The sequence below is a fragment of the Mercenaria mercenaria genome, chromosome 10, assembly GCF_021730395.1.
Source record: "Mercenaria mercenaria strain notata chromosome 10, MADL_Memer_1, whole genome shotgun sequence".
NCBI lineage: Eukaryota > Metazoa > Mollusca > Bivalvia > Venerida > Veneridae > Mercenaria > Mercenaria mercenaria.
Window position 1 is genome coordinate 62,859,886 of NC_069370.1, and position 141,191 is coordinate 63,001,076.

At 35.6% G+C, this 141,191-nt stretch overlaps 1 protein-coding gene across 3 annotated transcripts; it reads left to right on the forward strand.

Moving 5' to 3' along the window:
• Positions 1–6,831: 6,831 nt before the first annotated feature.
• LOC123560681 (fibrocystin-L-like) lies at positions 6,832–100,073 on the forward strand. 3 transcript variants are annotated; one of them, XM_053553217.1, is made up of 24 exons: positions 6,832–6,964; positions 14,869–15,120; positions 17,277–17,537; positions 19,770–20,024; positions 22,578–22,742; positions 23,016–23,249; positions 24,816–25,526; positions 25,827–25,995; positions 27,987–28,135; positions 28,358–28,447; positions 36,661–36,933; positions 47,178–47,708; positions 65,342–65,428; positions 67,983–68,134; positions 70,210–70,423; positions 74,869–75,038; positions 75,940–76,108; positions 76,925–77,152; positions 79,448–79,626; positions 80,281–80,410; positions 81,196–81,228; positions 85,402–85,455; positions 93,462–96,357; positions 96,392–100,073. In XM_053553217.1, the coding sequence occupies exons 1-23, from the start codon at positions 6,835–6,837 to the stop codon at positions 93,671–93,673; spliced, it is 4,848 nt and encodes a 1,615-aa protein (XP_053409192.1). In that variant the 5' UTR covers positions 6,832–6,834; the 3' UTR covers positions 93,674–96,357; positions 96,392–100,073. The 3 variants fall into 3 exon arrangements, with proteins under 3 accessions (XP_053409192.1, XP_053409195.1, XP_053409194.1); XM_053553220.1 differs by lacking the exon at positions 85,402–85,455 and having other exon boundaries at positions 93,462–100,070; XM_053553219.1 differs by lacking the exon at positions 81,196–81,228 and having other exon boundaries at positions 93,462–100,070.
• Positions 100,074–141,191: the final 41,118 nt, after the last annotated feature.

The following is a 141,191-nucleotide window of genomic DNA, read 5'->3' on the forward strand; positions in this document are numbered from 1 at the left end:
AATTGTTACCCTGGGGTTAAAAGAGGCCCCGCCCCGGGGGTTCCAAGTTTTACATAGATTTATATAGGAAGAAACTTTAAAAATCTTCTTGTCATAAACCACAAGATCTAGGCCTTTGATATGTGGTATGTTGCATTGCCTAGTGGTTCTCTACCAAAAGTATTCGAATTATGACCCTGGGATGAAAAGAGACCCTGCCCTGGGGGTCCCAAGTTTTACAAAGACTTATATAGGATTTTGTTTTAAAATCTTCTTGTCTGAAAGTTCAAGGCCTAGGCCTTTGATATTTGGTATGTAGCATTGCCTAGTGGATCTCTAACAAGATTGTTCAAATTAAGCCCCTGGGGACGAAAAGAGGCCCCGCCCCGGGGGTCACTTGTTATATGAGTTATATAGGAAAAAATACTTCAAAAATTATCAAATCATATTTCCTAGACTGTTTAATTATAATTACCTGATGACCCCAAGTGATAAGGGTCACCTAACTATGACCTTGACCTACTTACCTACTTTCTTGTTTTTTAAGATACAGCCTTGAAATTTGGATGACATGTACAGTTTTGCACACCGATCTTAAAACTGACTTTCAGTGAACATAAATGTGACCTACTGACCTACTTTCTTAATATTTTAGCATCATTTTAGCTTTTGAAACATGTAGCTCATATTACTCAGGTGAGCGATCCAGGGTCATCATGACCCTCTTGTTTATATTTTACAAACAGTTTCTTATGTGTGAGCTTATTTCGTTGCTGATTAATAAAATCGAAGAAATTATTGACATAGTTCATCAAATTGCGACCTTTCGATCTCGGAGGATAGTTTTGATCATTGACCGATAGGCCATTCAGTAACTGTATACTATCGGTTCTTAGAGCAGTGAAAGTGCACATTGTCTAGTTTCCCAATTACCTATTGCAAGTGCTACTTTTAAACACTGTAAAATCAATTTGAAAATATCTATATTAAATTTTTCTTCTACTGTTTAATAGTTTAAATTTGGGTATGGAGTATGTAGGCGTGCGTGTTAAAATATTTGAAGACAGAAAGCCTGTAAAATTTGACAGTCTCACTCTTGTACGACTTGTACGTTTCATAATTATTAGTAAAAACGTAAAAATATATTTGTTTTAGGTGAATTTGCCACTCAAACTTGCTTTCAAGGACGGTTCGGAGAAGAGGAGGGAAGCGATCAATTTGGGGGCCATGTTATTATACACCAACCTAGTGATGACTCCATAGCAGGCCAGGTAGCCCAAGCCTATATTTCATTTGCCGAGTTCACACACATGGGACAAGCATTCCGTCTGGGCCGTTATCCAATTCATTTTCATTTGAACGGAAACATGAACAAGTCCTACGTCAAAGGATCTAGCATACATAAAACCTTTAATAGAGCCATAAACATCCATGGTGTACATGATATGACCATAGAATGTAATGTAGTCTATAATGTAATGGGTGGCGCTTTATTTTTGGAAGACGGAATTGAAACAGGTAATATATTTGATAAAAATCTTGCGATCTTTGTCAAATCGAGTACAAGTCTTCTGAATGACGATATTACTCCTGCAGCCTACTGGGCAACAAACCCTGACAATACGTATAGAAATAACCATGCTGCCGGAGGTACCCACTTCGGTTTCTGGTATAGGATGCATGAAAATCCAGATGGTCCTTCTTATACCAAAGAAATTTGTCCAAGAAGAGTTCCAATCCGAGAATTCAAGAACAACACAGCACATTCCAATGGCTGGTTTGGCCTCTGGATTTTTCAGGAGTACTACCCCGCACAGGATGGTTTATGCAATGCTGCAAATGGTCCGGCAGCAGCTGAAATTAATTCCTTTACAACCTGGAATAATGAAAAAGGATTAGAGCATGTTACCGTAGGAGCAATTCATACCATAAATTTGCACAGTTATGGAAATGCAAAGGCAGGCTATGAGATGAAACAATCGAAGAATGCTCAGAGTAGAAGCAACTTTATTGCAATGTTGAATGATTCTGTAATTATAGGAAAAGCGAACTCACCAGACAATCAGAATGAAGAAGGCCAAACAGACGGTGGCATTGTTTTCCCTTTCACGGACGCATTTTTGGTCCATAATATAAAATTTATAAATTTTGATTCTGCGGACAGCGTTCCCTTTAAAGGAACGAGTATAGACGGTACGTGCAGTGACCATTGCGGGGTGGCGATTTTCCAAACATCTGAGTTAGGATTTGAGAATTGCTTAAAGCGATTTATGTATAGATGGCAGCATGAAGCTTTAATAGAAGATCTCGATGGTACCTTGTGTGGTACTACTACTAATAAATGGAAGGTCCTGCCGAAATGGGGAAGCGCATGGCCGGATAGTTGTGAAGAATCTTGTGCTGACCATGTTGTGTCTGGCGGATCAAATGTGCCGGCATTAGTCTGTCCATTCACTGAAAATTTTTTCTCCTTTGGATTCAACAATGTTAAACCAGCATCACTCGAGGGTAAAAGCATACGTCTTAACAATACTCACGGAGACACTACCGCTGAATTCCGGGATCATCGTATGGAATTTAAGAATGGATGGGTAGCAATGCTAGTTGATGGAGAAATAACAACGTTGACATTTATAAATGGAGAAGCTATGACAAATTTATCATTTACAGGAAAAGTTGGTAACATGCAAGTAAGTAATTTTTCAATTTTCTATGCAAATATAGGTGTAAAGTTGACGGATTCATAAAAATGTGGTTTTTTTTACAGAAAGCCACGTATGATTGTTTGAATATTTCTTAATATGTGACCTTTGAAGGTATAATCATCATCATCATTATTGGTATTAATTATTATGTCTCCCACCCACACCACTGTGTGGTGTGACATATTGATTTACTCCTGTCTGTGTGTCTGTTACAAAGCTTGTCCGCACTCTAAGTCGAACATTTTTCATCTGATCTTCACCAAACTTGAACAAAATATGTTTAACCATAAGTCCTCGGCCAGGTTCGATAACTAGCCAAATCGGCCCAGGCACTTTTGAATTATGGCCCTTGAATGACTGATCGGAACCACTTATCTAAACCCTCCAGACTGCCCAGACATTACTGATCGGAACCATTCACCCAAACCATTTTGAATAACTAAATGATTAGGCAGTTGTGGGAGACATGCGCTTTTCTCAAAAGCAGCTCTAGTTATTATTATTATTATTATTATTGTTGTTGTTGTTATTAGACATAATTTAATTTGTACGAATCTGGTATTGCTATAGGAGTGCACTTTTTGTCCGTGTGTCTGTCATTCTGTCTGTCCATCTGCAATTTCGCGACCGGTCCATAACTCTATCATTCATCAAAGGGATTTTAATATTGATTTGCATAAATGTTCCCTATAATGAGACCACGTGACGTGCACAAAATTCGGACCCCTATTTCAAAGGTCAGGGTCTGACTTGAGGTCATAGGTCAACAGAATTTTTTTTCTGTTCAGACCATAACTTTGTCATGCATTAAAGGATTCTAATATTTCTTGGCACGAATGTTTATCATAATAATACGACATAACATGCGTAACACCCAGGCACCTAGCTCAAAGGACAAGATCAGACTTATACGGTCAATAACTCCGTCATCCTTCATGGGATTTTAATATCACTTGGCAAAAATGTTCCCCATAATGAGACAACATGTCATGCACAACACCCAGACCCGTAGCTCGAAGGTCAAGGTCACACTCTGAGGTCAAATATCTCTTGTTTGTTTTACTTACTCGTACATGTATAACTCTTTCATCTATCAATGTATTTTCATAAAACTTGGCGCAAATGTTACCCATAATGAGGAGATGTGTCATGAGCAACATCTGTACCCATAGCTGAGGGGTTAAGGTAACACTTGGAGGTCAAATGTCAATAGTGTTCTTTTTGTCCTGTCCATTACTATGTCATGCATGAAAGGATTTTAATATACTCGGCACAAATGTTCCCCGTAAAAGACATTTGCTAATTTGCTACGTGAACTGTGGACACCTAAGACAATCGATTTTTCAAGGGGACCGTCTCAGCATAATTTGATTATAATTATTATGTCGGAAAAATAGTTTATAACGGCAATAGGGTTTCGATTATATTATATCATCACTATGCGGTAGGTGATTTAAATTTGTATGTGCCTGTTTTTTAGCTCGACTTTTCGAAGAAAAAGTAGCGCTATTGCGCTCACTCCGGTGTCGGCGTCGCCGTTAGTTAAAGTTTTTGATCAAGTCAAATATCTCTGTAACTATCAAAGCTATTGACTTGGAACTTAAAATACTTATTTACTATCAACGTCTACACCAGGAGAAACAATCCCTAAACTCTGATATGAATATTTACAGAATTATGCCCCTTTTAACTTAGATGTTTTTTTAATGACACTGATTCTGGTATGCCAGGTATGTGGCCTATGGGAATGATAAGGTCTGCGTATTGGTGGTAATGGCCAATACACAAGTCAGGACCATTGATAGACTTGCTTCTGTTTATCATAATAAGCTACTGTATAGCTACTGTGCAGTACATAAATTACAGATGATATTTCTCACCTTCATAGCAAAACAGTTCTCACCTTTATAACGAGTTTAGAAAGCTTGACTGAATAAGGGCTAAATAAACAAAGTGATAAGTGTTTTTATCATATTTTTAATAATCAAGTTTTTTAACAATTACATTTCATCATTGCTGTTTTTTTTAATCAAAAATATAAAAAATGCATTCAGGCACATAGCTTTTACAAATAATAAATTATGTGTATTTTGAACAATGATAACTCTTTATTGCTGGATTTTATTATACATAAAAGAAACGTTATTTAGACAACACAAGGGGAATTATGCATTTTTAATATATAAAATCCTTCTGTCCATATTCCATTTTATCTATTAAAAATGCAACTGAAAGCTTCTTTAATTTCTAATAAAATTCAGCAATTATCTTTTTTTCCGATTATTATTTTGTTATTAATCATTCATTGAATAAACAAACTTATAATTTCTTTTATTAAGTTTTAAATAATTATTTAATGGTTAAGGAGTGAGAATTGCTTTGCTATAAAAGTTATAATTTAATTTGCCGGGACATTAATCAACATCAATTAAAATAACTTTATGGACATGTATTCTATAAAAAAACAAAAACAAAAAACAACAGCATTTCAATCAATGAAATGCAAAACACAGGAAATAACCAATTAATCTTTATCTGTAGGCAATAAAATTTATGATTCTCTGACAATAATTAGGCTACATGTCAAGTCTACAGGGGTTTTATGGACCCTTATCAGACTGGATCAGATAGGATCATGTATATTGGGGATTAAAAAATCTGGTATTTGGGGAGTGGGTCACTTATATAGGAGATTTTCTTTGCCTTTAAGTTCTTGATAATGTCAAATATCCCTGCTACTATCAAAGCTATTGATCTGAAACTTTAACTACTTATTAACTATCAAAGTCTACACCGGGAGAAACAATCCCCATAACTCTGATTGAATTTTGACAGAATAATGCCCCCTTTTAAATTAGAATTGTTGGTTAAAGTTTTTGATCAAGTCAAATATCTCTGTTACTATCAAAGCTATTGACTTGAAACTTAAAATAGTTATTTACTATCGAAGTCTACACAAGGAACAACAATCGCCATAACTCTGATTTGAATTTTGACAGAATTATGTCCCTTTTTAACTTAGAATTTTTGGTTAAAGTTTTTGATAAAGTCAAATATCAGAGGATGGGAGCAAAATTTAAAGAACTTTACTGTTTAAGCCCTAAGGAAAAGGACAACAAAGGGAAGAAATTCCCCGAAAAACTCTAAGTCCATTTAAATCATTACCAGCTACAGATATGTCAAAATACACCTTAACTTTGCTGGTACCCTCCATGTTGTGCCAGAGAAAATTGGTCTCGTTTTTTAACTACGGCCAAAAAAAAAAGGTTACAAAATAACCTATTCATAGTAACATAAAGTTATTCAATTAAAAATATTGTAAATGAACAAAAAAGAACCTGCCAAATAAAAACAAAAGCACCGCAATGCAATGCAACATAAACACAAAATAAAGTCACGTGACTTTTAACATCTAAGTGTGACCTTTACATTGAAGCGAGCCATTTGCTGTGCACGTCGTCTCAATGTGGTGAACATTTGTGCCAATTTTTTTTTTTTTAAATCCTTCAAGCAGTTCAAGAGTTACATATCGCACTGGAAACAAAGTCATATGACCTTTGACCCCTAAGTGTGACATTGACCTTGTAGCCAGCCATCCAAAACATGCGCTCTGATGGACATTTGTGCAATGTTTCTGTAAAATCCTTCAAACAGATCAAGAGTTACAGAGCGGACACGAAACAAAGTAATATGACCTCGACCCCTTAGTGTTACCTTAACCTTAAAGCGAGCCACCTGAAACAGGCGCTCTGCACGTCGTCTTGATGTGGAGAACATTTGTATCAAGTTTTGGATCATTTCTTGTAAATGGGGTAACATATTTGTGCCGTGTTTCTACTGAATATTATATCATTTTTGTATCATCTTGCAAACACATTTCACTTCAAAATGTTAAGGAAAGGTTCGGTTATCTACACTAAAGTGACTGGTGCCCAACACAAAACTGACTGGTTCCTTAGTTAAAAAATTGCATGTCGAATGTTTATATAAGTGTGATAAATATAAAGTACAGCAAAATCCCAGATAATTTGTGTTAACTGTACACAGAGTTTTTCTTGAATGGGGATAAACTGCTTTTCAATTTATAATTACGCCTTTCATTTCATTGAAGGCTGGAGGGTGCGCCATAATTAGATTAGCAGTAATGCCAATGCCTGACACAGTTTCATTGGATGGTGGACTTAACAGTAAGCCAGCTTCAGACGAAGCTTTTACGTGTGAAACTGAAGGTATCTTGACGGGCAACTGGTCCTATCAAGATGGATACGTCAATGTAGCAAGTAAGGAGCAGTTTTTTTATTTTTCAGTTTGCTTATAATGTTGATAAATGTGGTAGTAGCCACCCGTATGAAAAAATAAGGCGGAATCTGCTCTGAATTAAAGCGTAATAAGGGCGTAATCCTGCTAAAATGGATATTCAAAGGAGGACTATTGGCGGACATGGATTATTCTAAAAATTACGCCTAACAGGAAGGCGGAATTTTTCTTAAATTCTGGTTAATGCTTTTCAGAAAAAGATGCATTCTCACTAGACTGAATTTTCAGATAAAATAAGGGGAAATTTTGAACTTAGAAAAAATGGCTTTACTAAGATATCAATTAATTTGAAATAGGATCACTGTAAGGGTCCAGTGAGTTTATTACATCCAGATGTTGTGACTCCTGTTTAGAGAGAAAGCACTTTCTGAAGGCATTTATATACATGGGATGTTGTTAGATAAGTAGACTAGACTAAGGAGTACATTATATATTTGTGGTAGGTTAGAATTTAACTAATTTACTTCAGTAAACCTTTAGAAATAGCAAATTAAGGTGTAGAGGATTTAATGAACATCTTTTCTGTTTTAACCAAATCACTATCTGTTAATTACTTACATTTCAGAAGTACATGTATAATGCATAGCATTTACAAGGTAGCAAACAATTTAAATAAGATTTCAAGTCTAAGTTAGTATTTTTAAAATTGTTATTATCTTAGTATCATAATTATTGCCATAATTATAGACATTTTATCACAATAGTATGGCACTGGCACCAAACATTAATGATAATTTCAGTAATAACCAGTAGTTCATGACATATGTCCAAATTGCTATAGTTTAGTGAAGGTTTAATAACTTTTATTTTTTTCAAGAAATGTTCATGATATTAAGTCAGTATTGTTGTGCATTTGCTTCAGTAATTTTGTTATTCATTTAAGCCACAGCTGATATATTTGTAAAATTGAAGCTGTCTTATTAATAAATTGTATTTGGCAAAGCAAAATGAATCTAGTGAATTGTGAAAAGCTTCATGCTCGAGATAAATACTATGGGTATTTTTTATGTTTTACATAAGGCGGATTTTATTCCGGTCAAGCTTTTCTGGGTATTTTTTTTCCCGCCTAAGCAGAGAATAGGAATTTTTTCCTGCTTAAACATTTTCCCGCCAATTTAGGCGGTTTCCGCCTTACTAACAGGAAACAATTTGCATATTTCGAGCCCTGTTCTCCCTAAGGTCTCCCTAAGGCTGATATTACGCTTAATAGCAACATAAGATGGAAACCGCCTTATTTTTCTGGGCGGTTTCCGCCTAAAGTATGGGCGTACTTTTTCGTACGGGCAGATAACTCATGTTAATTGACAATTTATTATATGATCACATGAAAGAGTTATAAATTGAATGCAGTTTACGTTATTGAAATTATCTCACTTTCCTTGAAAGTGTACCCAAAAGGTTTATATCTTCTGTATCTAATCAGCTGCAAGACATATCTTGACTCATACCAGAGTACAAATCACTACCTCATATCAAAATTATCCTAAAACTGACATAAAATGAAGAGAAAAGTATTGGTCATGTATCTTCTATGGTAGATATTGTTTGGTCAATTGGCTTTCTGCAAACAATCACATCAAAGGTAAAGATAGAACTTAGTTTTTAAAGATAAAAATACAGTAAATACAGTCTAGAAATTGATTTCTATCATTCAAATAACCCCCAAAAAATGATTTTACAAAATTAATGTGAAATTTATGAAAGTTTTGTTTATATCAATAACTGAATGTTTAGTATTTACAGTTTAAAGATGTGACAACAAAGAATAACAACTCTTGCTTTAGTCAAGTATTACAAGCAGAGTTGTCTATTACCTTGCAATTACACAGTTGTAATGTCATGTTTTTCTTCAACAAAGACAATTATGATACACACGTGTGTGATTGATTTACCCTTAAAACTGCTTTAGATGTTTTGCCAGCTTATCAATGGTAAAAAATATCTTTTAACATGCCGATATTAAGGGTAAACGATATCAAAGTGAAATACACATACTGTTTTATAGAGAAGATCATTTAAAGGTGGTCAATCACATTTAAACAACATTTAATGACATTTTTTACTTTTTGTATATTCTGCTAGAGAATTATTTAAGGAACAAAAAGACCGATTACATAGAGTTAGATTCCTATTTGAAATGTATATTTTATTGTTTTTATAAAATTTTGTAATTACTCCCCTTTAATATGAAAGTATATAAAAAGCTGGGTATTTCTTTTTATTTCGATACAATGTCTAGTTTTACATTTGCATTTGATAGACATACCAACTATTGAGCAATCTGAACCAAAATGCAAGTTTAAAAGCTGTGTGTAGCTTCTGAATTCATTTATTTCCAATCTATCTTGGTTCCGCAACCAAGATAGGCAAAGGGAGGTAATAATAATTTTTCAAACTTGCGTTTCTAATGAATTCCATCTAAATACATAATTTTTAATGCAAATATTTTACAAATATATTACAATATGTCTAATATTTATACATTTCCTTACGCAAAGTGTGTTTATCAAATTTATGCTTATGATATAATAACTCTATCTTGGTTGGGCAACCAGGGTAGGAAAATGAAATTTTAAAAATACCTCCAGTGAAAATCTAATTTGTATTAAGTGTTAAGTGAACATAAATGAGTGTAAATGATCAGATGCTAAAGTTTCGAACAAATCCGTTACATGGCCAAAATCTGATTATCCACTTTTAAGACATAATGTCACATTTATGAGCATGTATTATAATATCTGACATGAAGAATAAGTATTAATCCCCAATGATAACGTGATTCCCGCACTAAAGCGAGAAAGTGTTATCCCGTCCAATGTGAAAAAAATATGGATTTTCTAGACTTGAGTTCAATATGAAAAAATATATAATTTGTGGACTGTAGACGTTGAATGTTGCTATACATCTTGTAAATACTTAAAGACCTGTTCCGGTCCTACCTTTTAACCTTAAATTGTCACTGAAAAAGCATGAAAATCCTGACTACGAACAGTGACGCCTGTCAAAATAGAGTCTATTTTATATAAAATTCTATATAAAATACCTGTGGTTTTGCGTGCTAAAGTGTGGCGCGTGACCATTAACTGTTACCTGTTGTAATCATGTGTTGCATACACACAACAGAATTTGAATAGCTGCGGAGCAGGGCTTTAAGAAAATGTAAATGCATTTTAAATTACACAGTACAATATTGGTTTCTATTGTATTGTCATGTGATAGAAAAGCTTCCAATTGGTTGAATATATATATATATGACGCGTAGGCTGGTTCCTTATTCCCTATTCCTTTTTATGCCCCCGGCATCTACTGATGTGGGAGGCATATAGTGATCGTCCTGTCCGTCCGTCTGTCTGTCCGTCCGTCCGTACGAGGTTAACCAAATAGGACCGTTTCTTCTAGCATCAATACCCCTTACTAGAATGACTTGATACTAATGCAGATGTAACCTGTGACCATTCCTCATCTTCAGACATCACCTGACCTCAGTTTGACCTTGACCTTGACCTCATATTGGACTTAGGTTGCTTTATATGGGCCATCTCTTGATTAACCAAATGGGACCGTTTCGTCTAGCATTAATACTGCTTACAAGAATGAATTGATACTAATACAGATGTAACCTGTGACCATTCCTCATCTTCAAACATCACCTGACCTCAGTTTGACCTTGACCTTGTTTTGGACTTAGGTTACTTTGTATCGACAAGGATGCCACCGGGGGCATCAAGCGTTTATTGAACGCAGCTCCTTGTTCAAATAAGGAATAAGAAACTAATTCCTTATTCCCTTTTTGGAAAATACTTTGTAAAAGGAATGAGAAAATGATCCTTACTCGCGGTTAAAATTTTTCACAGCATAAAGTGAACACGTTAGATCATAATCCGAACAAATAAAATTAAAAACCGAAAAAGGGTCGGTGGTGTAGTAGTAACACTCTTGACTATCAATCCAGAAGTCCGTGGTTCGTATCCCGGTCTGGGCTGAGATGCTCTTGAGCTTGAGTTTCTCCCATCTTAACTAAGAGGCCCGTACTGGTTCTTCCCAGATAAGACGGCTTCGCGTGTATCGGTGCTATACATTGGGCACGTTAAAGAACCAGACTGTGTATTTGCAAGGAGCTAGGCTTATATTAAGTTAGCAGGACAGGCCTATATCTAAAAAAAGACTTATCTCTATCTGTTCTGTAGGCTTTATCTCACTCTGTCCCTCTGGATCGCTCTGTGTCTGTACTAGTAGAGGATAAATTTCGCGCCCTGTGTGGCTGCATTACGTGAACGTGTTTATAATGAAAAGGGCGCCATATAAATCTGGTATAATAATAATTCTAATATGCTCTTCTCTATTAAAACACTCTTATGCTACAATGACTTCACGTAAACATGCGGTGACGTCAATGTTTTTGTTATATTTTATCTACTGTTTTAGATTAAGGGCATATTAGAATTGAAATAATTCATAGCAAAACCGTGTTTTAACACTATTTATACACTCGTGCAGTAATACGTCGTAGAAACTTTATTACGCCCGACGTATAACCGCGCATCGTGCATAAATAGTGTTAAAACACTCTTTTGCTATCAATTATTTCTTAAATAAGGAACTGTTACTTTTCCTTTTCCAAAAGTCGAGTAAGGAGCAGAGTAAACCGAAAATGAAAACAATGGCCTACAATGAAAACCTCTTTTAAAACATGTAAGACTTGCAGTTTCAAACGAAAAAGAAATCTTACTTTCTAGATGTTGTATATATATGAGCTATGATCGTTCCAAGATCTCAACAAAAAAAGAAAGTTCCCAGATATACCAGGTATATCTAACGGTACTTTACGGAATAAATAGAATTAGGTTCCCAAATACAAGGAATAGTAATATTTATCCTTACTATTCCTAGTATTTGGTAACTTAATTGTAAGCGATATTTACCACGGATATGAGAAAATAATACCTCAAAATAAAGGTATAAAGTTCGAATAAGGACTTACAATATAAGGTATAAAATTTATTAATGTCTAATAAGGAATAAGGAACTGGTTCCCTGTTCCTTTTTCAAATGTCGAATAATGAATATAACACACACAAAAATGAAAGAATTTGAAATGCAATAAAATCTTTATAAAATTCTCAAACTAGAGGTATAAATTTCGAATAAGGAACTGGACTTATATAAGATGTAAATATCCAATAAGGAATAAAGAATATTCATTTTTTTTCAAAAGTCGAATAAGGAATAGAACACAAAAAAAAATAAAAATAGTTACTTGAAATGAAATAAAATCTTCTCAAAAGTAGATATACATTACCGTCATAAAATGTTTTAAGTATGCAGGTGATATTTTCCACTTATATGAGGGAGAATGCCTCAAAATAGAGATATAAAGTTCGATTAAGGAACTGGACTAAATATTAGATGGAATATAAAATCAAGAATAAATAAAGAATTTAGAACTGGTTCAATTTTCCCTTTTCAAAAGTCGAATAAGGAATAGAACACACAAAAAAAATAAAAACACTTGCTTGAAATGCAATAAAATATTTTCAAAAATAAGGTATACATTACTGTCATAAAATGTTTTAAGTATGCACGTGGTATTTTCCACAGATATAAGAGAATGATACTTCAAAATAGCGGTATAAAGTTCGAATAAGGACTTGTATAAGGTTGAACCAGTCTCTTCCCGAGCCACAATCTCCTAACAGAGTTTCCCCGTTATACTGCGGAACGGCGCTTAGGGGCTACTCGCTTATGCTGGCGAAATTATTGGCAGCTCGTCAAAACCTTCAGTTGTCACGAGTTGCTAAACTAGTTGCGTTAAATGAGACCGGTCCCATTACCAGCGAGCTTCTTCTTTGACTATGTCAACTGATATAATTCCAGTTCCATATTCGAACTTTGTACCTCTATTTTGAAGCATACTCTCTCAAACGCTTGAAAAATACTGCTTACATAGTCAAAACAGTTTATGATAGTAATGTAAACCTACTTCATGACGGTAATGTTTACCTTCCTTTTGAGAAGATTTTGTTGCATTTCAAGTATTTTCATTGCTTCAATTTGTCCTGTTCCTTATTCTACTGTTGAAAAGGAAATAGGGAACCAGTTCCTTATTCCTTATTGGATATTTCCATCTGATATATGTCCAGTTCATTATTCCAACTTTATACTTCCATTTTAAGGCACACTCTCTAATATCCGTAGACATACATAACATTTCATGAGGGTAATGTTTACCTACTTTTTGTGAAGAATTTACTGCATTTTATGTATTTTCATTTCTTTATATTCTATTCCTTATTCGACAAGGAAACCAGTTCATTTTGACCTATTCGACTTTACAATTTTATTATTGTCCCCCACCTTTTTCTAAGAAAAAAATGTAGACAAAGAAATGGGCTGCGTCCGTCCGTCCATTCGTCCGTCACACTTCGTGTCCGGTCAGTAACCCTGTCATTCATCAAGGGATTTTAAAATATCTTGGCACAAAAGTTCCTCATAGTGTGACGACATGTCATATGCAAGACATAGACCCCTAGTTCCAAGGTCAAGGGCACACTAAAAGGTCAAATGTTAACAGGGTCTGTTTCATATCCGGTCCATAACTCAGCCATTCATCAAAGGATTTTGAAATTAATTGGCACAAATGTTCCCCAAAGTAAGACTGTGTCATGCTTAAGACCCAGATCCCTAGATCTAAGGTCAAGGTTAAACTTGGAGGTCACAGGTTTAGAGCATCAGTTTCCTGTCCAGTCCATAACTCTACTATTCATCAAGGGATTTCAAAATGACTTGGCACAAATGTTCCCCAGAATGAGACGATATACCATGTGCAAGACCCAGTCCCCTGTCTCAGAGGTCAAGGTCACACTTAGAGGTCAAAGATTATATGTCATTTTTTTTGGTCTTGTCAGTAACTGTACTTTGCATGGATGGATATAAAGATGTTTTATTGGCATGCAATATGTTTTGTGAAAGATGTCTTTATGCTGGGGACGTTGGTAACTCGGTTACAATTTCTTGTTTATTCATTACTTCAAATTGTAAAACAGTCTTTACTTAATAACTTAAGCAGTTCTGATCCCATATTCACTAAAATTAGTTAGAATGTTGACTGGCATATTATCATCGCCACCTTTGATAACCAGGTAGATAGTATTTATCGCTCCTGAGGTATTGCCCTGGAGTTTTGAACCTTAAGTAAGGTGAAATTAAAGTTGGCAACTTTTCTTCCAAATGAGTTTTTTAATTAGTTTAGTAACTTGATGTGACGGGCGTGTTTTGTGACAAGTTTACCTTTAGTTTTTAGTGTTTTTTTAGGCTGACTTTAGTAACCCAACAATTGTTTTTAGTTATTGTGTCTAAGTATCGCGTGACACCTTCCTCCGCCACATATTACTCCCTCCCTCTCCCTTCCAACACAACCTTTCCCTCCACTAAGGTAAAATCTGAGTCCACAATTTGTTAAGTAACGTATAATTTAAAAAAAATGAATACCTTTTAAAGGATAACAGGGGTAAAGACATCAACTTTCACTAAAATTAATTAAAGGTTCCTTCTTAGATGTGTAAGACGCTGAAGGTGTTTGTTTCCGTTCTCATTTTCCTTACAACATCTCTCGCTTGTTTCTAAAATTTAGACATGAATGTACATTTTTTGTGACTTTTTACGATAAGTCACAAAATGAATATAACCACACGATATCCTCTTTTTTTATTTCGTCGTAATTCGGTATGTTGTCAGGAAGATATTTCCTGAAAATTTTCTAGATTAAAAAAAAAATACAAGAACGTTCTAACATATTTGCAAACTATCAATGTTGCGTTAGAACATTTGTAAGTTGTATATGTTATTCTAATAAATCTTATGATTTCAGTTGTCAACTCCGAAAACACCTACAAGGACATTAAATTGGATTTGAAAATCCTGAAGTGTTACTTTCCAAATTGTATTAAACCACCCCCTAAAGACGAGGAACCTCCGTTCACTGAAAGACCGGACTATTCCAAAAAGTGGGATTCAAAAATCTGGAAATTCAATACAACTGGTAATCTTATGACGGCTTCAGAAAGTAGCGAGACAGTTAACCAATTTCCAGCAGAAAACCAGAATGTTTTAATAGAGGAAGGTACAATTTTATCAAGATATTTTTGTGTAAATTTCAATGATCAAAACATAAGTAATTTACATCTTAAATGCATTTGTCGGTAAAATTTTGAACCTGTTACAAGTTTTGATTAGGTGAAATATACAAAGTATTTTTATATATTTTACGATATGAACTTTGACGTAATATTATTTCTGATTTAGAATTGCCCCTTTAAAAGTTTACACACAGGATGCCATTAATACGCAGGATTGTTTTATCTTCCGTATGAATTTTCCTGGCGTTATTCTATGTTATTCGAATAAATTATACCGCCTCGATAGCCTAGTGGAAGAGCGTTTGCTTCCAGTGCGGGAGGCCGTGGGTTCGATCCCCGGCCGCGTCATACCAAAGACGTGAAAAATGGTACCAGTAGCTCCCTTGCTTGGCGCTCAGCATTAAAAGGGAAACTGGCCTCTTCTCTCATACCCTCGTGGCGATGGAGTCCATCAGGAATGAGGTGTCGAGAGTGATTAATATAAGTTGTAGAACTTCCTTCACAATCGACCTTAAATAAATTATGTATAAACTAAGTGACGATACGCCATTATTTACAATTCATAAAACATGACAAATTTCTATTCATAAGCGTAACTCTCAGTTATCGATTCTAGATATATATTGAAAGGTTTGTGAAATTTAAAATTCAGAGAAAATAAAATTACAATTATTGCGTTTAATAAGCCTTCTTTTTGTAAAAAAAATCTGCAGACTACATTTACAGAATCTGATTTGAAGAGTCGTCCGTATTTGACCAAGTTATTTATGCCACAGATACCTAAATGAGTTTTTTTTTATGTCCGTGAATTTAATCTGTCAACAGCTTCAGAGTAAATAAGATTGGGATTTATTTTTAAACCAACGCTGTGGTTCATTTTTTACTTTTGTTTTTTATTATATGTAAGAACTTTACCGATATGCATTGGGATATTCCATTAACTTGTTCGAACTTGTCAACTTATTTGGCGGAAAGGGATGAAACTCGCGACTATAAGCAGGAATAAAGTTTTGACGGGTATCATAATAATGGTGGATGCTGATCGTTTTTATGCCCCTGATGTCGAAAACCCGAGAGGCATATAACTGTTCGTCTGTGTGACCGTCAGTTCGTGCGTCTGTTCTACTTTCTTATGCAATCAACCCCGCAGTATACATCCAACTCAAATGAAACTTGGTATACATCATCAACATGAAGTGGAGTTAGTCGCATACTTTCGGGACTTTTTTGTCAACTTTTTTTATTCTTAAGCTGGCCTTTTTTACTTTGAAATATGACATCTACATCTGTAGATGTTGTAATTTTTCATTCAGTTCAAATGAAACTTGGTATACTTCATCAACATGAATTAAAAAGGTGCAAATTGTTAGGATTTACATGTCCATTTTTTAGCTCACAAGAGTGCAAAGTCCTTAAGATGAAATATTGCGATCGCTCTGTGTCGTCGTCATCATCGTCCGGTGTTGTCAACAGTTTTGACTGCTAATACTCACAATATTGGCCCAATCTTACAGAAACTTGGTCAGAATGTTACACTCAATAACATCTCGAAAGCATTCTTTGCTTGGTCATCTTGGTTCAAACACAAGGAAACTAGATAAGTGAATAGGAAAACCTTGGTCTGTAGCATTACTATAAGGTTTTCTCCAAATATTGTCAAATGGTTCCATTTGGTCCCTTTAAGGCAGCATCCAAGCTAAAAAGAAAAAAAAATCTCTTCATGAACAGCTTGATGGATCATCACCAAATTTGGCCGGTAGCATCCTTGCCACGGATTTCTCTCTGCTTCATTTACATGGTTCCAAGTGGCCGCTTTAAAGGGGTTGCAAAGTAAAACATAGAAAACAATCTTTAAACAACTGTTTATCATAAACTGTGTGATCGTCATCAATCTCTCAATTTTATTGTAATTGTTGCGCATTTTGAGGCCTTAACAGCAAAAAAGAAACACTTTTAATTTAAACAACTTTCAAAGGATGTTTACCAAATTTGGTCAGAGGTAAGTTTAGATGGTCAAGGTTTTCCTCAGGTGAGCGACTATGTCCATTTAGGAGTCTTGTTTGACTTTGTAGCCTTTTCAGGAGTGGGTGGGGGAAGGATTTGTCATGAAATGTTGTCATCGTTCTTTTTTTTCCTCCAGGTATGTGGGTTCTTATATCGAAATACAAAGTTCCCGCACTGGGCATTGTGACAATAAAAGGTGGACTTGAAATCGACTACAAATATACATACGATTACGAATTCAAAGCCAGCGTTATCATAGTTCTGGGAGGTCGATTTCATGTCGGCTGGCTGAACAATCCAATGACGCTTCCAACGGCTAGAATCATTTTGACCGGAAATAGGAATAGCCCGATGTATACCGAAATTGACGGTATTCCAGTCAGCAATAAAGCTTTAGGTAAACAATTTCAACTGTATTTATAAGCTTATTCAATATTACTCGTACTTTGTACAATACGAGATATACTTGGACTCGTTGCCAGCTAAAAATCTTATAAGACAGATGGTTGAATGGCTACGAGAAGAAAAGTATGCCAAGCGTTTCCTGGCCTTTCACAGAAGGCAGTTATTTTTATTGGTTTTATCGTTGTATATTAACGTCAGTAGAAGCCCGATGGAGCGTTTGTGATCAAGATACAAGTGCTTCTCAACAGACGTTAATACATAAAACAAACGTGTAATGTTGGTATTCTCGTTATAAAAACATTTCACAAACATTAAATATATCGTTATTATAGATGATGACTACGATTCCGGTACAATTTTTATTTACCATTTTGTGAAACGATCAACATGTTTTAAATATTCAAAACCAGGGCGCACAAATCAACCATGTATTCAGTGTTTCAATCAATAATTTGTATTTCTCTTTATAACAAACATGACATTAACAATGTTTTTGCATATTCTTTAAAATTCGGTAAACAGACTTCTAAAAATGAATATACACTTCGTAAGATATTAAATAAAAAACTTGCCGGTATCGTGTTACGTGCGATTCATTATATTCAGGGTTATCGACGTAAATTCTTCTTTTTCTAAATGCCAAATTTCGAAAGAGAGTAAACATGGGTTGTAAACGAGGAGTCGGTTCAGTATGGGATGAGGCTAGTGCGAAGGAATTGGTAGCCTTTGTAGCAAAACATACTTATTTTGTTTTATTTGAATTAACGTCGCACTGAAACAGTTATTGGTCATTCGGCGACTTTTTCCAGCTTTAATGGTGGAGGAAGACCCCAAGTGCCCCTCCGTGCATTATTTCATCACGGGCAGGTATGTGGATAGAACCACCGACCTTCCGTAAGGATGGCTTCCTCGCATGAAGAATTCAATGCCCCGAGTGAGGCTCGAACCCAGATCGGTGAAGGGTAAGTGAATCGAAATCAGCGACCTTAACCACTCGGCCTCGGAGGCCCCGAGCAAACATACTAAGGAATGAACTTCAACTGTTTTGCTACAAAAAATTAAACATTTATGGGAAAACCTGCACATAAACGTTCATTTGCGCAAGAATAAATATTCGGCTTGAAAAAAAATGTATTGACAGCACGTGAATCTTCTTGTTTATACACGATTTTTTTCTCCTGTTAATACATGCCCAAATCCAGTGAAAAGGCGGTTTTTATGCAAGAATTTACAAATCTCACCAAATTTTGAACAGTCCAATATGAAATATTGTTGTGGCATATTTCTGCCACGAGATAGCTAGGTAGCTATCGCGATACTTCAAATAAATATCTTGATAAAGCGAAGATTTTTGAAAAGATTATCTCAATAGTGGAAGGTTTCCTGGAAATATTATTGCGATAATTTACATTATTATCTCGATACCTTTACTGAAAGTGCCAACAACTGTCATTTATTAGCAACATTAGCTTTCTTGCTACTTTCAGAAATTATCTTGATATTTCGAACTTTTCTAAAAAGTTTATCTTATCACAATAGCCTAACATTTCCTGGAAATAAAAATAATATCGAGAAATAATCATTTATTGCGATAATGTTTTAAGAAAAATGCACACCTTTACTGGAAAGTTTAAGATATTATCGTGATAGTTACGAGTATCTCGGCAGTTCCAATCATTAACGCGAAATTTTGCGCTAAACATGTTCAGGAAATAAATGAAAATATCTAGAAAATATTATTGCTGAAATGTTTTCAGAAAAAATACACACATTTCCTGGAAAATTTACAAATTATCGTGATAGCTACCTAGCTTATATCTCGTGGCAGAAATATGCCACCATAGAGAGAATAATAGATATGAAATAATGAAAATAATTTACAGCATTTATCTTTATCTAGTTTGCTGCATGCATTGAAGTAAAGAGCGCAAACTTTAACTTAAGAATTCATTTTTCTTAACCTATATGACTGCAGCCCGAAATTTGTATGCATGTTTGTTGTGCATTTTGACTTAAAGCAAACAAACATACTTTAATAATTTCAAAATTGAACCGATCTAATTAGGTGCTCTAGAAAATGCCAGTAAAAAGCAGAGATGTGTCCTTGAATTTTAGACATTTACACCTAAGAATTAAAAAAAGTAATTGGTACTATAGCCCTTTGTTACAGATATAATGTTATATTTTTATTTAATTTTAAATTATTTTCTCCGACCTTATCTAGCTGTATATGGTGCTTTTGAGGCTCACGGTCTAAATCATGGAACATCCTGGGTCCGACTTGCAGAGACAGCCCCTACTGATACCAAAACGCTTACCATCCGTACAGATGATTCGTTGAACTGGAAGACAGGGGACAGTCTTATCATTACATCGACATCAAACAATAAAGAGGAAGCTGAACGCGTAGAAATACAAAGTTTTGATAAAGATACTGGGACGATAACACTGAAGAAAAAACTAAAGTACAGACATAGTGGTAAGCTTTCTTTTTCTTTTTCTTTGGTTTAACGTCACATTGACACAATTATCGGTAATATGGCAACTTTCAAGCTTTTAATAGTTGAGAAAGACCCCATTGCCCCTTTGGGAAATATTTCATCACCGGAGAGCTCCTGGGTAAATCCACCGACCTTCCGTAAGGCAGCTGGATGGCTTCCTTACATGAAGAATTCTATGTCCAGCGCGAGGCTCGAACCCACATCGACGAGGGACAAGTGATTTGAAGTCCTTAACCACTTGGTCATGGAAGCCCCAGTATGGTTTCGTTATAATATTGTTACGATTGTCAGCAGTGTGCCATTGAGTTGAATTAATATTGGAAGTCATGTGGCATTGACTGAATGCAATATGACATCGATTGTCAGTCATGTGGCATTGATAGCAAATCATGTGTTATTGCTTATCAGTAAAATGACGTTGAATGCAGTTCAACTGACATTGAGTGGCAGTCATGTGACATTGATTATTAGTCATTTGATATTGATTATCAGTCATGTGACATTGATTATCAGTCATTTGACATTGATTATCAGTCATATGGCATTGATTATCACTCATGCGACATTGATACTCATGTAAAAGTGATATCAGTCATATTACTTTGAAAGGAAAGTAAGAAAATGTACTCCTAAGAAACGTCACATACAATCTACAGTAAAGTGTAGGTAGTCATCTGGCATTGATAAGTAGTCATGTGACATTGATTAACAGTGATGTTAGATTGAGTAGAAGTCATTTGACATTGATAACAAGTTATATAACAGTCATGTGGCATTGACATCCAGTAATCATTGGTTACATTGATTGTGAGTCATCATTTCATTCGTTTTGCATTGTTTACCATTCATGTGACATTAATTATCAGAAATATGACAGTAATGTCGGGCATATTATGCATTATTACAAACTCATTTAATAACTCCGTTAAGTTTCAGTGAACCTGAAACGTCAGTATTTTATCATATTCAAATTCAAATTTCATAATGGGTGTGTGACGCCATTTGTGACGTCAGTTTCATGTATGCCGTTGCGTTTAAAAGTTCACTTATTTTCTCTCAGTCTTAATAACAACTTTTTATCATTTATATGATTAACTGTGGATGCGCAAGTTATAAAAAGATTATTTTTGTTTCGAGAAGTATGCGCTGAGTCTCGTTCTTTCGCAGAATAATACTGCGCTCCTGAAGTGGCGCAATATTTCCGCTGCAGAACTCGTGCATATTTCTCGATGCAAATCTATTAACCTATAATTGTTGGTTTTTAGTGAGGTTGATAAATGGATTAATCGACCTGGAAAACGTGGTTGTATCACATTTTGCAGGTCTAAAAATCCTGGTATTGACCGAAGCCTAAAGGGCAACAGTAATCTATTATTGAATCCAACAGCCTGACGGTTAGTTGAATACAGAGAAATCAAATTCAAACATTTGCAACGGTAGGTTTTTTTCCCCAAGTAAATATTGTGCGACGTCTCAATGTTTTGACGTCGAACTATCACGACGTCACAGCTGGGGGTTAATTGGCCTACGTGTTTTACGACATTTTATCATTAGTCATGTGACTATGTTTAGACCAAAGGAAAGGACTATTGGTGTAGATTTAACCCTTACCCTGCTAAATTTCTAAAATAGACTGGTCTATCATTTAATTTGGGCAGTACCACTTATTATTCAAAGGGGTTGTTCACTGAAAATTTACTGACTGAATAGCGAACAGTGCAGACCATGATCCTAGTCTGCACTGGTCGCAAAAGCAAAATTACTTGACGCCAGCAGGCTAAAGATTGATAAGAATTCTTGATTCTTGCAATAAATTGTTTAGAGATACTTTAATCCGTTAGTTCATAAAGGTCGTTACTGACGTTAAGATTTCAAGATTTGTCAAAAGTCAGTAAGAATGTGTGATATAACATTATTTACGTATAAAACTGAAACAAGATAAATAAATGGCACAAAAATTCAACCATACCACTCTATCAATCTACCATAAATCCATTTGGTGCTAATGTGCACATCTTATACCAATCTTAAAACTTATCTTAACAATAACGTTGAGTATATACCCAGTGAAAGCAGGAATGTCTGCACTATGTAAGAGATTGGTTACTCCTATGCTGCTCTTTACGAAGAAACCATTAATAAAAACTGTAAATATGCAGTACATTATTTACAAAATTGTATTGTATTTCAGATAAGAAGTGACAAAAATTAGAATTCATATCCTATTAGGGCGGAAATCTTGTAAGTCATATCTTGCATGTACCGGGACTTCTTTTATTTATAATGCATACCCTTTAAATAAGATAGATTGGTGGGTGTATATAAAAAGTGTACTGAAACACTACCTTGGTATGTATGGAGTACAAATTTGGCTCTCGTGGATTTCTCAATGCCAGATCGTTCTCGGCGCCTCTGTGCCTCGTGTTATCCAGACCTGACAAAATCGTCTCAAGCCAACTACAACTTCCTTGATCATGTTAGTAACTGTTATAAATACGATGATCTTTAAACGTATTTTTCTTTAACTACAGGAGGTATAGAGACTGTCAATGGACGAAACATAGATCTTGGAGCAGCCGTAGGTATCCTATCACGTTCTATTTCAATAGAGGGTGAGGTAGTGGACGGGGATGCTGATGCATGGGGCGGCAGGATTATTACGTCAGTTACTTCCATTGATGGAGAATTGCGAACAGGTAAGTTTTACGAACAAGTCATCAACAAGTTCGATAGACTGGTTAAATGTTCTTTCTTTTACTACCAAACATTGCAAATAAATTAAACAGACTTAATAACATTGCTTTCTATATACTACAGACCGGTAATCGTTCATTTTGCAGGCCCAATCAGATAACAGCTGGATTTTTGTTTACATGGTATACTGGAATACAAACGTTTCACGGAATGATACAACTCATTATTTAGCTTTGTCTTTCGACTTTATTACAAGTTTCCCTTATTTGTTACAGGATATGCTCGACTGCATGATGTATCATTGAAGCATATGGGACAAGATGGTTTTACCGAACAATCCGATCCAAGATTTGCTATTGCCTACACCGACACTGGAAGTGTTTCAGCTATCAAACCGTCTGAAGTATACAGGTGCGCGTTTGCAGATCTTTACAACAGTGCATTTGGTGCATTTGGAATGGATGACATAGTATTTGAAGACAATGTTGTGTTAAATGCACTTGGAAACGGTAAATATATCAACAATATTCCTCATTGTTTTGTCCCAATCTGACAAAGTACTCAAAAATGTAAGATCTGATAGCGACCAATTCACAGTCATCTTTCTGTATTATAGGATTTCCTATATTGCTATTTTATTTCCACCAATCTATTTTATTATACGCCCAAAGGGACATATTATGTTATACCACCGGTGTCCGTCTGTCAGTCCGTCCATCCGTCCGTTAGCAATTTCGTGTCCGCTCTGTAACTCTTGAACCCTTTGAAGGATTTCAAAGAAACTTGACACAAATGTTCACCACAAGAGACGACGTGCAGAGCGCATGTTTTGGATGTCTCGCTTCAAGGTCAAGGTCACACATAGGGGTCAAAGGTCATATCAGTTTGTTTCGTGTCCACTCTGTAACTCTTGAACTGCTTGAAGGATTTCAAAGAAACTTGGCACAAATGTTCACCACACCGAGACGACTTGCACAGCGCATGTTTCGGATGACACGCTTCAAGGTCAAGGTCACACTTAGGGGTCAAAGTTCATATATGACCTTGCTTTGTGTATATTGCTCTGCATTGTTGTGCTCTTGTTTTTATTTGGCAGATCCCTTTTTTACAAAGTGTTGCCTATATGGGTCGCGTTGATATCACTTTTCTCAAGCGATATATCCTCATATCGACTAATTATATAATATTTTAACTGTATTTTGTACAGTGCCTAGAAATATCCAGTGTGTTGCAAAGTACCTATTTCCGATCGCCATTTTTATTAGAGTTTTCGATATTTTATTACAATTCGTTTTCTAAAATACTTCTAGATTTTTTTTGCAAAAGAATCAATCTAAGTTTGGCTATACTTGTAAAACACGCTCATGTTGTTTTGATGAAAGATTCACTGTCTTAATAAAATACAATGGACAAGCGTTCTTCGTATATCAGCCTCCAAGATCTTTTGAATGCGATCTAGTAGACTTAATGTCAGTAATTCAAAGGTCCAGTTCGCAGCGAGACAAGAATATTTAAAGATGCTAGAGTCAACAAAAGTAGGGGAGTTGTGTTCTACATTTGGATTAACTTATTGCACAGCAATCAATTGCTGTTAATTTAGAAGTATTAGACCGATACTGACAATCAACAACTTCTGTTAGGCATTCCCTGGTTGTTGTTCATATATGCGTAAATGCTTTATAACGAAATGGACCTTTACACATGCATTTATAAGTGGACTTAGTTGTTTCGTTTTTTAAGCTTTTAAAATCTCGTAAGGGTAGGCTGGCTTAATTTCTTTTTTTTTTTCTTTTACATTTTCTCTTTGGGTAATCTTCTAAAACATTTATTATGCGAGCTGTGAATTTCTGTGAATATTTGGGACACCGGGACTAATCATGTTCATCGAAGACTTGAAAAAACGTCTCTGATTTTCAAAGAAATTCGGCAGAAAAATCCACCAGAATTGCTACCAGTTTTAGAAGTGAAACTCATGTGAGCAATCTAGGGTCATCATAGCTATATTTTTCCCAGAAAACCATACAATAGTCATTTCAATAACACTTTATAATGGTGACATCTTACATCTTTCACAGGTGTGGTTACAATCTCAGAAAATACAACCATTACTCACAACCTAATTGCCAACACTCAGTGGACTGGCTCCTACGATGGACGCAACGAAGAGTTTACTTTGAGATTTGAATCTGCATTGAGCGCCATGGGGTCCAAGGACTTAAGCATTCATGACAATTACATTGCTGGCTCAGAGCGTATCGGTTATAATGTACCAGGAGTAGATTGTGAAAACAATGCTATAATGTATTCGAACAATTTTGGTGTTGGAAATGTCATTGCAGTTGGTATTTTGCCTAAAGATGTAGTACCTTTCCAGTGCACCAGATTGTCTGGATTCATATTGTTCAAGAACTATGACTATGGAATGTATTACCACAATACAGCCAGCTTGATTGCGAAAGATAACGTGATTTCCGACGAAAATTTTGGCCTTTTCCCGATGGTGTTAGGACCAGATCCACTTTCACACGTAATAGGAAATCAATTTGTGAAAGTTGAAGACTCGATTGTAATTGGTCAATCATCGGTGACAAATTGTACCGAAGAAACTAATCCCGCTGGAGCATATTTAGACCTTAGTAAAGATCACAGAAGCAGTAGGGGACCAGGTGGAGAAAGACCATACATTACAATAGCCGTTTTCACTGGCGGGGCAAACAACTGCCCTATTAAACCATGCGGTCAGATCATGTCCTATAATGCAATATCAGGCGAAATGAAGATCAAAAGTAAGTACATATTTTAAAGAAAAATCTCTAAAATATGTCCGTTTCAGCAAGTGTTTATTAAGAAAATCAAATATAGAAACCAAGTCAGATAATGTACCTAATAGTTGATCAATTTGACCAGTTTTATACTTGTTACCGATTTTTTTTTCAACGAAAGGTTTGGATATTATCAAGCGAATATTTAGTCAAGATATTTTGGACAAAAAAATCATTCAAGATTGTTAATTATGTTTTGTAGGGTCGTTTAAAATCAGTAATTTTCATTGCATAATTATAACTTTTATTCGTCTTTTTTTCCAGATGTAACATTCGTTAATTTCGATGTTGCGAAGTCCGGCTGTAAGGCAGCATTTGCGATCTCTACATTAAAAGACAACGACGACGCAAACCATCCTGTTTTCATTAGTGAAGCCAAACATATTAACGTTAAAGACTTATTTAAGATTTTGATACATAGACCTAATGTTGGGTAAGTTTTGTCGGTATTATGTTTTCATTTCAGATTTTCTTAGTTTTCAGAATGTCAACTTTTGTCGGAAGCCCTGTAGTAATCAGTCGGTCTGCCCACTCGTCCGTCCGTCCGTCCGTCTGTCTGTATTGTCTGTGTTGACACCTTTTATGATTTATTACCGAGATCATGCACAAGATCAATCATTCTGTCTTCAAGGTTAACATCAGGAGAGGTGAAAAGGGTCATCAGATATTGCATTCTTAGTCTATGTCATAATGTTGTTTGTGCTTAATTCAAGTTTAGTTTTAAACGTGTTTAAAGTATACATCACAACATTGTAGTGTGCAGTGCATAGAATTTACTATTGAGCATCAATGATAAGAATGACATGGTGATGTACCATGTGCAAAACTATAACTCTACCCTACTTATTTTTTGTAGGTCAGGGCTGAAGAATTTTCAGTCTGTTACAATACTATAAAAGTTTATATAGTCTTGCATTGTCAAGAAGTAACGTTATAACTGTATAGTGATAGGAAGTGGGTATAAACATCTAGTTTTTATTTGAATGATTTGTTAGAGATTTCGCACTCTTCTCACTGATCTAACCAAACGACTGATAAAATGAGCTTTAGGTGATAGCGTATTTGTAGCTCAACATGAAGTCCATCTGGATAATCATGTTGTTGCATGTAGAGATGTATTAACTCTTGCCATGCTGGACACGATTGATTCTGCCTTTGCGACCAGTGTAGGTCATGATCAACCTGCACATTTGTGCAGGCTGATCAAGATCTGCACTGTTCGCCATTAATTCAGTATCTTTTTGATAAGCACCCCTTTTAGCAGTTAATGGTACTGTCCAAATTGAAAGAGTGAGTGAGTGAGTTGGGTTTTACGGCGAATCGACACAAAATGGTCATATATCGCCGAGCCAAATTGAAAGATGGACAAGTTAGCAGAGTATGGGTTAAATGCAAGAGTTCTTAACACTTTAGTACTGAAAGAATCTCTTTAAAGGAATACAACCGTAATGCAACATGTATATAGGTATGAGTCTGGATTCAGTCACAGTTTAAAAAGACTTACTATCCCGAAATTACAAACTCGAAATTTCGGGTTAGAACAGACTGACCAACATGCTCACTCCTATATACACCCCAAACTTCGTTTGTGTGCGTATAATGGTATAATGATTGCACAGTATGATCTAGCCTATCTGAGGTACCCCAGTTACAAAGTATGTGCTGAACTTGGCCTTTGACCTCATGACAGTGGAAGTCATCTGCTGAGCACAGAATATCAAATAATGTATCTATGGTGTTTTTTTTTTGGTTGAGTTGAACATCACACCCACACATTTATAGGTCATTGGTAACTTTCCAGTTTTTCATGGTTGAGAAAGACCCCAGGTGCCTTTCGTGCATAATTTCAGACATGGACAGACACATCGGTAGAACTGCTGACCTTCCACAAGCCAACAGAATACTTCCTCACATGAAAGAATTCTACACACAAAATGATATTTCAAGCCCATAGCAGGTGTATGTATAATTTAAAGCCAGCAACCTGAACCACTTGGCAACAGAAGCCTCTAAGGATTTTGTTTAAAAAGTTTACTTCTGCAAGTTCAAGAAATCTCAAGTAACTGACCTTGCAACATCTTAAACCCAAAGACGATTGTACGAGTTAGAGTTAGTAACCAGATATTTTGAGTTATTAAGTTGAAATTTCGAGAAAGTAACTCGAAGTTTCGAGTTAATAAGTCAGAATTACAGGATAGTATATCAACATTATGAGATACTTAATTCAAAATTTCCACGTAGTATCTTGAAATTTTGAGTTAAGTATCCCGAAATTTTGAGTTAGTATCTCGAAATTTGGAGTTAAAATTTAAATACACCTGGCACTAAAGCTCTTCCGTATATATCAGTATGTTCATGTGAGGAAACTATATCCAATTGTCTGCCAGAACTGACTAACACGCTATTCGTCTTGTCACATTTTAGGAAGATCAATCCAGCGGATTGCGTTGATATGGATTGTGATGGACTGAAAAAGGTGCTTGTGAAGGACATGGACGGGACCTTTATGGGAGTAAAAGGATCATTTATTCCACAGTCTGAATTCGAATGGGATGGAGATGACACAAGAAGGGGTAGGAACTTAAGATGGTGTCGAATTATTACATCGCTATAGAAAATTAAATTTCAAACTTTGCAAATGAAATTTCCCATATTTCAAACGATGTCTGTCTTTAGGTCAGAGTCTGCTCTTATACTATCAAAATTATAAACAAACTTTAAAGTTCCACAAAATGTTAAGAAAATAACTTATATATGTACCGTAAAACAAAGATAGAAAAAAATTCTTATTTCAGGTCTAGGTGATTACAGAATACCAAAAGATGCGCTCACAACCGTTATCGGCGAAGTAGTTTCGGTTGATTCCTTAGCACCTAAGGGAAGAGGTGAGGGACTGTATTTGAGCCGCACAATGTGAAAGCCAACATAGTGCGATAGCGACCAGCTTGGATCCAGAGCAGCCTGCGCATCCACACAGTCTGGTCAGGATCCATGCTGTTCGCTTTCAAAACCTATTGCAATTAGAGAAACTGTTAGTGAACAGCATGGATCCAGGCATGTTGGTTTTCTCATGGCGTGGCTCGTTTATCTTATTTACTACACCAAATTTACAAAGCACCCTTTGTGGTTTACATACAAAGGCTGCTACTGAGGGCGCCAATTCATCTTCTGCTAGTACAGACATAGAACGGTCTGACCAGAGGGACAGAGTGAGAGAAGCCGACATAACAGACAGAGCGAAATCTGTCATATACAGGCCAGTTCTGCTAACTTAGCCTTGCTCGTCAGAGTCGCTTCTTGAACTAGCCCGATGTAGAACATTGATACAAGCGAAGCCGTGTCCCTTTGGAAGAACAAGTACTGGCCGCATATTTAGGTGGGAGAGTCTCAAATGCGACTCAGAAATGTCCTTTACCTCGACCGGGATTCAAATTCAGGACCTCTGGATAAGCAGTCAAGTGCGTTAAATTCAAACTATGTTTTATAATAAAAACTTTTTGTTCATGCTGTTACCAATAATTACACTATCGTGTCAATAAGGCATTTAACTGAATTTTAAAATCAAAGTAAGAAAGAATAGATTGATGAAATGTTTGTGGCAGTAGAGTTCTCTTTACTGCCATATAGCGAGTTAATTTTGCGGGTTTTTACTTGACTATGCGAAGTATGAAGAGCTATCCTACTCGACCTGGCGTCGGCGTCAGAGTCGGAGTCCTTCTGCGTCGGCACTTCGGTTAAGTTTTGATGCACTTTCCCTTTATCTTTGTTATTACTTGATGGATTTACTTCGAACTTAAAATATTTTTTCCTCATCATCACTCACATCATATTGCACAAGGGTCATAATTCTGACACAAACATTTCATGAATTATTCCCCCTTTTTACTTAGAATTCCAGGTTAAAGTTTTGGTGCACTTTCACTTTGTCTCAGTTTTTACTAAATGAGTTTGATTCAAACTTAAAAAAGTTGTTCAACATCAACATTCACATTATATGACACAAGAGCCATAACTCTTCCACCAGTATTTCATGAATTATTCTCTCTTTTTACTTAGAATTTCAGGTTAAAGTTTTGGTTCACTTTTACTCTATCTCAGGTATTACTGAATGGATTTGATTCAAACTTAAAATAGTTGTTCCACCTTATCACCCACATCATATGACACAAGGTCCATAACTTTCGCACCAATTTTTCACGAATTATGCCTATTTTACTTAGAGTTAAAGGTTAATTTTGATGCATTTTCACTATATCTCAAGTTATTACAAAATGGATTTGATTCAACATGACACGGTGCATCACTGTTGCACCAATATTTCATGAATTATGCCCCCTTTTTGCTAAGAATTATTCTTAATACTTTATGTTTTGATACACTTGATCCTTATCTTTCTTATTACTTAATACTTTTGACGCAGACTCTAGCTATTATCCAATATTTCATCCATTTTGGAGTCATTAAACACCCATGTGACAGCTCCAGCTTCATCAAATGTGCCCAGTTTCACTATCCAGCTTCAAAATAGTCGAACGCGCTGTCTCCTGTGACAGCTCTTGCTATTTCTGCAAATTTCTGCGGGCTGGGCTGTAACGCAGAAATACAATCCGCACATTTTAAGTAGCAGCAGAATTTTGTGACGGAGAAATAAACTTTGATATTTCGCTTAATATAATGACGCATTATCTTTATCTCACGAGTTCTTCATCTACTGTCAAGTTACTCATACTGTATCGATTGTGCTTGATTGCTTTTGTTATTGTATCAATCTTTTGTCTACAAATGAATGGTTAGCGTTTCGGGCGTGTAATCGTCACAAGTTTAATATCACAAAACATGCTATGTTTATGAAAAGTTTGAATAGATAATGCCACAATGACATAACTGACGATTTATGCAAACGGCAAAAATTTATTCCTGCTTTTCTCGAAGGTCTCAAAAATTAAAAAATGCAGAAATTAGCTAGGCCCATTTTAAGACAAAACTGCAGAATAAACCCGCTGTATGGTATTAGGGAAGACCACTGCACACCTGCTTTCTATGTTCTGTCAGACGCTGATACATACATTTTTATTTAAGTAACACACGTTTTCTTTATTTCACACTTTAGAATACATATTTTGTAGAGGTTTTTGACACGCTTCAAAGCAGAGGAGTAAATTGTAGGTAACACGTTTTTGGGGTCAGAGCATCATAGTCACATTTACTTTAAGCCTGAATTTGATTTACGATCAGTAACTAGAGAACACTCTGTTCTACCACAAATTTTATAGGATGATTGCCTGTGATCCGTAGATGTCCCCTGTTGTTTTAGGAGTCAGTAGGCCAAAACTGACAATGACCAAGACAGAAAATAGAAAATGTTTTCCCTTAGGTCTGACAAGTAGTAGGTCAGAGGTCATAATCACTGTGGCCTTGATGTAAAATAGTTTGTGAACAATTAGTTGAGAAAGTTGTGTCGTTGACCGTCAAACATAATATCCATTGTCAGTAGATGACCCATTTTGCCAGGGGTCAGAGGGTCAAGGTTACAATGACTTCAAGACTGAAGATGGCTATGGATCAGTAATCTTTGAATATTTCAACATACAATTGTCATATGATGATTGCCTATTTTACGTAGATGACTCCTGTTATTTTGTGTAGGTCAGTAGGTCATAGGTTGAGGTCATATTGACATGTTCTTATCACTAGCTGGAGAGTTTTGACCTACTGTTATGATAATTCATCGCATGATTGTCTTTGGTCTGTTTATGATCACCTTTTTGTTTTGGGTTTCAAGGTGGATGTCACAGGGTTTTAAATGTTTTAAGGATGTATAAATAGAGATTGCTAAATAAGTATGTGACCATCAAAACGTATAGCATGCTAATGTATGGTCAGAAGGTATTCCCTATTACTTGCTGGGTCATAAGATTAAAAGTCAAGGTCACAGAATACTTGAGAAAGAACATTACACCAAACTACCTCAGTCAGCCCATCACCGTGTGGAAGGCCATGCCTGTTGTACAAACAGCTTGTTTTATGTTATATATACCTAACGAGATTTTTAATTATATATTATAATATATAATACTATAATTATAATTACGATAGATATTGTCAACAATGACTTTGACTATATTATTTATGTACCACCTTTTGATAAAAGCCCTATTATCAGTCTGTCTGTGTATCTGTCCATGTCCAGGCACTTCCTTTTCACAGCTGATAGAAAGTGATCTAATGAATGCCGTGTTTGACACTTTTTATTTGTGCATATTTGAAAGTGTTTTCGTAAAACATAATACGAAACAACAATTGTTTGTTGTTTTGTTTTTGTTAGCTCACCTGAGCACGAAGTGCTCAAAGGTGAGCTTTTGCGATCGCCATGTGTCCGTCATCCGTCCGTCGTCCGTCCGTAGTCAGTCATCCGTCGTCAACAATTTCACTGTTAACACTCTAGAGGTCACAATTCTGACCCAATCTTAATGAAACTTTGTTAGAATGTTACTCTCAATGAAATCCTGGATGAGTTCAATATTGGGATGTTGGGTTAAAAAACTAGGTCACAAGGTCAAATCAAAGGAAAAGCTTGTTAACACTGTAGAGGTCACAATTTTGGTCTAATCTTAATGAAGATTGGTCAGAATTTTACCCTTAATTAAATTTTGGACGAGTTCAATATTAGGTCATCTAGGGTCAAAAACTAGGTCACCGGGTCAAATCAAAGGAAAGGCTTGCTAACACACTAGAGGTCACAATTTTGGCCCAATCTTAATGAAACTTGAATGGTTCCCTTAATAAAATCTTGGACGAGTTTGATATGGGGTCATCTGGGTTCAAAAACTAGGTCACTAGGTCAAATCAAAGGAAAAGCTTGTTAACACTCTAGAGGTCACAATTTTGGTCCAATCTTAATGAAACTTAGGCAGAATGTTACCCTTAATAGAATCTTGGGCGATTTTGATATTGGGTTATCTGGGTTAAAAACTAGGTCACTAGGTCAAATCAAAGGAAAAGCTTGTTTACACTGTAGAGGCCACATTTATGATGTATCTTCATGAAACTTGGTCAGAATGTTAATTTTGATGATCCCAAGGCCCAATTTGAATCTGGGTTATGTAGAATCAAAAACTAGGTCACCAGGTCAAATCAAAGGAAAAACTAGTTAACACTGTAGATGCCACATTTATGACCATATCGTTATTAAACTTGGTCAGAATGTTAAACTTGACGATCTATAGGTCACTTTCAAATCTGGGTTAGGTGGAATCAAAAACTAGGACACTAGGTCAGATCAAAGGAAAAGCTTGTTAACTTTCTAGAGGCCACATTTATGACTGTATCTTCGTGAAACTTAGTCAGAATGTTAATCTTGATGATCTTTAGGTCAAGTTCAAAATTTGGCTCATGTGGAGTCAAAAACTATCAAAGGAAAAGCTAGTTAAAATTTCAGAGACCACATTTATGACCATATCTTAACTAAACTTGGTCAGAATGTTAATCTTGATGATCTTTAGGTCAATAGGTCAGGTGAGCGATACAGGGGCTTCATGTCCCTCTTGTTTTCAATAATTAAATTAATTACAATCACTAACAAGTTATTTATATATTATACAGCTCACGCATACATTTACAGTCTGGATTGAGATGGTTCACATTTGCGCGAAAATATGACTTATAAATAGAAATGTGTGTAGAAATAATCGCGGTTATCATGAATTTGCGGACTGCCGATGACAGCGAATATTGCAAAAATTTGAAGCCCGTAAATATTTATACACTTACTAGAGATGGTACCTAAAAAATTCAAATTCATCTTTACAGGTTTTTTTCAGAGTGAAATGATAGCTAAGTGCACAAATTTCTAGATATATTTATGGTTTTCCTCTTCTCCATGGCAAAAATAGAAATATTTGATATCTAAAAAATGACTTTCTCAAAATATCTGAAGCAAAATGGACAACTCTTGTATTGACCGTTTTTCAAAGATTTTAGGACTTTCCCAATTATAGTCTATATCAAAACCTCCCACAGCTAAATAAATTCAATAGGGTATAATGAAAGTTTACTCTACTTTCAACATTTTGAAAGAGCCTATACTGAACTTCCTTTTGTCTTTTAATAAAGTCAAATTCCAAGACTAGCCAAGAGTCTAAAACGCTTGAAAAAATTCTGAGTGAAAGAGAATGTCATGCTCTTTATTATAAGCTTACCAAAAACATACCAAAAATGTACCTTAAAGAAGTTATTAAAGATTTTATATTGTAAACAAACCCCTACACCATTTTACCATCAATATTTTCCATTCATGAATGCACTCATTGTTGATATATTTGTAAATGAGAGGCCCCAACAAAAACCTTTTTTTCAAGTTGTGTAAACAGTTTAAGTTTTAAATTAATGTTGATATCTGAAGTTATCCAATTACTTGTTTTCAACAATAAATAAGACACCTTATAGTTTGTTTAGGGTAGTTGACCTGTAACGAAAATCATCAAATAGAGTAATCTCCATATGATTTTTCAGCATTAATTCGTTTTTCAAGGAAAGCAAATGATCGTGCTAGTTCCCTCCAGAGAATGTTTGAATTGAGAATTGCTTAAAATACATTACATATAGTCATTACCTATCAGCTACCTTAACATGTAGTAATTACCACTACCTTAAAACATCGTAATTATATTTGATGACAATGAATTTTTGTGTTACCAGTTTAACTTTTTTTGTTATTTCTCATTGTTAGATATATACATTTTACATTTTGAAACATAAATGTTGTGTAAACCTATGTATCACCATTGAGAACAATAAATAAATAACTTTGGCTAAAAGATCAAAACTTAATAATGTTTCTTAATGTCGTTAATTTTCTTCAAAGGAATGTATGCATTATTCTATATCATCTTCATGCATTACTAAACTTTCTATCAGGGCCTCACTACAACTTACAAAATAACTGTCAGTGTAAGTCATGAGAAAAGCATGTATATTGAATACAAAGGGATTTAAACAAATGTAGGTCATATTTTGTCTGCCTGATAAGTTGTTTGAATAAGGACCTATCTGATTTTTCTTTCACTTTTGATCAATGTTTAATGTTGGCTTCAGTTTATTGGTCAATTCAGAGTTGTCCCCCTTTGATTTATTTGGGTAGGTACCATCTCTACACTTACAGTATGTGAAACACAGACAAAGTGCATTATTGAAGATATGTTAGCGTAATATGACTGGGCTGGGGGTCTAGTGGTAACACGCTTGACTGTCAATCCAGAGATCCTGTGTTTGAATCCCAGTCCAGGCAATGGAAATTTCTGAGGTCTCCTGAGTGTCTCCCACGTAACTAAGTCTTCCCAGGAAAAATGGCTTCGCATGTATCGGTGCTATACACTGGGCACGTTAAAGAACCAGACAGTCTATTCTAAGAGCCGGACATGCCTGAATCTGAAAAGAATTTCTCTCTCTTTCCCTCTCTGTTCTGGGGGTTGTGTCTCATTCTGTCCCTCTAGTCAGATCCCACTGCGTCAGTATTAATAGAGGATGAATTTCACTGCCTTTGTGGCTGCGTTTGCGCTATGTAAAATGCCTTTGAACGTGTTTATCATGAAAAGGCCGCAATAAAAATCTGATATAATAATAATAATACTGTTCAAGGGATTTAGTTGACATTTTACACTATGATGAAGAACATGATTCAGCGGAAATCTATAACTATTTTGTCTGTCTGTAAACAGTTATTGTTGAAAGAATTTTCTTGTAGTTAGGTCTCCATTGTTACCAAATGTCTCCAACTGCAACCTGATGTAAGGCAGCAAGTAAGACATTACAAAATTATTTGATTCAGTGGAGTCCTCCCAGTACTAATCTTGCTTACTTTTTGGTTAGTTACTTACCATTTTCGAGAATATCTATCAGTATGCCGAATTGAGAGGGGTGTAGCTGAGTTCGAGTCCTTTTATTAGCTCGACAATTTGAAGAATAGGGGAGCTATCCTACTCGCCCCGGCGTCGGCGTTAGCTTGAGCGTCACACAAATGTTAAAGTTTGCGTACCACCCCAAATATTTTCAAAGTCCATTGAGATATTGCTTTCATATTTTGCGTACTTGTTTACCATCATGACCCTAGTCTGTAAAAAGGAGGAGGCAACTCTATCAAGCATTTTGACTGAATTATGGCCCCTTTTCGACTTGGAACGTGCTTATTGTAATGTTAAAGTTTGCGTACCACCCCAAATATTTTCAAAGTCCATTGAGATATTGATTTCATATTTTGCGTACTTGTTTACCATCATGTCCCTAGTCTGTATAAAGGAGGAGGCAACTCTATCAAGCATTTTGACTGAATTATGGCCCCTTTTCGACTTAGAATATGCTTATTGTAATGTTAAAGTTTGCGTACCACCCCAAATATTTTCAAAGTCCATTGAGATATTGCTTTGATATTTTGCATACTTGTTTACCATCATGACCCCAGTCTGTAAAAAGGAGGAGGCAACTCTATCAAGCATTTTGGCTGCATTATGGCCCCTTTTCGACTTAGAATACGCTTATTGTAATGTTAAAGTTTCACTCATAGCTTAATTTTACACTATCAAGCACTGAGAATAGTCGAGCGCGCTGTCAACTGACAGCTCTTGCATATTAAACAGATTATGTATATCTTCGTGGAGAATCAGTAACAAACACAAATATTACTTCGATTTATCTTAGCCACACCTAATGTGAATGAATGGGTCAATATATTACATTTTGACCATGTATATACGAGAATATTGCAGAAGGTAAAACAAAAATGTCTTAAATTGCCTCTGAAATCTTTGTTGCCATACTTTTTTTATTAGCATTTTCATAAGCAAAGTGTATGCTTTAAGGCCACGACGTCAATGGTTCATTAAAAGTATTGTTGTCTGCTTTTTGTTTTTTTTTGTTTTTTTGTCTACATTGATCAATCGATTCAAGGTTTTTGTCCGGGAATAGCAAGAACACAATATTCATTTATACCAGAATTTATTTCTAAAAAGAAGTTATGAAGTCAGTTTTATATCATAAGAAATGTAAATCACATTTGTCCTAAACGAGGTATATTGTCTTGCTAGCATTTCAAAAATACTTACAGGAATTGTACGCCCTGATGCATGCAAATTGGAGAAAGTATCTAATGGAAAAGCTGCATATTGGTGGTGCCCAGGTGAAGTAGATTATGAAATGATGCTTATAGAGAGCTACGACAGTGATAGAGAGACACGTCGCTTGTCGCCAATAGCATTCTTCAGTGGTGGATATGTCGATCTCATGAACGGACCTCAAGATCATGGCTGGTGCAACGGTTACACGTGCCAGAAGAGAATATCTACGTTTCTTGCGATGATTTTGTCCGGCAAAAATGTTTGTAAGTAATATTACCCAAAATTTCCAGTATTACAACTCTTATATGCTTTCAATAGCTGCAAAGTTATGTTATGTCAAAAACTGAACAGTTCATGACAAGGGTAGTAGCTACTTATTTCATGACGTGGTCAATAACTGCAAAGTTCATGACAACATCAATAGCTGCACATTTAATGACAAATTCAATATAGTGCGATCAATTCGTAACAGAAAATGCCAAAATACTTCAGAAAATGGGAAAAGCACCAAAATTAGCACAGCTATTTATTAAGGCATTAAAAACATTTTTTTCATGGGACCCATTTGATATCTGTCAAGATGGCCGATATGGCGGCCATTTTCCAAAATGGCCGCCAAAACTCAATATTTACCTTAGAAGATTCTAATGAAAGGTCATTATATTTACATTCACCCCCAAAATGAACTAAATATAAATGTATATAATAAAATAAATCCTAAATTTGCATCAAATGCAAAAATAACAATTCAAATGATGTCAGTTTCTTTCTGTTTCCATGGTAACGGCAAAAATCTAACCTTTAAAACTTAGTTTAATATTATCATTGTGTAGTTTTCATATTTTAAAGAATATTTTGTTTTAATATATGTAATTTATATTATTTCACTTTAATTCCCTCCACAGCAGCATACTGAAACATTGTTGTTATTCCCTTACCAGTATTTAGCCAGATGGGGCTTATGGGTTGCCCCTGTATGCATGTCAATACGTCAGCCATGCAGAGTGGGATACTGCAATAACTTTGAAACTACAGCAGAATTTTTCATGATACGTGGTACATGGATAGATGGCAATGCAGAGATTGCCAATGTCATTTAAATTTGTTCCTATGGCAACAAATGTTGTTGCTATGGCAACAAATAGTGCACGAATATGACACAAAGTGTCATCCTGCATTTCTTCAAAACAAGGAGAGATTGTTTCTTGAGAAATTTTACATAGACAGAGGGACAAATTGAGAACATGCTTGTTATCTTATTTTCTCCTCTTGTACATCATTTTGTCCGTCTGTATGTCGGTCCATCATTTTGCAATGGCAGATTCTTCAATAACTTCAATATTGCAAATTCTAAAGACTTCTTTATGAAACTTTGTTTATAGATGGTAAGTAATATGGAGAATGTGAGGTCAGTAAGTTAGTTGCTATATAAAATTGTAGTTTCTTTGACACTAAGTACGACAACTACCCTTTCAGTTTGGGACTTCGAAATGCAAGAATAGATTATAGCGACGGACTAGTATGATCAAATGAAACAATGTTCCTTATTATGCACCCCGCAGTCACAATATCTGCGTAATAAATTGCTAACTGTTAACAAAGAAGAGTAAGGCTGAAATATAAAGTTGCTTTCATGGACAACACTTAGTAACTATTCTGTGAAATATATTACTCTGAACAGTGAGCTGAAATCTGAAATAATGTACATGTCAGATACTCTTGTCAGTACACACAAGCACGAGCTTGTCGACAACTTTAGTTAACTTGCATAAGCAGTGCATAGCATTTCAGCACGTTTGACAAATTACGTCTTCCTCGACAGACTTTATCGAGGTTGCAAATGCACTTGAGGAGCTACTGGTACGAGACTCGGTACTTGAGACAAAACCTATTGGAAAGGTTCCAATATATCAAAGATCTCTCTGGTCAGCCTTATTTATCTTGACTAGGAATTTTAGGAAGTGATAGAACACCCAACACCCATATGTGCCCGACCTAATGGGCAACCTTGTTTAGTATGTTCAAGAGGTGTAGCAGACGATGCAGGAATGCACATTATAGCCCTAATCTATATGTGAACAGATGGTTGATCAAGCTACTTGACATGTTTTGCTGTAAAGAAGAGTATCGAAAATCTCCATTTTATACCCAGAAATATAATACGACAGTTTCCTTGTAGAAGATGTAGAAAATGCATTTAAAAGCTTGATTCACCGGTAAGCGCGAGCTGTACTGTTAGTTTTGTTTGACAAGACAGTGTTATTCTTACATTGGACTGCTTAACTGAAATACAAATGGTAAATAGATAATATTGTCGTCTTAAAACTAGTAATTTAAATTGGTATTAAAATTGTGTTTCGAATGTACCTGTGCTCATTAGAAAAATCCTCAAGTACTCACATTTAATTTAATTTTAATTTCAGTAAAATGTCCAGAAATAGATATTAGAGCACATTTTCTTTGTAGAAATGATAGATTCTGCTCTTAATTTATACACCCGTTACACTCAGCCACGTTCCACTACGTCATAAAAACTAGCAGGATGAAGTAAGAACTTGTACAATAGTAGAAGAAATACAGTAGACTCCGATAAGAACATGATAATTAATAATTATGGTCTCCATGAGTGTAGAGAACGCGGTCGAATTTTGGACATGTTCAAAACAATGTAGTGAGAACGCGGTCTAATCAGGAAGCAGGAAGGACGTAGTAATGATTAACTAAAACCTAGTAGGACATAGTACAAACATGGTGTGGACGGAAAGGCTGCATGGCGTGCTCACTGCGCTGTCATTGGGTTATCATTGCGTTCTTGCTACGTCAATGGAGTTCTTTACTACAACTTATCTACGCTTGTGTGCTATGACCATGCATACATGCATGCCACATTGTAGTATACCGCATAAGGTTATTAAATACGTTCTTTCGGTTCTTAACACATCTATGTCACGTTTGCAGCAGGTTCTCACCATGATTGGTTCAGATTCTGAAATGTAAGTATGAATACTGGATCCAATTCCCAATCACTTCGTTTTCAATCAGCAATGGGTATCGAACATCATCAGGAATTGCCACATAAAATCATGGACTCAGCAGCACTGGCAGCTTGTAGTGGACTTTTGGACCTCCGTATATCCTTCACACTGCTTTTTGCTTATTCCACCGAAGTCTGTCTATAAGACTGCTCTTTTTTCTTCATTGGGGCGTTGGGTGGGGTGGGGGGGGGGCTCGTCGTTTATTGTAATTTATGGTTGTTGAGGGTAGATGCGGACACAATTATGTCAATATAACTTGCTGACAGAATGAAAAAAAAGAGCGCGCATGGCGTAGTATTTATAAGTAGCCGACGAATGCAGTAAAAGGTGAAAGCATATGGTTAAAGCATGGTTAAGCGAGAGGTGCAATCTGACTGATCGTACTAAGAATTAGTAAGAACACACTGGACGTGAAAAGCGCGTGGTAGAAAAATTAGTGTGAACGTGTTAGACGCCGTGAGAACCTGGCAAGGATGTTAAAAGCGTGCAGTATGAACTTTAGAACTGCACATTTTTCGAGTTTATGATCCCCGTCCCCACCACCTCAAAATTTTCAGGAAGCAGTATGATCTTCATGGTCTTTGCCTGAGAGTGATCAGGGCATTAGTGACTGTACTTATATGCTTATGACATTAAACTATAAAACCATTGTTATGGCACAATGTGCTACAATTTGACAAAAACAGAATATTACAGGACTGCAAATGTAAATCTGATTACGCTGATCACCGGCAATGACTTTTTCCCAAAGAAATCATGATGATCTGACAGGCCAGGGATGTTCACATGGTCTATCACACTAACATATTTAATGAATTATATAGTTTTATTAAGTGTCATTAGTTCTCTTAGTGTAAATAAATTGAAATGAATACAGCAACACTTACAAATTCTGAGTCACGAAAACTAATGACAAAGTGAACACATGTCATTTATTCACTAATACACATTACAGACTAAAACTTCGTTTGCTCAAACTCTGATAATTCGAACACCATTCTTCAATTAATCTATCGTCAGTTCCCAAACAAATTCCTTTATAATATATTTTTCGATCACTCATACTACCGATAATCGAATAAATTTAGTCGGCCTTATGGGTTCCAGTTACCGAAGTTCGAATGTATTTATAATTAATTAATTTACAATTGTTGTAAAGTTCTGCACAGGACTGTTGCCATTTAAACATTCTTGATATGCCAGTTACCATTATATACTTAATTTGATTCATATAAATGCATTATGACTTTTCTTCTGCTTAATAGCACATTTTATCCAAGGAGACAACTTTTTTCATTTTTGTTGGAAAAACGGTATTTTTGTTAATATAAATATGTTTGGATTTATTCAGGCAGGTGGTTTTAGCTTATTATACTGATGACTGTAAATGTTAATAGAAATTATATATATAGTATTATGTATTTTTGAAAATATATACATATATGGCAGCCGTCTTGGATTTTTCGGCCATATTGGATTTTTCGGAGTGGGTCTCATGCTCATTTTTAGTATTTTGCCCTGAAGTAGTTATGTACCAAGTTTCATGCTTTTCCCATTTTCTGAAGTATTTTTACACCATTTTACTGTACTAATAGCTACACAGTTCATGACACAGTCAATATCTGCACAGTTCACAACAAAGACAGTATCTGCACAGTTCACAACAAAGACAATATTTGCACAGTTCACAACAAAGACACCAGCTGCACAGTTCACAACAAAGACAATATCTGCACAGTTCACAACAAAGGCAATATCTGCACAGTTCACAACAAAGGCAATATCTGCACAGTTCCCAACAAAGACAGTATCTGCACAGTTCACAACAAAGAGACGACAGCTGCATAGTTCACGACAAAAATAATAGCTGTACAGCTCAAATGCAGTATGCAGTGCAGACATAAACATTTCCAAGTTCACAGGCATTTGCTAACTGCAAAAATTCATATTTAGTCAATAGCTGCATGCATTGTATTTCATGACAGTCAATAGCTGCCCAGTTCGTTACAAAGTCAACAGATTCATAGTTTATGACAAAGTCAATAGCTCCAAAGATAAGACGTATATTGGATAGCTTCACAGGTCATGACAAAGTAAATAGCTTAACAGTTTATATACAGTCAGTAGCTGCATAGTTCATGCCAAAGTCAATAGCTGTACATTAAATGACAAAGCCAATAGCTGCACAGTATAGACAAAGCGAATAGCTGCATATTAAATGACAAAGTCAATACAGTAGATTCTCTCTATTATGGGCACCAAAAGTGGCCTTAATAATGGTCTGGCCTTAATAGTGAATTTAAGATTTCGCGTGTTAATGACCAGTCAACAACCACTGTACTATGAGGTCATAATGATGTTTTTAGATAGAGACAGAGAACAATATCAAATGTATTTGACTATTTTGTAAGAATGCAAAATGCAGAATGAAACCAAAATCTGCATGCATTTAATCAGCAAATTAATCGGACTTACTCAAGTGATTTCAACAAACGACCAAAAGGAATCAATTTCTATGATGTTTTGAAGAATGTGAGCAAACTGTCATAATTTTCTATGTTCAGTAAAGTCATTTAGGCCTACAAACCAAATTAAAGAACAAAAATCCCCTGCATAATTGACACAATTATCATATCATTCAATACAAGTAATTATGTCTCCCCCAGGAGACATATTGTTTTTGCCCTGTCCGTCCGTCCGTCTGTCCTTCCGTCCGTCCGTCCGTCCGTACGTCACACTTCATTTCCGAGCAATAACTGGAGAACCATTTGACCTAGAACCTTCAAACTTCATAGGGTTGTAGGGCTGCTGGAGTAGACGACCCCTATTGTTTTTGGGGTCACTCCGTCAAAGGTCAAGGTCACAGAGGCCTGAAAATTGAAAACCATTTCCGATCAATAAGTAGAGAGCCACTTGACCCAGAATGTTGAAACTTCATAGGATGATTGATCATGAACAGTAGATGACCCCTATTGATTTTGGGGTCACTCCGTCAAAGGTCAAGGTCACAGGGGCCTGAACATTGAAAACCATTTCCGATCAATAACTAGAGAACCACTTGACCCCGAATGTTGAAACTTCATAGGATGATTGGTCATGAAGAGTAGATGACCCCTATTGATTTTGGGATCACTCCATCAAAGGTCAAGGTCACAGAGGCCTGAACATTGAAAACCATTTCCAATCAATAACTAGAGAACCACTTGACCCAGAATGTTAAAACTTCATAGGATGATTGGTCATAAGAGTAATTGACCCCTATTGATTTTGGGGTCACTCCATCAAAGGTCAAGGTCACAGGGGCCTGAACATGGAAAACCATTTCCGATCAATAACTAAAGAACCACTTGACCCAGAATGTTGAAACTTCATAGGATGATTGTACATGCAAAGTAGATGACCCCTATCGATTTTGGGGTCACTCCATTAAAGGTCAAGGTCACAGGGGCCTGAACATTGAAAACCATTTCCGGTCAATAACTTCAGAACCACTTGACCCAGAATGTTGAAACATAATAGTATGATTGGTCATGCAGAGTAGATGACCCCTAACGATTTTGGGGTCACTCTGTGAAAGGTCAAGGTCACAGGGGCCTGAACATTGAAAACCATTTCCGGTCAATAACTTGAGAACCACTTGACCCAGAATGCTGAAACTTCATAGGATGATTGGTCATGCAGAGTAGATGACCCCTAACGATTTAAGGGTCACTCTGTTAAAGGTCAAGGCCACAGGGGCCTGAACATGGAAAACCATTTCCAATCAATAACTTGAGAACCTCTCGACCCAGAATGTTGAAACTTCATAGGATGATTGTTCATGCAGAGAAAATGACCCCTATTGTTTTTGGGGCTACTCCGTTAAAGGTCAAGGTCACAAGGCCCTGAACATTGATAACCAGTTCTGATCAATAACTTGAGAACCACCATTGACCCAGAATTGTTGAAACTTCATAGATCATTGAACATGCAGAGTAGATGACCCCTATTGATTTTGGGGTCAGTCTGTTAAAGGTCAAGGTCACAGTGGCCTGTTCATGTAAAATCATTTTTTGGAAATAACTTGAGAACCACTTGACCTACAATGTTGAAACTTAATAGGATGATTGGACATGCAGAGTAGATGACCCCTATTTATTTTGAGGTCACTTGATCAAAGGTCAAGGTCACAGGAGCCTGAACAGTGACTTGAGAACCACTAGGCCAAGAGTGTTGAAATTTAGCGGGATGACTGGACATGCCAAGTAGATGATCCCTATTGCAGCCAACCATCAGTGTCTCTTTGATTTTTGCTCCTGACCCCTATTGACTTCTTGCCTATAGGACTTTGCATTGGGGGAGACATGCGCTTTTTTACAAAAGCATTTTCTAGTTTCTCCTTTGAGATCAAAAAGGTTAAAGTGATACTTACATGAGGATAACTGCTGCTAATTGCTCAACAATTAAAGTTTTCACAACCAAATTGACAAAAAAAATTCAGCATTTCATCATGGATCTGTAAACACTTGAATTTGCTCTTACATTTGTATAACAAATGTCCAGGCGATACGGATGCAGTGTACCTGATTAAAATACACTTGTATTGATCGATGTACCTTGTTGTAAATTGCCCAAGGCAGGGGATCATTTACACCGTGTTAAAAAAAAACAAGGGCATTGAGTTAAATAAACAAAGGATGTCTGGGTCCATCTTTTTATCTACTCATAGTTATGGCCGGTTAGCACATAGTAAAGTGGCCACAATGCTGCATTAGCGATGTGCCCGCTGTACTGGTCAATATCTATAATGAATAAAGAACAAATTTATTTTGTACTTTGAAAAAGTGGCCGCAATTTCAGCGTGCCCGTTGTTTTGGCATGCCCATTAGGTGGAAATCTACTGTAGCTGCACAGTGAATGTACAGTATGTAGACGTGCAAATTTCAACATATCCTGTTCACAGGCATTTGTTAATTTAAAAAATTAGATGCACTCTAGCGATCCTTAGATGCATAAAGAAGACAGTTTTCACACATTTGTGTCAGTTTTATGGCTCTCATTTAATCAGTTTATGTGTCTTTCGATCATGGACATCTTATTGATAGCCAAAGAAAGCTTTGGCCTACTGGCGTCAAACTTTTTAGCATGAATGCATGTGGACAGTAGATGACCCTTATTGTTTATGGGGTCTGTTGGTCAAAGGACAAATGTCATAGTGATCTCGGGATGCCTTCATAGGTGTCCATATTTTACAAGCTCATCTTATTGTCGAGCCAGTTTGCGGAGAGCGAAGATATAGTCGTTCAAATTGCTACTCAGTGTGCATTAGTGCGTCCATCCGGATTTCTTTGTCCGGGCAATACTTTTTACATGCATGGAGCAATCTTGTTTATATTTGGCATGAATGTTTACCTTTCTTTCATGAAAGGATTTTAATATCACTTTGCAGAAATGTTTCTCATGATAACAAAACGTGTCATGCACAAATCCTGGACTCCTGGCTCAAAGGTCAATGTCTAAATATGAGGTCAAATGTCAACAGGACTTTTATTCCTGTCCAGTCCATAACTCAAATTGTGGGGTTAATGCAGAAAGGAGACATCTTCATATGAATAAAGAAGGCACTTGTCTCCTTTCTGCATTAACCCCACGAAATGTCAGATACAAGAATGGCTTTGTGCATAGCATTTCTTCTTCATGCATGGAGGGATTTCGATGTAAATTGGCATAGGTACTCTCTACCACGTGAAGATTTTTTTTTAGCAAGAATCATTCCCTAGGTCTAAGGTCAATATCACACTTTGAGGTTAAAATAACTTTGTCCGGGGCAAATTTTCTTCTTCATGCTTGGAGGGATTTTGATGTAACTTGGCACAAATTTTCACCACTTTTAGGCACCATTGTTTTAAGCTCACCTGAGCCAAAGGCTCATGGTGAGCTTTTGTGACCGCTCAATGTCCGTCGTGTGACGTGCGTCGTCCGTCCGTCAACATTTCTTAAAAAATCTTCTTCTTGAAAACCACTGGACAGAATTACATCAAACTTCACAAGAATGATATTTGGGTGGTCCCCTTTCAAAATTGTTCAAAGAATTGAATTCCATTAGAACTCTAGTTGTCATGGCAACAGAAAGGAAAAAACTTTAAAAATCTTCTTGTCCAAAACTGCAAGGGGTAGAGCCTTGATATTTGGCATGTGGCGTCATCTAATGGTCCTCTTTGAAGATTGTTCACATTATGCCCCTTGGGTGAAAAGAGGCCCCGCCCCGGGGGGGTCTCAAGTTTTACATAGACTTATATAGGACAAAACTTTAAAACTCTTCTTGTCTAAAACCACAAGAGCTAGGCCTTTAAAATTTGGTATGTAGCATTGCCTTGAGGTCCTCTACCAAAGTTGTTCAAATCATAACCCTGGAGTGAAAAGAGGCCATGCCCCGGGGTGTCCCATATATTACATAGACTTATATAGGGAAAAAAACTTTAAAAATCTTCTTCCTGAAACTGCAAGGCCTATGCTTTTGATATTTGGTATGTTGCATTGCCTTGTGGTCCTCTACCAAAATTGTTCAAATTATGCCCCTGGGGTTAAAAGAGCTCCTACCCTGGGGGTCCCAAATTTAACATAGACTTATATAGGGGAAAAATCCTCTTGTCTGAAAGTTCAAGGCATAGGCCATTGATATTTGGTATGTAGCATTGCTTAGTGGATGTCTAACAAGATTGTTCAAATTATTCCCCTGGGGTGAAAAGAGGCCTCACCCTGGGGGTCACTTGTTATATGAGTTATATAGGAATAAATACTTAAAATTATTAGATCAAATTTCCTAGACTGTTTGATTATAATTACCTGATGACCCAAAGTGATTAGGGGTCACCTGACTGTGACCTTATGACCTTGACCTACTGACCTACTTTCTTGCTTTTTAAGAGACAGCCTTGAAATTTGGATGACATGTACATTTTTGCACACCGATCTTAAAACTGACTTTCAGTGACCATAAATATGACCTACTGACCTACTTTCTAATATTTTAGCATCAGTTTGACATTTGAAACATGTGGCTCATATTACTCAGGTGAGCGATTCAGGATCATCATGACCCTCTTGTTTAGAATTACGTCCCTTTGTTTACTATAAATAGATTATATCGTAACTTATTTATTACTGTCCGTAGGGAAAAATTGAGACCAGTTTTCTGTGGTACAGCATGCATGTAAATCCAACTTTTAGGTGTATACTATAAATAAATTATATGATGTCTTTTTGATTATCGGCCAAAAATGCCGTATGAAAAGAGCTGTATGTTTTTATATATAAAAAGTTTAATCTAAGAGTTTTGTCATATCAGCATATTGCATATATAGTAGAATATTGTTTATTGACAGATATCAGTTCATTATGTTATACTGTAGTAGAGAGAATTAGGTGCCTTCCAGTGTGGGACTTTGTATTGCATGGCAATACTTTATTCACTTGTTTTTTTTCTATTTCAGCCATTTATTTCAGCAGTACCCAACCGGACCTAATCCGCTTCGCCTTGATTCGTGCTGGAGACGACAAGTGTGCGGTAGTCGCCTTATACTACCTGAATCCAAATCGAATTGACGTCTACATAGAAGATGGCACAAAACACGTGTTACCAACTAACGGGGAAATAGACGCCAATAACAATTTCAGGCTTAAAAACGAGGAAGGCGTCAGTTACATTCCTACTTGTTCTAATGACCACGGGTCTAACTATATAGATCGGGAAGCTCGTTTGATTTATTTCGTCATCAAGGGAGGCACAAGAACAATCTTTCTAAAACGTGCCAATGTGATTGTTGTTGCATTTGGTTTTCCATCCGTAAGCGAGGAGGATTTCTTCGATAGTGACAGAATGATACAAAATATAGCAGCCTTGTTGAATATTGCTGTAAATAAGATCAGGATTGTAAAGATCATTTCTGAAAGCTCAGGCAGGAGGCGGCGTGCAGCAGAGGGAATGACTGTTCTTTTTGAAATTGGTGATGGACCTACTGAGAGTAAGTTACTTCTTGAATATCATTGTACTTCAGTTTCGAAGAAAAGGGTCTAATCATAGTATTATTGTTTACCATACCAGTAGGCTGGACGGCCTGTTTGTTTGTCGCTTTTTACCCTTTGGTCTCAAATCAATCACTTAATACAGCCATAGATTTTCATAGACCGGCCATTGCCCCTGGTCCGATGAGTAAGTAAATCAAAGGTCAAGATCATACTGACATGAGGTCTGAAATCTGTTTCCGTAGCGGTTCAGGTTAAATAGATAAATATGTCTGTCTCTTTAACACAGTTTTTAGCTCGACTATCCGAAGAATAGGGGAGCTGTCCTACTCGCCCCGGCGTCGGCGTTAGCGTTAGCGTGAGCGTCACACAAATGTTAAAGTTTGCGTACCACCCCAAATATTTTCAAAGTCCATTGAGATATTGCTTTGATATTTTGCATACTTGTTTACCATCATGACCCCAGTCTGTTAAAAGGAGGAGGCAACTCTAACAAGCATTTTGACTGAATTATGGCCCCTTTTCGACTTAGAATAAATGCTAAAGTTTGCGTACCACCCCAAATATTTTCAAAGTCCATTGATATATTGCTTTCATATTTTGCATACTCGTTTATCATCATGACCCCAGTCTGTAATAAGGTGGATGCAACTCTATCAAGCATTTTGACTGAATTATGGCCCCTTTTCGACTTAGAATAAATGTTAAAGTTTGCGTACCACCCCAAATATTTTCAAAGTCCATTGAGATATTGCTTTCATATTTTGCATACTTGTTTACCATCATGACCCAGTCTGTAATAAGGAGGAGGCAACTCTGTCAAGCATTTTGACTGAATTATGACCCCTTTTTGACTTAGAATAAATGTTAAAGTTTGCGTACTACCACAAATATGTTCAAAGTCCATTGAGATATTGCTTTGATATTTTGCATACTTGTTTACCATCATAACCCCAGTCTGCAACTCTATTAAGCATTTTGACTGAATTATGGCCCCTTTTCGACTTAGAATATGCTTATTGTAATGTTATAGTTTTACTCATAGGTTATATTATACTATTGCACTGAGAATAGTCGAGCACGCTGTCCACTGACAGCTCTTGTTAATCACAATACTTTTTTTTCAAAAGTTATATTCAGATTTACTGAACCTTTTCCATTCTGTTAAAGCTACATCAACAGGTATTGTATAAATGTACTATTCAAATATTTACATATCGTCTCTTTAAAGCATGAACATCACCAAGTATTACTGAATATTGTTTTTGTTGTTTGGTTTGTTTTAGACTAGAAGTAATAATTTGCACTGGTTGTATTTATTGGCAGTCATTTTAAAGCGGCATGCCTCCAAATCGTTCGACAACAAAAAGTAAATATTTTTTTAGATATCTTGAAATAAATGCTATATTTCTTAAGAAGGCTTTAAAACTTAATTACTGACAAACTTTATGCTACGGAAACACCGGAGACTTTGCTGTTTTTACTACTTTTTACAATGAAAATCAAAAACGGTTTGTCACGCTTTTACTCCAGGTAAACTGTCTCGATTATTAATATCTATATTTTGAAGTCATTATTCACTACTTCAGCTATAGCACTATTGGTTACGACGACGGGAAAATGTCTTTATTGCGGCGGAGGTCCGGGGTTCGATTCCCGAAGCAGTCATCTTTTTTTTCTTGATTTGGAATTTTTAAAATATTTTAGAAACAATAAGTCATATTCTAATGTTCATAATATGACCAAATTTGAAAGAAAGATTATTTTTTAGCCAAATCTGGAGGCATGCTGCTTTAATTTTAGGTTTTTAAAGAAACAGATGATAAAATTAAGAGCAACCATAAAGATTCATTTGTTATTTTACTTGCAGGGTATAAAATGTCTTTCATTGGTCCTGGGTTTAATGTTATGACCAAAAATATTTGTTAATACTTGTGGTTGGCGGAGCGTAGGTTCGAACTCGTTACCCTTGGTTTCGTACTTCATTGTCTTGCCGCTGTGCCAATTTATACAAAAATTCCAACCCTTCATCATATCATTTACGTCACAAAGGCTAGAAAAACTACAAATGATAGTGCTCATGAAGGGGCATTTTTTTCTTCGAAATAATTGTAAACAGAAGAATTTAAAGGGAGTTGACTAAAACTTTAGTGGATGTGACTGTGTTTTGCAAACTTAGTTGAAATTGTATTACGCAAAAAGGCAAGGTTATACAGATGTTCACTTGTTCCGGCTTTTGTGTGCAAAAAGCAGACTGAAAACCAGTTATTTGTGTCAATGTATATCTAAGGCTGACTCTTTGAAGGCGGGGTGGAGGTGGAGGAATGGAGGATCGACGATTCTTTAAACATTAAACACATTAACAAACAAAGTAAGCTGTTGTGTTTATAGAATGTTAACTTGGTAATGTAAGTTGTTGTAAAATGATTATATGTCTGTGTTTGTTTAGGCTATAGTTTAAACATTGGGTTCGGTAAATGTACATGTGTAGTTAATACTGTATTTTAATGAAATTTTAGAAAATATAAATCTTATAAGTAATTATTGATATAAAGCGTCAGTTTATAATAATGTTAAGTCTGTATAAAATAGATCTTACAAAAGGAAAAACAGGAAGATACTCTCCAGGCTGTCCGAAAGCCGCGACAGTGGTCTCTAATAATATTTTGACGCTACCATGGTAAATGGTGCTTGCATTGTCTTTGGCACAACTGACAGCTGGAGCGCGTCTCCGAATCAGTGTAGTGTCAAACAAGCATAAATTAGCAAGTCAGCTATACTGTTGACAACCAGCTTTAAAATTATTTCTCAAATTGAAGTAGTCCCTAAGTAAATGTTTCATAGCTTATGTCTAGTACCCGGATATGGGTCTATCAAATTTTTCAGTAAAATTATTATGATGAGGATTTTCTTGACAGTAGTGCACCCTTATACAAAGTTGTATTTTAGTTTTGTAATCATTTTCATTGCAGAATTATAAAACTTATCATGTAGGAAAATGGGATACAATTGCATAGTTATCCGTTCTGTTGTTTTGTTCTCATTATTTTTTTCTCAGTATGTGTATTGTTCATGCCCATTTGTATTTTATGCATATCTGGACACTTTTTGTTCATCGTATAATTATTGTACATTTATAGCCTATAGTTTGATTTTGACATTTGACAGTTCAGTTTATATACTCGTCTGGCGATTAGGGAAATCAACGTCATTTAGGAAGGAACCACTATCGTTCTGAATAACATTACCTTAATAATGGACCGTTCCATTATTAAAAGTACAAAACCATTGTTGACTATAAACCACTACATCAACATTGTATAAGTTGTGCTAATACTATTGTACGACTGAGTGCAAATATTTTTACTGTTGGCTGGTAAGCCATACAATTAATGTTTTATCACATGTTTGACGTCGCGGGAGTGTCATAAAGCTGTTACATAAAAATAATAATACACTAGTGTAATAAAGCTTTGACGTTCACGTCGTCTAAAGTATACTGGAGACGTTTGTCAATTTGACTTGTTTACAGAAAGTAGATTTTTTGATGTTTCGACAGGAAAGGCTAACATGTGAATGTTCTAGTGACTTTCCATATTGAGTTTATTAAACTCATAGAAAAAAATTGATAAAATACTCGGCAGATCCTCGCATTTTTTAAAAAAAATTTTAGCTCGACTTATTCTACTCACCCACAGCTATCATTTAAAGGCATATAGCTTTGAAACTAATTTTTTTTCTAGATCAGTTACCAACCTCACTGGGTCAAGTCCCATAACTCTGACATGTATTTTGAGCAAATTATGCCCCCGTTTGAACTTAGAAAATCCTGGTAAAAGTTTTACATGCAAGTTACTATCTCCAAACCTTTTTGAATGCAGATATTGAATTGAAACTTCACATATGTCTTTGGGGTTATAAAAGTAGCTGATAGCATCAAGTCCTATAACTCTGACCTGCATTTTGCCAATATTATGCCCCCTTTTGAACTTAGAAAGTCATGGTTAAAGTTTGCGTGCAAGTACATACATCTATTGACGCATTCTCAGTTAACCTGGTCAATTGACGTCGCCGACGTGTAATATTATTTATTTCCACCTAAACAGATGATAGAAGTAATCACTGTTATTGTAAAGAACAACCTTTCCACCGAAAATTAATACTGGTTTAGTATATTTTGCATCAATTTCAGTTTGGCTCATAATGGTAAAAGGAAAGCATGGGTCTCAAAAACTCAATGTCGCCAGTAGATTTTTATTATATTTAAATAGTTGTATGTGTGCAAAACGTCCACAGTAGGTTAAACTTATGCATCGTTTTAGGTAATGGTATGCTAGGCTTTAGGAAGAGACATGAAAGTTTAAGAAAAGAATAAATTTTGTACATTTTTGTATCTAATTACGGTGGTATGTTTAGGACATATGTTATTTTTTTTTAAGATTAAATTATCTCGTGCGCACGACATCTTATCTTGAGCGATCAACATCTTATCTCGTGCGCACGACATCTTATCTCGAGCGATCAACATATTATCTCGTGCGCACAACATCTTATCTTGAGCGATCAACATCTTATATCGAGCGATCAACATATTATTTTGAGCGATCAACATCTTATCTCGAGCGATCAACATCTTATCTTGAGCGATCAACATATTATCTTGAGCGATCAACATCTTATCTCGTGCGGACGACATCTTATCGTGAGCGATCAACATCTTATCTCGAGCGATCAACATATTATCTTGAGCGATCAACATATTATCTTGAGCGATCAACATGTTATCTTGAGCGATCAACATATTATCTTGAGCGATCAACATCTTATCTCGAGCGATCAACATCTTATTTCGTGCGCACGACATCTTATCTTGAGCGGTCAACATCTTATTTCGAGCGATCAACATGTTATCTTGAGCGATCAACAAATTATCTCGAGCGATCAACATTTTATCCTGAGCGATCAACATATTATCTTGAGCGATCAACAAATTATCTTGAGCGATCAACATCTTATCTTGAGCGATCAACATATTATCTTGAGCGATCAACATCTTATCTCGAGCGATCAACATCTTATTTCGTGCGCACGACATCTTATCTTGAGCGATCAACATATTATCTCGAGCGATCAACATGTTATCTTGAGCGATCAACATATTATCTCGAGCGATCAACATCTTATCTTGAGCAATCAACATATTATCTCGAGCGATCAACATATTATCTTGAGCGATCAACATATTATCTTGAGCGATCAAAATCTTATATCGAGCGATCAACATATTATCTTGAGCGATCAACATCTTATTTCGTGCGCACGACATCTTATCTTGAGCGATCAACATCTTTTCTCGAGCGATCAACATATTATCTTGAGCGATCAACATATTATCTCGAGCGATCAACATGTTTTCTTGAGCGATCAACATATTATCTCGAGCGATCAACATATTATTTCGAGCGATCAACATGTTATCTTGAGCGATCAACATATTATCTCGAGCGATCAACATCTTATCTTGAGTGATCAACATATTATTTTGAGCGATCAACATCTTATCTCGTGCGATCAAAATCTTATATCGAGCGATCAACATATTATCTTGAGCGATCAACATATTATCTTGAGCGATCAGCATCTTATATCGAGCGATCAACATATTATCTTGAGCGATCAACATCTTATCTCGAGCGATCAACATCTTATTTCATGCGCACGACATCTTATCTTGAGCGATTAACATCTTATCTCGAGCGATCAACATATTATCTTGAGCGATCAACATCTTATCTCGAGCGATCAACATATTATCTTGAGCGATCAACATCTTATCTTGTGCGATCAACATCTTATCTCGAGCGCACGACATCTTATTTATATATATTTAGGCCCTTTGTGTGTGCATTTAGGTCATCAGTAAAACATACGGATAAGTTGTTAATTAGGGTCCCGCCTATTCCGCTGTTATTTAAATTTCCCACAAGTACATGTACAAGTTTATCACATCAATTGGGAAAGCAATGCATATAATTGGTCATCCTATCTTCAAAATCAAATGAACATAACCAATGATGCATACTGCATGTTAGAACAGCAACAAATTTCAGTTCGACTGATAAATTCGCGCAAAAAAGTTGCATGTTTGAATTAAGAGAAAACAAGAAAAATCGTTTAATATATGGGCGAAGTATGGAAGCCCTGGAGGGACAATTGATTTCCGTACTTCCCACTTCTGACTTCTAACTTTTGCACTTCTCACTTCCAACTTCTTGACTTCCTACTTCCTACTTCTAACGTCCGCACTTCTGACTTCTAACTTCCACACTTCTGACTTCCAACTTCCTGACTTTCGACTTCTGATTTCAAACTTCCGAACTTCTTACTTCCGACTTCTTGACTTCTAACTTCCTTCTTCTAACTTCCGCACTTCTGACTTCTAACTTCCGCACTTCTAACTTCCAGACTTTCGACTTCTGATTTCCAACTTCCAAACTTCTTAGTTCCGACTTTTTGACTTCTTACTTCCCTCTTCTAACTTCCGCACTTCTGACTTCTAACTTCCGCACTTCTGACTTCTAACTTCCTGCCTTTCGACTTCTGATTTCCAACTTCCACACTTCTTACTTCCGACTTCTTGACTTCTTACTTCCCTCTTCTAACTATCGCACTTCTGACTTCTAACTTTCACACTTCTGACTTCTAACTTCCTGACTTCTGACTTCCAACTTCGCACATCTGACTGCCAACTTTCCTTTTTTGGAAGTCGGAAGTAAGAAGTGTGGAAGTTGGAAGTCGGAAGTATGAAGTCAGGAAGCTGGAAGTCAGAAGTGGGAAGTTAGATGTCAAAAGTGCGAAAGTTAGAAGAAGGAAGTAAGAAGTGAAAAGTCGGAAGTAAGAAGTGTGGAAGTTGGATAAAGAAGTCGAAAGTCGGGAAGTTGGAAGTCAGAAGTGCGGAAGTTAGACGTCAGAAGTGTGGAAGTTAGACGTAGGAAGTAGGAAGTCAAGAAGTTGAAAGTGAGAAGTGCAAAAGTTAGAAGTCAGAAGTGGGAATTTCGGAAATCAGTTGTACCTCCAGGGCTTCCATAGCGAAGCCTACATACTACTTTTTTTGTCAAGGACTTAAATTTATTTCTTTACATCATCACTGATTTTTTGCTGCCTTTTTTATCATTTTCCGTATTTAAATGTCTAACCCTGCAAAAATGTGAAACGGTTATAAGTATAATCTAAATAAAAACAAAACGGTGGCAGCCGTATGTTTTTACTAATGATCTGAATTTACACAAAGGTCCTTAATAGATATTGATAAGATGACCAAGAAAAGATGTTGATCGCTCGAGAAAATATGTTGATCGCTCAAGATGATATGTTGATCGCTCAAGATAATATGTTGATCGCTCAAGATAAGATGTCGTGCGCACGAGATAAGATGTTGATCGCTCGAAATAATATGTTGATCGCTCAAGATAATATGTTGATCGCTCGAGATAAGATGTTGATCGCTCAAGATAATATGTTGATCGCTCAAGATAATATGTTGATCGCTCGAGAAAAGATGTTGATCGCTCAAGATAAGATGTCGTGCGCACGAAATAAGATGTTGATCGCTCAAAATAATATGTTGATCGTCCAAGATAAGATGTCGTGCGCACGAGATAAGATGTTGATCGCTCAAGATAAGATGTTGATCGCTCAAGATAATATGTTGATCGCTCGAGATAAGATGTTGATCGCTCGAGATAATATGTTGATCGTTCAAGATAATATGTTGATCGCTCAAGATAAGATGTTGATCGCTCAAGATAAGATGTCGTGCGCACGAAATAAGATGTTGATCGCTCAAGATAATATGTTGATCGCTCAAGATAATATGTTGATCGCTCAAGATAAGATGTTGATCGCTCAAGATAAGATGTCGTGCGCACGAGATAAGATGTTGATCGCTCAAGATAAGATGTCGTGCGCACGAAAAAAGATGTTGATCGCTGAAGATAATATGTTGATCGCTGAAGATAATATGTTGATCGCTCGAGATAAGATGTTGATCGCTCAAGATAAGATGTCGTGCGCACGAGATAAGATTTTGATCGCTCAGGATAATTTAATCTTAAAAAAAAAAATGCATGTCCTAAACATACCACCGTATCTAATAGTCCCATGTCGCCAAATTTTGGAAATCTACGGGACAAAAATACAAAATGGACCATATGTCGTTTGAGCATAATAATCCTAACATTTTATGTGATTTTCAAGAGCCTTATACATTGACAAGAATAAAAATTCATCACTTTACTGTGTGCAAAAATTTATATCTAAAACGTAATTTTTTATCTATAATCTACGAGGCTTGTTTTAAGGTACCACTGTCTTAATAACAACTTGCTTAAAACTGGTTTGATATGTCTAAAATAATACTTAGATCTTTGTTGGTTGAATATCTTATAGGTTATTGTTCTCGTTACTAAAAATCAAAGTGAAATTTTATATTGATTTCAGTTAAATATTCTGAACATAGTCTACGAGTCATAATCTATAAGACTAACCCCATCAGATGCTCGTTGAAAGACGTTACTTTTTGCCATTTGTAAAGTTCTTTATGTTCCTTTATACCCTCCTACTCAAACTAGGTGCATACAAATATCATCTGCATCCAGGATGTCTATTTGGTTAATATTTTGACTCTGGACAATGTACAGGCACAGAACCAAGATTTGTTACGAATTTTTCGAACAGTACTTTCGAAATCGCTTATCTTAGATAGATACTTTATATATTTACCTTCTTTCAAAACGTATAGCCAATGCTACTGCTGTTTCTATGTGGGCAGCTATTTTCATTGAAACGATGACCCGTATATTATAAAGAAATGTCCCGTAGATTAGGGGGTAGAATAGTGGAAAGTTTGACAATTATTGTTTAAGCCTTGTAGCAAATCCTTATTCTTCCCTTTCTGTAATGTTTTGCAGAAATCGTGAGTTCAGTAAAACACTTTTAAACACCTAAATTCGAGAATATGTTGCTTGCTTTTAGGACATTTAAGAAGCTAACAAAATATTATTATATTATTTAATATAATATTTTTAAATTAGAGCTCTACAAATTTATATTACAACATAGCTAGAATCCGTTAAATCATGGTCAACGATGACAGTTTAACATATCATATAGATCATATAGATGTATAATAAACGTTAACAATTCGCCGTAGTTATGTTTAATGTCTAGGTTTACTAAAAGTCAGTATAACTAAATGTAGAAAGTAAGAGTGATTAGTGAAATACGATAAGAAGAATGTCCAGTACATTATAGAGACAAGTAAACTTGTTTGTTCCTGAGTAACTTTTTTGCCATTAGATTGTCTGACCACACTCGGTTTACTACAGAATGACAATCAAAGCTGAATGCCTGAGTCGCTAATGATGATGTACTGACGTATAGTTACCAGTTTCAGTTTGTTTTAAAAAGTTTGTCTTAAAATTCATAACACAGTCATTTACCCAAATTTTAATCCGGAACAATACAAACTTATGCCATTCGTTTGAACAATATATTATACAATTGTGATGATCAAGACATTACAGCATTGGCAAGAATCTGCATGCATTTACGGTTAAAATTACTCTAATTTAATCTTTTATCATAAAAAAGTTGTTTAATTTCGCCAAAACATAACTTGCTTACTGTTTGATTGTCAAAATAAACTTAGATACATTTTGTTGGTGATTTTGTTATTGTTTCGACAAAATCAAAGAAATTAAATTATTTGTTAAATATCTGTAGTAACATAAACATACAGTAACCCATAGATTGCTTCTTGAAAACTTTATCTGTTTGCATTTGTAAATTCTTGTGTGTGTTTTAAACCCCACACAAAGTGCATACAAATATCATGCATCCGATGCTATTTGGTTAATATTTTGACTTGGAGAATTAAGGACAGAACCGGTGTTTTTCGCATATTTCGAAACGCATCTAGATAGATAATTTTTATTTTTCAAAAAAGCACTGTGCTATGCATTTCTAGTGCAGTATTTTATTAAAGATACGTTATTATAAAATTCTAATAGATAGTGGAAAGTTTGACATTATTTTTAAGACTTTACGCTAATCCTTTTCTTCCCTTTCTGCTAATTTTTTGCTTCGTGGATGTTACGCAAACCTTTCGAATAGCTGCGCATTTGCATAAAATACAAAATTATTTTATATTTTACATTGAGTATTTTGCAAATTAAGCTCTACAAAATATTACACATGTAGAATCTTTAATCTGGTCAACGAGGATCAGTTTAACATTCATATAATCATAAATTTAAAAAGTTACATTGCCGTAGTTAATGTTTAATGTCTAGTTTATAAAGTCAGTAAACTAACTTAAAGGTAAGATGATTATGAATACGTAGTAAAATGTCCAGTACATTTAGACAGAAACGTTGTTCTGGATGAAACTTTTCCATTAGATTTTACACATCGTTTACCAGATCAAAAAAATGTTAAAAGGGAGAACAAGAACACCGCAATGCGGAGCAATATACACCAGAAAGTATTATCTTTGACCCCGGAGACTTTGACCTTAAAGCAAGCCATCTGAAACCTGTGCTCAGCACGTCGTCTTGATTTGGTAAACAATTGTGTCAAGTTTTTAAAAAATATTTCAAGCAGTTCAAGAGTTACAGAGCGGACACGAAAAAAGTCATATGAACCCAAAGTGTGACCTTGACATGATCTTGAAGCAAGCCAATGCATCCAGAAAATATTTGCACTTTCTCCTGATGTGGTGAACGTTTCAGTCAGATGTCTTCAAAATCTTCAAAGATCAGTTACCAACCTCACTGGGTCAAGTCCCATAGCTCTGACATATATTTTGGGCAAATTATGGCCCGTTTTAGACTTAGAAAATTCAGGTTAAAGTTTTGCGTGCAAGTTACTATCTGCAGAACAAATACAGATATTAAATTGAAACTTTACATGTGCCTTCGAGGTTATAAAACTAGTTGATTGCATCAAAACCCATAACTCTGATATGCATTTTGGTGAAATTATATTCCCTTTTGAATATAAAACTTCTGGTTAAAGTTTTGCATAAACTCTATAGATATTTTAACATTTATGGTAATATTTTCCTGCTTCTGGTTCAATAATTCGAATAGTAGAGCATTGGCTGTCTTAGAGACTGCTCTTGTTTTTCAATTTGTAAATTCAGTATGAAAAGACACTCATGTAATATCCTCTATTTATCACATGTTTTAGTATAATAAAGCCATTAAATAAAAATGATAATACACTAGTGTAATAAAGCTTTGACATCTATAGAAGACGTTGGTCAAATATACTTATTTATATAGTAAAAGAATATAGAATGTTTGATATTTCAACAGGAAAAGCTAACATGTGATAAAAGAATATTACATTTGTGACTTTAGCCATAGCTTTCATAGAAGCGGCGGTTCCGCCACAGTGGTGGAGGATTCGTCACAGAAGCGGTGAATAAATATGGCCGGGTGAATGTATTTCCACTGTCATCGGTAAATTTTCTAATGAGTTTATCTTTAGTTGTTCACATTTGGCTAGAAACAACAAGTGAGCCTTATATGTACTAGATACAAGCTATAGTTCATTGCAAATCCTTGCCATTAATGTAAACACTTCTGAACAGTTAGATGTGGGACTGTTGATTTTGTAGAATTACGATTTAAGTTGTAATTTTTTTATAAAAAAGTGGCGTTTGAATTATAGCGTAAGTATGACACTATCAAACATCATTTATTCCATGAACTGGCAATGCAGGTATACGAAATAATTGGCCAAAAATGATTCCAGTGCAATGAAGGGTTGATACAATTGCAATGCTTTACGGTGTGTCCCATTCCTTTAATCAGTTCTGGACTTTAAACTTACATAAATTGTACTTTTCTGGGATTTGATTTGGTAACAGTCATTACATCACACTGACTAATAACTCAAGACTCCTTGTATAAATCACTAATCCATAGTTGCATAGTTTCTGAGCGACCACAGATACTTGCCTGTCCCGTATTTGCTTAAAAGCTTTTTATTGAAGCGATACCGTAATGCTAAACTTTCTTGTCAATATTTTTATTCACTGTAGATGATATACATAAAGCAATACGATATAATGTCAGTCAGAATGTTTTTCACATCCTGTTCCCAAACCAACGCCGAATTACTAGTATGAAAAAAGTTAGAAAGAAATGGATTTTAAACCCTGTGGTATCTCTGAAAAGAAAAGAAAGCATGATAAATTAACCCAATTATGAAAAACCTACACTTATATAACACAGCAGCTAAATAAACCACATTGTTGTGATATTCTATGGATATATTTCAACATATTTTTATGCCCCCGAAGAACTGGGCATATGAAAATTGCTCTGTCCGTCCGTCCCTCCGTGTGTCATGTAAATTCTTGTCCGGGTTATAACTCTTCCATTCATTAAGGGATTTTGAAACAACTTGGCATAAATGTTCCCCATAATGAAACGACGTGTCATGCGCAAGACCCAGACCCCTAGCTCCAAGGTTAAGGTCACACTTAGAGGTCAAAGGTTAACATGGTCTGTTTCGTGTCCGGTCCATAACTCTGCCATCCATGAAGGGATTTTGAAACAGCTTGGTATAAATGTTTACCATAATGAGAAGACGCGTCTTGCGCAATACCCAGACCCCTAGCTCCAAGATCAAGGTCACACTTAGAAGTCAAAGGTTAACAGGGTATGTTTTGTGTCCGGCCCATAACTCTGCCATTCATGAAAGGATTTTGAAATTACTTGGCATAAATGATCCTCATAATGAGACGACATGTCATGAGCAAGACCCAGACCTCTAGCTCCAAGGTCAATGTCACACTTAGAGGACAAAAGTTAACATAGTCTGTTTCTTATCCGGTCCGTAACTCTGTCATTGAAGGGATTTTGAAATTACTTGGCATAAATGTTCCCTATAATGAGATGAGTTGTCATTTGCAAGACCCACACCTCTAGCTCCAAGGTCAAGGTCACACTTAGAAGTCAAAGGTGTTTCTTGTCTGGTCCATAACTGTCATTTATCAAGGGATTTGAACATAATTTGACACAAATGTTAACTATATTGAAATGTGTCAAGTTTATGACCGATGCCTCTTAGGTCAAGGTCAAGGTCACAAAATGATGTGATTTCTTTTTTGCGCATACAACTGTGGCATTCTTTGGCCTACTTCGGGGGCATTTGTCACCAATTGTGACAGCTCTTGTTTTGTATATGATGTAAAAACTGGATCGGGTCAAACGTCTATTTTTTTAACATCCTATTCCCAAACCGACGCTGAATTACCACTATGAAAAATGTTAGAAAGAAAGTGGTTTTAAACCCTGTGGTATCTATGAAAAGAAAATAAAGCATAAGTTAACACAATTATGAAAAACCTACACTTATATAACACAGCAGCTAAATATACCACATTGTTATGATATTCTATGGGTCACATATTTTTATTGTATATGATTAAAAATCGGATCGGATCAAACGTTAATCAAATAAAGTCCATTGAAAGTTTGTTCATATATTTTTTGTGGATTGGGGGAGGGGGGAATGAAAGTTAAAAAAAGTTGTTTTTTATGCATTCATATTTTATAAACATACAAACGTCTAACAAAGAAGAGGATAGTAATAGGACTGGTCAGCCCGGTGTTAGTATAATGTGATCGGGTGGGGTATCATACCAAATGTCTACGGCATGATATTCCAGTGAGTCAGCACTACAAAGTTGGGCATTGTGCTCACTGCTACAAGTAGACACCATCGTTTATATGTCTCTCATCAAATTGTACAGAAGTGTTTACATTAATGGCAAGGAATAGTACAATAGTGGGCTTCTGCCTCACTTGCTGTTTCCAATTAAACTTGAAAACAAATAAATAAAACTTACCAATTAGATTCATCCGGCCATATTTATCCACTGCTTCTGCGACGAATCCTCCACCGTCACTGCGTTGGAACCACCCCATCTGCGAAAGCTAAGTCCAATGTAATAAGGAGTCTTGTTATTAGTATCAAGAACAGTATGAACTCCTATATATAAAGTTTTCTGTATATTTCTGTATGTTTTTTGTAGTATACCTTTCTATATATAGTAACAAGGCTGTGCATGTCAGAATCGTGTAAGTAAGCAATCCTGTTATAAACCGGGAACCTGTACAAATTCCAGTTATATAGTATCTTACCCTGTTGAAACAAAGAATGGTCTTAAATCAACTTAATACATAAATTGATGTGCTTACTGCTAATGCAGTCAATAAAATGTTAAGACATTAAGATATAGGTCCATGTTTCGGAAAAAAACGTTCGAATGTCATCAAATCATAGAAAGAAAGCATTGTCTTACATTAAAATTTAACAGCATATAAAACATTTATATTTTTCTACAAAACCATTGTCAATTTTATCATAAATATATTGAAGGGGCCACATTTCTGTACAGTTCAGCGCCTTTAAAAACACACCCTTTTTAAAAAGCTGTTACATGTCTTTGTTCTGATGCATTTGCAACCTTGCACGAGTGTTTAAACTTTACATAAGTTGGTAAAACATGTTTTTGACAAATGTTTATATTTGTTTCTTTACAAATGACATTTTTATGCCCCCGAAGGGAGGCATATAGTTTTTGAACCGTCTGTCGGTCTGTCAGTCTGTCCGCAATTTTCGTGTCCGGTTCATATCTTTGTCATCGATGGATGGATTTTCAAATAACTTGGTATGAATGTGTACCACAGTAAGACGACGTGTCGCACGCAAGACCCAGGTCCGTAGCTCAAAGGTCAAGGTCACACTTAGACGTTAAAGGTCATTTTCAATGATAGTGCATTCGTGTCCGGTCCATATCTTTGTCATCGATGGATGGATTTTCAAATAACTTGGCATGAATGTGTACCACAGTAAGACGACGTGTCGCGCGCAAAACCCAGGTCCGTAGCTCAAAGGTCAAGGTCACACTTAGACGTTAAAGGTCATATTTCATGATAGTGCATTGATAGGCGTGTCCGGTCCATATCTTTGTCATTCATGCATGGATTTTAAAATTATTGGGCATGAATGTGTACCACAGTAAGACGAGTTGTCTCGCGCAAGACCCAGGTCCGTAGGTCAAAGGTCCTAAACTCTAACATCGGCCATAACTATTCATTCAAAGTGCCATCGGGGGCATGTGTCATCCTATGGAGACAGCTTTTGTTATTTAAAGGGGGACAACTCATTTAGAATATTCTAAGTATCCAACTCTGTGGGACAGAACAGTAAAACTTGTATTGGACAGGTAGTTGTTTTTCAAGATGTTGTTCATTAAGTATTAAAACAGTTTGTTGTTTTGTGATATACTGCTAAACCTTAACACATTGTCTTGGCCTCAGGTATGTCACTGTCAATTTGTAACAAGATACTTTTATGTCTCAAAGTGTTAATGCAAATCATGTATAATTACAATCACAGAAATACAAAAGAATGCAGTTATTGTGTGGCACGTCTTTTTTATATTCAATAATTTGCAAAAGAGAGAGGAGCTATTATTGGTAAATCATGAAGAACTTTATTCGCGCAAGGGTCGCACCACGAAAGTCTTGTTCAAATTGTGCACCTATCAAAAATTCTTTTGTCCTGTGAAGTACTTCCCAAGATTAATTTGAGTAGAGTTTATTTTCCAGGTGCAATTTAAACCACTATCATGCCGACGCATTTTTATATGAAGTGTACATTCCATGACGTGAACCAAAAATAGAAATTCATCCTGAGCTATTTGGTTGAAACATTTTTAGCTCACTTGAGCGAAATGCTCATGGTGAGCTTTTGTGGCCGCTCAATGTCCGTCGTGTGTTGTGTGTCATGTGTGCGTCAACATTTTCTAAAAAAATCTTCTTGAAACCACTGGGCAGAATTACACCAAACTTCAAAGGAATGATCCTTGTGTGGTCCCCTTCCAAAATTGTTCAAAGAAGTTAATTCCATGCAGAACTCTGGTTGCCATGGCAATCAAAAGGAAGAACTTTAAAAGTCTTCTTGTCCAAAACCGCAAGGCCTAGAGGCTTGATATTTGGCATGTTACATCATCTTATGGTCCTCTATCAAGATTGTTCAGATTGTGCCCCTGGGGTGAGAAGAGGCCCCGCCCCGTGGGTGACAAGTTTTTCATAGACTTCTTGTCAAAAACCACAAGACCTAGGCCTTTGATATTTGTACGTAGCATTGCCTTGTGGTCCTCTACGAAAATTGTGCAAGTTATGCCCCTGGGATGAAAAGAGGCCCTGCCCTGAGGGGTCTCAGGTTTTACATAGACTTATATAGGAAAGAAAAACACATTAAAAATCTTCTTGTCTGAAACTGCAAGGCCTAGGCTTTTGTTATTAAGTATGTTGCCTTTCCTAGTGTATCTCTGCAAAAATTGTTTAAATTGTGTCCCTAGGGTGAAAAGAGGCCCTGCCCTGGGGGTACCAAGTTTAACATAGACTTATATAGGAAAAAACAATAAAGATCTTCTTGACTGAAAGTACAAGGCCTAGGCCTTTTATATTTGGTATGAAGCATTGCCTGGTGGATCTCAAACAAGTTTGTTCAAATTATGCCCCTTGGGTGAAAAGAGGCCCTGCCCTGGGGGTCACTTGTTATAATTGTGAGTTATATGGGAAAAAATACTTCAAAAATTATCAGATCATATTTCCTAGACTGTTTAATTATAATTACCTGATGATCCCAAGTGATAAGGGATCACTTGACTGTGACCTTGACCTACTGACCTACTTTCTTGTTTTTTAAGATACTGCCTTGAAATTTGGATGACTTGTACAGTTTTGCACACCGATCCTAAAACTGACTTTCAGTTACATCAATGTGACCTACTGACCTACATTCTTAATATTTCAGCATCATTTTGCCATTTGAAACATGTGGCTCATATCATTTAGGTGAGCGATCCAGGGTCATCATGACCCTCTTGTTGAAAATTGATTTTTTAAAATAAAAGAAATACAAAAGCCAGAAATGAAAATTGAAAATTTTACAACCGGACTTTTTGTCCTTTTTTTATTTCCTTAATAGAAAAAGTATGGTAAGGCCTAAATCTATAACTTTGAAGTCTAGATTCCCATGAAATAATAAGAAATATCATCCTGACGACAATGATATCAGTAAAATGATCACTTTATATGATCTTGTTCGTTAATCTATCAATAATGAATGTTATAGTCTAAATGATGGACACTGCATTCATACCAAATCTTGACATAAAGATCTAGATCCATTTTGCTTATGGAAGGTCGGTGGTTCTACTCAGGTGCCCGCTCGTGATGAAATAATGCACGGAGGGGCACTGGCGTCTTCCTCCACGATCAGAGCTGGAAAGTCGCCATTTGACCTAACTGTGTCAGTGCGACGTTCAACCCAACAAAATAAATAAATAAGATCCATTTTCCATCTGCAAATTTTAGATCTATCTAGATCTAGGAAAATGTTTCAACACAGTGATGGTTTTAATGTCTTAACCTGTAATATGTTCAGAAATAGTCCTACGTCGGGAAATCTGTTAAAAGAAATGAGACATTTAATAAAATCTAGTCCTTTTTGAGAATCAGTGAGATTTAATTGTTTTCAGACATTGATGACGACATTGGAGACGTCACAGAGGAAGCATCACAGTTGATGAATGAATGCCAGGAAGGAAATATAGGATCTGCACTGGGTATTTCTGATTTCATTTCTGTCATAAAGTGGACTGTCCACATTTGAGAGCATCAATACGGTGGCATAGAGGGGACATAGGAAATATTATATTTAGCTTCCAGATGTGAACATGTGATTAACGTGATAACTGTCCAATGAAACTAATCGAAATACCAGCCATTTCTTTAAAAAACAAGAAGCACTTACTTTATAAATTATAGGTTACTACTTAATAATACTTCCCTATTACCAACTACCATTATGAAAAATGGCACATCTTGTACGTTTTCTCATTGGACATGTGTAGCTAACACGTGCGCACATGATAAACAAAATATTTCCTATGTCCCCTCTATGCCACCATACATAACAATTTTTATGAAGATTTCTTTTTAAACTTTGCTAGAAAGTTTGTTGGTGCTCTTTTTAGCTCATGTGATTTTTTGAAAAAAAAATGATGAATTATTGTCATCACTTGATCGGCGTCGGCGTTGGCTTTGCCTGGTTAAGTTTTATGTTTAGGTCAGCTTTTCTCCTAAACTATCAAAGCTATTGCTTTGAAACTTGCAGCACTTGTTCACCATCACAAGCTGACACTGTACAGCAAGAAACATAACTCCATTCTGTTTTTGCAAGAATTATGGCCCCTTTTGGACTTAGAAATCAGATTTCTTGGTTAAGTTTTGTGTTTAGGTCAGCTTTTCTCTTAAAGTATCAAAGCCATTGCTTTAATACTTGCAACACTTGTTCACCATCATAAGTTGACCCTGTACAGCAAGAAACATAACTCTGTCCTGCTTTTTGCAAGAATTATGGCCCCTTTTGGACTTAGAAAATATCAGATTTATTGGTTAAGTTTTATGTTTAGATAAACTTTTCTCCTAAACTATCAAAGCTATTGCTTTGAAACTTGCAACAGATATATACTATCATAAGCTGACTCTGTACAGCAAGAAATATAACTTCATTCTGCTTTTTGCAAGAATTATGGCTCTTTCTTGACTTAGAAAATCATGGGTTAAGGACAACATTTCTATTATACAGAGACAAAAAAAAATCAGATGATCGTCTGCACCCGCAATGCGGTGCTCTTGTTTGTTTTACCTAGTCTGTATACCTTCCCTGATAACTGCTGTTACCGTACAAATTAGTAAATATACAACCCAATCATTAATAAGCCAGTCAGTGCAATGCGTTTTAATAAATAATTGTCTCATGAGTCTAACCCGTTATAATTTACTATGTTGCAACTTAAATAAACTTTGAATAAGCATCTCTCTACATACTTATTATCACCCGCCAATGAAATCGGGAGGGGGTTATTGAAATTGCGTTGTCCCTGCGTGCGTGCGTCTGTCCGTGAATCCATCCGCAGCCATTTCTCAGTAACTAGCAGGTAGAATTTCATGAAACTTGAAATAAAAATGAACCAACATACTCCGATGATGCCTGTCAAGTTGGTTTTATTTATTGGTCAATTTCCCTTAGAGTTATTGCCATTGATTTAATGAAAAATGTCCGTCCGCAGCCATTTCTCAGTAACTATCAGGTAAGGGGCCTCCGTGGCCAAGTGGTTAAGGTTGCTGACTTCAAATCACTTGTCCCTCATCGATGTGGGTTCGAGCCTCACTCGGGAAATTGAATTCTTCATGTGAGGAAGCCATCCAGCTGACTTACGGAAGGTCGGTGGTTCTACCCAGGTACCCGCTCGTGGTAATAATTCACGGAGGGGCACCAGTGGTCTTCCTCCACCATTAAAGCTGGAAAGTCGCCATATGACCTAAAATTGTGTTGGTGCGATGTTAAACCCAACAAAATAAATAAATGACTATCAGGTAGAATTTCATAAAACTTGAAATAAACATGCACCAACATATTGCAATAATGCCCATCAGTTTATTTTTTTGATTGGTCAATTTCACTTATACTTATTGCCCTTGATTAAATGAGAAATCCACGTCTGCAGCTATTTCTCAGTAACAAGCTGATAGAATTTCATGAAACTTGAAATAAATATGAACCAACATACTTCGATGATGCCTGTCATTTTTTTATTGGTCAATTTTTCTTAGAGTTAATGCCCTTTAATTGTTTAAAAATCTACAGATTTGTACATAACAAACCAACCAACCAATTGGTAGAATTTCATTAAGCTTCTTTCATTCTTTTCCATGAACATTTATTATAAACATGTGAAGTTGTGAACCTACACCTGGTCACCACCTTGCCTTCGTCACAACTCCCCCACCCCCACTCCCAACCCCCCTCCCCCCACCCTCCAAAAAATCATTCCTTAATTTTTTTTTTTCAAACCATCCATGAATATTTATCAACATGCAAAGTTTTACTGTTCCCCAACCTCACTCCTCTACCCCACTGAGTCACCCTCACAACCCATTTTTTTTTCATCCTTAAGTTTTTGCCGGATATATTTTTTGCCATTCCTTACCACAAACCCATTCTGCGAGGGATAACAATTCATCGAATTTGCTTGTTAGATCTTATATTGTTGAACATGAATACATTGTGAAAACTTTCCAGTGTGCAATATATTTTTTGCTTCATTTCAATAGGCGAAGAAACAAACTGTGAAGAAATCATTGTTGGTCAAACAACTTACATCCCAGCACAGCCAGAAGAACTTCAGTTCCATGATCAAATTTCGCCACAACATGAAGGTGTCCAATTCTTGGTCCAGCCAAGAATAAGGGCATATGATACAAATGTACGTTTTATTGTTATTTTTATGCCCCCCGGCATCTACTGATGCGGGAGGCATTTAGTGATTGTCCTGTCCGTCCTTCCGTTCGTCCGTCCGTACGAGGTTAACCAAATGGGACCGTTTCGTCTAGCATCAATACCCCTTACTAGAATGACTTGATACTAATGCAAATGTAACCTGTGACCATTCCTCATCTTCAAACATCACCTTACCTCAGTTTGACCTTGACCTCGTTTTGGACCTAGGTTGCTTTGTATGGGCCATCTCTTGGTTAACCAAATGGGACCGTTTCCTCTAGCATCAGTACTCCTTACTAGAATGACTTGATACTAATGCAGTTGTAGCCTGTGATCATTCCGCATCTTCACCTGACCTCAGTTTGACCTTGACCTTGACCTTGACCTCATTTTGGACTTGGGTTGCTTTGTATCGACAAGGATGCCACTGGGTGCATCAAGCAGCTTCTTGTTTTTCAAGTCTTATACGTCTTTGAAGTGACTGAACAAATTACAGATATCGTTAGTACAGATGCATTTGTTAAAGAAATTTTTATTTTATATCAGCTAAAATTTTTCGATTGATGCAAGCATTATTACGCGCCCCCCCCCCCCCCCCCCCCCCCCCCCGCAGTCTTCAGAAAAGGAGGGGTATATTGTTTTGCATATGTCGGTCAGTATGTAGACTAATTCGTTTCCGGATGATAAGTCAGGAATGTTTGGGCCTAGGATCTTGAAAGTTGATAAGGAGGTTGTCATCACCAGCTGATGACCCCTATTGATTTTGAGATCAGTATGTCAAAGGTCAAGATCACGGAGACCCGAAACATTTAAATGGTTTCCAGATGATAACTCAAGAACACTTGGGCCTAAGATCATGAAAGATGATAAGGAGGTTAGTCATGACCAACAAATGACCCTTATTGATTTTGAGGTCAGTAGGTCAAAGATGAAGTTCACGGTTAAATGGTTTCTGGATGATAACTCAAGCATGCTTGGGCCTAGGATCATGAAAGTTGATAGGGAGGTTGGTCATCAAGAGCTGATGACTCCTAACGATTTTGAGATCAGTAGTTCAAAGGTCAAGGTCACAATGACCAGGAACAATAAAACGGTTTCCAGAAGATATTTCAAGAACACTTGGGCCTAGGATCAGGAAAATTGATAGGGAGATTGGTCATGACCAGAAGATGACCCCTATTGATTTTGAGGTCATTAAATCAAAGTTCAAGGTCTTATTGCCCAGGAACAGTTGAACATTTTTGGACAAGAACTCAAGAAATATTGGACCAAGGATCATGAAAGTTGATAGAGGTTAATCATAGACCAGCAAATGACCCCTATTGATTTTGTGATCAGTAGGTCAAAGGTCAAAGGTCTTGATTATAGTGACCCGTAACAGTTAAACCATTTTTAGACGATTACTTGAGAACGCTTGGGCCTTGGGTCACGAAACTTAATAGGGATGTTGATCATGAAAAGCAGATGACCCCTGTAGATTTTGAAGTCAATAGGTCAAAGGTCAATGTCATATTGAACCAGATCAATAGAACTTTTGTTTACAGTGAGCAAATAATTCCTTTTTCTTGTGCAATTAATGAATGCATCGAGGGGGGGTGGCATTTCGTGTTCTAGAGCTCTTGATTTAATTTTAATTACAAACCACTTGAATAAACAGTTTTGATGTCATCTTGTATATCTTTAGGCGAGGTTTTCAACTAACCATATATAAACATACATATATGTTCAATGACCAGCATTTTATTAAAAGAAATGTTCTTTATAAGATCTGTTGCAGGTCTGTATGATTCTACACCGTTTAGATTATACGGCAAGATGTATTTCTTGATATTTTATTTGTCATGTTTCTTCCATGTGTCCCTAAGAAAATTCTCAGCCATTTTAGGCTATTTATAGAGAGGTGCTGCATCCTTACAAAGGATAGTTTATCTATTTTAGAGTTCAGAGTCGGCGGGAGTCTTGTATATTTTTTTATCATTTACTATTGTGACTTAGAAGTTGATTGAAAGTACTTATGAATTCTCATAATACCGCACCGTTTAAGAATTGAAAACTTTATAGGGTGACGTCATTGACAATTTGGGAATCGAAGAAAGTCCATGGGAGATAACGGCTTCATTAAGGTCATGTGATCCAGCGTGTGGACACGCTAATGCTGTCTTGAGTGGAACATTAACAATACCATCGTCGAATGGCTGGTTCAACTTCACTGACTTACAAATTTCACATAAAGGGGATGGTTATATCATTGATTTTGAGATATCCTCTCCTACGGGTAAGTTTATTATGTACATTTGTATTTCTTGGGCCTCCGTGGCCAAGTAGTCGCTGACTTCAAATCACTTGCCCCTCATCGATGTGGGTTCGAGCCTCACTCGGGGTGTTGACTTCTTCATGTGAGGAAGTCATCTAGCTGGCTTACAGAAGGTCGGTGGTTCTACCCAGGTACCCGCTCGTGATGAAATAATGCACAGAGGGGCACCTGGGGTCTTCTTCCACCATCAAAGCTGGAAAGACGCCATATGACCTATAATTGTGCTGGTGCGACGTTAAACCCAACAAAAAAAAAAAACAAAAAAAAAAAAAAAAAAAAAACATTCCTATTTCTACTTAATGTGTCATCATTCACCCCTTTCCCCCACTCAACCCCTGCTCACATCAGTTACCAACCCGTATTGATTAAGAGGAAACTTTGACAATCTTCTTATCAGAAAAATACATTTTCTTTTTCCAGTGTACTTATATACACTTCTTACAAAAAATTATTAAAACAAATTTATCATCAAACATGATACATTGCTATAATGTTTCTAGTTTGTTAATGGTACATGATCGACTCACATGTTTTTGTTTCTCATGAAGTTAAATGTTTTAAAGCTACATCTATCAAAAGGTTTAGTTACCCTCAAGCTCAGATATTCCAATCTGCACATATAACTGGTGAAAGAATCTTTTATTCATCCCACCTGGTAAATGAGGTACCAGTTTCATGCGAATTAGTTATAAACTGACATTCTAACTTTAATATCGGTAACTATGCGCTGACAACTATATAAGACTTAAGTCTTGAAATCATACATACTCATAAGTCATGATGGATTTAGTTCGAGGGGTTAGCGAATGCAATTTAATTTCAGATTGGCCAGCCCTTCCAACTACATTTGTTTCTGTTTCAATATATACGCAATATATTATAAAGTGTGTATGCCTTTGAGTATGTGAGGACCTTGGCACCACGGCTATGTCAATTTGCTATGTTTAGAAGTTCTGCCTTAGTGTTAAAATATCTTTTCAATGCATCTCTTCGTAAACCACTTATTGTGTTTTATTAAAACTTTACAGCAATCACTGGTATTAAGTGAAAGAATGCATATTGTCTGCAAGTGCTGCTTTGGTATTTGTATCAGAATGATAATCCCTCAAAAGTCTTTCTTAATATTACTTAACTTCCAGACTGCTTCTCTACCTAAACTTCTAGTCGGTTTCTGACAGAACTAAAAAGCAATGTTTGGTTCGAAATAGTGTTGTACATAGTTTAGGAGCATTTGACTTTGATCATTTATTCAAAACTTATGGTCCTTTAAATGTCAGTTCTTAATAAATTTGGCCAATACTACTCCCAGACTATTAGTTAAGAAATAATAAGTTCCAAATCGTGGTTTATCGTAGAATAACCAGAGCTTTGAGTTCCTACGGCCTTCGTGATATATTGTTTCGCATAAGAACGATAAATCAAAATTGGGAACTTATTATTTTGATTCTAACATGACATACTAGTATCAGTAGTGTTAGAAAAGTGGTAATTACTTTTTACGACTGTGCTACGCACTTGGATCGGATGACGTCATTGCAGGCGAGTGGTTTATTGCAGAATAACCAGAGATAGATTTTGCTCTACATGTATGTACGTTATTTGCTGGTCTTGTTAAAATGTGATTTTAAAGAAACTTCATAGAAATAATCAGTTCCAATTAAGCCTTATATTTTACACATTTTAAAGTTGGATGATTTTTCCTGCGGATATGACCCTTTATTTTATGCTAACTAATGAAATACTGTATTTTATCAGTTAAATATTTTCATATCTCATCACTCACATTGTGAAAATATGAAATCTATATTTTCACACTATGAGAGATATAGCTCCGCCCCCTAATACATTGTGTATGAATTTTAAATTATTTGCTTAAAACAGGATGAAAATTGTAGTCGCACTTTGTTCTTTATAGTATATTTCTCGATTCAAATTATTTTACTTAATGAGAATTTCATAACGTTATGCAGCAAAAAATAAAATAAAATGGAACTTTATGTTGTGTGCGTCTTTATAACGTCACAACACGTCTGACGTCATGTCTGTTTACACGCGTCTGTATCCCGCGCTGAGATTAAAATTTGTTGCAAAATGCACATTTAAACGTAATTGAGCATAAAATAAAAAGAAAATTTGTTTGTTTTTCGTGAATATGGAATATATCTCACCTCGAAGTGAGAAAATTTTCACATTTTCACTCGCGCTACGCGCTCGTGAAAATATTTGAAATTTTCTCACTTTTCAGTGAGATATATTCCATATTCACTCAAAACAAACAAATATCCTCTATTTAGTAACTGTAAGATTCATGAGCAGATTTGAAACAACCTTCTAACTGATAATGACACCTTTATTGAACAAAGAATATGTTCCTTTTTTAAACTGAACCTTGAAGCCCGGCTTGTTACTTTTTAGCTCACCAGGGCCAAAGGCTCAGGTCAATCACCGTCCGGCGTCCGTAAACTTTTACTTAAAATAACATCTCCTCATAAACCGCTCGGCCAATTTCATCCAAACTTCACAGGAATGTTCCTTGGGTAAAGCTCTACAAAAATTGTTCAAAGAATTGAATTCCATGCAGAACTTTGGTTGCCATGGCAACAGAAAGGAAAAACTTTAAAAATCTTCTTCTCAAATACAGAGCCCTAGAGCTTAGATATTTGGTGTGAAGCATTGCCTAATGGACCTCTACCAATTTTGTTCAAATCATGACCCCGGGGTCAAAATTGACCCCGCCCCAAGGGTCACTTGATTTTACATAGGAAAATCTTAAAAAATCTTCTTCTCAAAAACCAGAAGCCCTAGAGCTTAGATATTTGACATGTAGTATTGCCTAGTGGATCTCTACTTAAGTTGTTCAAATCATGACCCCGGGGTCAAAATTGACCCGCCCCAGGGGTCCCATAGGAAAATCTTCAAAAAATTTCTAAAAATTAACCAGAAGGCCTAGAGCTTAGAAATTTGACATGTAGCATTGCCTAGTGGACCTCTACAAAATTTGTTCAAATCATGATCCCCGGGTTAAAATTGAACCTGCCCCAGGGGTTACTTGATTTTACATAGGAAAATCTTCAAAAATTTCTAAAAATAAACCAGAAGGCCTAGAGCTTAGATATTTCACATGTAGCATTGCCAAGTGGACCTCTACAAAATTTATTCAAATCATGACCCCCGGAGTCAAAATTGACCCCGCCTCAGGGGTCACTTGATTTTACATAGGAAAATCTTCAAAAAAATTCTAAAAATAAACCAGAAGGCCTAGGTCTTAGATATTTTACATGTAGCATTGCCTAGTAGACTTCTACAAAATTTGTTCCAATCATGACCCCCGGGGTCAAATTGACCCCGCCCCATGGGGTTACTTGATTGTACATAGAAAAATAAACCAGAAGGCCTAGATCTTAGATATTTGACATGTAGCATTGCCTAGTGGACCTCTACAAAATTTGTTCAGATAATGACCCCCGGGGTCAAAATTGACCCCGCCCCAGGGGTCACTTGATTTTACATAGAAAAATCTTCAAAAAAAAATCAAAAAAATAAACCAGAAGGCCTAGATCTTAAATATTTCACATGTAGCATTGCCTAGTGGACCTCTACAAAATTTGTTCAAATCATGACCCCCGAGGTCAAATTGACCCCGCCCCATGGGGTTACTTGATTGTACATAGAAAAATCTTCAAAATTTTCTAAAAATAAACCGGAAGGCCTAGAGCTGAGATATTTGACATGTAGCATTGCCTAGTGGACCTCTACAAAAGTTGTTCAAATCTTGACCCCCAGGGTCAAATTGACCCAGCCCCAGGGGTCACTTGATTGTACATAGGGAAATCTTCATAAATTTGCTAAAAATAAACCAGAAGGCCTAGATCTTAGATATTTGATATGTAACATTTCCTAGTAGACTTCTACAAACTTTTTTCAAATCATGACCCCCGGGATACAACTGGCCCCGCCCCAGGGGTTACTTGATTGTACATCGGAAAATCTTCCAAAAAAATTCTAAAAATCATCAGTTTGACATTTGAAACATGTAGCTCATATTACTCAGGTGAGCGATCCAGGGTCATCATGACCCTTTTGTTGATATATTATTAACACATACGGTGAAGTACAAAACCAAATAAGTTAAGAATTGAAGGAAAATGGTATAAACATGTACAGCCAAACTTATATATGGTTATCAGCTGGAAAGGCAAGGTGCTCTATATTGAAGATGACCTTTATGCCCATTTAGTATTTTATGATGAAATGGTATTGTAATATAAAGCTACATGACAGAGGGCAATGTATCTAATTCAAATTTAGAGTCTTATGGTCTGTGGTAGCAGGTGGTCGTTAGTCGAGTTGTGACTGTATTACGATTAACAAGAACTCCTTCAGATACTGTAGTAAATGTATTTCAGGAACAAATCTGACACTTGCAAGTTCTCCATTCTCTGTGGATGGCCTTCCAATGACAGCTGGTGTTTACTCTATGACAAGTGGAGATATACCGCAGGACTCTACATTCTCCATAACCTTTGATCTCCGGGATAACTCTACAGACATTGCCATTCCCGACATCACATGGAGGGTTAGTAAAATAGTGTATTTGTATACCCCTTTAAACATGCCCCTTCAGATCACCATGAGGTGTTAACTGATATTTCCATGCCGGAAGTTACAAGGAGTAATGCATTTCAACGCAATTTGATTGGTTTTGTTGGGCATACTTCTCATAATGAACCCCTTATTATTTTTGTTTTCCTAGTCATATATTAGACAGCAGTACAGTTAAAAAACAGCAGTAACCTGTTTATTATACATGTGGCAGTAGCGTTCCTAGGATACAGTATGTGTCCATCAGCCATATATACACTTAAATATATTACAATTACTATGTTTTCTAAGGGAAAAATGCCAAAAAAAAATAAAAAATGGCTCATTTGTCACAGGGGCAAAAACATTTCAAAATGATTTTTATTGCATTTTTTCCGTAGAAAACATAATAATAATTGTAATATATTAAGATGTATATGGCTCATGGACCTATACTGTATCCTAGATATGCTACTGCCACCAGTGGTTTATTTCTGAACGAAACTTCTTAGCATTAGCACAAACTTTCCTAGTTATATCAAATCCTATGTGCTGAATATATTTGTGCATAATTTTATAAACTATTATTTTGTTGCTGATACAAGTGTTAATCCTGCGTGCGGAGTAATGCGCTTGTAGAAAAAGCCGCACTGTTATTGTTACTATGTGAATTGTTTTTATCTTGGATGGAATCAACTGTTCTAGATTTTAAAGAGCTAGATTAAAGCAACACCATGCAAAATTTGTGTGATCCAGATAAAACAAAATCATCTCGGAACTGGCAAAATCCTTTTGAGATAAATACAACATCCAATTACAAGGTGCTGTTAAAATAACACTTTTATGTCAGTTTAAACAGAATGTTCAATTTTAAACTCATGCATTTACTTATATAGGGACATACTTCCTTCGATGTAACTTGTGATCTTGTGACTTCATCAGAAACTGGAACATTTTCTGGAACACTGAGTAAAACATTTGACAGTGCAACTGGCAGAGCAACTTTTGATGACCTGACATTCTCTGGATATGGGCTGGTCACTATCTCTTGCCTGGTTGTTTCAAGTATGTAGAATTTTGTTATGTACTGTTTGATCTGGCTACTGTGTAACAATATTCTCTTGATTTCTCTTTAGTTAACCTTTAGCATGTTGGCGGCAAGTGATTCTGCCTTTGCAACCAGTGCAGACCAGGATCAGTCTGAAGACCTGTGCAGCCTGACATGGTCTGCACTGTTCGCTATTCAGTTAGTTAATTTTCAGTGAACACTGGTCCTTTCGAATAATAAATGGTATTGCCAAAATTGAATGATGGACCAGTCCATTTTAGAAATTTAGCAGAGTAAGGGTTAAGGCAATATATATGCATCAAAGGCAATATATATGCATCATTCCATATAACTTCAGTGGTGGTAAAATTAACACTTCTTTTATATTTAAAATCAAAATATCGAAATTAGATCTAGTTTTGAATTTATTGTCAAGAACGATTTCAGCTATTTTACACCATTTCTTTTTAAATTTCAGTTTTGACTTTTTTTCTGACAGACTGATGTAAAATTTTCTGGAAATCTTAGTTAGTTATTATCAGAACAACATTTCCATGTAAACGGTTTGAATAATTACGAAAGGTTTTCATGGGCCAGATCTTACTAAGGGAAAAATACATTTTTGGGCATAAAGTTGAAGTTGTAAAGATATCTAAAACGATCTTATTACCTATAGACTGATATGTATTTAACATAGGCAACTGCTATGCATCACACATTGTATATATCCTTCTGATATGAACTTACGCATTTTACAGCTATCCTTCGATGTAAACTATATTATATCATGTTAGGAATAAATTAACTAAGAATACCAATGTTCATTTCCACAGCTCCGGATGAGTACGAGTTCTATTCCTTCCGTAAGGTTTTTGTTCTCGGCTCCCATCAAGCTTCCATCGTACCTGAGGCTTCAGCATATATTGTTGTGAGGTACAATGCTGACTACGATCTGACATTACCAACACCAGTTGCTGCAGCTCAACTTGAACAAGCGACCATTGAAGTTTTCACCATTAAATATACGGGTGTTATCATTAGAAATTCGTTTTTAAGCAAAGGTAATAATTATATCAAAAATCTGTTAATAGAATATAATTGTTTTGTCAGTCAGTTCTAAAATCTTCATCCAGTAATGTACCAAACCCTTCAGTGATTTCCTATCGGTATTGCTATTTTCGCACTTTCTGTTTCTGCCCAGAAGTGCAACCGGACATTTTACTAGTTTTTACACTTTATTACAATGGACCCAAACTCCCAGTAGTGATTATCTAGCCCTTCACGAGATAGGACAGTTGTAAATAAATTTGATATATTTTCTGTTTAAGTAAACAGTCTGTTAAGAGCTGTCACACCAGACTACAGCCCCAGACCTACTTAAAAAATTAATTACTAACCATATGTTCATAAATAACATTTAAACCACAGAAGACACCTAAAAAGTAGCGGTCATGTATCTTCTTTTAAACACATTTGATATAGGGTTTGTTTACATTTCTGTAAATGCAAAAATATTTTTGAAAAGGCTACTCACATGTCAAATACAGCTCAACTTGCTCACATAAAACATGAGAATGTCACTGTGAAAAATAAGGATCCCCTTCTCTCTCCACCCTCATCCCGCAATTACCTATTTAGTACTTTTATACTATTAATTGCTTGCCACGACCATGACCAGTACAACAACGCATGACCGTTGAGTTCTTTGTTAAGTTATTACTTTATAATAGCATCCACATTTGCCTTAAAGCTCACTGACTTAGTACATTACATTACAGAACATTACAAAATATTCTAAAATGTTTGAAGTGACAAATGTCTCTTTTTTAATAAGGGGATATCACTGTTCATGTCTTGGCCATCTTTATCACAGACGGTTAAACATAATTTTAGCCACGCCATGAGAAAACCAACATAGTGCATTTGTAACCAGCATGGATCCAGACAAGCCTGTGCATCAGTGAAGTCTGGTCAGGATCAGTGCTGTTCAGTAACGGTTTCTCTAATTGCAATAGGCTTTGAAAGTGAACAGCATGGATCCTGACCAGACTGCACGGATGCCTGCTCCTTTCGTATCCCGAAAAGTGACTCTGGAAGAAGCAAAAATGACTTAATTTAAGGGGTTGTAATTAATGAAGCGTTCCTTAATAAAAACTCTTTTTACTTTTTGAGCTCCCATTTCTCAAGCTAGAATTACTAGCATTTTTGGATAAGAGTCCTGTGCATGGATGCTTTACAGGTGGCATGCTAGAGATCTAGGGAAGCACCTGGAACTAGAGCGTCTTCTTGGTCATGTACTATCCTCCATCTATTTAAAAAACTGTCAACTATCTTTACTGTTCTTAGTAGAGGTATAATTCTTGATAGGAATAGAAGTCTATGGAAATCTTATAGTCTAATAAAAAATGCCAAAATGACCTTATCAGGCATTTGAATCCTGTTTGAAAAGAAAACTTGCCTCATTTAGAAGTGTTCAGCCTAAAAGAAACGAAATAAAGTACTTTTAGTTACGAAAACTGTTAAATGAGTAGACTCAGTCATAGATGTTTTCATGATGCCGCAAATTTTAGATCTCGCGAATGTTATTGATTATAAGTATTTGCGAAATATGTGCTCAACAAAAATATCTGATTTTACAACACAAAATCATCATGGCCCTCTTGTTAGCATTTTGGCATAAACTAGGAAAATCTAACTCCTCGAATTAAAGAAGCTGTAGTTTAATGTTACGAAAAGCATTAAATGAGCCGTGCCATGAGAAAACCAACATAATGGGTTTGCGACCAGCAAGGATCCAGACCAGCCTGCGCATCCGCGCAGTCTGGTCAGGATCCATGCTGTTCGCTAGCAGTTTCTCCAATTCCAGTAGGCTTTAAAAGCGAACAGCATGGAGCCTGACCAGACTGCGCGGATGCGCAGGCTGGTCTGGATCCATGCTGGTCGCAAACCCACTATGTTGGTTTTCTCATGGCGCGGCTCAAATAGATAATAATATCTAATACTTTCTGGTGTCATTCTAGATGCACTCTGATAAGCATTCAAATTAAGCAGTCATCTACATATTAGAAAAAAAATTAAACAATTTAAAGCTTTCAATGAAAAATGCTCCAAGATGAACATATTTTTTTTTACTTTTAAAAAAACGGCAGAGAGCGGTATATATCAGCAGCACAAAATAGTTAACAATTTTTCTTCAGCTGATGAATGTTATATATAACAACTTTTTAAATGATTTTTTTATTTAAATCACATTTTTGTTGCATGACTGACGTTTTTAAAGCAGTTGTACGTATTTGAAAAAAAAACACGTAATTGAGTACGCATAATGTATTTGTAAAAAAGCTACTATTTTACAGGTAGCATCTTGGTGACTTTCACTGTTGAGGGACAGAGCTTAAATGTTACGTCAACAAAACAAGAAATTTGTAAAGAAATATCGTCAGGAATGCAAATTACCATTGGTGGCACTGCCTTGACCTTAGATAAGTACATGACAGTGGACGGTACTGATTACTATGCAACCTGTGGAGAAAGGGTAAGACAGTACTTTAATTCTCGGCTAGAAATTTGTAAATGTATTCAGTTAAAAGCACTTGCCCGATGTATTTTAGTGTAAAATGTTAAAATGTACTAAATTAATAAATCATTGACAAGTACTTTCTCAAGCTGTCATGTTTTGTGCGGTGTATGACCTTGATATATATATTAACTTCTTTTCAAAATTTATTAATATAATAATTTGTATTATAATATTATTATAATATTCGTAATATTTTACAATTATAATGTCATACATTCACTCAGAGATAAATTTCAAGATCAGAACATGACTTGTATTTATCTTCTGTAGCCTGAAACTTAGGATCGAGCAGGAGACGGCCACAGCTTCCGTTTACAGTGCATTTAAATTAAAGACATATATAAAAGTAGCTGCCGAATGCATATCTGTGCAAGGCGTCACTGTATGTTATGACTTGTGCATTTGTAACAAGCACAGACTGTTTCGAATGTTTGCACGAATGTAACGTGCACAGCTAAAGATAGCTCGGAAAATTTATGCTAGTTTGAATGTTCTGTGTACACTGTTGTGGATAATTGAACATTTGGCGGTCTAAATGTCTGACATTGTATGTCAGCTAATGTAGGCTTAGCATATTTCTTTGATTCATATGATTTATTAACATTTCAGGAGAAGGAAGACGATGGTCTACATCCTGCGTATATTGCACTGATTGTTTTACTGTGTCTGCTGGTCATTGGCATCGTGGTGTTTGTTGTCGTCTGGAGGTTAAAGATCCGGCCAAAATCAAAGACACATGGTAATACATCTACACTGCTTTCTGTTCAAAGACATAATTTTATTGACCTTTTTACATCTACACTTTCTTCTAGAAAATAGGGGGTTAACTTGAAATTAACAGGTCTGATATTTGAGCTGCGCCATGAGAAAACCAACATAGAGGCTTTGCTACCAGCATGGATCCAGACCAGCCTGCACATCCGCGCAGTCTAGTCAGGATCCATGCTGTTCGCTAATGGTTTCTCTACTTGCAATAGGCTTTGAAAGCAAACAGCATGGATCCTGACCAGACTGCGTGGATGCGCAGGCTGGTCTGGATCCATGCTTGTCACTAAGCCACTATGTTGGTTTTCTTATGGCGCAGCTCATTTGGTAAAATAGGATTTAAATGACAACTTTAAAGGTTGATTTGAAGAAGTGTTATATAGATAGGTGGTTTTGCCCTGAACATTGATTAATACATGTATAAACCTTTTTAGTACCAATGATTGATAATACTCTAAGAGATTGCGGACTGTTTTAATTGAGAAAAGTCATAAATAAGAACACTGCATGCCAAGTGCATATAAGTCTTGTAACTGAATGTGATTATGTAGAGGCATACCTTGAAGGTAAGATCAGACGTTTTTATGCTAAAAATAGACACATGATAATTTCAATTAACAAAGATGTGTTTCATATTAACAGTCAGTTAATTACTTTAATTTTTTGGTTTTGTTAATTTTGTTAATAGCAACTAAAATGATTAATGCTTTTTTTCTTGATACATAATTTTAATTATGAGACTTGCGTGATCCTTTCTAGAATTGAGACGTTTTACAGTCACTGAATACGCCGGTAATATTTAGTAGATTTTCGTTCTTTGGTGAATTCTTCTTATGCTTACCTTTCTTCATACTTTCCGTATTGGTTCTGTTTTCTTTCTTGCTCTGCCAGACCTGTCGTCTGTAAGCTCTGTCAAACATTGTAATCGCGGTGTGAGCCGTGCCATGAGAAAACCAACATAGTGGGTTTGCGACCAGCATGGATCCAGACCAACCTGCGCATCCGCACAGTCTGGTCAGTATCCATGCCGTTCGCTAACAGTTTCTCTAATTGCAATAGGATATGAAAGCGAACAGCATGGATCCTGACCAGACTGCGCGGATGCGCAGGCTGGTCTGGATCCATGCTGGTCGCAAACCCACTATGTTGGTTTTCTCATGGCGCGGCTCGTGTGTTTTTCGTCTGTGTGTGAACTCTTATTGTGGTCTTTAAAGTAGACTTTTGTCTGGATTGTTTTAACATGGTCAAGAAAATATATCAGTCAATCACAGTATATTGCTATGGTTTTGTGGTTGGTTCATATTAAATTAAAGCAAATTAAAGTCAAATTTCGTCAGTGTAACTTTAAATCAAGATCAGGTCAGTTCAAGACTGTTTATTATCTTCTTTTGCACTTAAAGAAAAAAAAAGTAATCATGTTAAAATATCAGTGATAAACAAAGAAGGGTTTGGAATCTAATATTTATTTATGTTGCCTGTTTATTTTAAAATTGACATCACTTTGTGGACCAGTGATGATACTCAGCATTAACCTGTTGGTTTACGAAAGGTTTTGCCAAATGCGATTTCGGCTTTCTCCGGTGGTTTTGAAAAAGAAATGGAGCTGCGCCATCAGAAAACCAACATAGAGCATTTTGCGACCAGCATGGATCCAGACCAGCCTGTGCATCCGCGCAGACTGGTCAGGATCCATGCTGTTCACTAATGGTTTCTCTAATTGCAATAGACTTTGAAAGTGAACAGCATGGATCCTGACCAGACTTTGCGGATTTGCAGGCTGGTCTGGATCCATGCTTGCCACAGACACATTATCTTGGGTTTCTCATGGTGCGGCTCAGATTTTCTCTTAATTAAAGCCGAAGGATGCCGAAATAGTATACGAGTACTATCTTATCGTGCAGAAATTGCCAAGTGTTATCACCATGAATAAACCAGCATGAGAACTGGTAAAGTATTTATGTAGTAGCAAAATATGAGAGATTTTACTTGCAGATTAAAGCGGTATAATTAGATGTACAAAAGGCTCTTCTTAGAATGCGCAATACGTTTGTGGAATGCTTTAACAGTGCAATAAGACATCTGATCTTGAACTTTGCTTTTTTCCATATTTAGCTTTACCATTTTTTATTATTTTATACGCCAGTTTTTAAAAAAAAGATCCAGCTTATAAATTTATACAAAGACCACCAGTAAATACCAGTAGAGGAAGATCCCTACTGATTTTGGAATCAGGGGCTCAAAAGTCATGGTCACAGGGACCTCGCTTAATTCAATTTTCATTGTGTCCCGGCTCTAAATCAAGAAGTATAATAAATGTAATTACAGTTTTCAAATTTCACCCGATAACCTCGCACTACTTGAGGAGAATCCCTATCGTTTTATAAGTCAAAGGTCAAGGTTATAGTACCCAGGATATTGAAAATGGTTTCCAGAAGGTAAAACCTAAAGTGCAATAGCTTAACCTTTCAAACTTAACACACTGTAAGTGCCACTATAGGAAGATCCCTGTTGATATAAGGTTGATGGCTTAAAGGTTAAGGTGACATGAACCTTTTTCATTTTCGGGCTCTTGGTCAGAAAGTATAATAGCCTTAGTTTAAGCTCGCACTGCTCAGCTGAAACTACTGCTAAGAATCACACCAAAATGGGTCTGTAGCATACTAGCAGACTTCTGTCACGTTTGTTCAAATGGCTTAGCTTTTCTCCTTTAAGGGTTAGGGATGCCAGAGCTAAAAATAGATAAATGTTTACGTGACTTCTTCTCACAAACCACATGATCTATCTTCATCAAACTTGGTCTGTAGCATCGTAATAAGGCCCTCTCCAGAGTTTGTTCAAATGGGGATACACATTCTCTTTTGCCACTTGAGTTTAAATGTTTATTACCTGTAAACGAAATGTTCTCCTGAACCGCTTGATGGATCTTCATCAAACTTAGTTTTAGCTTCATTGAAAAGTCTCCCCCAAAGTTGTTAAAACAATTCTTTTTAACCCCTTTTAAGGGGACACTAAAGCTAATAATATAAATACTTTTTAACGAATTCTTCTCACAAACTGCATGGTGAATTCTTCTCATATCTTCATTAAACTTGGTCTCGAGCATCATTATAATGTCCTCTCCCAAATTTGTTCAAATTTGACTTCTCGACTTCTTTAAAGACCACTAGAGTTCTTCTCATGAACTACTTCATAGATCTTCCTCAAACTTGGCTTTAGTATTATTATTAGATCATCTCACAGACATGTTCTTGCAGTGTTCTTGATCCTTGTAAGGGGCTAATAGAGCTAAAAATAGAAATACTTTTAAGTGACTTCTTCTTAAGAACTGCTTGAGGATGCATCTTCATCCAACTTAATATGTAGTACTTATCATTGTAAGTTCCTCTCTTACATTTATTCACATTTTGGCACTCGGTGCCTTATAGTGGTCATTAGAGCTAAAAATAAAAAAGATGTAAATAACTTTTCATGTATCGCTTGATGGATCTTCATCAGACTTGTTTTGCAGCATAATTGAAAGGGACTCTTTCTTTTTCATACTGGGGGCACCTGGTCTTTTTCTAAGATCCACTAAAGATAAAAATAAGAATATTATGGTTCTTCATCATACTTGGTCTGTAGCATCATTATAAGATCCCCTTCCAATTTGTTTCGAATTGGAACCCTTGGAATAGAAATATTTTAACGATTTCTTTTCATGAACCATTTGTTAGATCTTCACTAAATTTCGTCTGTAGCATCCTTGTAAGGTCCTTCATCAAACTTGCTCAGTAGCAAGGTCTAAAGGTTGTAATCCTCCTCAGATGAGCAACTCGTGTCCACTTTTACCACTTGTTTAACTTCCATCAGAGTTCAGTTCCTTGATAATTGTATCTTAGTATCGATCATCAATCTAAACCCCTCTCTGAATACCTACCTGTCTGCCCCTGTAATTTAGTTAGGTTTTTTTATGCCCCCGAAGATAGGCATATAGTTTTTGAACCGTCTGTCGGTCTGTCCGCAATTTTCGTGTCCGGTCCATATCTTTGTCATCGATGGATGGATTTTCAAATAACTTGGCATGAATGTGAACCACAGTAAGACGACGTGTCGCGCGCAAGACCCAGGTCCGTAGCTCAAAGGTCAAGGTCACACTTAGACATTAAAGGATAGTGCATTGATGGGCGTGTCCGGTCCATATCTTTGTCATCGATGGATGGATTTTCAAATAACTTGGCATGAATGTGTACCACAGTAAGACGACGTGTCGCGTGCAAGACCCAGGTCCGTAGCTCAAAGGTCAAGGTCACACTTAGACGTTAAAAGATAGTGCATTGATGGGCATGTCCGGGCCATATCTTTGTCATCCATGGATGGATTTTCAAATAACTTGGCATAAATGTGTACCACAGTGAGACGACGTGTCGCACGCAAGACCCAGGTCCGTAGCTCAAAGGTCAAGGTCACACTTAGACGTTAAAGGTCATTTTTCATGATAGTGCATTGATGGGCGTGTCCGGTCCATATATTTGTCATTCATGCATGGATTTTAAAATAACTACGCATGAATGTGTGACACAGTAAGACGACGTGTCCTGCGCAAGACCCAGCTCCATAGGTCAAAGGTCCTAAACTCTAACATCGGCTGTAACTATTCATTCAAAGTGCCATCGGGGGCATGTGTAATCCTATGGAGACAGCTCTTGATTTGTTCAATTACTTGTTTCTAAGCTTCTCAAGAAGCGACCCTACACCCCTCCTGTCGTATATACAAACCTCAAAATAATTACTGTTGCCCAATTTACTGCCCTGTCTCATTCACTGGTAGGCGGAGCTCTTGTAAGATAATAGAACAGGACTTTGATCGTTTGACATATGAAATACTCTTGTCTTTTCTCCACACTATGATCCAATTATCAAATATTCATTCATTTCGATTCTTGTTATTCTTTTTACTAACAGCTAGTGTGTGATTTGATTTTGTAGATTTGAAGGGCGATGAAACTAACAACACCAACAGAGGAGGCTTCTACTATATAGGTTAACATTCGCACCTTGTCCAATATTGTTATCATTATATTCCTTGTCTGTCGTATCATCATTGCATGCAAATCTAGTTTCCGTTTTATAGAACTATGGTCCGAGAGCTCACGGACTTTTATTGCAACAATTGAGGCCAAAAGAAGTTTATACATTTTTGGAAACAATATTTCCTATCCTCCATGAAAACCCATTTCTTAAGTGTCAAAGCCGTGCCTATCTATATTTTGTTCACTTATGTTTGTGATAGGGGTGGTAAAACTCACTTGTAAAAATTTAGGGGGTAGGGTAAAGTTTACGTCTACCAGTTTTTTCACTGTTTAATTACAGTAGCTATATGATTGTCATTTAATGTATATATGTCAACCAATGTCAGCAAAAAGAAATTCATCAAAAAGGAATGAAGGGCAAACTTGATATTTAAGGTCAAAGGTCAAACTTATGTATAACTCACATAAATTGGCATATTTGAAATTTATTTTTATTTTTAAAAATTAGTTTGTTATCATAAGTCAATCAGCTTTATATATGTAATGTGTATATATCGGTCAAAGTCAGAAATACAAATCTTATTGCAAAACGCCAAGGTCAACTCTGATAATTAAAGGTCAAATTTCATTTTCATGCAAAAATATGAAAAAATGGTACATTTACTTTTCTAACGTTTTTAATTTGTATTCACATTGTTAGTCAATGAAGTTAATTAGTTTTAATGTCTGTATGTCAGGTAAAGTCAGCAGTGCAAAGGTAACCCCAAAACTGCCAAGGGTAAAGCTTATATCAAAGGTCAAAGGTCAAATTTTTGTGAAAAATTGCATGAATAGTTTCCTTTTTGAATTATAACAGCTATTTCTGATCATTATTTGTAATTGCTCGTAATTTATTTTAATGTATATTTGTCCGACAATATCAGTAATAAAGATATCGTCTAAAATCAGACAAGTTCAAATGTGATATTAAGGGTCAAAGGTCATTTTCAAGTAAAAGAATGAAAAAATAGCCCTTTAACTTTTCTTCTTGTTTATGATATTTTGTCGATATTAATCAACAATATCAGTTCATTTTAATGTATAAAAAGTAGGCGATATTTGGTATGCACATATTATTTAAAAAAATTCAAGGTCAACCGTAATTTCAAAGGTCAAAGGTCAAAAAAGTGAATAAAATTTTGCAAAAATATCATCAGTTTGTAATAATTTTTATTGTTTTAAAGTATTTGTTTTGTCATTTTTAGTAACTGATCGTTGTTCATTTTACTGCATATATGTCAGACGATGTCTTGAAAGAGAAAATAAGTCAAGGTCAAACCTGGTATTGGAGGTCAGGGGTCACTTTTGTATAAAAAATTACAACCTTTTCCATACTTACTCATTACTTTGATAAAAAATAGCTTGTTGTTATAATTCACTGTAGCAATTTACTTTAATGTATACATGTTAAGCAAGGTCAGCAATGTAGGTCTTATCATTATAAGTGAAAAGCAAACCTATTATCAAAGGTCAAAGGTCCAATTTGTGTAAGAATTCGCAAAATAACAAGAAATTTGCACTGATTTTGGTTGCGGGTTTATCCCGCTACAAAAGTTAAAGTGTATTTCTGACAACCAAAGCATCTTTATTTTATTCCGAATCACGTCCAAAAGATGTTCATGTGCTGCACAAAATAGTCCCACTCATGAACAGTGCGGATGAATTATCAATGAACAAGCAGTTCTTATTCAACCTGTATACACTCACACTGACCATTTAGATTACATAAGATCTATTAATGATAAGGTATTCCAGCCCATGGTTACATCACAATCTGGGTGTGGCAGAGTTCATCTTAGATATGAGAAACATTAAATTTGTATTTGTTTCTCATTCATGTACATTCATAGACTGGCATTTAAACAGAAACTAAATCTACCAAAAACCCGCAACCATCAGACATTTCAAGGCTTTGATTCTTATTGTGTAGGTTATTTCTGTCACTACTAGTAAAACTGATTAGTATTCATTTTAAAGTATATACAACTGACAATATCACTGTTGAAATAATAATGGAAAATAAGTCAAGGTCAAACCTGACATTAAAGGTCAAATGTCATTTTCATGTAAAAATTCAAAGTACAGCATTTTTTATTTTTTCTTCGTTACAAATTATCTTGCCATTTTGTTCATTGAAAATAATTCTGTCTTATGTTTATTTGTAAATCAATGTCAGCAATGCAGATCTAATTTCAAAAACAGTGATTGGTAAAGCTTATATCAAAGGTAAAAGGTGAAATTTGCGTGAAAGACCGCAAAAAATAGCATTTTTGCAATACTCTTCACTGTTTAAAGGTATTTTGTCATTATTAATATCTTATGGTTATTCCTTGAGGTTTCATACATGTATATATATGGATCAAAATCAACAATGGAGATATCATAAGACATGGGTCTAGATCAGCCCTAATGTTAAGTTTAAAATTCATTTTCGGGTAATAAATTCAAAAGATATCACTGTTATTTTATTTTTTTTGTTCAAACATATCTTGTTGTAACTTGCTGTTAATTTATTTTAATGTTAGCCTTTAATTACTTACTTCCTTACTGCCTTCCATCTTCTTATGGCCGTTTTATATTTTATGATTAGATGCGGCAATGAACTGCACCGTATTCTGCAGGTCGCTGATATCTCTCCACGGCTTGGTCTCAAATGGGATGTCTGTTGGCCAAACTTCCTGGCGTGCTTCTTCCAGAAAGGAACAGCTCTGAAGAATGTGAAACTGTGTTTGTTTCTCTGATCCGCACTGACATTTAGCTTTCTCTGCAACTTCCAGCTTCTTCATATGTTTTCTCAGGCCACAGTCTTCAGTGCGTAGACAGAAGACAGTTAATTGGCTGTTTAGCTTGTGTAGACAGTCCTGATTTGGCAGGTAACCTCCATTTATGTTCTTCCAATCTGACGCAAAGCTGTTCTTCCGCAGAGTCTGAGCTTCACTGTATGAAGTTGGAGGTTGGGGCTGTATTTGCCTGGTTGCTGTCTTTGCAAGTTTGTGCGCAGCTTCATTTCCAGCTATGCCCACCAACATGTGCAGGAATCTATCGAAATGCAACATTGTTGTTCTCAGGCAGGAGATTAATGTTTTTCAACAGCTGTCTGATTAAGTTGTCTGATGGACCTGCTGAAAGAGCCTGAAGAGCTGATTTGGGGTCTGTTAAGAATATATTGTCCCTTTTCTCCTCGCTCATACTGTTCGAGTGTTGCCGATGTGAGGGCTTGCATCTGGATCTGTAGTTGGAGCATCTCTTGCCGACTGTATGAGAGAGTATGAAGGAGGAGCTGTCTGAAAATTTGATGTAGGCACCACCCCAAGCTTTCTGAACTGCCTTTTCCACTGATCCATTGGTATATTCTTGGATCCAAGAGTGTGCTGGATAGCGGTTATTGATCATTTCTAGCGTAAGAGACTGTTGGTAAGCCTGATGTTGCTTTCCCTTTTCTTCTACTCTTGGCACCTCCAATCTGATTTTGGGAGCACATTGTCTGGGAACCCATTCTTTGGGCTCAGCGGCTCTGCCTCTGTGTCCAGTGCTGCTGCTTTCCCTTTTTTGCAGTTTTTTTGACGATGTGGTTAAGACTCTGTCTTTTCAGTCTGTTCTTGGTTCTGCTCTCGAATTTTGAGTGGAGTGGGTGGGATGGTAGTCTCTTTGCCTTCTCTGCATGGACAAAAGCTTTGTACTCTCGTCTTGTCTCTAATGGTTCAGGATTGGCTCTCTTTTCGATTTAGTTTATTTGAGTTGTTTTCATTGCCCCGGGATTATCCTCAGACCTGAAATTGAGCCCAGTTTATCTTTACTGGTTTTAGAAGCAGGTACCAATGAGGTTGATGCGTACTCTGCTATGTACCGTACGTTGCCTGTGTAGACTTGCAGAGGATCTTTGCATTTACTCCCCAACTTGTTCCAGCCAGTTTTGTTTTCATAATATCGAGTTTTTTTGGAAGGCCCTATCCTTTGACCTTTAATGTAAGATTTGACCTTGACTAATTTTTCATTATTATTTCAATAATGATATCATCTGTTATATATACTTTAAAATGAATAATAATTAGGTAATAGTTTTTAAATACCCTCAAAAAATAATGAAAAACCATTGCAAAAATACTAGATATTTGGCTAATTTTCACGCAGATTTGAACTTTGACCTTTGATAATAGGTTTGGCTTTGCCTTATTTGGATAAAACCTACATTCCTGACCTAGCTTGACATGTATACATAAAAATAAATTGCTAACAGAAAATTCTAACAAGAGCTATTACTTTTGAACAAAGTAATGAGTAAGTACGCTACAATTCGATCTTTTACACAAAAATGACCCCTGACCTTTAATACCAGGTTCGACCTTAACTTACTTTTTCTTCCATGACATCGTCTGACATATATACAGTAAAATGAAAAAGACGATCAGTTACTAAAATGACAAAACAAATACTTTTTAACAATAAAAACTTTTCAAACAGGTGATATTATTGCACATTTTATTCACTTTTTTGACCTTTGACATTTGAAATTATGGTTGACCTTGAATGTTTTGAAATAATATGTGCATACCAGATATCGCCTACTTTTTATACATTGAAATGAACTGATATTGTTGATTAATATCGACAAAATATCATAAACAAGAAGAAAAGTTAAAGGGCTATTTTTTCATTCTTTTACTTGAAAATGACCTTTGACCCTTAATATCACATTTGAACTTGTCTGATTTTAGACGATATCTTTATTACTGATATTGTCGGACAAATATACATTAAAATAAATTACGAGCAATTACAAATAATGATCAGAAATAGCTGTTATAATTCAAAAAGGAAACTATTCATGCAATTTTTCACAAAAATTTGACCTTTGACCTTTGATATAAGCTTTACCCTTGGCAGTTTTGGGGTTACCTTTGCACTGCTGACTTTACCTGACATACAGACATTAAAACTAATTAACTTCAGTGACTAACAATGTGAATACAAATTAAAAACGTTAGAAAAGTAAATGTACCATTTTTCATATTTTTGCATGAAAATGAAATTTGACCTTTAATTATCAGAGTTGACCTTGGCGTTTTGCAATAAGATTTGTATTTCTGACTTTGACCGATATATACACATTACATATATAAAGCTGATTGACTTATGATAACAAACTAATTTTTAAGAATAAAAATAAATTTCAAATATGCCAATTTATGTGAGTTATACATAAGTTTGACCTTTGACCTTAAATATCAAGTTTGCCCTTCATTCCTTTTTGATGAATTTCTTTTTGCTGACATTGGTTGACATATATACATTAAATGACAATCATATAGCTACTGTAATTAAACAGTGAAAAAACTGGTAGACGTAAACTTTACCCTACCCCCTAAATTTTTACAAGTGAGTTTTACCACCCCTATCACAAACATAAGTGAACAAAATATAGATAGGCACGGCTTTGACACTTAAGAAATGGGTTTTCATGGAGGATAGGAAATATTGTTTCCAAAAATGTATAAACTTCTTTTGGCCTCAATTGTTGCAATAAAAGTCCGTGAGCTCTCGGACCACTAGGTTAAGCGACCAGTTTCGAAATGCATTCTAGCTTCGATGTTATAAAACTGAGTTAAGCGACCAGTTGCAACTTGCATATTTATTCATAGTAAACTGTTATAAAACTTGAATTTTGGGACCAGTCTTGGTATACATTCTGACTGCATGATTATAAAACATGAATTTGGAGACCAGTCTTGGAATGCATTCTGACTGCATGATTATAAAACATGAATTTGGGGACCAGTCCTGGAATGCATTCTGACTGCATGATTATAAAACATGAATTTGGAGACCAGACTTGGAATGCTTTCTGACTGCATGATTATAAAACTTGAATTTGGGGACCAGTCTTGGAATACATTCTGACAGCATGATGATAAAACTTGAATTTGGGGACCAGTCTTGATATACATTCTGACTGCATGATTATAAAACGTGAATTTGGAGACCAGTCTTGGAATGCAATCTGACTGCATGATTATAAAACATGAATTTGGGGACCAGTCTTGGAATGCATTCTGACTGCATGATTATAAAACATGAATTTGGGGACCAGTCTTGGAATGCATTCTGACTGCATGATTATTAAACATGAATTTGGAGACCAGTCTCAGAATGCTTTCTGACTGCATGATTATAAAACATGAATTTGGGAACCAGTCTTGGTATACATTCTGACTGCATGATTATAAAACATGAATTTGGAGACCAGTCTTGGAATGCATTCTGACTGCATGATTATAAAACATGAATTTGGAGACCAGTCTTAGAATGCTTTCTGACTGCATGATTATCAAACATGAATTTGGGGACCAGTCTTGGAATGCATTCAGACTACATGATTATTGAACTTGAGTTTTGGGGCCAGTCTTGGAATGCATCCTGACTGCATGATTATAAAACTTGAATTTGGAGACCAGTCTTGGAATGCTTTCTGACTGCATGATTATAAAACATGAATTTGGGGACCAGTCTTGGAATGCATTCTGACAGCATGATTATAAAACTTGAATTTGGGGACCAGTCTTGGAATGCATTCTGACAACATGATTATAAAACTTGGGTTTTGGGGCCAGTCTTGGAATGCATTCTGATTGCATGATTGTGAAACTTGAATTAGGGGACCAGTCTTGGAATGTTATTCTGACTCCATGGTTATGAAACATGAGTTTTTGGGACTGGTCTTGGAATGCATTCTGACTCCATGAGCATAAAACTAGAGTTTAATGACCAGCTTGCCACTGGTCAGTTTCCAGTATAACAAAATCTACCAAACAATGACAGAGTTTTGAGACAAAACTTTAGTCTCAACTCTCAATTGAACATTCTTATACCCTGGTCGTTCAGATCGTTCTTATTTATAGAAAGGTCAATTAGAAGAACTTTTAGGTGTCGTAAATCAGTTTTATATGATTGAAACCTGGATTAAAATGTACAATGGTACATATAGTAAAGTCAGTAGATGCATGTGGACATGTACATACCTTATTTGTTTTCATTTTGCATTTCAGTCAGGATTGATATATGTTTTGTAGATCAAAACTATACAACTTTTACAAACTTTAGAAATAACTTAATAAAAAATTTTATTGGAATAGTTTAATGATAAATGTTGGTGATAGCCGCCAGGTTTGATTATAATGCATGTTGTGTTTTGTATTCCTCATGTTTCGCAAACTGATACTTTGACAAAATTTAGACGTTGTTGAATATTTTTCAAGAGTTTTGGAATAATATTTTAGTTCAAATCAAACAACTAAATATTAATAGATCTGAATTTACTTTCTATTGTTCATTAACGTTTCTTTTTTCTATTTTTTTAAAGTGAATAAAAACTTTTATATTTTAAATTAATGTTTTTGAAAGTTATTCGGAAATATTTAGAATATGTAATCGTAAATCATTCTAGATACAGCAGACAGTTATATATAACAGAGACTCTCGTCAATTTGAAATCCTGTACATGTGTAATGTCTATGCATGAATATTTCAGACACATATCTTTTTCTTCAAGATATATTCCTATTTATGTTATGTGGCATTACACGTATGAAAGTGTATCGACTGCCTTTGTACCTGTTTTACGTTCACGGTATCGCGAACATCACAACCCTGCCCTGTTTTATACTGGTATAAATGTAAAACATATTGTAGATTTACTATACTTTGTATCACAGCTGGGTTTTTTTCTCAATAGATTTCTGTCATCCACGCACTGTGTCTATTACTGTATACATTTTATTCAATGGTCTATGTTAGATTTCAAACAATTTGTGAATTTCAAAAATATTGTTAGTACCGCCAGCAAGACAATAAATACCGCTATTGAAATGTTTCACTTAATGAATCATCAACAGAATTATACTAATACATGTTGTAAAAAATCATTCTGTTAGGTCTTAGTATGTCTATTCAAAAAAATAAAACATTTTTATCTTTCTACAGATAATGGGAGGACTGTGTTCCTTGGCGCGCAGAATCAGAAAGCCAGGGAGTTAAGTAACAACCCCAAAGGTAACAGTAACTTCCAGCCACAAGTGGCAGCACCTATTACCACCCTGTATGACGAAAAACCAGGCCGTTTCCATTTCCGGAGTTCCCCATTGCCCCCCAAACAGGAAGATGGGACCAGGGGTATTACGCCGACAGGAATGTAAGGCCGAAATATATGCCCGTTTTCTGTTTTATTACTTGTTAAACAAAATATTGTTCACATTAAAAACCGATACTATCCAGCTGATCGTTCTTCTATAAGTTGGTGACACAAAACGGGCATATGCTTGACCATTACACACGAAAGGACATAGGAATGTATGAGAACTAACGGACAAGAAACTATATGTTTAGAAATATTTACATCTGCCAGTGACAATTAAATGAAAAGTATTTGTCATAAAGTGATCTTATAATTGTAACAATTGGAAAAAGAATCACAGAAATGTATTTCCTAGCAATCAGTTTAATGAAATCAACAATGTCACAAACGTAAGTAGTAAATCAATTTTGGTGCGGTCTAATAACTTTATTAACAACGTTATTTGTTCTATTGGCTAAACATGTAAAAAGATCTTTATTGTTGTTCGTATTAAGATATGTTACAAGTTTGTTGTTTTTTTTTCTGTCTGGAAATTGACAAAAAAAATAAACGAGTTTTGCGAAAAGAGTTTAGCCATAACCGCACTACAATGTATATAGTTAGAGGCTTTGTTTTATATAATCCTGTGCTTTTGGACTAATCGTATGCCTTATTATATACAGTAGTGTCTGGACTGTTTAGGTGCATTTAATTTTACTAACATGTTATCATAAAAATACAAAAAATGACATGAAGAAAATTAGTGAATCGAATTGATAACAAAACTTTTTTTGTCACAGAATCGAAACTCTTTTTGAAATAATTTTGAATAATTTATGTAAATTTACATGCATCTGACAGTTTTCCTTGCCAGCAGACATTTTCTCTGAAATTTAAAAACTAAAACACTAGGATATTTTTTTACAAATTGTTCTGAAAATGAATACATTCCATTCAGTTTCCTAAAAAAAAATAACTAAATACAATGTCATGTTCTCAGTCTTGAAAGTGGACGTACTGGGAATTTCGAAGCTGTGAATAATAAATATAAACTTTTAAGGAGGAAAACTTTTGAAGAATTAACCATTCCACAATTTTACAACTACAACACTCCTGATACTTCCACATCTATGATTATAAGTCTGGCTTTGAATAAGAAATGGCAGTATATATGCATTGCTCAAATTTTATATTTATACCGGCTCTTTAACATTTTTTTCTGACTGCTTGGCAGGGATTTATTTACTTGTTGCCTAGTTATTTTTGTAATACGTATCTGTGATAAACTTGGTATCCCCCGTGAAAGGAGATGGATTCACTTTAAGTTCAGTCTTTTTTATATAGGCTTTTTTCCAAATAATATCAGATGATAACTAAGAATAATTCAGATAATTAGTAGATGAATAGCAATTATGTTTCTATAAAATGAAATCCTCATTCAAAGGTTTGTATTTAAAACATACTTAGGTAACTATTTTATCTTAACAGCAAAAATACGTATTAGGTCAAAAAAGCTAAAATGACAAAAAGAAGTCACAGTTAAATTGTATCTGTAATTTTGCTAAATAGGACCAACGTTAATAGTATGAAAGACAGAATTATATAGTTTTAAGGTTAAAACAACTCTTAAATCCTGTGACCATGCAGATTAATTTCTGTACATTTATGGCACGAAATTGATTTCTTGTTGTTAAAGATAATTGTAAAGTCACAATTAGGAAATGTGATTAAAGATTATTTTACCCCTCGTAATGATGCATGTTATTGTCAGTGGATTTGCTAAATGGCATGGATTTAAACTAGAACTTCAATGTTAGTGCAATCTTTTGCTTGAAGACATTGATGGTTACAATAATGCACTGTTATCAAAACTTTATATTTGCCAGCAGTTAGGTTGTATATTTGCCTTGAATTACTGTCAAACTTAAAATGTGTTGGCGAGAAACATACCTACAAAATTTGATTTGTCAGCTATGTGATTTACAGCTAGAATTTATGTTGGTGAATTGCTATGTTTTTCTAGTTGCATAATAGAACACTGTAGTCAGATCTGATAAATATCATTGAATTTGACTATTTCAGTTTTGTAACATCCAAGTTATATATTAAAACACTGTTCCTCAAGATTCTCTTTAATACTATATCTTTATCGACAAAATTTACTCTTACGGTGGATATCAAGTAATTAACTTTTTGATATATTGTTGTGAGTGTGTATATTTAATCATAGTATTTTAATTCCCCGCAAACGAAGTTTAGTCGTGCATAGGAGTCGTCTTACGGTCATGCGGCCAGTCCGTCCGGGTGGAATGAACTTCTGCTTTGGTTTCCCTATAACTTTGATAAGTGTTATATGTACATGCCATATTTTTCCTGGATGCACCCTTAAAGTCAAAATGTGTACACTGGCATCAAAAGGAAGTTTGTGGTGCGAACAACTTCCACAAATTTAAATAGATTCCAAATACACTTCATACACATATTTAGGTCAGTAAAGATTTATGCATCGTTGGACTGTTACGAATAATACATACTGGCAATTTTGCTGCAAATTACTTCTATAACTATTTATGTTTTCCAATGAAACTAATACACATAAATTTTAATTGTGCATCAAATAATTTTAATGCCAGTTGATGAGTTGCAGAGTTCTGTGCCCTTGAATGTTGGCAAAATGTATATAATGCATTTCTGTTCGAGACTGATATAAAGGTTACATAGTTAAGTATGAGCTGAGATTTTCCTCTGACAAACTAGTTTTGCGAGGTGACAAAGTGGTTTGACAAACTAGTTTTGCGAGGTGACAAAGTGGTTTTGCGGGGATATAAATCACTTCCTGTGATAGCTAACGTTATTGTCCATTTCACTTTAAATCACATTTTTACTATGTTGAAAGATGAGGTTCAGAAATAATCAGTATGTTGGGAAGGGGTGTGTTTATTGATGTGACAAGACTCGAAAAACACGAGTAACATGCTAGTATAAGTGACTGAAAGTCACGCAAGTGGCATTTTCCTCATGTAGTGGAAATTAGGCACGCTCAGATAACAAAAAAAATAATGATTTGTTCGCTTTAAAATTTAAATTGCCTTTGTTTTGCTCTACCACAAGTGCATTACTAAGCAAATCGTGCCTAATATTAGCCCCTTCCCATCATCTGGTGTCAGGTGCCATATTGTAATTACTAAAGTGTCATATCTCTACTGAATAGTAGAAAATAAATTAAGCGAATTCTGTCAAGCTGTTTTCTCGACACAATGGCAGTATAAGAGCGGCTCGCTAGTGATGACAGTTCGAGCTGCGAATGAAGCTGTTTTTTTATATGAAGAGAAATCTTAACAGCACCATATATTTTATTAGATAAATTCTTTGTTATTATTATTATTATATATATATATATATGTATAGCAATTGTCACTGTCTGCATTTTTTGCTTGACTATTCGGAGACTAGAGCTATTCTACTCACCCGTGCGTCGGTGACGGTAACAGACTGGATCGTCACCTTGCACAATGTTTCCTCAGGCTTCATTGCCTTAAACCCTACTGAAATAACGAAGACAACTCTTTGTTAAATTTTATTCAAAATGTGACCCTTTTTAGACTAAGAAAATTCGGTAAAAGTTTTGCATGCAACTATCAAGTTCTATCTCGGTTACAAATATGTGTTGGATTGAAAATGCACACAATGCTTCCTAGTTTTTATAATTACTGAAATAACAAAGTTAGATGACTCTTGAATGAATTTCATTTTAATTATGGCCCTTTTTGACTTAGTAAGTTTGGTTAATGTTTTGCATGCAGCTAACTATCAATCTGTATTTTAAATAATAACCACATGTATTTGATTGAAACTTCACGCTATACTGCATAGTTATCAGACCTACTGACAAAGTAAGAAAGATCGCTATTTGTTGAATGTTATGTAAATTGTGGCCCTTTTTGACTCAGAAAATTTGGTTAGTAGATCTATGTCAATACAAGCTGATACCATTGCCATATTAAAATCTAAATTTGTTGTAAATTATAATAAAATAACTCTGTTACATGTATATGTTTTTTAATATAATCTTTATTTGGTATAAAGTTGAATAGCATATTCACAGCCAGGTGATACAAATACAATTTCAAAATGTTACAATATTTAACATTTTACAGAGAAGTAACAAAACAACAATGTAGTGTAATTGATCTCTTAAAAATATGGTATGGTAAAGTTTTTACAACTCTCCGATATCTGATTGTTCCCTAATTTGAAATGCGACATAAAGATGTTTTGATGACTTGTTAAGTTCTTGAATTTTTGCTGACAAATTTTTGCTTCAAATTATATTGATTTAGCCATTTGCAGAGGTATGGTTTAAAATATTGTTTTCTTAAATTATAATATTTTGGGCATACTAAAAGAAAATGGAACTCATTTCCTGAAAATGAAATTCATTTGCTATAACATTCAGGGTACATATTTGACATTTCCATATTGTCAAGTTATGGCCCTTTTTTGACTTTGAAGCTGTCGAATAGTCAAGCGCACTGTCTTATGGATAGTTCTTGTTGTCACATTTTCCAGCTCTTTTGCAGATCCCATTTCTTAAAAAGGAAGCACATTATTATCAGTTTGATTTTACTTGATTTATCTAACATATTTACAGACAAATTCGACATTTTGTAATAGAAACGTGAAATGACTGATTTAAAGGTTTTGACCAATTAACAAGTTATGTCTGTTCAAAGATCTCTGTGTTTATTTATTCCGTCCAACAAAGAATTGTGGTATTTTATGTTTGTTACACTATGTATATATAAACAGGGTGGCCACAGACTCTGGAAAGCAGGGAAAAAGGCTAAAAAAAATCCCTGCATGGAAAATTCAGGGAATTTGAAAATTTTGAAAAAATCAGGGAATTATCAGGGAATTCTTCAAAAATTGAAAGAAAAAATTTAAAAGACTGTATAATTATGTCTTTGCTACTGGTGGTTTCTCTTCTTCATAATAGTTACATTTATCTTATATAATACAGAATACTATACTCTTACTGAAGTTCTCAATGAGATCTTAAATTACCTATATAATTGATTATTCAAACAGGATTCTGAAAATAAAATAAAATGAATATATTTTCAAAATAAAATAAATAAATATAATTTCATATGTATATAGAATAGATGTAAAATAAACAAGTTTATTGGTGGAGAAGATATGGCTAGAAGGGGAGGATGGATGCCATAATATTACTACATTTATATTCACGATTGTTGCTATGCCGAACAAAGTATCAGGGAAAATGACTATCCTGTCAGGGAATTATCAGGAAAATTTACTTCAGTTTTTTGGTGGCCACCCTGATAAATATGTTTATACTGTTGTTTATTTTCTCTTAGCAAGGCAAAAATAAATATTTAATTTGAGTTTTATCCGCCCGGCTTCATCATTTGTAAGAAATATTTCGGAACAGTTTGTAACATTTTATTTTACTCAGTTTTGGCTAGAAGTAATGAAATTTCAAAATGTTATGGTAAGTAAATATGAAATAAGTAAAACTTGCAGTAAAAAACTGGAGAAAAAAAGTCTAAAGTTCAGTAACTCCGGCGTGCTAAGATCTTACTTCTCAAAACCTTTCAGTTTCTTTTTAAAATTCATGATACATCTGTTTTCTTCTTCTCAAATTTAATACACATGACTTTGTTACTCTGGCAAATTGATTAAATCTCCAGAAACATGACAAAGGAGAGATTACACTTTACCCAAAATGTCCTAAAATTTTAACCTCTAAACAGAGTTAATTCATCGAGAACTATTGTTTTGTCCAACTGCAAAAGAAGTTGAACCTGTGGTCAAATTATTTTTGTGGACATTGGCTGTGCTCGATACTTAAACTTTCAGATATGTCCTAAGTTTGAGAGAGAAAAAGCCTGCTGCTTTTCTGAAATATTTGTGATTCCAGCATTTTCAGAGACATATTTTGAAATAATTTTCATATTTCAAAGAGCTAAACTTAGATAAAAATTCTGATAGCAGTTTGTAATTTTTTTAGTTCATATTTTTCAAAATGTGTTGGCCGTATAAGGCTCGCGTGAATCTTGTCTTCTAGAAGTACTCGCCATGGAATAGACCTTTAATATATGCATTATATTTATTATCGAGTACTTCTCTCATTTTTAGAAAGACTATTGCAGAAATAAATGAATATATTTAAAACTGAGATGGGCATTTAAAAATTTTTGCTATGATTGTTTAAACATATAAGTATCTCTTTTGTGATGCTGTGCATCTTCTTTATTTCACCCTGTTTTGTAATAAACTGTAGCTTTTTCTAAATAATGCATTGGTGTTTATTTAATCCCGTTGGGTTAATATAAGCAGTAGCTGATTACCTCCTCTGAGAAAGCGGACCGAGGATATAGAAATGTAGTCGGACCTTCTAATTGTCTGTTTGTTTGTTTGTCCGGACTTATAAAATGCTAAATAAATGTAACCAGAAGAAAATACCAAGCACAAGAAGGACTTCTTTATTTTGAACAACACTTTTAATACTCTCTTAATACTGTAGTTTTTAGCTCATTTGAACCGAAGATTCAGGGTGAGCTATTAGTATAGGTGGATGGTTCGCCATCCAACGCAGCTAATAACGGATATACCTTTAAACAACTTGTTTGCTTTATGGACCTTTCCCGGACTTTGTATGTAAGTAATTATAAGGTCCTCAAGGTGAGCTTTTGTGACCGCCCTGTGTCCATCGTCCGTCGTCAATAATTTGACTGTTAATACTCTAGAGGTCACATATTTGGCCCAATCTTAATGAAATGGTCAGAATGTTACCCTCAATAAAATCTTGGACGAGTTCGATATTATGTAATCTGGGGTTAATAACTAGGTCATGAGGTCAAATCAAAGGAAATAACTGTTAACACTCTAGAGGCCACATTTATGACTGTATCTTCATTAAACTTGCATGGTCAGAATGTTAAGCTTGGTGATATTTAGGTCAGGTTTGAATCTGGGTTATGTGGGGTCAAAAACTATGTCACCAGGTCAAATCAAAGGAAAAGCTTGTTAGCATGCTAGAGGCTACATTTATGACCATATCTTAACGAAACTTGATCAGAATGTTAATCTTGATTATTTGTAGGTCAACTTTAAATCTTGACTAGGTAGGGTCAGAAACTAGGTCACCAAGTCAAATCAAAGGAATAGCTAGTTAACACTCTAGAGGCCACATTTATGACTGTATCTTCATGAAACTTGGTCAGAATGTTAACCTTGATGATCTTTAGGTCAGGTTAAAATCTTGGTCATGTGGCCTACCGACCTATTTTTTTTTTAAGATACAGCCTTGAAATTTGGATGACATGTACAATTTAGCACACCGACCTTTAAACTGACTTTCAGTGACCATTAATGTGACCTACTGACCTACTTTCTTGTTTTTTTACATACAGCCTTGAAATTTTGATGACATGTACAGTTTTGCAGACTGATCTTAAAACTGAATTTCAGTGATCGTGAATGTGACCTACTTGCTTGTGTTTTAATATACAGTCTTGAAATTTGGATAACATGTACAGTTTTGAACACCGATCTTAGAACTGACCTGGATTGACCATAAATGTGACCTACTGACCTACTTTCTTAATATTTTACAATCAGTTTGACATTTGAAACATATAGCTCATATTACTCAGGTAAGCGATCCAGGGTCATCATGACCCTCTTGTTTGTTCAAATGAGGGTGTTCAGCTATTTTAAGTGGTCAAAAAAGAAAACTATTTAGATGACTTCTTTTCATGAACCACTTGATGAATCTTCATCGAACTTGGTCTGTAGCCTCTCAATAAATTCCTCCACCAAGTTTGTTCAGATGGATCCCCTGATCCCGTTTAGAACTCATTAGAGTTGAAAATGAAACACTTGAAATGACTTCTTCTTTTGAACTACTTGGAGATCTTCATGAACCTTAGTCTGTAGCATCACTGTAAGATCCTCTCCCAAATTTGTTCAAATCGTGACACATGTCCCCTTTCAGAGCCACACATTTTTACCAAACACGCACATTACCATTCTTGATTCGTTGTGTCAACCAATCCCTCGGGGTTCTGCAGATGTTATAACACGAAAAAACATGCGTTATCCCTACATTCAACCTCATAGATGACAATACAATGAAAGGTAGAGTGAAATAAGTTAAGTAAAATATAACTGTTTTATCTCCCCCTATGCGGAGCATTTCAAACTTTTGTCTAAACAATAAATTTGCATCGATAGTAAATTGAAATGAGACGAAGTGCAGAACAAAAATATAGATGATCCGTTGTCCATCGCTCTGTCCTGTATCAATATTTTCCTTAAATATTTCTCTGAAAGTTCACCAACCTTTGTCAGTGGCATCCTGCATAGACGCTTCTCAGGTTTGTTCAGATGCATTATTTTGACCTCTGTTAGGGACCACCAGAGCTAAAACCACACCTATAATTGACTCTTCATGCACAATTTGATGGACCCCACATAAGCTAAATCAAACAACAGAAAAATCCGATGGACCTTCACTAGTTTTGTAGAAACCTTGTATTGTTCTCTATTCATTAAAGGGATCGTCAGTGCTGAAAAGGAAAAAGTAAAAAAAAAAACTTTAAATTTCAACGACTTCTTATCATGAACCATTTGCGGATCCTTCACAAAGCTTGGCCTGTAGCATATTTATACAGTCCTCTCTTTCATCTTGTTAAATGGTTGTGTTTTACCTCTGTAAGGGACCGATGAGCTAAAACCTAGAGAAACCTTTAAACAGCTTCTCCAGAACCTGATGATAGAACTTCGTCAATCTTGGAGAACCACTCCGGTTTGTGTTTGGTCTCTTTTTTGGGTTCCCAGAGCGAAAAAATAATAAAAAGTACTACTTAATTACTTGATATATCTTCACCAAACTTCGTCTGTAGCATCCTTGTGGTGTCCTCTTTTCTTAATTTTAATCCTGATGTTACGCTTATTCAATTTAAGGGCCCCAGCCTAAAAAAATGCATTGAATATTTTTTGTCATGAACCAGTTGATGGATATTCAACAAACTTTGTCAGAAGCATCCTTGTGTGGACCTCTAAACTTTATTCACATAGTTATTCGTGACCTCTTTAAGGGGCCACCAGAGTTAATAAAATAAAAGAAAATAAATCTTTAACAACTTCTCATGACCCACTTGTTACATCTTCAACAAAAATGTTCCGTTTGTATAGCTGGTCACTTTCACAAGAGTCGCATTTTCTCGATTTTGAAAGAGAAACACATGTTCGCCTAAATGTGGGCAAATCGCTTTATCCGGATTAGTTACCAACACTCTCAGACTTACTAGAGGCAGAGATTGTTTGCAAAGTTGTCAGTTAGCAAGTCAGTTAACGAGTGTTTACGTAATGTCCAATTCAAAATGACCTTTCTAACAAGGGTCAGTTACTATATATATGTGGTGTTTATATCGTAATAGGTTACGGGTATCCTAGGCCGTGTTTGATCACCTTCTGTTGTAACTATAACTTACCTAGTGTGGTATCGAACAGGACATGCCATATTTTTGGTTGCGGGTTTATCCCGCTGTCAAAGTTAAAGTGTACTTCTGACAATCATAGCATCTTTATTTTATTCCGAATTACATCCAAAGGATGTTCATGTGCTACACAAAATAATCCCATTCATGAACAATGCGGATAATTATCAATGAACAAGCAGTTATTTTTCAACCTGTATCAACTCACATTGACTATTTAGATTAAATAAAATCTATCAATGATAAGTTATTCCAGCCCATGGTTACATCACAAGCTAGGTCAGGCAGAGTTCATCTTAGATATGAGGCACATTAAATTTGTATTTCTTTCTCATTTATGTATACTCATAGATTGGCATTTAAAAAGAAAGAAAATCTACCAAAAACCCGCAACCATCAGACATTTCAAGGCTTTAATTAACTATAGTTCATCTGGCGGGCGAGCGTGGTAACTCTCGAGAAAGGTTAAGAAATGTTGGCCGGGCTGTAGAATTACAGCATTTTAGTGTTTTATTTGAATGTATTGTGTGTTGTTGTTTTTTTTATTCTATAAAAGATAGCCTGGATACACGGACCGTGGAAAGAATGTGCCTCGATGGTAATGTGACCTGTTCAATTTTCAAAAGAATTAACAAAAATCTTCTATGGGCACCGACATATTTGTAAAGCTACTTCTTCATCTCCTTCAATTGAGAGCATTGCGCTCAACTGAAGTAGGGACTTATTGGTGCAGGGTACAGTAAATTTGAAAATTGAAATTGAAACCGTGAACAAACAAGGAGGTTCTCGTGAGGCGCACGCTGTAAGGGAACGTTTTGGATATGCTTTTCTCGTCAACATAAACAAATAATCCCGAATCAGCTTTGGTCGACGTCAAAAAGTCCACAAAACATGAAATCTTGATCAAAAATAATTTCATCTGACTTTTTATTAAAAATCATTTTTCAACATGATGTTACTTTAACTGGCAATTAGTTCTTACTCGCTTGATATGCGACTGCATTAATAATAAATACAGAACTTCCGTATTATTGTTTTATTACACGTGTTCGACGCAAAGACATTGCTCGCTCGTAATGCGTAAACGATTTGGAGCTGGGTTCTGAAGTAAGTTTTTTTCTGAAAGATTCTTTTGCCCAAAAGACAGCCAATCATTGATAAGGAAATATTGTTTTGAAAAAAAAATACGGACCTGGAAGCAATGCATATGTCAAATTGTTCATACTAACCTTTTGCATGGCTCATTGTCACAGGTGCATGTGCATTTGTTTTTTGTTGTTTTTTTTTTTTCAAAATGGCTTTTTGTCATTTTTTTCCTAAGAAAACATTATAATTGTAATAAATTCAAGTGCATATGGCTCATGGACCCATACTGTATCCTAGGTACGTTACTGCCACCTGTGTTACGAACTACACATAGTAGAAGAATTATGTAGTAATTTATAGTTTATTTCATAAAACGGAATAAAAATCCAATACCTTGATAGTTCCTCTTTGTTCCTTATAGTATGACTCTGGTTCAGACATATTCCAATTAGTCTTAAGGCAATTCCGAATTAGTATGACCCTCAGTTACAACAACAAATTTTTAGTTAGATGAGCCGCACCATAAGAAAACCGACATAGTGCATTTGCGACCGGCGTGGATCCAGACCAGCCTGGTCTGGATCCATGCCGGTCGCAAATGCACTATGTTGGATTTCTCAAGGTGCAGCTCATATGTCCAACCCTTGGGCCGGACTAAAATAATATCGCCAAAATCTAATTCCCAACCAGGGTCGTACTTAATATTGAATATGACCAACCCTGGGTTGTACTCAAACAGATTGTCTTAAAGCTTATGATTGGCATTTTCGGCACTTACGGTACGTCATACATAACAGTAGTGGAATTGACCGTATTTTATAAGGACCGTCAAACGAAATTAAACATCCAATTGCAGTTAGAAAACATTTTTAAAACACTGAAAAATTTAAACTGGCAAACATATATAATTAACTATCTAAATCGGAAGCAAAGATAAGAGCAATCCTGCATGATCGTATAATGATTTGTTAAACTTTCGTAAGTAGGACACATGCTAACTGAAAATAAAGAACAACATATGTGCTTTTATCCAAATTTAAGGCCAAAACTGCGCGCTATTTGAAACTTATAAAACAATGGTGCTGTCTGTCACGTATAGAATGTACCTTTACATATATGTAATATGTTAGGACAACAACCCTACAAACCCTGCGCAACAATAATACGCATTGGTCTCTCTCACCTTACAGCAAAGAAGGTCTCTTGCTACCAGACAAAAACTTTACGCAATGCACCAAATACGCCGGATATTTTTTAATGATATAAATAGGGTTTTTTGTATTTGTTAAACTATATCGTTTGACTAAAACACTTCTTTTAATCATGAATTCATAAAAAAGTCTGATGTTTATTCTATCTGGACAAAAGACTATCTGGACGTACGCTATTGACAATACTAGTAGCAAAATACTATTGATCAGGCGGGTCATAGTGCAGAATGTAACTGATTTCATATGTTAACATGACATCACGTACAAAAAAAAAACCTACGAATACATAATCAATATCTATAGGAAATATCTTCGAAATATTTATATTGCACACCAGACTCATTCTATGTAATACAGCTTAGGCTAGCGGCATACTTTCTTGCATACCAGACGGGGATTTCCGGTATTTTTAACGGTGCTGGAAAAATCCATCTTACACCCCGGGGTGTAAGATGACTCTCGTGCTTTAAATGACATATTACGAACTACATATATGTAGAAGATTTATGTAGTTATTTATATTTTATTTAGAAAAACGGAATAAAAATCCAATACCTTGACAGTTCCTCTTTGTTCCTGATAGTATATTTCTCGATTCAAAACACGTTATTTTATCAAAAATTCATAACGTGACGCTGGAACTGATAAAATAAAACCGGAACTAAACATTGTTATTTGTCTTTGAAACGTCATGACGTCTTTCCTGTTTACGGACGCTGATTTCCCGCGCTTTGTTTAAATACGCTGCTATCAGAAATAGTTCTAAAAAGAAAGCCGTTCGACTGATTTTATTTTTATTATTATATCTTGATATCGGTATGCAAGAAAAAGATTCTGTCACTGGTTATAGGTGCAGATGAGAATATCCGGCTCTCGGGTAACTGTTTAGGTGGTAACTCGGTAGGAACCTCGTAACCGCCTAAACAGTTACCCTCGAGGCGCGAAATTCCCATCTGCACCAATAACCAGTGAAAGAATCTTATATTATATATAGAAATGTAATTTAATTCCAACTAAAGTATAAAAGCAAAAAGTTTTCCCCTAGCACATGCTGAGCTTTTCTATAATACTTTAGAGTATATATACATTTAAGAAAACTGAATTCTTCCAACGTAAAAGGTGTACAGTGATCTATGGCAGTTTTCCATGTATTCATATGTCACATATTTAATACGTTTTTGACATTTCTAACACATCAAACTACGTCACAGTATGCGAGACATTTTAAATGTATTTTCTGGAAAGTTTTTTCTTATAGATTTGATCCCGCAATCTGGAGAATCTGTTCGACGGGGAAGGTATTACAACTAGTTTGTTGTAGGACGCACCATGGCGGTATTGCTGGTCTGTTGTAGGACGCACCATGGGACTCACCATGGCGGTATAGCTAGTCTGTTGTAGGACGCACCATGGGACGCACCATGGCGGTATAGCTGGTCTGTTGTAGGACGCACCATGGCGGTATTGCTGGTCCGTTGTAGGATGCACCATGGGACGCACCCTGGCGGTATTGCTGGTCCGTTGTAGGACGCACCATGGGACGCATCATGGCGGTATTGCTGGTCCGTTGTAGGACGCACCATCGGACGCACCATGGCGGTATTGCTGGTCCGTTGTAGGACGCACCATAGGACGCACCATGGCGGTATTGCTGGTCTGTTGTAGGACGCACCATGGCGGTATAGCTGGTCTGTTGTAGGACGCACCATTTGACGCACCATGGCGGTATAGATGGTCCGTTGTAGGACGCACCATGGCGGTATTGCTGGTCCGTTGTAGGACGCACCATGGCGGTATTGCTGGTCCGTTGTAGGACGCGCCATGGCGGTATTGCTGGTTCGTTGTAGGACGCACCATGGCGGTATTGCTGGTCCGTTGTAGGACGCACCATGGCGGTATTGCTGGTCTGTTGTAGGACGTATCATGGCGGTATAGCTGGTCTGTTGTAGGACGCACCATGGGACGCACCATGGCGGTATTGCTGGTCTGTTGTAGGACGCACCATGGCGGTATAGCTGGTCTGTTGTAGGACGCACCATTTGACGCACCATGGCGGTATAGCTGGTCCGTTGTTGGACGCACCATGGCGGTATTGCTGGTCCGTTGTAGGACGCACCATGGCGGTATTGCTGGTCCGTTGTAGGACGCGCCATGGCGGTATTGCTGGTCCGTTGTAGGACGCACTATAGCGGTATTGCTGGTCTGTTGTAGGACGTATCATGGCGGTATAGCTGGTCTGTTGTAGGACGCACCATTTGACGCACTATGGCAGTATAGCTGGTCCGTTGTAGGACGCACCATGGCGGTATTGCTGGTCCGTTGTAGGACGCACCATGGCGGTATTGCTGGTCCGTTGTAGGACGCGCCATGGCGGTATTGCTTGTCCGTTGTAGGACGCATCACGGCGGTATTGTTGGTCTGTTGTAGGACGCACCACGGCGGTATTGCTGATCTGTTATAGGACAGACCTCTAATTTAACACACGTATCACTTTACCTTTAAAACAGACAACAGGAAGAATGAGCAAAATTAGATAAAACAGACATGCCTTCTCACCTTTGTTATCTATTATGAGGGTCAGGCCAAATAGAAACAATCACGTACAGAGTTGCCCACAGAGCACTATAAAAAGCGCTGCAAAAATCATCCTGCATTCAAACAATTTGGAACTTCACGATATTCACCAGCAACGACAATGAAATCTACGACAGCAGTTTGTGTCATAATGTTACTTCTCGTTTTCGTTGCCGTGGACACAAAGTCGTTGAGGAACGAAGAAGGTGTGTGTGCTGATTATTATTCAGTTATGGGAAGTTTTATTTATTTATTTTTTCTTTTAACATTTCCTATTCTGAAGAATATGGTAAACTATGAGGAGACAAGCGGGTAAAGAAAAATGAAAATGTGACATGATTTTAGTACCAGAACCAAAGTCTTTACGAAAATATGACTTTTTCTCCCAGCAGTCTGTCAAATAAAAAGTGTCTGAAATTGTGCAAATATTTGCAACAATAAGAAGTGAGTACTCCGTAATTAATAAATACAATTAATCAAAAGCAAAGCGGCAACGGCAATAATTCAGATGACAATATTCATAGCAAATTGTGTGCATGTCTCTCTAAGCCATATCTACAATTCTGTAAAAGTTAGGTACATTTGTATCAAGCTAACGAGAAGAAGAAGAAGTTAGGTATCAAGCTGGAGTTTGTTTTACACAACCATTCAAATCTAAAATCATAATATAACAAACCATGGGGATGATCTATAAATTCTTCTTCTATGAAATAATTTTATCGCTTGCCAACTATTTCAAAATTATTTTGTAGGTTTATGTATATAAAATACAGTGGTCTTAGTTTTAGGCGCATTCAGATCGATATTTACTGCAAACAGTGCTGAACTTAGTCACGTTGCATATTTTCGAATGTACTTAAAATTATTAGAAGAAATATCGTATATACATGTATATATGATATTTCTTCTAATCATTTCAAGTCTATTCGAAAATATATATAATATCATGTGACCTATTTTTTAGTTAAACATTTCATCGGTGTATACATTTTACGCGGTTTTACGCCATAAAAAGTCAAATACATTTGTTTCGTCTTTGTGGAACATCTTCGACTTGAATACTTTTTAAACAGATACTCTCTCTCACTTAAGCCATAACTATATTTATAAGTAGATATTTGTGATATGCAATTAATGGTCTAGTATGTAGATGATAATCAGAAATATTCAGCGTTTCGCCAATGTCAGCTGTCGCTCAACTTGCTGGTGGCATGTGATTTTGCCTTTGCGACCAGTGCAAACAAAGACCAGACCATGGTATTCCGATTATTTGGCAGTGAACACCCCTTTGTATAATATGTGGTACTGCCAAAATTAAATGATGGACCACTTTTGATGTTAAAATGCATATATGCTCATTCGCAGAAATGTCTGATGTGAAACGAAGTTACAACTGCAATGCTCATTGCACCAATGGAGGATGTTGGGGATATTACGGAGCATGCAATGGAGTATGCTACTGTTATGGGGTAAATAGTATTCCTTTGCTATAGCTATTAAAAACAATATGTATACGTACGCATTTTCTTAATTATGGTTCAAGTTTACAAATACATTTTTGTGTGTGTGTGTGTGCGTGAAATGTATAATTGATATCTTTAAGCTACAGTCACACATACGGATATGTCCTGCGTTGAGGTACGGTGTGGATTGGATTGGTCAGTGGAGGGGGGTGGGGGTGGGGGCGGACACGGATAAGTACGGAACAATACGTACGGGAAAAAGGGCGAGAAAAGGGAAAAAAGTACAGGTCGCGAATAAGTACGGATAGGTACTACGCTGAACTACGTTTTACTGCGCTTGGCAACTTGCCCAGCGCGTGGACGGGTGAACTACGTTGAACCACGCTTAAGTACGAGAAGCCTCTGATAACTACGTTCAGATCGGATCAATACGCATAAGATGTCGGCCCAGTACAATTTCTCCTTCTTTGCTGTATAGTAAAACAAGCGCTTTTGGACATGGATTGTGAATTTCACAACAAAATTGCAGCATTGACAGCTCTGTATTTCTGAAGAGTCATCTGTCATGGCCGCCAGTCTGGTGTAGTTTTTTAATCCTTCCGCACAGAAATGTAGTCCTGAAAAACACACATAAAACAACTGTTAAAGACATCAGAAATGACAAAAAATGTACACAGTATCAATAAAAACATTTGGAATTTAACATGTCAAAGTAGGGATAGCGTTAAACTGGGAACTTCAAAATTTCAAAGAACAACTTCCAATGATACAACAACCCGGAAGTATTTCAATACCGGGGTGACACCATAACTACGGCAAGGTACGTTTCAGTAAAGTTTTAGTACATTTAACTACGGATGAATAAGTTTCGACCAAGTTGGCCTAATGTCACGCTCAAATGGCTACGGGTCGCTCAAACTTTTGTGCATGTTCAAAAGTTGGAGAAACACGCATGTTTGGGATAAGTGTTGAATACGTTTTGACCAAGTGTTGGTACGAGTTGATACGGATTACTACTGTGAGGTACGGCTCAAGTACGGATCGTTACGGAGTAGTTATCCGCGCCGTATGTGTGACTGGGATATTATTCACTACTGCTGTTACGACAAGACAAACCATTGAGGCTGAGACGCAACTGGTCTTGTAATCGGTAGGAGACGCCATTTGTGTTGTAATTTGCGTAGATGTCACTGGTCTTCTAAATTACAGCGGAGACGCCACAGGTCTTTTAGTTTACACAGGAAAGCCACTAATCTTGTAATTTACGTAGGAGATGCCACTGGTCATGTAATTTACGCAGTAGATGGCACTGGTCTTGTTATTTACGTAGTAGATGGCACTAGTCTTGTTATTTACGTAGGAGATGCCTATGGTCTTGTTATTTACGTGGGAGATGCCACTGGTCTTGTGTTTTACATAGATGTCACTGGTCTTGCAGTTTACTGCGATGGCGTTACTTGTTTTGTCAATTAGGCCTACGTAGGTGATGCCAGTATTCTTGAAATTTACGTTTGTGATGCAACTGATCTTGTAATTTACTGCGATGACGTTACTAGTAGTAGATGCCACTGCTCTTGTATAGCCCGCCCGCTTAGCTCAATAAAGAGAACGCTGATCTACGGATCAGAGGGCCGTAAGTTCGATCCCCGGGATGATTTGATGAAATACATTTCGTCTGAAATCATTCGTCCTCCACCTCTGATTCATGTGGAGAAGTTGGCAGTTTCAACATACGAATAACAGGTCTGTACTGGTACAAGAAACAGGAAAACTGGTTAGTTTAACTGCCTGAATTATTGCTGAAAACGGTGTTAAACCCCAAACCAACAAAGTCTCTGGTCTTGTAAATTTATGGTTGCGTCATTTTAGTAATTTATGGTAGAGACGCTTTCCTTTTGCTGTTCATACAAGATATAGGGCGAATGTAAATATAGCCTCTGTCTACATGTTAACTTTGTCTACTTGTTAATTTTGAGCTCAATCTTGAAATCGAACGGAGACAAGTCCGCATTCTGAGGCTGTTCTTCACTTTAATAACATTGGAGCCTGGGTTTTGAAACTTATGATAGACGATAGTTTTGCTGAATTTGACTTTTGATTAACCTTAGCAATACCTTGTCTTAAATGACATTCTTGTTAATACACGCAAGACTAGAATATAAATTTTGTTCAATGAAGCATTTTGGATAATGTCTATTTTTTATTCTTTAATATTCTATCTATGATTTTCTTTCTCTTTTTTTCAGTCCGGATACGAGTACAGATGTAATTACTGCGATATCTAAACAACTGCCATGAATATCTAAACAGTTGTCATGAACTGAAGTTATATTTAATACATGTATCTATCACGAAATATTTGTCAATTTGTCATTATTCAGTTTGCGTTACAAGCTATTCTTTCGAAAGTAAGTTTATGTGACGCGTTTTGTTACCTCAAATCACGATCATTCGTGCTTTTTTTAATTTCATATTTCATACATTTTCGGGATTTAATAGACTTTGTCCCTTTACCTTTTAATACTAAATTGTTCAAGGGCCCTGCATGGCAGAATGGTTAAGGTCGCTGACTTCGAATCACTTGCTCCTCAACGATGTAATTCGAACATCAATCAGGGCGTTGAATTCTTCATGCGAGGAAACCATCCAACCCGTGTTGAAATAATACAGAAAGGGGCACCTGGGTTTTTCATCCATCATCAAAGCTAGGAAGTCGTCGTATGACCTAAATTGTGTCGATGCAACGTTAAACCCAACAAAATTGGTCAAAATTGGTCATATAAAGTAGGAGCCTAATCTGACTTTCTATGGAAGTATTTACGTTTGACATTAACATTGTAAATCAAATGATAAATAAATGAAATGCAATAATCATTTGACAAATATTAAGAAGTCCAAAAACATGGCTACAAAAACAAGTAATCAAACATTTAACTCCTGATAATATGGCCTACCAACTTTCAACAAGAAAAGACACCTTATGTTCACGGTCTTTACTCTAAGGGGCATTTAAAGGCTTCATTGTGTCTGAAAGGGCGGATGGACCGTAAATTAAACTTAAACACTGACTGACTGGACTGAAGGTGCAATAATGATAATATATATATATATATATGTTGTAAATACATCTGGAAATATGACAATTTATAGCATAATGAATAATTTATGGCAATTTTCCTTACCCCACCAGAAAAATAAGGATTTTTTGCCAATTCAGTAAAATGCCAATACGGTATTAGACATAGTACTTGAGATCAATCAATTACCCAAATTATAATCCTACCTTACATTTACCTTTACACCTGTATGACGAAAATTAAAAGGCAAAATGCAGTAACTGTGCAGTGAAAAACTTAGTGATAAGTCATTTCATTTAAATGTCCATTTTCATGGTAAATATTGAAGAGTTTTTCTTGTTTTTATATATAATGTGTTATATGGTATAAATAAACTTATATCTAAATTTCAGCTTAAATAGTGGATCTAAATTTATTTTATCAGTCTTAAAAGATTTTGTGATATCATACAATATGCATGTATTTGACAATTCTTTTCCATTAACATAAGTTCTTTCTGCAATAATCCAGTTATAATTGGGGATTAAATATTTATCAATGGCTAGACAGGAGGACTATCTACAAAAGCGAGTACATGGAAATTAAATAAGAAGTTTCAGAAAATCATCAATAACATGCTTGAAAATGATCAGATCAAGACTTAAATATAATATTTGGTTTTAGATTATACATATAAGCAATCCACGTTAAGTGTTTAATTGTTTTTACATAATCTGAAATTTTAGGTACTATCCCTACCAGTGAATACGTTCATACAATGTGTAACTTTTGTCGGACACCTGTCTAGAAAATAACAAACATTATATCATTTGACAACTTAAAGTAAAACAAACGAGAATATGAGAACCCCCAAGGATGAGGATAGGGGACAACGTCAAACGTTGTAAATTGGAACATTACTATATGTTTGCCTCAGTGAAACGGGTTCTTGTGGACATGACCTTTGCCCACCACCCTCAGCCAAGTATAACATTGACCTTTCAGATAGGGAACTTATATTCAGTCTGAGACAAGCATACAGTATTTTCCAAATGTACGGCAAAGTTATAATCTGGACAAAAATAAGATGGAGGGATGGAGGGACGGACGGACGGACGGACGGACCACCTTTTATCTCCAATTCTAACACGACTCGAATTGTTTCCTAGTCATAGCGTTAGACGGCATAACGGCGCGCTGGAAAAGAAATAAACAGAAATCAGGCAAATATTTGATGGATATCGTCAAAGACGTACATTAATAACGTGTTAGAATCGAAATAATATATCTCAAATAGCGATTTGCTCGTGAATAAAATCATTGTTTGTCGTTTAGATGCGTATCATCATATCGCTCGGGCTGCGCTCTCGTGATATAATTTCTTCGCATCTATATTCCAACAATGATTTTATTCAATGACAAACCACTGTTTGGGATATATTGTTCCTTAATTTAATTAATACAATCACGTCATTCCGGAAGGCGAAAAGACGGCGTTTGGCGGGGTGACGTTTTGTGGGGCGCTATAACGACGTTCGACCAAGTAGTCCAGAGGAATGGTATCAAAATACATTTGACTGATAAAAAGGGGGCATATTTATGAAGTACCGTTAGGGTCTAAATCGCCGATTTTGCTCTAAGACAATTCGATTTGACCCTGGTTGGGAATTAGCTTTAAGTTATTTTCTTTAGTACGACCTTGTGTCAGACATATTCTATTATTCTAAATCGAATATTACAATACATCAATTAAGCTTCAAGGTATTAGACCCGTAATAGAGTACCTCCTTTCTGAAGAGTATTCAGTTCCTAAATTCCTACCATAAACCTATCTTGACTGCAATTTTCAAAGGGGGGGCATAGGTTCAAGCCCCACTGGGACCAGTTTTTTTTCTCACTTATTTTCTTTTTCCTAGTAAGTTTTTACTTTTTTCAAGACTTATTATTGATTTACTGTACAAAAGTGAAACAAAATTCATTTGATAAGCGATCTCTTGCTGTTCAAAATGAATTTACCACTGAAACAGAAGGAGTAGAGTTAGACAGCTTTAAAAATACTGAGTTACAAGTAGTAAAAAGTCTCTATTTTGTCTTCGCTCTTTAGATTGCATGTTGTAGTAGAACTGTAGTAGGTTTTACTTCTGCCCCAAGGTTATTTTTGAATGAAGAGAACAAACTTCAAAACAGACGTACAGGATTCGATCTTAATTTTTCAATGTTGGAGTTAGAATTTTGTCTCATTAAATACATTTACGTGAGACACCCTATAATAAAATGATATTGACAGTTTTCTTTTGTGTTTTATAATTGTTTATCAATAGTTTGATGTTTTTTTATGAAAATTAATGGTACATGTATATTGAATTCTCTGCAAATATTTTGGATAGTGGCCATCACTTTGAAATTTTTCTCTATTTGAGCTTGAGGAAATACCATAAATTATACAAAATTTATAAAAATCGGCAGTGTAAAAGTTGTTTAAAAATTGTAACACAGTGTGAAACACGGTCAATTTTAACGACATAGGCTACCAAGTGGCATGTTCTAATCTCTGGCCTGGCCTGGCCTGGCCCGGCCTTTCGACTGGGCCGTATCAGGCCAGGCCAGGCTAGATTTTATTGTACATATAGAAATGAATGGCATAAAATCTAAATATACAATTACAGTAGCAGGCAGTATTAACCTGTATTGTTTACTTGCTGCAGGTCAAACAGAATGAGAAACCAGTCCTCTGGAGAATCATTAATTAGCCATCATTCATCTTATTTGAAATAGGGATTTGCACTAAAGAAAATGGTGTAACTAAGTGATAACTACTGGTTTTTTCTTTAATCAAATTATTTAAAGTCAACTACATGTATAACACTTGGTTTTAAAACTAATGGATAATTTCATTAATAAGTTTACCTGCTGCAATATAGCTGAATATTTGCATGCAGTGAATGCATCTCTTTTGGAATTGTAATTACAGGTTGTGTCCCTACTATCCTTAGCTGACTTCTTAACTGTTCAGTTGAACTTTTAATGTGTGTTTGGTTTAATCAAGCTGATGTTCAATTAATGGATGAGTAATAAAAATAATATTCACTATGGGGCCTCTTATATGTGATCAGAGTGTTGGCATTTTAGATTATTTGATAGTTTTCTAACACAAAAATTAATTAGCATCTAAGTTTTCTTTTCACTTCTTGTGATAACGCCATGAGAGCTGAAACCCTCCCCCACCCCACTACCGGCTCCGGCATTTGTCTGTTCATCTGTCTATCCAGAAGGAAGTAATGGTTTTCACTTAGTCTCTAAGTGTCCCTTCACAACTCCCTCCCATCTTTATTGCAGTTATTAAAGTTTTTTTTGAGATGAGTCCTGTTTTATATTATATATACTTTGACAGTTTTTACTTTTACTTGACTGTGTTTCTCAGCGTGAATTGAGGTGGAGATCCCCTGATAATAGTCATAACATTTAATCCAGGCATCACCTTTAAATTAGACTTAATAGTTTTGTTAGCTACAGGCTTATTCCCAGGTGTATAATTTTGCTGAGTAGGAATTGTATTTATACAATGTCTGAAATATCCAAACATGTTCTTCAATTAACAAATTCAAAAGTCAGATTTTAAAGATGCTGTAGAAATCACTTTCACCTTTAACAAAATTGAAATCTATGGCCTGGCCAGGCCTTGCCCGGCCCGGCCCAGTCGAAAATTGGGCTCATCGGGCCAGGCCAGGCCAGACCAGAGATTAGAACATGCCTGTCCTAAGGAACAGTCTGTGCTGTAAACAAAGCTGGCATCGTAGGTTTGTCGGTGACCTAGTTTTCGCGCATTAATATGTCAATGCAGTCAGAAATACAAAACGGAAATGTATATATAACACGTTAAAGCATACCAAAAGTTCCTTCTTGGGCAAATCTATATAAATATAAAATGACCATCTTGTAATATTTTGGTTGCAATGTCTGTTTTATATTGCCAAAATTATCAGGTAAGTATTTACGCTAGTTATTCAACATAAATTGTTAAACAATCCAACAACAAATTAAATCTGTTACCTCTTTCAGTAGAGTAAATACGGCAATAAGACATTTCACATATTAACCATGCATTTGAAGGTAACAATAATATTTGGTTGTTTACATTTAAATTTGCTGATATATGTCTATCTGGTGAATGTACATATGTTATGTTCAGGAGGAAATAAAAGAATCAATTAATCATCCTCGAGTTTAGTATTGTGTAATCAAGGGAGCCGCCTCAATTGAGAAAGAATAGTTTAACGTCAGAGGTTATTTCTAAGGTCACGGAGTTTAATTGGCCAGCTTGTAATTACAACAGCTTTCGACATCAGTAGCTCAGTCAAGTGTGACTTATTGAATTAAGATATTCCTTCTCAAGAGAAGGAATAATAAAAATTGAAAAATACGTTAAGCATTTCTTGTTTTGGACGTTCCACAGCTGAAAATACAGTCGTGCCAGAATAATTATATTTTGATGGTTGACTTAATCTATAGCATGGAACTACTTTCTGCACTATTTTGTTCGGTTTGCAGTAAGGAAATTTCTGCATTGTTAACTTTGGATCGTGAGACAATCGATCTAAAAAGGAAAGGAGAATGGTGTGAAATAAAGTATGATATGATTCAGTCCATTTAATTTCATAATCTGCAAGTAGTAATCAAAAGACCAAAATCTGTAAAAGCTGTATAATGTGATTGTTTTAAAACTTTTTGTAAAGAGTACATCAATTTAGTTGCAAAGGGATATGAAATGTTTGTAAAACAAAATGATGTATGGCTAGAACATTCCCTAAGATGCAAGTACTAGCTGCTGGTCTTGTTAGTCTGTTACACTGATCTGTCTTATCGAATACAGTTAAAATGTAGTATTTAACCATGGAAGAGTCTATTGGTCTTGTCTGTTCAGGTTAAATATTGCACCATGAACATGAACACTCTTAATAGTCACACAGTATATATGTTTCTAATTTTCCACTGACATAGTATCATTACACTTGCTGCTCAGTTAAAGAGTTATCCTTACAAGCATACTATGCATGCTCTAAAATGAAACCGAAGTTTCCTTTGCTTTCAGTGACAGATTTCAGCAAGTTCAGTTATTTTTGGAATATGCCTAAACACTAAGCTTTTTAGAAAAAAGTAAATTCAAGTTAAAGATCCTTTTGCCACTGGAAACTTTCCAGGAATGGCCTATTATATTAGATAACCTAAGAATATAAGTAGTCATATAAATTGAACATATTCTGGAGAACCTCCTTTGTAAGCAATCATGATATTAGTAAAATTGTCATAAAATGGTTAACTGGCAAAAAAAGGTGAACATATCTGTACCATCAGCTCCCCCTTTTCTAACAGTACTTCTTCTAAAGTAAAAATGATATCATATAGACTGTAAATAGAAACTACCAGTCATACTTAACATTTTAATCATGCCCATAATTGCAACTTATTTCAAAACTAGAAATGTGTCCATGGGACACAGATGCCCCCACTATATGACAAAGGACAATTTTTTTCCCAAGGTCTGGGGACATAACTCCTACAATACTGAATAAATCCGGACGCGAAACCCCAGGTGCACAACTACACATGCTGACCAACATTCATGTAAACTTTGGTGACTGTAGGTCAAATAATTTTGGAGCTACACTCGACACAACATTAAAATGTCCAATTTTTAACTAAGTCAGGGGCCATAACTCCTACACGACTGAATGAATCCGGAAGCGAAACCACAGGTGCACAACTACACATGCTGACCAACGTTCTTGTAAACTTTGGTAACTCTAGGTCAAATACTTTTGGAGCTATGTGCGACACAACATTAAAATGACCAAATTTTTACTAAGTCAGGGCCCATAACTCCTACACGACTGAATGAATCCGGACGCGAAACCCCAGGTGCACAACTACACATGCTGACCAACATTCCTGTAAAGTTTTGTGACTCTACGTCAAATACTTTTGAAGCTAGGCCTGACACAACACTAAAATGACCAATTTTTACAAAGTCAGGGCCCATAACTCCTACACGACTGAATGAATCCGGACGCGAAACCCCAGGTGCACAACTACACATGCTGACCAACATTTCTGTAAAGTTTTGTGACTCTACGTCAAATACTTTTGGAGCTAGGCGCGAAACATTTTCGGAAGGACGGACGGACGGAGGACGGACGGACGGACAAAGGCAAATTTATATGCCCCCCCCCCACCAAAGTGGGGGCATAAAAATGAGATAAAAACCAACTAGAACTGTCACAGGAGTGACTCCTACCCCCACCATACGGTCTTGTCACAGAAGAATAGCAACCATAAGAAATCTTAAAAATACTTAGTCTTTGGAGTACTTCATCCTGGGCTTTCACATATAAGTAATACTAGTATAATACTAGTAAAGTAATACTAGTTAATATAAAAATCTCTAATATTAGAGATACACTAAAACAAAAAAGTGTCTTACCGACCCATGCTACCACAGAAAAATGTATTTACTTTTTACATAGGACTTATAATAAAAAAGTTAGAAAAATACCTAAAATATTAAAAAAACTAAAAATAGGATTTCTAAAAATAGACTAATTCCTGGAATTTAAGGGGAAGAAACTCAGTACAAAAGATAAAATAAAGGTTACTTCCCTTTGGCTCTAAGCCAATCAGAATGAGATATAGTGAAAATACATCAAAATTAACCTTAAATTCTAGGTAAAAAGGGACACAATTCAAGAAAAATTGGTGTCAGAGTTATGCACCTCGTGTCACATGATGTGGGTGATGAGGTGAAACATCTTTTTTAAGTCTGAATCAAATCCATTCAGTAGTAACTGAGATATAGTGAAAATACATCAAAATTAACCTTAAATTCTAAGTAAAAAGGGGCATAATTCATGAAAAATTGGTGTCAGAGTTATGCACCTTGTCTCACATGATGTGGGTGATGAGGTGGAACATCTATTTTAAGTTTGAATCAAATCCATTTAGTAATAACTGAGATATAGTGAAAATACAACAAAATTAACCTTAAATTCTAAGTAAAAGGGGACATAATTCATGAAAACTTGGTGTCAGAGTTATGCACCTTGTGTCACATGATGTGAGTGATAAGGTGGAACATGTATTTTAAGTTTGAATCAAATCCATTTGGTAATAACTGAGATAATAGATTTCGGGACGCGACGCGACGGGACGGGACGGGACGCGACAAAACTGACTCCTATATACCCCCCTCAAACATGTTTGGTGGGGGTATAACCATACAACGGTTTCTTAATCTGTCCGAAGAAGGCTTCAAGGCAGTCTACACAACTGTATTCATGAAACACAGTGCGATTCTGGAGTTATATTAACGTTTTGCCTGAAACAAATGTGTTTTCATTGACCTTTGTGGGATTTCTAACATATTTTAGCACGGTCAGTAAAATTTCAACCTAATTTGGTATTGAAATCAAAAATGAAAATGTAAAGTCTCATGAATACCGATATCGTAGCAGTGAGTTAAAATGCTTTCCAGGGATATCAGTCACAGCAGTGAGTTAAAATGCTTTCCAGGGATATCAGTCACAGCAGTGAGTTAAACACTTTCCAGGGATATCAGTCACAGCAGTGAGTTAAACACTTTCCAGGGATATCAGTCACAGCAGTGAGTTAAAACACTTTCCAGGGATATCAGTCACAGCAGTGAGTTAAAACACTTTCCAGGGATATCAGTCACAGCAGTGAGTTAAATACTTTTCAGGGATATCAGTCACAGCAGTGAGTTAAACATTTTACAGGGATATCAGTCACAGCAGTGAGTTAAAACACTTTCCATGGATATCTGTCACAGCAGTGAGTTAAACACTTTCCAGGGATATCAGTCACAGCAGTGAGTTAAACACTTTCCAGAGATATCAGTCACAGCAGTGAGTTAAAACACTTTCCAGGGATATCAGTCAAAAGGTAAAATGTGTTCAGTCCGCCCGCTTAGCTCAGTAGGGAGAGCGTTGGCTTAGGATCGTGAGGTCGCAAGTTCTCCGTGACGATTTGATAAAAGACATTGTGTCTGAAATCATTCGCCCTCCACTTCTGATAATTAATGTTGTGGAGTTGGCAGTTACTTGCGGAGAACATGTTTGTACTGGTACAGAATCCAGGCTAACTGCCCACCGTTACATGACTGAAATACTGTTGAAAAACGACGTTAAACCCAAAACAAACATACAGAATATGTTCATTAAACATGCCTTAAATATAAACCTAAACTTTCATTAAGATACAACATAAAATTTTAAGATGCACAGTATTTTAATAATGTGAAAAAAAAACACAAATATTTGAATAGAGTTTTAAACTTAAAATCTGTACAGATCTTGTGCCATGCTTTATGGTTGTATGTCTAAAATTTCTGAATAAAAAACAAACATTTTCTCTCGTCTAGTATTCCATGTACTAAAGTCTATGTATTTACATGAACAGACTGTCTGGACTTCTGTGTGTGCGTATATTGTCTCCACCGGCTACCTATGTGGATGAATGTGTTAGTTTGATGACAGTGCAAGATATAGAAGACACTCTAGATGCTTCAATGTATTTTAGTGTACCAGTTGTGAAGCACCCATACACGACTCTCTTATCCGAAAGTTTAATTTTAGTTTGTTGAAGATACGGGTGTTCAAACTCTCAAGAGTCGTAGTTCGACGTACTGCGAAATGCACCCCAGATCCGCTGCGCCTGCCCTATAAAACAAAGTGCGCGCATACGTGCGAGTGTGAAGCACCTGTACACGTGAAGTTGGTAATTTAAGTTTGTTGAAGGCTCGGTGTGTTACAAAATGTACCACTGGGTCCGCTGCGCCTGTCCTTTAAAAGTGCATGCATGCGAGAGAACTTAGTGGGCGCTTCCTTCAGACGACTGATAATTGGTTAAATTGAGAGCACATGGAGCAAAATGTGTATGAAACAGTGATTTTGTTAGCATTAGAAGCGGAAGTCACAGTCGATATTATTTTTTTCTAACATGTGATTGCTGGCAGAAAGGTACATATTTAGTTCCTCATCACATACCAAGACAAGACAAGAAATTGCCTTATTTTTATAAAATGCAGTTTTATTTGATACATATTCAAAACTTTAACCAATACTGCAAACGATTATTTAAGGATGAATTTGATAGCGATGTCAGCTTGTTTGCAGCAACAAAGACTTCTAGGCAGTAATACAGTCATTTCATTGTTTCTTGACATTTTGTATAATTGGTATTTCAAGTCACGTGAACGGCGTTCACACGTAAGCATACACGGATGCTTTATCCGAGCTGCACGAAGTAACAACAAACGTTCTGTTATTTTCGCAGTAGGTCAAAGCCTGTGGGTCAATGTCTTCTGTTTCCCACGTGACGAATGGCGTCATTCCACTCCCGTCAACAGCCACCTTATATATTCCATACCCGGGTTTTCCAGCACGCGCAAAGACGTCTCCGCTATGATCTACAGTTATTTCTCCATATTCCGTCGTGTTTCCGTTGACACGATCAAAGACCACAACACCTTCGAAAGAGAGTGCAGTGATACCTTTATAGAAATCAGATATGAATATCATTTTTCTTTCTGGATCAAGAGAAATGTATTGTGGCTCCTTTAAAATGTTCTTCCTAGGTTTAATGGTTTTTAATACACTCCCGTCTTTTTCGTGCAAGATAAAAATAGAAATTCTATCGTCTTTCGAAACAGCTACAACCAATTTAGGACTGTCATATGCAATGGCATATGATACAGATACTTTTGTTAACAGACAAGGACAAGTTTTAAAATGTTAAATAGTTGTGAATAAGTTAAAGTAGCTTTAACATTAATCAGATATTGATGGTTAGCGTATTAAAACGGACCACCTTAATGTCCGGTACTGTTTTAAGTTTGTAAATATTATAAAATCTCACTAAAGTAATGCAAAGTAAAATGATATCATGTGAAGATTTTAAAAGCACGTGTGACTGAAGACTTTAATAATGAGTAGAATTAGAAATTTATAGATTTTAGCCGAGAGTTGTTTCAACATGGTCTAATTCACTTAGTTTATCGGTTTGCACATATTGACACAATTGAAATGCTTACCATCTTTGAATGTATATTTACCTTTGTCGAATAAAATACTCAAATACAAATTAACTAAAATGATTAAATCATTTACTTTAACCTTTGATCACGATATCGCATGATCACGCGGCATGATATATCGTCTGCATATGACACTACAACAACAACTTCATGCTTCAAAATTATCGAAAATAAACCATATGTGGGTCCATCCATTTATTATTTGACAAAAATGAAATATATATCATTCAAAATATACATTCATTTACAGTAAGAAATCGCCTGCATCTTGGGTTTCGTACCAATATCAATAAACACAGGATCCATGCTGTTCGCTTTTAAAGCCGACTGCAATTAGAGAAACCGTTAGCGAACAGCATGGATCCTGACCAGACTGCGCACATGCGCAGGCTGGTCTAGATCCATGCTGGTCGCAAAGCCACTATGTTGGTTTTCCCATGGCACGGCTCATTTATTGAATCAAATCTAGAGCATGGGTACACTCTATTCCTAGTTTTATTATGTTTATTACTCAGGTCTTTCTTATTTCTATATAAAAACCTGACCGCTTTTCGGCTATTGGCCGAATGAATATTCTTCGGAATGTATAGTGTAATTCAAAATAAAAAAGTCAGGGACTATAGTGTTCGACAATATGACATGCACTTCATCTTAAAACGTTATATGATAGCTTATTGTATCTCACACCGAAATTTCATTATATGTACCACTGTTTTTCACGAAGTGGATTGATTTACTTCCTCCTAGCTCATCGTAAGTATCAACTTCCTTAGTATAATTGTAAATGTTTGTATTCATGATATTAGTATCTTTATATTTTTTTCCCGTATTCTTTAAATTAATTTTGTCATATTCTCCAGATACACCGGAACTCGGCGAAACGTCAGATACACCGCACCGCTGCGAAATTTCAATACCCATTACATCACATTGCTCTATGTTTGTAAATCTATTTGTTTCATCTGAATTTCTATCTCTATTTTCGGAAGAAACACTGTTTTGTGTGCATCGTGTAATATGCTCGTTGCATAATTTATCGTTTCGGTTGTCTCTAATTTTAGTTTTATCCGCACATCGTTTTCGTCTGACGACGTATATAGTAAATACAGCTATTGCGAAGGCTACAAAGACTGCTATCCCCACAGCTATCCAAATACTTATTGTCAAATTCTTATCGGCACTTTTGTTGCCTTTTCCTTTTATGATGCCTGCTATTTTGTCATTACAAAGAAAGTGTTTCTTGCGGGAACAATCGTCAGGATCTATCAGCAATTTGCTACCAACTCTTTTAACTGCTAAACACGATTTGGAGATATGCATTGGGTTTTCAGATCTAGACTTATCCCGTACTTCAAATGTGCGAAAAATGCCGGTCCAGTAGGATGTATTTATTTCTGTCAATGCCCATATTTCTCCCGGAAGTATATCAAAAAGTTTTCCTAAATGGTCTCGGCAATGATGGTTGGCTTCTATCCAAGTGAATGTTTTGTTAACAAAACAACTATATCTTGACTGAGTTAAATTATTGTGTCTGTGAAGTACACCACAAGTTTCATTCAGTTTATGATATACAGCTTCACAGATAAATTTAAAATCAGAGAAACAAGAGGCAGTTCCAAATTGTGGATCTTCGACATCTTTAGAGCGTATTCCATACACACACTGGTGAACTTGTGAGAAATCTTTCCACCTAATCCTGCGATCAAAAATCTGATACACACTTACTGACCGATAAGATTTAATGTCACCCGACTCTCTCCTACCCGAGTTCACTTCAAGTTCTTTATGTTCACAAAGCTGGTCAGGCCACATGTCTACGGAATAGAGTTGGTTCAAGCAGTAACACTTATTAGACATAACTCCTATGTAATCGTATGTGCTATTTGCGTTTTCATAATTGTTACGATAGTTTTGACAGCTCTTTAAACATTCGTACAAAATATTGCCATCCCTTTTTAAAGTAAACGTTTTGACATCGCCTGACTCATTTAAATGAAAACATCCTAGCCAGCTAACAAATGATGAGAAGTCCGCAGATCCTCTAATCCAAGCTGCCTTGTTGTCAGGCAGACCTATATTCTCAATATCTTGTGATTCCAGTGTAAATTCTTCCGTCTGTCTATAAAAATATTTAAATGATGCCAGTCCACCACTTTTGTGACACGTCATTTCGGCTTCTGACTGGTTCCCAAGTTGTTCAAATTTCGTTTCAGTCTGTCCTTGACCAAGTCAACCAATTAAAGCAAAATAGCGTAAATAAACATTCATTTTGTTAGTTTCTAAGTCACACAATCATCCAGTCGATAATAAAGTTGAATATACCCAAGACGAAGTTAGCTATTGATATACACTGTCCATAAGGAGTTTCACGTGTCTCTTGTTATCTATTTCATTATACATTGAGTGGTCATTTCCGGACCAGTAAGCAAAAGCGGAGAAAATATCATTGTCTACAAACGTATTGCGACTACCTTTATTAAAGGGACTGGGCGCCAGATTTTTCGTTATATGTTTGGTCATATTATGAACACAAGAATTTTGATTCTAACACAGAATCTATTAAGAATGCCTTTGTCGTGACTTTTCTGCAACATTACGAAATTCGTTCGTTTGTTAGTTATAGACATATTTTTTTTTATATTTTTGTGACATTTTAAAAATTGGAATGAGGATTCGAAGTGAATGAATAGATATGATAGTCTCTTTGAATTGTTTTGACATTTGAATGTATAATTTTATTTAGAACATTTTGTAAATATATTAGAAATTTCATAAATATTCTAAATGGTATATGAAAAAGATTGCAAGAAATATCGTGGGTAGGGCGGGAGGCGGTCATTAGAAGTTTCAATAAGTGTATATTCGTACATGTATTTGTTTGCTTTCATGTGTGATCGTAAATAACAGTGAACTATCTTGAAGTTACGGGGTTGAATCCCGGGTATTTCCAAGTCTTAAATCATTCGTCCTCCACCCTAGATGTGACTGAAATGTCTGTTATCTGCAAGAATCAGGTTGGTAAAAAATCTAGGAGCTCAGGTTGGATTGTCTGGCTGTTTTTAAATACTTTCGAAAAACCCGAATTAACCCCAAAGTCAAACATATTGACACGAATCCATGAAAACACAAAAAGTTGTTTTCTACCTAATGTTAACACATTATTCGTAGATATCATCATGGCATTTGGTTCGATTCGATACAGTGTCACAAATTGACATACGGGCCTTATTTTATATGTAGTGTAAATGCAGGTATTGCATCATCTTTTTGTAAATTTTTGAGTTATTGAGGTAAATGTCAGATTTCACGCATGAAATACCTCTCATGTTTTTCTGTATTTCATAACTTAAATTTCCATGTAAATTCCATTAAATTCTGTTCAGTAATAAGAAAGTTGATATTTTATAAACTTCAGTAATTTATGTTTTTATCCCCAAAACCACTATAATGGGCCTCAAATTGTCAATTTAAATTCGCGCCAAAGTAGTTAGATTCCCCGGCTATATCGTGAATCCCGTGAAAATAGAAATAGTAAGAGTCCACGGCTTAGCCGTGAATCCTATGAAATTTAGTATTTGGCGGGACATTATCCTTTAAATAGACTGGACTAGATATGCCTTGCGCACACCACCTTACGACTTTATAGACGAATCTATGTCTGAATTATTTTCTTGCTAGAAATTTATGCTCGATCGAGGTAAGAAATTTATTTGTTAGATTTTTGTATGATTTTTGCATTACGATTTTTATTTGGTAAATTTTTGTTCATTCTACAGAATTCTGTAACATTTACTTTTCGGCATATGATTTTAGCTAGTTTCGGTATGTCAGGATGATTTATTAAATTTTTTCAGACTTTTGTAAATTATTTCGAAAGAGGAATCTAAAATGTTTCATTTATATAAGATGTAAAATTTGTACTGAAATTTGTAACATGATATTTATAAAGTACTTTGTTTCAAAAACTTATGTCAAATATTTTGTTAATTATGGAACGCCATCACTGCACTGTATTGTTATGTATAACTCTATATGGCAAGTCTAGTACCATGTATGTAATATATTATTGTAATATGAAATTGTGTGCCAGTCTATTGCATACACATACAATGTCCGTTTTAGTGTATGGCATTTGATATTATATGGATGCCAACTATCATATAACGTTTGATTTACATTGAATTTTGTTAATTTGTAGTTGTAAATAATGGCTGCAGTTTATCATGTCCGTGTCTATAATGTTTCATCATATACTTTTCATATCTTTTTCATACTTTAACTTTAGTCTTTTAAGTAAGTAATCTTTGTAATAATGGAAGTAATAAGTGACGTATTTTAATCATGTGACGTCTGAACTTAGTAGCACATATATTTTGTATAAGTAGCACGTATTATTTATGGGAGCCTACGGAGGTATGGTGTACCCAAAGGAGCAGTTTTATGCCCTGACTTATTTGTTTTGCTATGGTGCTTACCATATGTTATATATTTTAGCTTCTTCCGCCAGACGATTTTACCTGGTGATGTCATAACCCGGAAGTACAATGCCCGAGGTTCACTTGTCTTCACTCGCCTGGATGTGATATTCCCAGCGCAGAGCTTTCGTCCCATGGTTGTGCCGTAAACCGCAAAGACGATGATTTTTGTTATCCTCTGAAGTCAGCTCAGGGATGCAATCACCTACCACCATAGGGAGCCAACACGGAATCAACGTATTCACGGTTTAAAGGGACTGAATTTAGAAATCTGTTTTGTTTGTGCTACTTAAAGTTCACAATTGAATTAAAGAACTGTGTCACGACAGATTAGAATGGAATTTAAGAACTTTTGTATCTAGAGATACTGAACTTTCTTTTTTTTTCTTTCTTATAATCAGTTTTTTTTTCTTTTCATATCTATTCATTGTTAATAATCATCTTTTGTAAATAAATTTGTAAATATTGTAAAGGGTGTTGATTTGTTCTGATGGTTACTGTCGCCGGTACGGCCTTTCCTGTCACATACAGTACACTACACGATTGCGACTTGACAATGATTGGTTGATTGCGTTTGGTAGATGATAAACAACAATTATTCCACAGACATTATGTATGTTCAAATGTAAACTTTTACAGAGGCACAACGTGTTCTGAGGGACAAGAAAATTTCATACCTAAAAAATAAACAAACGTTTGACAAAGGTTAACTTTAACACATACATGTAGTAATGCAGAGGGTGTTCCAGTGGCTATTTTTTGCGAAAGGGAGTGGAAAAACACCTCGGAAGTTATCAAATTGCTATAGCTGAACGTGTTTTTAAATTGTGTGTCTTTCGATTTGTGGATTTTCTTAATAACTAATATAGCTTGACAAATAAATTGATTGGTATTTTCTAAGTATTGTTGGAATATAAGTTAAATTCTATGTTTAAAAGTTTGCTTTTTGTATTTAAAAAGCTATGTAATGCGGCTATACGTATATTATAATGAATTTGATTAAATAGCATTTATTACGTTGTCCTCAATCAAGACACAGTCAGTGTTGGATGTTGACTATCATCTCAGCTTTAGAAACGTTTTCATTTTATTTTCTTGCTTCGTCGTTCAAATCATGAAATGAGTTCTCCATTTACACCTTGCATTACATGTAAAATAGTTTAGAGAAAGCGCACATAGTCCTTTTAAAACTCTGATACTAGATATTTTTAGATATTTCATTTTCCTTCAATATACATGAAGAGCTGAACATATTTACATACATCGAGAATGTGATACATATATAACAGTATCTATCAACATTTATACATGTAACTGATTCAACATTGTTATCAATAATTAGTGGTACAAATCCAAATTTTTTATAGTTTTGAAAATATGCGATAACAAGCAATATCATGATAAATCAATGCTACATAAACATAACATAATTGAGCCGTGCCATGAGAAAACCAACAAAGTGGGTTTGTGACCAGCATGGACCCAGACGGGCCTGCGCATCCGCGCAGTATGGCCAGGATCCATGCTGTTCACTGACAAAGCCTATAGCAATTAGAGAAACCGTTAGCGACCAGCATGGATCCTGACAAGACTGCGCGGATGCGCAGGCTGGTCTGGATCCATGCTGGTCGCAAACCCACTATGTTGATTTTCTCATGGCACGGCTCATATATGCTTTTTTCCTTAAAGTTTATCTTATACAGTGCAACCTATGCAGAGCAACACCCTTTGGGAAACGCAAATATTGACCTCTGTTATTGCTCTATAGAGGTTAAATTGTTAAAAACTTAGTAAAATTCCGCTATGGTAAATTATGATGATTGCTGTTGTGGAGAGGTTTTTGCTGTAGGGAGGGCCGCTCTGGAGAGGTTGCACTGTACCATATACACATATTGGAATAGCCTAGAACAACGGACAAAAACGCTAGACTATTCTGATGTGTTTATTTTAATTCTATTGACCGAATATTATCTTATAACCGTTCTGTCTAAATCGAAATCGAAAGCATTAAGACAAAATCAGTTAACCATTCTCATGCTGGACACAACTGATTCTGCCGTTGCGACCAGTACAGATCATGATCAGCCTGCACATTCGTGCAGTCTGATCATGACCTGCACTGTTCGCCATTCAGTCAGTATCTTTCTGGCATGCACCGCTTTTAACAGTTAATGGTACTGTTTAGATTGAAAGATGGACAAGTTCATGATAGAAATTTAGCAGGGTAAGGGTTAAACAAAGGAATGTTTCCCGTAGATGTTTCATATATTTACGGTTCTTACAGACAGATTCAGTACTGAGAAAATAAATCATAGAAAAACTCTGTGATGATCAAAATAGTTTATACCTTATAATACAAACAATTATGAGCGGCTTTGACATATATGCTATTTGATTAAATAGCATTTATTACGATGTCCTCAATCAGGACACTGTCAGTGTTGGATGTTGATTATTCATCACAGCTTGAGAAACGTTTTCTACTATCTTGCTTCGTCGTTTAAATCATTAAATGAGTTCTCCATTTACACTTTACATTACATGTAAAATAGTTTAGAGAAAACGCAAATAGTCGTTTTAAAACACCGATACTAAATCTTTTAGCGAAAGAAGATTAAATCAATCATCATGATGATTAAATCATCATCTTCTTCTTTACATATATACGTTATAGCTAAACTGAACAAACAGAGGAATGATGGATATGAGCGCGTTTTGCCAAAGTGGCTTCTAGGGTTTCCCTGTATCGCAAGTGCAATTCTACGATCCTCATTAATATGAATGCTTATTTGCTTAGTTTAGGGAAAACATTAAGTTATGTGAGGGTTGCCTTGCAAATCAACAATCATTTCGTAACAACATTCTCATTTAAAATTTGTTCCATTTGATTTACAAAAGTACACCTATGATTTTCATACATAAGATTTAGTGATGTCATTGTCATTTCTAAGAAAGATAACCAGAATTTGTGAATGAGAGATTGTACAAAGATTTTGAAAAATAGAGGAAAGTTTTAATACTTTTAGGAATGGCAAACCTGTTACATCCTTCGTACGCGAAAATAAAAAAATCATTGAAAGTAAAAACAACTAGTATGAGCACACTAATTTTCTAAGAATAAAACAGGAATAAATTTAAAATATACCAACACGTGATATTGAAAAATATTCATTTTATTGACGTATTTTACAAAGCATATATAATAGTTTTAATGGACTTAAGTTTGGTGAATAAATGACATCTAAAATTCAAATCATACGTTATAGGTTAAAGGTCACTAATTCAAATCCTTCTTTGCTTTATATGAAAGCTAACTGATTCAGATCTGATTTACGTACCTTTATGGAACATCACTTTTCCCTACACTTACTTTTCATAAAAATACTACCACAATTTGACGAAAAAATAGAAAGAAAATAGGGGGTTGAATAGTGAAATGCCAGTCAATGATGATCTGCTACCCTAAAAGACGCATATTTGCTCATATTCGCACAACAAAATATCCCATTACTCTAACCCTTTAAATGTTACAATAATACTAATTCAGTTCCATCTTTATTTCAGATAAACAATGAAATATTGAGACCTTATTTTCAGTACTTTAGAGCATTTCAATGATGAAAAACATACATGGTCATTTAGTATAACATGTCTCGTTATCAAAAATAAACAAAAAATCAGTGACATACGTTATATTACATATGAGAAAAAATAATATGTTCTGAAAAACACCACCCTTTAAAAATTCACCCATAAAACAAGACTTTTAGCAACTACGTGAATGTAGACATTTTCTAAATGAATACAACTAAAACCTGGAAATTTACAATGAAAACGGTCCCCAGATCTTTTCTCAATACAATAAGCAATAAAACTAAGCCAGAATATAGTTGCCACATCCTCGCATGATTCATAATACCAGGTTTCATCAACAGCATGGAACTACATTTTGGCTTACTTCGCATGTATCACTGAGTGGTCACTTCCTGTTTGGTGTAATCAGTCCTTTAAGGAAAACTTTTAAGTGTTATTTTCACTTACATTCTACCAGGAACCTAAATGCATATAAAAAACCCAGTTTCAGTTTGATAAAATCAATTTTCCTTGAAGATCTTACTGCGTTTTCAGAAACATTTGCTAGCGTGCCAAATTTCCTCTAAGATAGCTGTCGCTAATATATGACCACTTTTCCTTAATTGGGCTTATTTGCTATCTTTTTTTCAATCGGAACTCTACTCAAATCACACACTTTTACTGTAAAATATACCCAATCTCACCTCTGAAATCTAAAATTTAGCAATATATAGGAAAAAAATACGCCATAAGCAGTGAAATTGAAATATTTTAATTTTTCTACATGTTCTCTGCAACATTGCAATAAGATTGTCATTTCTGTCATAATCTTACCAAACTAACCGATTTACAGTTTCAATTTCTACCCCTGCTCAACGGGACGAGCACACGTTCGTGCGCGTCAAGACACACAGATTATTAGTAGAAAATAAAAGAAAATTGTGCCAAATAAAAAGGAAAGGAAAATCTGTTAGTGATTTAAAAGATAAAAACAGGGATAAACAGTTGCACTGAATTGCTCAATGGTTGGAAGGAATGGAATGTATTTCGTAAAGAAAAAAGAGTATTTGTAATAGTCAGTGGTTGCAGGGATTAATCTGTAAGACAGCGAATGATTAAACGAGTATAAACGAGTATAAACACAGAAACCGTCACATTCTATGAAGAATGCAGACTAGCAGTGTAAAAATGTGATTTAAGCACCCGTTCTACACGAAAATACTAAAAACAAATAGAAAAATAAGGATTAATTATAAAAGAACATCAGTACATCTCTGGCATATATGCATGGAGAGACATGAAAAAACTATTACATCATCAGCCTCACCCCATATATCAGCAATGTCAATCAGCTTTACAATGAGTTATAATGAAACGTTGCTTTTATTTAATCAAATATTTTTCTATATATTCTTATCGCATAGTGCGGCAATTTTCCTTTGATCTTTGCAGCATGTTATACATAGTAACACACATTATTACAACAAAACTGTGCTGATATCTTACAAAACTGTTGCGATATATATCAACACGGAAATCTCTATGGAGTTTCATAAGAAAAAAAGTGTTCCGATATATATCAGCACAGTAAAACTGTTCCGATATATATCGGAACACTTTTTCTCTATTGAGGCCCTGTCAAGGGAGTATAATTTTTTCCTTTCAAAGAAAAGATGATTTTAGCTCCAATTTACAGTTCACAGAGAAAGAATTGTCACAAACACCTACATTTATAAAGTAAAAGAATAAATAAACTAGAATATTTCAAAAACTTGATAGTTATTGCCAAATTCAGAAATACATGAAATATATGAAATTCTGAGATTTCTCAAATGTTTCTTTTTCTTTGATTTTTTTTACAAACAAAACAACAAGTTTTACAATATGTCTGGCCAATGAAATGCAAAGATTTAAAACCAATGCAGAAATTTGTTGGGTACTTTTATCTGGGGAACACATTTTCTAAAACAGAAGTTTTAGTGTTTCAGTCAGCGAGGCACAGAAAGGGAATCAAAATAGTAAAAATAATAATAAACAAATTTAAATGAAAATGATATATAAATTTTAATGATAAACTATGCGATAAAACAGTTATAATATGTAGTGCTCGTGTGTTACCAGGATATATCAGAGCTAGGGGTACATCTCGTTATTTTTCTCTTCACATATCTGTCTCGGCCTACCGGCCTCGACGATATGTGCAGAGAAAAATACCCTCGATGTACCCCTAGCTCTGATATATCCTAGTAACACACTCTCACACATACTATAACTATTACAAAGCGCATATTGAACATAGTTTTATTTAGGAATTTAGCGATTATATTACTGACATATATTATTCTGTCAACATCTGTAGAATTTTCCATAGGTCTAAACGCAGGCACATGCTTTGTGATAAGAACATAACTTGAGGTCACTGACATCGTAACGTTGAGACGTCATACTCAGACGTGGAACACAATTTAAGAGACCAATTATGGCAAAGCGCAAAGAAGTAGAGACGGGCGTGCAAATACACGCTCGAACTACACTACACATTGCATACTTGCATATATACTAAAATTTCTGTTATCATGACTCACAAATCAGCTGTGACATTTCTTTTTCCAATTGAGTTTGTCCAGAGAAGCTGTATACAGGTATATAATCATTTATACTTAATATAGTCATATGGCCACGTATCTAACATGGTTATAACGCTTGCGCTTTAACACAAGGAAACTGTTAAATTAGCTTTAGGAAATCTCCAATGAAATCTCGTTATATTATGGTAGTTTTGTATTCCAGAATGCAAACAATAGTTGGTTTCAGTTTCCGATCGTTCTTAAAAGCAGTACAGACGGGCATGCATATACACACCCGAACTGCACTACACACTGGAACTTGCTTAACATTTGCATACTTGCTGTGACATTTTATTTTTTTCTAATTTATTGGGTCCAGAGCTGTATAAATGTGTATAATGATTTATACAAAATATAGGCATATGACCACGTATCTAACATGGTTATAACGCTTGCGCTTTAACACAAGGAAACTGTTAAATGCGTTCTCGGAAATCTCTAATGAAATCTCGTTACATTATGGTAGTTTTGTATTCCAGAATGCAAACAATAGTTGGTTTCAGTTTCCGGTGGTTTTCTTAAGAGTTTATTGTAACATTTTCGTATTGTTGGACAATTTAGACTTCAACATACGAAGTTCAGTATTAGGATATGCTTTTACAGGTATACCACATCACAGTATCAAATTCAAATATACAACGATATTGAAAACATACTAAGAATATAAATCGGTAGTGTTTTAGATCATTTTGATGAGTATTTTATAAAGCATGTTGTAAATCTATAGATATGATCATTGTCACATATTTAACAGATAACGCGAACTTTTGCATTGCTAAATATTACCTGGAACACATTCAATCACTTTTTTGTTACTTCTATCTACAGCTTAATTAAAGGTCTTTCAAGAATCTAAAAACAACATACATTTTTACTTGTACCGCTTTAAACGTAAAAAATACATATCTTTGAAATCGTCGTGCTGTTATCATACACAGAGTGAAAAACAAACAATCAAACAAAAAACAAAACAAATGGAACATCTGGTAGACTGGAATCCATTCTCACTCGGTGCATTGTAAATACTGTCTTGCCATTTCTCTCAAGAAAAAGCTATATATTTTGTACTTACTGTGTATGTATATAGATTTTAATAGGTTTATAATAGGTTTATATCGCATCAAATTTAATGTAATATTGGTGTATTCTATGAAATATATTACTACATAAAATAGCGTTTGTGTAAAAATTGCAGGTACGTTTGTTGGTTTCATCATATGAGAATTTACAGACGTGTCGAAACTTCTAGATGCAATGACATTACTGGTGTTGAAGAGTCACATCAATCTAAACATACTTTACCAATGGCAGTATCATTTCGCTTATGAATGTCTTTGTTTTGCTATTGTGTACTTGTTAAAAGAATTGGATTCGAAATAGTATATATATCAGCATGTCTAAGAAATTTGAATGTTTTAAATAGAGTTTAAATATATGTATGTTATAGCAATTAAGATGAACACAAATATGAAAAAGAAATAAAAATATTGTGACTACTATAACAAAATATATTTAAAATATCTACTGTTAACCTGACATAGGAAAATTCATAATTCAGTGCCAACCCTGCAAATTAATCCAGTTTGTCATAAGTGGCGCAAGTTTCATCCACGTGAGGTTGTTTTTCAAAAGTTCGGTCAGTAGACTTTCCTTTACTCTCTGACGTCAATACGTTATAGGTATCATTTACTGCTGACGTTGTATTATATATTCCATCCCTCGGCTTTGCTAATTGTTTAGTACCAACGGCATGTAAATGGTCATATTCGCCTGTCTCATCGTCATGTCTGATGCCTGAATGAATGCCATACACGTTTACATCAACTGGCTTCACACTGGCTGTATTATCAGTTGATTTTCCAGGACTATTAAGATCTACTCTATCATATTCGCACTCGGGTACATTATGTTGTATCAGCGCTTTGTGAGTCGTTGCGTATGTACATTCTTCAGCTAGTTCGTTATGTTGATGTATAAGTACTTGTGATTGTTCAACACAGTGAGAAACCGATGCTGACCTTGCATTGTTGTCCGAATCATTAGCAGTCGTTTTATGATCATCTTTAGATCTAGTTTTATCATAAGGTCCACTTTTGTGTACTTTACGTCTTTTTCGTAAAATTAAGCATGTTATTATAATAACTATAGCAAAGATGAGTGTTAACACAACACCTATAGCTATATAAATGCAAGTGGGTACTGCTTCTCCGTCTGCAGTTTCTTTATCTTTACTTAACATAGTAGTTGGAGATGAGAGAAAAGTAACATAATAAGCAGTATGTTTTTCACTTACTTTTGTGGTCAGGAAACTACTTTTTGGTTCTGATTCAGTTTTCTTGTGGGAATAAGTTGTTTTTAACGTTGTTGAGTCTGTGTTTTCAAAAATACCATCTTCACAAATATATCTCTTGTTAGTAGAACAATCGGCAGGATCTAACACAAGTTTGTTGTCAATTTTCTTAAGTGATAAGCAAACAGTATTTTCCATGGAAAATTCTTCACTTTCTATTTTAAAAGAACGAAATATTCCAGTCCAATATGCTACATTGTGTTGAGCATTTCCCTTTATCCAAGGATAGACATTATTTACTAATTGTCCGGAATAGTTAACACAATCGCCAAATGACGTCAACCAGGAGGACTGCTTGGTAACTATACAAAATGCTTGTTTCCTAACATTTACAGTGGGATAAAATGTAGTACATTGTTCACTGAGAGGATGCAAAGAACTTCTTACACATATGAATCCGTCTGCCGGTGTGAAACATGACTCTGTCACGTATATTGTTGCAGTTCCTTCGAACCGGACATAAACACATTGATTGTGAGCACTAGGCAAATGGGGCTTCCAGTATAAAGACTTGTCGTTGATAATTGCATAAACATCTGTTGTAATATTTCTGGATGGCGATGAGTCACCATAGTTTGAAACATAAGGTTCAATAAGCTGCTGCTTACATTCATGGTCAGATTTTACTTTTAAAATGTGCAAGTGTTCCCACTTGATACAATAACACAAATTATTCTGAAGTCCAATGTACAATATACCTGGTAGGCTAGAACAATTCTCTAAACAGTTATAAATGTTATTTTCTGGCAGGATATTGTTTGATATTTCCGGGCTGTTTACATCAAAACATCCATGCCAACTAACAAACTTTGAAAATCTAACATTTCCAGATATCCAGGCTGATTCACCTTCACCAAGAGACCTACTGATGTACTCACTCCTTCCTTCATTGTTAATGAAATGTCGATTCGATGCCAATTCCCCATGCCCTCTGCACTGCTCTATGGCCGTTGTATGATTGTAGGTTAATATTCCAGTTGCAAGATGACACAAACTAAAAAAAATCTCCATTCGTAAAGTCATTGTCATAATCCTTGCATTGGTTATACAAAGTGTATGTCAAAAGTATAATTAATTAATTCATTCATTTAATATTACCATTCTGCTGATATCAATTAAAGGATTGCGCATTTATATAACTTCCTTTTCTCAAACAGTCAGGAAAAAGTTATGAGTTGGTTGCAATTATACTGAAAAGTCTACATCTAACAAGTTAATATAATTATCATCTCTACTTCCTTGTATAAATGACAAATGAAGTAATTTGAAGTTAAGTTGTTGAGGTTAATATGTTAATGGGGGCTTTTCTGTAGGTGATAGTGAAGCTTTGATCAATTATCTTGAAACTCTTTGATAAATCATCGACTGTTTCGTAAAATCTGGCTTTGATACGCTTTAAAATAAGTGTATTTTAGCTCCAACGAGATATAACGTATATACGGCCTTGCACATTTTAAAAAAAGACAACAGGTTATGACTGGTCTCATTTCCCAATTGTTCATTAATGATCAAAGGGAATACATAATTAAAGAGAAGATAAGATAAGATAACTTTATTACTTTCATATAGGCTACAAAAACCCATGATGACGTATTATTTACATAATACAAGATATAGCAAAACAGTGGTGAACATCACACTATGCGAATTTTTTTCAATTGGAATTTAAAAAAATTCTGTTCCGGAGAAGGTCGGAAATAGCTATGAGAAAAGTCTGTCCTCTAACCTTTTTACTACCGAAAATAATGCAAAAAAAACAAACAAAAAACATTTACTGTAAATTGTTAAACAATTTGGGACTCGTGGCAGTAACTACTCCAAAAGTGTTTGTTTAACCTGACCTTCAGTATAAAAAAAAAGATACTCTTAGATATTTCTGACATTATCAAAATACGGACAGTGTAAAGATTTAGAAATTGTTATCGGTATATAATAGATATATTTACATACATGAAAACAATAACAAACACATATTACACCTATCTATACCGATATACATGTAGCACATATCAATATATAATTAAAAAATTACGAAGAAAATTACACTCACAATTTTACATATACATACATATAATTATGTAATACATATAATAAAACAACAAAGATGATATGTGACTAAAAACAGAACAAAACTAAACAGTTAACCTTTAATGAAAGGAGACAAAAGACTATAAGGATCTTACATGCCTGCCTGTGTAAGACGGGGTTTTCCCTACCCGAGGGACAGTGTGGAATGGAAAACCGAGCGTTAGCGAGGTTTTTTATCCGTGCTGTCCCGGGGGTAGGGAAAACAGCTGTCTTACACAGGCAGACATGTTAGATCATTTTTCTTGCCTATCATGTTCAAAATAGATCGTTAAAACTAATAGGTTTTTGGTATTTCCTGAAATTTTTATAAAGTTCATGACGTCACAATGGTACCAGTACTATGTGACGTCACCTTACTGCAAGCTATTTTAGACAAGGTTTTCCATAGGGAAAGACAAGAATATCTATCCCCGGCGCGTGCTTGGATAAATGTATACTTTCCCCGACAGGTAGGCAAGAAAAAGGATAACTGAATGAGTTTCATTCCGACGAGATAGTACAAAAATTCAGGGTTTTTATTTATTTATTTTATTATATATATATTTTTTTTGTTTTGGTAGCTCTTACCGAAAACCGAAAACGTAAGAGTTTTTTTTTCTGTTTTTTTTTTTTTTTTAATTTGCACATAATCGATGCTTAAAACAAAAGTCGTTCCTAAATATTTATAATGAAGATGAAAGCAAAATGTTTTGAAAATGTAATGTCCTACACAATTGTTTTTCTGATTTCAAATGCATTATGTATGAATTTTCCTAAATTTCGTACTATATTTTATTTTATTTTATTTTATTAAATGCAATTGCTCATTCCATTATTTCAACCGTTGCGAATTCTTATGTACTTGTACATAGATGAGATGCAACAATGTGACACATGCTCAGCTCAAAACTGATTTAAATTGCTTTTTTTTTTTTTTTTTTTTGGACTTCTTATTTAGACTTTATCTGGATGTTACCTATAGTCGCCACTAAAGTGATTAAAAGGCTTACGTCTTAACTAGATGCAACACAGTAATTTTAGACTGTTCTGAAGTGAAAAAAAAATCTCTCGATGACTTCTTAACGAGTCGGCTCTAAACTGATTGAATTACTCTCGACGGCTAAATGTAATAAGTAATTCTAAGTCGGCTCTAAACTAATTACTCTCTATTACTTCTTAACCAGATGTTACACAGTAACTTTAAGTCGGGACTCAAGTAAATAATTGCTCTCAATGGCTTCTTAACAGCCACTACATTTTTGTATGCAAAAACAAAAGAAGAAAAAAGCCAACTGTCATAATGTTTCCTTCTTGTAGTTCTTTTAATACGTACTTTCAATTGTTTTAGCAGATAAATTCTTCATAACTCTATAATACAACCTGAAACATGTTTAGCTGAAAACACAAATTCTCGTAATGATTAAATGGAGTGAAAGTAGTGTAAGCAAACATGACTGAATATATCTAAAATGTTTCATTCGGAAATGAAAATCATTTCATGATTTAATGCCAGCCCGTGAGTAAATTTATTACAATTGCAAATTTATGGTTACTATCTTTCTCAAGTACAAATATGATAGTAAAACATGTGACACGTTAAATGATTTAAAATAACAGCCTAAAACCAGCTTGAAATGTGTGGATCACTTTTTATGGGCAAATATATCAAAAACAAGTACACATACGTATATATTATATTTCACCATATTATAGGCCAAATGTTTATTTACGCCTGTGAGAAGTGTCATTAGACTATTCCTTGTAGAAACAATTTTATTCGCGAAAATGTTATGGAAATTGTGATTTTCCCATACACTCCGATTACGAAAACTTGTGTGATGTCCAAATCAGTTTAGCAAAAAAGCAAGCACACGATCTTATCTTTTTTATTTGCTGAATTTTTTATTTGCTGAACTATCTAAACTTCGTTCTTTTTTCATTTTTTGACTAGCAGCCATTACTGTTTTGACTAAGTAGAACAAGCACAAATGCAACAATACAGTTCACAGGACATGATAAGACATTCTCATAACAGTCCTGAGACGAACATGTGAGTTATTTCTCTTGTTTCCTTTGTGAGAGCTCGTAATTACCAACAGGAACGGTTTCAACCAATGAACGGTTTCTTTTATTTGACACCCCCCCCCCCCACCCTGATTAAAACTTAGAGAATACTTGCTAAAGTTAATAAAGACAATACAATATGACTGCGATTAAATGAATATTTACCCCGCTAATTGGATAAGTCAGAAATTAACCTCAAGAAATAAAGTATGTTTTTGCTAACCGGCGTCAATTTTGAATTCTGAATAATTTTTGAAATGGACGTGATGTTCTTTCCAATAACTTTGGTAACGGTATATGCATTTAGGCAAACTCTTAAATTGCTAAAATGGGAAGTCTTTAGTACAAATATATTCAACCAGAAGATCAACGATCCATGTGCACATGTACATACGCATTATATATACATGGCAACAGTGAACATTTAATAATAAATACATTTATGTTCTTTTATGAAATAAATGTTCGTTATTTTAGTAGGATTGTTGTATCTTATATCTCGCCTATTCGGCTTCCATTGTTCCGTGATTTATCCATCAAATTTCATTCGTATTTATAATATAGCCGACTTGTTTATGCATTTCATGCACGATTAATTTCGTGTACTTTCATACGCCAATCGTAGACGGCTCATTCTTTCTCTTCTCTTACAGCAGTAGATGACACATTGCGGAAAAATCCCCACCTACGGAATCCTGTTGGGGCCATTTATAATGTCGCCGTCGCGTCTGCGGGGTCGACAAACGACAACGCGAAGTGACATAGCGACATTACAAAGTGACACCCGACAATCACAAACGACGGCGACAATCCCAAACGACAATGTCGCGATATCCACTTTGAAATGTCGCCTTTCAAAAGCACGATATATCGCGATGTCTCTTCGCGTTGTCGAGCGTCGTATCGCATTGTCGCTATGTCACCTCGTAATGTCGCTATGTCACTTCGCGTTGTCGTGTGTCGACCCCGCAAACGAGACGGCGACATTATAAATGGCCCCAACAGGAGTCCGTACCCACCAGCCTCGCCCTATTTTCTTTTCATTGTTATAACATAATTTCTGCCGCCTAGTTATATATTTTTCAGCTTCAATATACCAGGTCATGCCATATTCTAGTGCCAGATCAAACCAAATCCAGAGCCAAGTCAATATACAGTACACCGGGTCATAATATTGTGATTGTGGCACAAACAGTTCTAGTAATTTTATCAGATAGTGAATCATGTATACAGTTGTTAGTTATGTGGATGGACGATACGGACATGTCTGTAATTAATTTAAAGTGCTAACAACATGTATGCGTGTGTATATAAACGTTTGATGTATCTTCGCAGAAACATTTTACATACCCTTGAGGTTGAAAACTCATTCAATTGAATTTATGTAATTGCCTTATTTATCAGTCGTGACTTTTTTTT

Excerpts from the sequence above, each read along its gene's own strand:
- LOC123560681 (XM_053553217.1), top strand. The coding sequence starts at position 6,835 with ATGCCTGACACAGTTTCATTGGATGGTGGACTTAACAGTAAGCCAGCT. Across the intron at positions 25,996-27,986 it reads ATACATAGACCTAATGTTGG|GAAGATCAATCCAGCGGATT; the intron begins GTAAGTTTTGTC and ends GTCACATTTTAG. Across the intron at positions 79,627-80,280 it reads ATGCAACCTGTGGAGAAAGG|GAGAAGGAAGACGATGGTCT; the intron begins GTAAGACAGTAC and ends TTAACATTTCAG.